Source organism: Drosophila willistoni (assembly GCF_018902025.1).
Source record: "Drosophila willistoni isolate 14030-0811.24 chromosome 2R unlocalized genomic scaffold, UCI_dwil_1.1 Seg200, whole genome shotgun sequence".
Lineage (NCBI taxonomy): Eukaryota > Metazoa > Arthropoda > Insecta > Diptera > Drosophilidae > Drosophila > Drosophila willistoni.
This window is the reverse complement of record NW_025814051.1, coordinates 343,561-483,615: the sequence shown is the minus strand read 5'-3', so window position 1 is coordinate 483,615 and position 140,055 is coordinate 343,561. Positions and strand designations below refer to the sequence as shown.

General features: G+C 32.2%; 10 protein-coding genes and 1 long non-coding RNA gene across 15 annotated transcripts; 7 read left to right on the top strand and 4 right to left on the bottom strand.

Annotated features, from left to right (window-relative positions):
• Nucleotides 1–19,031: 19,031 nt before the first annotated feature.
• Nucleotides 19,032–44,387, bottom strand: LOC6643482 (dual oxidase maturation factor 1). The gene is made up of 8 exons (XM_002066445.4): nt 44,211–44,387; nt 37,348–37,562; nt 34,754–34,958; nt 32,908–32,965; nt 32,586–32,720; nt 21,132–21,563; nt 20,481–21,072; nt 19,032–19,721 (listed from the first exon to the last, which is right to left on the bottom strand). Exons 3-8 carry the CDS (start codon nt 34,916–34,918, stop codon nt 19,679–19,681), a joined length of 1,425 nt encoding a protein of 474 aa, XP_002066481.1. The 5' UTR covers nt 34,919–34,958; nt 37,348–37,562; nt 44,211–44,387; the 3' UTR covers nt 19,032–19,678.
• LOC124460369 lies at nt 19,830–21,416 on the top strand. The gene is made up of 2 exons (XR_006954289.1): nt 19,830–20,256; nt 20,332–21,416. It is a non-coding gene; the product is annotated as an uncharacterized LOC124460369 (long non-coding RNA).
• Nucleotides 44,388–63,320: 18,933 nt separating the features above from the next.
• Nucleotides 63,321–64,318, top strand: LOC6643483 (dynactin subunit 5). The gene is made up of 3 exons (XM_023176405.2): nt 63,321–63,463; nt 63,564–63,863; nt 63,922–64,318. Exons 1-3 carry the CDS (start codon nt 63,416–63,418, stop codon nt 64,141–64,143), a joined length of 570 nt encoding a protein of 189 aa, XP_023032173.1. The 5' UTR covers nt 63,321–63,415; the 3' UTR covers nt 64,144–64,318.
• On the bottom strand, nt 64,294–65,292 carry LOC6643484 (ankyrin repeat domain-containing protein 49). 2 transcript variants are annotated; one of them, XM_047010951.1, is made up of 3 exons: nt 65,248–65,292; nt 64,926–65,133; nt 64,294–64,864 (listed from the first exon to the last, which is right to left on the bottom strand). In XM_047010951.1, exons 2-3 carry the CDS (start codon nt 65,059–65,061, stop codon nt 64,353–64,355), a joined length of 648 nt encoding a protein of 215 aa, XP_046866907.1. In that variant the 5' UTR covers nt 65,062–65,133; nt 65,248–65,292; the 3' UTR covers nt 64,294–64,352. The 2 variants fall into 2 exon arrangements, with proteins under 2 accessions (XP_046866907.1, XP_002066483.1); XM_002066447.4 differs by having other exon boundaries at nt 64,926–65,285.
• A 168-nt stretch (nt 65,293–65,460) lies between these two features.
• Nucleotides 65,461–66,675, top strand: LOC6643485 (probable tRNA(His) guanylyltransferase). The gene is made up of 2 exons (XM_002066448.3): nt 65,461–65,772; nt 65,834–66,675. The coding sequence occupies exons 1-2, from the start codon at nt 65,547–65,549 to the stop codon at nt 66,532–66,534; spliced, it is 927 nt and encodes a 308-aa protein (XP_002066484.2). The 5' UTR covers nt 65,461–65,546; the 3' UTR covers nt 66,535–66,675.
• LOC6643486 (protein Dr1) lies at nt 66,674–67,374 on the bottom strand. Its single transcript, XM_002066449.4, has one exon. It carries the CDS (start codon nt 67,237–67,239, stop codon nt 66,700–66,702), a length of 540 nt encoding a protein of 179 aa, XP_002066485.1. The 5' UTR covers nt 67,240–67,374; the 3' UTR covers nt 66,674–66,699.
• Nucleotides 67,375–67,763: 389 nt separating this feature from the next.
• On the top strand, nt 67,764–69,211 carry LOC6643487 (mRNA cap guanine-N7 methyltransferase). The gene is made up of 2 exons (XM_002066450.4): nt 67,764–69,012; nt 69,071–69,211. Exons 1-2 carry the CDS (start codon nt 67,839–67,841, stop codon nt 69,151–69,153), a joined length of 1,257 nt encoding a protein of 418 aa, XP_002066486.1. The 5' UTR covers nt 67,764–67,838; the 3' UTR covers nt 69,154–69,211.
• Nucleotides 69,212–82,134: 12,923 nt separating this feature from the next.
• Nucleotides 82,135–104,774, top strand: LOC6643488 (gamma-aminobutyric acid type B receptor subunit 1). 3 transcript variants are annotated; one of them, XM_023176422.2, is made up of 16 exons: nt 82,135–82,446; nt 86,787–87,041; nt 95,080–95,214; nt 95,301–95,471; nt 95,552–95,768; nt 97,050–97,215; nt 97,274–97,517; nt 97,592–97,741; nt 100,109–100,251; nt 100,319–100,442; nt 100,503–100,619; nt 100,744–100,951; nt 101,501–101,757; nt 101,814–101,951; nt 102,021–102,213; nt 104,685–104,774. In XM_023176422.2, the coding sequence occupies exons 2-16, from the start codon at nt 86,790–86,792 to the stop codon at nt 104,705–104,707; spliced, it is 2,538 nt and encodes an 845-aa protein (XP_023032190.1). In that variant the 5' UTR covers nt 82,135–82,446; nt 86,787–86,789; the 3' UTR covers nt 104,708–104,774. The 3 variants fall into 3 exon arrangements, with proteins under 3 accessions (XP_023032190.1, XP_046866961.1, XP_046866962.1); XM_047011005.1 differs by having other exon boundaries at nt 100,503–100,622; XM_047011006.1 differs by lacking the exons at nt 82,135–82,446; nt 86,787–87,041; nt 95,080–95,214; ... (10 more) ...; nt 102,021–102,213; nt 104,685–104,774 and adding an exon at nt 97,818–100,058 and having other exon boundaries at nt 97,643–97,741.
• A 6,255-nt stretch (nt 104,775–111,029) lies between these two features.
• On the top strand, nt 111,030–114,467 carry LOC6643512 (protein yellow). Its single transcript, XM_002066452.3, has 3 exons — nt 111,030–111,306; nt 113,176–113,581; nt 113,651–114,467. Exons 1-3 carry the CDS (start codon nt 111,080–111,082, stop codon nt 114,326–114,328), a joined length of 1,311 nt encoding a protein of 436 aa, XP_002066488.1. The 5' UTR covers nt 111,030–111,079; the 3' UTR covers nt 114,329–114,467.
• On the bottom strand, nt 114,324–116,641 carry LOC6643513 (anamorsin homolog). The gene is made up of 3 exons (XM_002066453.4): nt 116,407–116,641; nt 115,776–116,287; nt 114,324–114,664 (listed from the first exon to the last, which is right to left on the bottom strand). Exons 1-3 carry the CDS (start codon nt 116,540–116,542, stop codon nt 114,551–114,553), a joined length of 762 nt encoding a protein of 253 aa, XP_002066489.1. The 5' UTR covers nt 116,543–116,641; the 3' UTR covers nt 114,324–114,550.
• Nucleotides 116,642–118,072: 1,431 nt separating this feature from the next.
• Nucleotides 118,073–124,261, top strand: LOC6643514 (suppressor of hairless protein). 2 transcript variants are annotated; one of them, XM_023176414.2, is made up of 5 exons: nt 118,073–118,359; nt 118,525–118,830; nt 121,157–122,037; nt 123,474–123,681; nt 123,753–124,261. In XM_023176414.2, exons 1-5 carry the CDS (start codon nt 118,279–118,281, stop codon nt 124,077–124,079), a joined length of 1,803 nt encoding a protein of 600 aa, XP_023032182.1. In that variant the 5' UTR covers nt 118,073–118,278; the 3' UTR covers nt 124,080–124,261. The 2 variants fall into 2 exon arrangements, with proteins under 2 accessions (XP_023032182.1, XP_002066490.3); XM_002066454.4 differs by lacking the exon at nt 118,073–118,359 and having other exon boundaries at nt 118,406–118,830.
• Nucleotides 124,262–140,055: the final 15,794 nt, after the last annotated feature.

Below are 140,055 nucleotides of genomic sequence, written 5' to 3'. Positions count from 1 at the left end.
TGCCAAAGAAGTTGATTATAAATTGAACTCGACTTCGGCTCATAAGTAAGTAACTTCAACTGCAAGTAAGAAAGAGAACACGGCAATTATATACCTACACATCGATTACAAGAGCATTATGGATTTCTAATAAACTCTCGGCAATGAGTCTTTCAACTTTTACTGCAAGGTCACAGATTTCTATCCTCACTAAGTGCTGGGGTGTTGCCATGAAAGTACATCAAACTAATTAAAATTATTCTGAGGCGGCAAGAGTTTAGTACGTAAAAGTTGAGATATTTTTGTAACACTGAATACATAAACCTTGACGGAGGCATAGAAATAAATGAACTCTAAAAGGATGGGAATCAACTTATGCTATATGGAGCTTAGGGCTTGGAAAAGTAAGGTTTATGCACTTTGAGCTCAACCCAAGGAGTGTTAACACAAACAACCAAAACTATAAATTAGAAGTGTTCTGTCTTAAGTAGATTCTAAATTATTAAAGAATAAGCTAACTTTTAGAATAAAAAGTTTAGTGAATTTTAATGAAAAATCGATCCTGCCTACAGCTTCAGAAACAATCAAAGTACAAAACAAGGATCACAAAGTGACGGTGGTGTCTGACAATCGAAGACTATTTCGTGTAAATATCTAAACCTTCAGATAAAGTAAAGTATCTTTAATACATATTAAATTAATCTTAGACAAATAACTAGTATTAATAATCTTTTGTATAGTATAACTCAAAATATTATTGAACTGATATTTCTCATCATCAAAATGCATTGAAATAGCTTCAATTTCAATTCCTGTTTCAATTCACTCGGTTTTTTTTGTGCTTCCTTCTCCTGTAGTTGTATTCAAGTCGTCTTTTGATAAAGCAACAAACAAAAAAATTTACAATTTCCTTTCCGTTGGCATCAACCCGACCTGTATATACCTTTTTACCCCGTTTTCTTTTTAGACACCCTTCCACCTGCTGGCAGATTGGCAAGAACCGATAAAATTTGCCGTGAGCAATATTCAACCCAAAGGATGAGCAAAAAAAAATGAAACAAAATGAAGGTAGCCATATTTGACACACAAGAAAAAAAGAAGCGCACAAATAGATCTGGGATCGACTGGGAGATACTTAGTATTTAGTTTTTATCTTACCAAAGTAGTTTTTCTACTACGTTAATGCTCTGACGCGGTCCTTAAGTAACTTTGAGATAAAGAAGGCGATTTGGTAACGCTTGTTATTTAAAAATATTGAAAAAGGCTTTGTACAAAAAAACTTAATATTGGAATTATGTTGTATTTAGGTCATATATGTAACTTGTTTTTGCTTGGTGGAGAACAGTCGATGAGGTCTAGACTCTTGGGATACAACATTTTGATTGAATATAGCTTATATACCTCTCTTTCGCTATTATTTTAGGGTATGAAAAAAAAAGGCAGCCATATATCTTGTTCGTTCTATAAAAGAAAATTCTCAGACGCAAATAATAATGATTTGCAAATACAAAACGAAGATGACAACAAATTTAAAAGAACCAAAGAAGGTTGGAGCAAGCAGATTGGAGTCGAGCGGCAAAGATGGTTCAGGATAAAAAAAAAAAAAAAAAAAAGAGAGAGAGGGCAAAAGGAAAACGAAATGCTGACAAAGGAAAAGGTAGCGCTAATAAATAGATACAAAAGGTTGGTTGCCAGAGAGATATGGCGAGAAGGCCATGGAAATCAATAGGAAAACGCAACTTGGGCACATTTTAAGTTTTGTGTTTGGCCTTTTTTTCTTTTTTTGGTCTTCTATTTTTGTTGTGTTTTTTTTTTTTGTTTTGGGTTTTCCTCTTTCATTGTCATTTTGTCAACGTGTCCGCCGAGTGTCGTCATCTGGAATGGTTACGGGCGTGTAGGCGGGGGAGTTGCTTAATAATGATAAGAATGTAAGACATAGCAATAAGCAAACCTAAAAAAAAAAAAAGGGAGAAATAAAAACATGACCATAGAGATAAGCAAAAAGAGAGCACAAAAGAGAGGTGCAAATGTGAGAGCAATAATAACAATGACGATGACGATGATGATGATGATAAAACTAATGGTCCATGGGGCAATTATGAAAAATTTGTTTGAGGTTTTTGCTCATTTTTTTTTTATTTCTTTGGTCTGAATATATAGCATATATACTATATTGTATAGCTATATAAACTGTATATGGGCATGAGGAGCAACTTGAACTACACTTGAGCAATTTGCGCACAGTCGAGTGCGCACATTAGCCCACACTCGGACACTAGCAAAACACACACACACTCGGACACACCAATATGCATACACACAAATACACACAGAAGAGGCAAACAAAACAGAAGCAACAAGAATAGCAAGGCAAAATCAACATGGCGTACAGTGAGCGGAAACGGAAACGTCCAGCCGACCAAACAGCCAACAGACCACCAAGCCAAGACAAACATATACAAAGATATGAAAGCAAAACAAGGGTATGAGGTAAATAAAATACAAAAAACATCAGAATTTTTCTACACTCTGAAATGAATTATTGTAGTAAGGTTTCTTAATGGATGTTTGTTGTACTTTGCATAAAACATTCTAATGCAATAACTCAAAGTTTATAAATAAAACATAATCAGAAATAGGATATACGAAAGTCAGATGTGTACATTCTATGGACAAAAATACTTTTATAAGACGATGTGCCATTTGTTTTATCATTGATCACAGTAAAAAAAATATAAACTAATTAGAAATGAAATACTTGATAATAGCAAAAAAACAGATATAATTTTAAAAATTTCCAGAAAATTTTTATTTGTAAACAAATAATTAATGCAATTCCCAACATTTGTATAAAAAATTGCTTAATTGATGTCTTTGATTTGACATTTCAATTACGTTTACAATAAACCCTTCTAATGTAATTTATTTTTGACATCCCACATCTAATACAGAGGTCTTCTGCACTTCTTTGGGGTATTAGCTATATCATTTAAAATCTCTTCAACTAAGTTTAGGCGTTAACTAAAGTAATAGACATAGCTTGGTTTATATTTGAGCTTTCTTTAAAATTTAAATAAATGAATTTTTTAAAGCAATTAAATGTATTAAATAAATAATGTATGCACATAAAAATTTTGGAATCTTCAGTTGCAAGCTTTGGCGTTCTTTTTTCGCTTTAGTTTGAATTCCCAACTTTTAGCGTTGAAGACATGGTATTACCTCTGTGGATTCTTGAGCGAAGTCTGCTGATGATAGAACCTGGTGGTTCTTGAAATAGATATACAGACAACCTGCTCACCTTTTGTGTTGCCTATGATTTTAAATCTTATCAATTAGTAAGATTTATTGATCTCAAGCCGGCTAAAACCCAGTTTTGATTAAATAAATAAATAAATATATAAGAAAAACTTCCAAAATATTATCATCAAGAAATTAAATAAAAGTAAATACAGAAAAAACGTAGGCATACAAAAATATATATATTTTTCATTCAAACAAAATATATTTAGACAGATAAAAATATATATTAATTTCTTCTTAACTATTTACATTAACCATACTAAATATTACATTATCTTTGAATTTAATAGCAATTGAATTTTGCAAATTTGTCAAACAACGAAATTATGTTAAACTTTTATAAAAACACAAACCAATTTCATAATATTTTTTACAACTAACCTTTAAAAAATGATTTTATTTTCACACTTTAAAAAAGATGATAAGAAACTGTTTACTATAAATCAAACTATGGATGCATAAATCTATCTACTTATCTTTTCAACTAAATAAACAAATATTTATTTATTCACCTACTTATCAAATAATGTTAACTTTGCCAAATAAATAAATTTAATTTTTTCTTCCACAAGTTGAATTCGGTAGATGGAAACAAATTTCATGCTTGCATTTTTTTATTCCCCAATCTATTTTGAAAAATAATTTGATTTTGTGAAAAAGAGAGAAAAAACAGCATTGGAATTTATTTAAAGCTATCAGCAAATTTGGGGTCTATTAGATTTGCGTCACTCTAAACAAAGTTGTCATTGAAAATTCCAAATTTAACATATTTTGCAATTTAATTTCAATTATTTCAATTTCAAAACGATGAATTTGAATGATTTTGATTGACATTCTGCCGTTTTCTTTGAAAGTGGTTTAAATTTTGTTTGCCCACTGTGAAATACTCTTTTGGCTTATGGTTTTTTCTTTCACAATGCCATTTTACTTAAACAAAGTGTACAGAAATAAATAACTAAGAGGGAATAGAAGAAGAAATAGGCAAACATTTTGATAGACACATTTTATTGCATGCAGTCGTCAGCGGCTGTCACTGTGTAACTGACGGACAAAACTGCCTGTGGCAAGGATCTTTACGGGCCAGGACCAGGCCAAGTCATGCCAAGCTTTGCTATGCATTGTATCTCTATATGTATGTATGTACATATATGAAGCACTCTAGACAATGGACTTTGGCTCTGCCGTCAATAGCTGCCTAGCGTTTCCTGTACTGCCTCCCCCCCTGCCAGCCCTCACTTAGCAGTTTATTATTCCCGCTTGTCTCATTCTTTTCTATTTGGTCTAAATAAATTTTTATCATGTGCAAAAAAAATATAAAAAAAAGGAAAGTGGCCGTGGCCAGCAGCATCACATTTGCCCTTCTTCTCTGTGCCATCCTCTCCTCGCCATCATCCTAGTCCGTCTATTTTTCTGTCTTTTAGTTAGTTCGTCATTCATTCACTTTGCTCCTTTGGTCCTTCTGTGTCTTATGGTTTTTGTGGTTATTGAAGCGATCATTTGGAACATGCACAGCATTTTCATGTTTTGTTGTTAGTTTTTCTTTCTCCCCCACTTTATTTCGATTTTTCTCTCTTTCTCTCTCACTCGCTCTCTCTCTCTCTCTCTCTGTGTTTCTGCTTTTATTCTTCTTCTTCATTATTAATGGTCGAATCGTTTAATATGCGAATTTAAGGAAAATTACTTTCATAACATGACATTAATGGTGACGCGAATATATATACTATAAATGGTAGAATTTCCTTCTCGCCGTCTCGATTGCTGCATATCTGATTTTTAGTGTCGATGAGATTTATGCCTTTTTGCTTAAGCCGCTGGCTTTATGAGGCAGCTGCTGCTACGAAAATTTATGTCCTCACACATATACGATATAAACTGAGAGCGAGAGCGAGAGAGAGAGAGATAGATATAATAATATGACCAACATAATAGCTCTTATATGTATATATATATATATTTATTGTTTATATGTACTTGCGGTCAGGCAAATGAAATGAAATCGTTTTTAATATGAATTGAACTGCTGCTGATTGCTATGAGAATTTTGCTCAACTTTATGATTAAGTTATGGCCAGTTATTTGGTCAAGAGAGAATGCCCTAAAGTAAATATTTTTGCCAGGCACACACACACGCAAAACATTATTACGTATTCATTTCTGCCTTGACCCAAATTATTGTCCAATGACACATAACTGAGTTTATATTCTTCACCAAAGGCAGCAGAAAAAAAAAACAAATACAAAGAAAATAAAATTCCATTTTCTTATTTATACAAAATTTAATTCTATTAAATTTATCTAGCTTGAATATATTTTTCGGTTTTTATATCAAAAAAGTATGCTTAATGCGGTTACCAAATCAAGGTTACAATTGAAGGAGAAACCTTTCAATATCAAATACTACAAATCACACAAATGCCAGACAAAAGGGAAGCAGATAGAGAGAGAGAGAGAGAGAGAGAGAGTAGGAGAGACGCCAATGGCGTATTTTAGTCAAATTTAGCTTTTCCTTGGCTTTCTTTCAATAAACTTATGCAAATATTCAATTTGGGGAAATCATTTTACTTCTTTCCTCACACTTTCTCTCTCTCTCCCTCTCTTTACGCTCGCTTTTTCTCTGACAAATGATAAAACCAAACAAAAGACAAAACCAAAAGGAAGCAAACAAACTTTTGGCACTTTCTTTTTCCGTAAAGAAAAAAAAAAGAAGTGATGCTATAGGTGGAAATTTTAACGATTGAGTTAACGTTTCTATACCCTAATATTGATTGATCTTTTAATATATTCAAAAAAATTTTCAAGAATATTTTGTGAGAGGTATTTTGTACTAGCTACTAACAATAGCTGTTAGCTTAACTAAAAATCTAGTTAAGTACAAAATCACGAATCGCTCAAAAACCGTTGGTTATTCCCTATCTGTAAAACAACTACAAAATTGTTTCAATACATGTAACTTGCCAAGTATTTAATATACCTGTTTTCAGGTCATACTCTTTCCAAATATGAAATTATGAAAGTGGGAAAACAGGATATACGGCATTTTTTATCAAAATTAAAATGAAACAGCATACATGCGGATATGTTAAGGCTCGACAAGAAAAAAGTTTTCATCAGGTTTAAACATATTTTCTTATCTGTTTCTTGCCTTCTTCGTGTTTTTTTTTTTTTTCTATCTTTCTTTCTCTGTAAACTTCAATTTAACCTTCATTGAGGAAAAACTCATTTATATTTATAAATTCGCCGACAATGTTGGGGAAAAAAAGGAAGACAAACCAAAAACAAGGAAAAAAGTCGTCTTAAGAAAAAAAGAAAAGAAAAATACAATAAATAAAATGCGTGTGTCTGGTGGCATAATAAAAATGCAACACAAACAGGAAACAAATACACAACAACAACATACTGATACTAACATCATGAGAGTAAGAAAGAGCTAGTAGATCCGTAATAAAAGTAAGACCAAGTAGGACCAAGAAAGAAAAGGAAACAAAAAAAAAACTTAAATGATAGAATGGGCGCCAAAAAGGGATAAAAATCCATCAAACTTGCAGATAAGCCAAAAAAGACGAAGAGATGAGTTCTGTTTTTCTTTTCCTTTTGGTTTTCGGTACTTTTCTTGTGTTTTTCGCCTGGTCAAAAGAATAAGATGAGGTAGACGAGAGATGAAATTGTAGGCAAAGGATACCGCAGGCAGTCCTTCAGGACAACATCGACGACGAAGACGACGACGATGTCTACAACGCATCGTAAAAGGCAAAAATATTGCGCAAAATAATGTTTCATTTCGGTAAAATAACATACTCATCATTGAATATACAATATAAATGCAAAAGGGACCGACAGGCGAATCGGACGGGGTGAAATCCAAAAGGAAAAAGGACTCCGACTGCTGTCCTCCCCTTACCATCTTTCCCCCCATTCGCCGTCGTTCTTCTGTGGAGTAGTTCGGTAAATGTAACAGTTACAATAACGGTAACTGTAAGTAGGTAGGAACCCAAGCCATTTAATGGCAGACACGAGTCCTGCCTGAATGGAAAGAATAACAAGCGTTGGTTCCTCTTTCGTCTTTACTTTCCCAAGGATATATACATGCATATATGTATTTACTTTTTTAACCCTACACAAATATTTGTTAAATTTAAGCTGGTTATTGCCAAGGTGTCCGTTATGGCGGTGGTGAACTTTAAATATTGTTGATATCTCAAAAGGTAAAATGCTTTGTATAAATAAATGCATTAGCAAATGAATTTATAAAAGTGAAGAATGTTTCATCGGCGAAGAACATATGTGATGACTATGTATATATAGAATATCAAGCTCTAAGTTTTAATTGGATGATATAAGGTACAATATAAACAGCTCTTATTAAACCTCTTATCACAAGGGTAATGCATTTTATAAAACGTAAACTTCTTTTTAGAAATAAATTTGCTATTTTTTTAAATTTTTTCTTAAATTTTGTTAAAAATAAAGATCTGATTATTTCAAACCTTTGATCAGTTGGTCCATAAAGTTTATTGTTTAATATTTTATATGTTTTTATTTGTCGCTGATAGTTTGATGTTTTATGAAAGTTTCTAAAACACTTTAGAAAATAAGGTATTTCATTTCAATTTTGCACTCTTATTTTTACCACTTTAGAACTTATTTAATAAAGTAAGTTACTTTAATCTAATTACTATTATTTTATTTTATTATTTCTATATCTTATTCCGCTTTGTTGATGTAAATAGACGAAGTTTTTAGACTTTATAACACTCATTTACTTGATGATCTGATAATGAGTATCGTCTCAAGCTTTGAAGACAACAGCTCTATTTAAATTAATCAACTATGAAATACTTATTAAGCAAATCACACATATTACCACTTTTGGCTGTATGTTTAGTCTTAGGAATAATCTTTTCCTTGTGTCTTTATTAGTTTTAGGCTATACCTATTTCCATCATTTCTTTAGGAGAAAATAAAACAAAAAAAGAACTTGCTAAAAAGGAAGAGAAGCTTTTTAAATTGTGAAATGCTTTCATGGATACGAACTGACAATTTCGAGAGTTAGAAAATTACTAAAATTACCCACGAAATAAACCTTTCTAGCACTTTGCTTATTAAATGTTAAAGAACAAACATATCAATCACTAGAAAATTTTCCACGGAACTGTAAATGACCTTTTTTCATCTATTTTTTTCCAAGAATTACTTGCCATGAGCACACCTTATCATAAAGTGAAAATGATTTGAAATCATGAAAATTGAAAATAAATATAAACTGAAGAAGGAAACCAACAACAATTGCCACTGTTTTGCTACTTGCTTTCTTTATTGCTTTCTTGTTGCTGTTTCTCTTGTTTCTTGTTGTTGCTTTGCTGCAGAATTTCCTTTCTCTTTTATGCCGTTTCATTCGTTTATTGTTCAGATCGATTACCATTACAAGTGCCAGATACTTGAGCGTAAAAATATAGCAAAACGCACGTGTCTCGATATTGTGGTCTGTCTGTCAGTTTGTATGTTTGTCGGGGCTATGTCTGCCTGGTTTTTGCCTGGCTTTCTTGTTTATTTCTTTGTTTGTTTGTGTGTTTGTCTGTCATTAGGAAGATTGATTTCAAAAGCGTGGAAAATTTTTTACGCCATTGTTGTGTGAACAGCACGCAATATACTCGCACCCCTTGGTTTCCCTTGTGTTTGTATTTGTTTGTGTTTTCCATTTTGATGATAATTTTCATGCGGGTGTTTTGCCTCGTGTTTTCCCTTTGTGTGTTTGTGATGTTTTTTGTTGTTGTCAGTTAAATACTGCAAATTTAATGTTGGATTAAAGTATATACATTCAGCACACTTTAACACAAGTTACTATTGTGTAGCATACTTTTTAGCTTATAAATATTGAAACTCAGTGACTTTTCTTTTGGGCTAATATCATTTAAATTCTTAATTTTCCGTAAAAACAAAAAAGTACATTTAAATTTCAAATTCTGAGTGACAATTTCTTTTATTCTGGCTGCTATGAAAACTAATTTTTAATTGGTGTTGGAAGAACTTAACAAGTGTAATCACTTTGAAAATGAATTATAAATCGATTAAGCTATAACAAGTGTACTAAATTGTTAACTCAGAATTTGTAGTGCGTTGAAAGATTATAATTTTGTTTATACCACTAAGTTACAAACTATAAAACTATTATACCTCAAGCTTGCATTGGTTGTAGAAAAATTATTGTTGAATTTTTCAAATTTTTTTTAAACCGATTTGTCTGGCTAATTGTAAGTCCTAACTAATCATACGAAATGTATCAGCTCATAGATATGTAATGGATATTTGAAATTTATTGCTATAGTACTAAAATCACTATTCATTGTGTGATGTATTCATTTTCTAATGAAATACTTGTCAAACATTTTCTAACGATTGTCATTGTCCAATATCTCACTTAATTTTTTTTTTGAGTGTTACTAATATATTTACAAGATATCACTTCTACACAAATTCGTGGTAATTGAATTTAAATATTGTAGAGTGATAATAAAACGTTTCTTTGTAGTTCGAATGCTTAAGACAGCTAACAGAGCATTACTAGAGGGCCTATTCTAATGAGTTAGTCCCACAGAGCAAAAAGACTATAGAATATATACTATGAAGTATTTGAAAATTCATTTTGAAGTATGCTATTTTAAACTGGTGAACTTATCAGTTGAAAAAAGAAGTTACACCGAACAAAAATAAAATTTTACAACTTAAAACCTTGCAAGTCTTGACATTGTTGCTAGAACGCAAGAAGTATGAATGGTTAATTAATAACTAATTTCCAGTACATTAGAAATTAGAATAGAATAGAATAGAATTTTGCAGCTTAATGTTGTAAACTTTTAAATTAACTAAACATAAAACTTTTTCTGTTTTTTAATGTCGCGTTCTGATTCTAGCTTTACAACATCTTGAAAAATTGTTAATCGAAAATGTACAGTTCTCCCTTAATAGCTAAAATTAAATTCAAAAACGCATTTCCAGTGAAGCTACCAGCCAGAGATTTAAAAGTTGAAAGTAAGTATATAGTTTCTGCAGTTAGATATGGCAACAAGGATTCATGACAAACTATTATAGAAGGAAAAAGAATAAATAATTTAAAAAAAGGAGTTAAGAATGCTATAGCACTCAGAAACAGATGAACTAGTTTTTTCCTTTAAAATATTTAAATCTCTCGTAATTAAAATTAAATTGAATCGCCCTTGCTCATTTCATTATTATTATTCACATGCCCTAATTCGCATGAAAAACTTCATTTTCACTTAAAAACTAGTCTGTCTAAAAAGAAAAAAAAAACTATTTTTCATAATCGCTCAACTCAGCTATTGTATTGTAAATAAAGTTTCTATGCGAAAACATTATTGCTGAATACTAATTTCTGTTGCATTAAAAGTTTTTTGTACCTTTTGTTAATTTAAAAATATGAGTATATAAATAAACCAACAACTTGCTGATGATAATCAATTTGCATATGAAAATAAAAGACAGCAAAAAGTTTTGTAGAATTTCTTTTAATGCACATTAAAAATAGAGGAGAAAAAAAGAAACGAAAAATGCATAAAACTTTATCTCAACCAATACACATTTCACATTCCGTCAAAACCATGTACAAACGTATCTCGTCCTTTACACCCCGCCGTCTCTTCACTCTTTGTGTGTGTTTTTTACTCTTTTTTTTTTGGTTGGTGGGGAGGTAAAAAGTACATTAAAATCACATTAACCCGTCAACGGTTAACGCTGCGTATGCGTAACTTTTGTTTATGCGTTCTGACTTAATGCCTTTTTGAAGTACCTACCTACACACACACAAACACATTCGCCCATACATGCTCAACCACTTTTACACACACACACATACTAGTAAACCCCAAAAATTGGTTTTGATAAGCCTTATTATATATGTATGTCAATCCTTTGGGGGGAAATTTAAAACCATCAAATATTCCCTTTTCCTCTTTTGGCCAAACCCTTCGTTGCCCTCAATTCGTAATTGACTTTTCGCAGTAAATTTCCACAATTGTTAGACCAGCAACGATTTTCCATCACTCTGTCTCTGACTCCAATTTTAACCACCCTTTCGCTCTCCTTCTCCCCCTCCCTTTGGTTTAGTTGGACGAAAAATTGTCAAAATTTTGTGTGAAAGCAGCTTATCAAAAATTTCAGTCTACAAAATTTTGTGTTTGTATAGTTATCTCTGTATTTTCTATTCTACACTCCCTTTCTCGCTGTCTCTCTATCTCCTAGTCCTTATTCTATCTGTGTCTCATAATTTCTGGTTTAGTCGTGCGTGTTGTTTGGTTGGTCATTTGTAAGGGGACTGTGACGGGTTTTTGTTTTCTCATTTAAGCGGGGGTTGGCAAAACCTTAATTTGCATATTTTAATTGTCAGAAAAATGAGGCAAAGTTGTTCCTAAAGTGTAACAATTTCCATGAAATTTTATATACAAAATTCTACTTACTCGTAGGTACACAAAATTTAAAGTAGATGTTATTTATTTAACTAATTTATTTACTCATCATGGATAAACTTTGTCAAAAACAGTTGCTGAAGAAGCAAAACAGATTTGAAATGTCCATAAACAAGACTGCTAAAAATTCGGTCATTTAACACTCACAAAAAGTTAGTAAACTTTGACATTAAACTAACAATTTCACCCGCATAAGTTGGAAATTATAATATAAATAAGGTTAATTTTGTTGCAACTTTGGTCGATGAATTAATGGTTAGTTTTATAAATTGAATAAACATAGAGACATTCTGTTTAAGTTGATTCAAATTTGTTGTTATTATATTCATGATCTTGAAGCTTTGCTTAAGTATATATTTTTAATGCTCTATTTGAATACCTTTGATTTAGGATTCGATTAAAAACGCTCACCATAAAGGCGAAGGTAAAACTTTTGGAATGCGTTAACCTGTACAGTTAATCAGTCAAAAAGCAAGTTCTAAATATGTTACAACAATTTTTCTTGGACCAATTGTTTAGTTTGAAACTTGAAGTAGATCCAACTCAGCATATTACTTAAAACAAAACTTTTGATTCAATAATATATAAGAAATATGTTTTAGATTTTATTATAACCAATTGTAGACATAATTTCCATAGACATATTTCGGAATAGAAACTTGTTGCAGCTTTTTGTAGATTAAAAATTATTAAATATTACATATTTATTTTATCATAAATTAGAGAAAGGTATTAATTAGACTATATTCTTTAAGCAGAAACAAAGAAAAGACGAAAGTTTTTAGGCATTCGTATGTTTTGTCAATTTTTTTTTTTCAAATAAATATTTTAACCCAATTATTCGAATTGTTTTGGATATAAACATATCTATCTAATGCCAATGATCTAATAATGTATTTTAACTTGAGATGTTTAAATATGCATAACAAAAAAACAAAAACCTATATAACAACTATGATAAAAACCGACTATCAACAAATACTGATTACTTATTTTTTAGTTTTAATTTCCAATTGATTAGATATGATGTATATTCCCCACATATGTATGTATGTAGTTCTTGGAAAGACTGTCGAAAATTCTTATAGTTCCTATAAAATACCTACATTTTGCAACATCTCAAGTCTAAAAATTTCAAAAACTTTATATGTAGGCCCTCGTTAGAGCATTTACAATTCACGTCTAGTAAAACATAACGGAAGTTTCTTACTTCAGCCCCCCAAATAGACAATTGCAAAATGAGCAATAACGTTAAAACGTCAGAACCAAAAAAATAAAAAAAAAAAAACGAAAAAAAGAAGAAACAAGTAAATAAACTTTGCGCAAAAGTTTTTCGGTAACTTTTTTTTTTTGTTTTTGTTTTGTTCCTGTGTCGGTAGTCGGTAGTCGGCAGTTGGCGCATTTTAAGTTACGCCAATCGAAGTGACGCTAGGGAAAAATGGCGAAGGAGTCAGCTTCTAGGATAATGCAAAAAGTGCGAAAGTGAAAAACTGACACATCATGCAAAACGATGAAGTTTCCATCGCTCATTTCGCGGCAGGTGGCAAATGATAGAAATGCTCAACTTTAAGCAAATATGTGAGAAACTTACCTAAAGAATTTCACTCTTAATCCTTTAGTTGGTTTGTAGTAGTAACAATATTAGCATTAGCATTAGTATTAGTAGTTGGTGTTGTTGCTGTTGATGTTGTTGTCACTATGTCACGCACAACATGACCAAGTTGTGGCCACGTGACCATCAAAACACACGCACATATACACACACTCACACACATACAAACTGGACACACACAGAAAGAGAAAGAACTTTTGTGGTCTTTAATATATGCCAAAATCGAGGTAAGCAATTAAAATGAGGAAAGTTGTCGCATGGTTTTTTACTTTGCTTCTTTAACTTTAATAGATTTTTCTCCCCTTTACTTTGTGTTGGTTTTTCTTTTTGCTTCAGAACTCCTCTCAATACTTTGCTTGAGGACAATTTGCACTTTCTTCACTAGCTGCCAGCAAGTAGCCGCCAAAGAAACACGCAATTAACATTTTGACTAGGTTTTGTTTTTAGCACGAAAGTTTGGATTGTTCTATTTCTTGATTTCGTTAGTTAATTAGTCGATTTCTCAAACTTTTTGAATTGTAGGTTAATCTTTGTTGTCTTTTTGTTGAATAATTTTGTAGGGACGAAACACGAAACACGATGCTGCTCGACGCGAATGCTGACTGACTGACTGACTGACCTAGGGCATAGTGTGTTAGCGAGATCTACGCTTTCGAGAGTTTGCCGTACGAAATCAGCGTCAACATTTTTGCATACGTTCAAAACACTCCGACGGTTGAGCTTCAACTGAATGTACCGAACGATTCGCGACCCACAGGCCTTACGACCAACGCATTCGATTCGGGTTTTTTCATACGACTTGAACGAATACAAAACGCAACGAAGGAAACTCCTTTCGAAACAGAAGGAAACACGAAGGCTCTCGTAATCAAAGAAAGCCGAAGCACATTTTTGCTTTTGCTGAATATGTGAAGGTTCACAGAGAGAGAATGAGAGAGAGATACTATCTAAAAAGCTGGGCCGTATAAGAGTTTGAAATTGGCATAAAAAGCTCCAATATTCAAGTTTCAAACCATATTTGAGAGACTTTGTCACTCAGACAACTCATCTACCATTTGAGAGATATTTTTTAGATTTTACGGTCTTACAACATTATGAATTAAATTATTTTGAAACATATTTAAAGTGACATTAGAAACTCGGGGATATCCAAAGAATTTAAAAGATATATATTTTTCAAGTCCACATACTGTATTGTATTGTTTCATCTATTTGACTTAATTTTATGCTTCTCATTTTTAAAGGAGGCAATTCCAGGGTACGATATAGAATAGTGTTGAATTGATGAAGCTAATATTCAATTAAAGTTTTCTATTGTTTAAGTTTAATTTTATATGTTGATTATTTATTTATTCTTTGCTTATTTTCTGACTGCAACACTGGGACCACATGCACACAGTTCAAGTTTTCACAACAAAAGAGGAAGTTAAAAAAGCAAGTGTGACCAGTCATTGAAAAGATGACAGTATTGAGTAATGATTGATAGTATTACGTAATGACTGATAGTACTGCGTAATGTTGTTATTTGATAACAGAATAGGGGTATTCCAACAAATAGTATAAATTAATTGAATTTCATATTCCTAATTAATGATCAAATTTATATTTAAAAAAAAAATTCACATCTGTGTTTTTAAAATTATTCAATTTAATGAAGATTTTATAATTGCCTTCTAATAAGTTTTTTTTATTAGAAGTCGATAATAAAACCCTTTACTTAGAAATACTTCAAAAATTCAAATTTTTATTCAACTGTAATAAAAAATTGTCTTGATGATTTCTAGCGACTGTAAAAATATTTTAAAATTACTAAATATATGGCTAAGATAATTCCAACGAAAAGTTGAGAGACCTTCATGGGGTTAAAATAATGTGATATCCTAAAATGTAAAGAAATAATCTATGATTGCACAAACATAATTAATTCAAAATCACAAACCAAGAGGATGGATCCACTGTTTACTTTGCATTACATAAGTAGATAAAGTACTACCAACTTGTAAAGGGATCTTACTCTGTGTATAAGGTCGAAATTTTTTCAGTGAGTAGCTAATGATTGATAGTTTAATTTCAATTAAATTTAATTATTTTACATATGTCTAAATTTACTTATTGGATTTCTATGACATTTGCGTTTGCCACATTCTTAAACCTATCAATTGCGTCGCCAATCACTCAAAGTGAAAATTGTCATCAACCTTCCTCACAGACCGAAGACACTAAAAAATGAAGAAAAACACAACAAACTTAAAACAAAAAGCAGAAACAAAAAAAAGGAGAAAACAAACACAGTGAAGCAAAACCCGAAAACGAATTGCAACAAAATGCTCAAACACACTCAACGAAATTGACTTAAATAAATAAATGGCATAAAAACAAAAGATAAACACACACACACACACACACATACAGTGGATGTTGAACTATAGTGTGTGTGTGTGTGTGTTTGTTGGAGGGCAAAGGGCAAACTAGAATTGAATGACATAGAAACAAAGTGCATAGCCAAAGAAAAATTGTCAACTTGAGTGGGATGTAGGGTCATATCAATAGTAGAAAAGATCTAGAATCGTGGCGAGAGGGGAGAAGCGGTTGTGAAAGCGTGTTTTGTTGTTGTTAGCCATGTTGCAACATTTTCATTTCATTTTATACAGTCAACGCAACATCGAATGCAACTGCAACGACAACATTTAGTAGCTCATCCATTTTCATTTGTATTAAGCAAAAAGAAACGGCTGCAGTCCAAGATGCCGAATGAAAATTCACTTTTATATATACAGGTTCTTTTATACACATATATCTATCTATAAGATAAAATCGTTTGGCATTACTCAGCAAATACTTCATGCTTCGTCCCCTGAATATATATCTCTACAACTTTTCATCTACCGCTCTCCATCATGCAGCTCGGTAGCCCAGCTGCCGAGAGAATTTATCTTATTTTTCAGTCAACTCGTTTTATACCCTCTAATCCTTAGGTTAAGTGGGTAGATTTATGCCACCAGCATCAATAAGCAACTCATTGTGACTGCTATCAATAGGTAAATCGATTAATAAGCTTAATATTAACTTTAATAGCTTGATCTTGGAAACTCTTGTTAACAGAAGTTAGTGCATCAATATATAAAATTTACAGGACTTTAAACAATATTTATTAATTTTTTTTAGTCAACTGATATGTTATCTTTTATATAAGTACATTATTATTACTATTTATATTTCATACTGAAAAAAACACAGAGAGATCCATCCCAATTTAATAAGAACAAGTCACGTAAAGAATATCTTATCGTCGATGCTTGCATTTGCTTAAAGGATTCTTTTTTGTTGAATGCGTTTTTTTTTTGCTATTTATTTATTTATTCTCTTATAGTTCTGCTTTGGCGTATTTTGGACATATTGTTAGCCAATGTGATCGATGCAAATTGATGCGTATTGTTAATGGAATTTAAAACATCGAAAAAAGAGAATTGAATAAAAGCTATAGAATAATCAGCAAAGGACTTTGTCGCTGACATCAAAACAAATTGATATTGAAATTGCCAGGAAAAATCAACAACACTTAATATTATTTGGAATTGTATAAATTCGACTTAGAAAAAGACTTTCCATCTTATAGAAGGATGGAGCAAATCTGATTAATTTAAGAGAGAAATTAGTAGGATGTTTAGTTCATTAGGCTAAAGACCAGATTCCCATATATTACAAGTAATGATATATACCGATTTTAAATAAATAAGCCACAAATAATACTCATCAAATTTTTCTGATTAAAATGAAAAGTATGCTGATCCTTTAACCGATTTCCTACAAGATATCAAACCAAAGACTTGTCTACTAAATAGACAAACTTGCCGAACGATGAGAGAATCGCATAAGTATTTTTGAAGTCGAAGCTAATTGAAATCCCTACTCAGTTATGGCTAATTAGCTGTGAGAGTGTATATTAACTATTTTAAACCTATTCAAGTGGTCTCAATGCACTTCTGTGTATATTATGTAGCATACTTCTCAGAGCATACCACATAATAGTCATACGATGCACTTGAAATCGTAAACAGTTTTAAGTTACCCTCAAGCGATTCATTCATTGTTCATACCATTTACATGGGCCAAGTTAAAATTGTGCTTAAGATGAAGCCTTTTGCACATAAATCAATTATCACTCCTTCTCAAGAGGCAGCAAAAGGCTGCTGTAACGAGTGCAAATAAATAAAAACAAATAAAATGTACTTCATATGCAGGCAGAGTACAAATAGACAGTTATATTGCAAGGCACATACACACACACAGAGAGACACTCTACACAGAATGGTTGAAGCAGAAAGAAAGAAACACCCGAGAGAGTGAGAGAAAGAGAGGGAAGCGTTGGGTAGAGTAGGAGAGAAAGACGTGTCGCTATCGCACGCTTTTGGTTTAGAGTCCAAGAAATCAAGATTTATGACATTTTTATTGCAAAAACGAGCGCAGTTAGTTGTGGGTGAACTGACTGACCCCCCTTCTCTTTGCCATCTCGGCTTTTCCGTCTCATGCGTCTCTCCCCCGTTGTTCTCGTGTTGCCTGCTGACTTCAAAAATATGCAGCCAGGCGCGTTATGCCATTATTTGGACTTGGGCCTTGGCTTCGGGAATGCCGCCACATGCAACGGAAGGCGCATAATTCACAAAACAGCAGGCTATGCGAGACTGCAATTCAAAGGGTCGGTGGGCGAGAGGAGGGGAGGGTCAGAGACGAGGAAGCTATGTATTGTTGTTATTGCTGCTGGCAGCAGCATTGCAATGGAAATCTGTATGTGTGTGTGTGTGTGTACACACAGGATCCCTCGACCTTAGGACGACTTTTTGACTCTCCATTTTAATATAAACAAATTGCAGCGTTCTTATTTATGACATTTTTCCTTATGGGCTTGATTTTTCCCTTGCCATTTCCCTTTTTTTTTCTTAAATTTTTTTTCGTTTTTCTTATTTTATTTTATTCCTTTTGGTTTTGTTATTTTGCTTGCTCCAATAAATCTGAGAGAAATCTAAAAGAAAACAAATTTTCTATGTACCTTACCTTAACCTGAAAATGTTCATCAACTTAAAAAGTGCTCAACAAAGGAATGTATGTAGTAATTTTTACCCCATATTTTATACATTTAAATATATAGCAAAAAATTGGATCAATCTCACACTCACTACTGGCTTACATAGTATATGCTGACCCAAAACCTATCCAAACAATAAAAAAATTCCTATTCTTATTTCCTTACTCCCTTGTAAAATTCAGATTCCAACCAAGTCTTAGTCTGACTTAAAACAATAGCATAAATTTACATTGCTTGTACTAAAACGAACAAAAATATAAGGCACACCAATCAATCAGTAGTAGGTGAACTATTGTATAGTAAAGGTCTCTTACTCCAAATAAATTTCTCGCTTAATGATTTGTATATAATTAAATCGAAGATTTATAAAAATTCCCCCTAAAGTCATTCGTTTCTGGTGCTTCATTGGGTGATTTTTAAAAATATTAACATAGATAATTAAAAGCGATCACAATATTTGTTTTCGAAAACTTTACTTTATTTTTTGTTTAAAAGCTTTCTTAAGGAAATTTTACTCCTTATATTTTACAGGACTTTTATTGATTTCCCAATTTAACTCCAAAATAAGAACTTGACCAACTTTATATGAAACAACTTTAATTTCAAGTCGTCATTGTATAATGATAATTTAAGCATTGTCAGAACTTATTAAACTAATTGATCTTACATTAAGTTTTACATTTTTTTTCAGGATTTACTTAAATAAAATTACATAAATTGGCATTGAATTCGTTTTTGTTTAAACACACATAAAATACATAAATTACATCATAATGGTAAGAGAAACTCAATAATAGTCTAATGATAATAGTTTTTGTTTGTTTTTTTGTTTCATAACTCGTTGCAATTGTTTCGCTAATAATTTTAATCATTTAAACTAAAGATAACGCTTCTGTGTCTAACTTATCACAAGTGAACATCACTAAGAACGTATTTTTTGTATTTTTGTTTTACATCAATTTTGGGGTTAACTTAAATCTAAGAAATAATTTAATTAAAGTTAGCTGATTTTATTTAATTTTATAAGTACGTCAGGTAAAATTAGTCGATTTTTGTCAATTGTAGAATTTGTTTACCATTTTTGTTTGTTTTTTTTTTTTAGGAAATTATCACAAATTGTTTTTTGTAGCGTTTTGTAGTTAAGTTTTTTGTTTTGTTTCTATGTTAATGTTATTGTCAAGTTGTAGTTGAAGTTATTAAGTATTCTTATGGGTTATCTAAATGGCATTACCAGTGATCCATGTCACGAATTCGCTCTACGGGTGGATTACTGAAAGGGAAAAGAAGAATTTGAAATGAATTATTAATTAATTAATATTAAACATAAATAAACTGAAATATGGGGCACAAAATAAACGAAAGAAGCATTTCAAAAAATTATTTTAAAGTTAATAATAATTAAAGAATTTGGAGTAGGATATGGAGATGAAAAGCCAGAGGTAGAGGTTTAAATAAAACTTCAAGGAAGCCTTGGAAACTATGTCTTGAAAATATGACAATTATAGATGGAGATAATTTTAAAGTTTTTTTAAAATTGAAAGTAGGATACAATGTTTTATTTACATGAGGTGAAAAGGGACAAAAACTTCAATTAAGAAGAATAATAAAGTAAAACGTAAAGAGGTGAGAAGTAGAAACTAATAAGAAATCAAAAGCGAAAAAAAATTTCAGCGAAGAAAAACAAGCAAATAAGAATAATGTTTTATGTTATCATAAGACAGAAGTATTTGAGTAAAGAGTAAAAGAGAAGAGATTAGCAAGAAGTACAAACAAGTAGACAAAAAACTATAAGGAAACATTTACTGGTATATAAATGAAGAAAGTGATCCAAAAAAAAAATCTACCCAAAGAAATTATATTGTATTTTTGTAACGATATAGATCATGGTCGGATTTGGTAGACGACAAGCGGTGCCCCTGGGGCCTCAACAACAGAGGCGAAAATGACTTGACTGTAACTTTTATTCCTAAACTTATCTTCTATACTAATTGAATCTAAGTGATCTGCATTTCTGCATTTACAAACTTACGGCAACATTCTGGCCAGAGCGTGTTTATGTAGCGGTGAAATTTGCACAGCAGCCGAAGCAATGCTGGAACCAGAATCCTGTGACATTGTGCGCTGCATATGATGCATAGGATGCTGAATCACAGGACCGCCAACAAATTGCAATTGCTGCTGATGATGATGTGGTTGCTGCTGCAGCGGATGTTGCTGATACTGTGACTGAGTCAGTTGCTGCTGCTGCTGTGAACGCCTGAAAGGATAACGCCAAGGACTCTTGGGGACATCACCTTGGAAGGCTTTATTCTCCACCCCACTGCTCGAGACACCAGCTGGACTGCCACGTCTGGGCACTGATGCAGCTGCTCCTGTTGCTGGCTGCATGTCACGAGCGACCTTAGAACTCAAGCGGCGCAAAATGCGAGAGCCCAGACCAGGTGGTTCTTCCAAGTTACGTGTATTGCGAGGCTTACGATAGCGCACATCGCTGGATTCCTCTAAAATGACATGACGATCATACGGTGTGCCATAGTAGACCTCCAGGACTGTGGAGAATGTATGCGGCCAGACCAGATCAATGATGGAGATGAGTACACCAACAATGAAGCAAAGAATGCCTAAAAAGGGAAAAAGTTATAAGAAAATGACTTCCTTGTTAAAAACTGCAACAACTTACCCGCCACTAGAACCAGCCAGTAGCACCAACCGAAATGAAATTCCAGCTTGCCGCCCTCCAAGTAAATGCATAGCGGTCGCTTTGGCAACAAACAGTGATAACCCACTGTGGTGCAGACAAGCAAAGCTCCAGTCAATGCCTTCATATAGGCACCATAACGTGGCACAGCAATAAGCAGAAGATTCATTAACAACCAGGAGGCCAGCGAAGCCCAAAGCATAATGCTGGCAAAATAACCAGCTGCTCGATACTGGCCACCCCAGGAGAATCCCTCGCGGCCCAAACTGAAATACTCGGCCACTGTGAGGATAGGAAACGGGAGACCTCGTTGCAGAGCATGACGATAATTGGCGCTCATATCGTTTGCTCCCTCCCAGGTGAAACGTTCATTGTAGTCAATGTCAGGTGGAGTCCAATTACCAATCGGTATGGCTAGAAAATAAAGAAAACCGAAAGCTTTTAATAAATTTATAAAATTATAAACAAGCCAACTAATGATTAAATGTAAATCCCCCAGTATATAAGAACCTTTAAGTCATTCCATGGCAACAGCCTTGCACAACGATAAAAAAACAGTTAAACAGCACTCCACACCCCGAGTGAGAGGCTTGACAAGCCCTCGACCAGGCAGCCAACAAACTAACCACTCGAAAAATCCAGCTGCACCACATACTAAGTATAGCGAGAACCTTTGCAATCAACTGACAACACCTTCAAATGGCACTTGAAAATTGCAAATGTAATAACCTTCATTGCAATTACAACAAAAAATGAAAATTTAGATACAGAAAATCATTTCCTGTCAAACAGCCGGAAATGTTGCTGCAACTCGGGCCAAGTGGCGTATGCGTAATGTTGCACACACACACACACACATTATAGACATTCCCTTCCCACATAAGCGAGGTAAATTCATTGTCAATGGCTTCGACGACGCCTAGCCTAACCTTACATAACGCAGCGGCAAATCAAGTGAGCGGCAGCTAAACAGAAATAAAAAAAAAAAAAACATACAACAAATTGTGTTTATAAAACGACTTTCTGATACCCTGTGCCATGCAGTCATATAACCAGATTATAATAATCTCCTTCGGGTCAGATAAATATAAGTTAAACTCAAAAGAATTTTATACTTAAACTTATCAAAAATGTGACTTTCATTCTTTTAATCCACCAAATCGAGGCAGCTCTAGAAAAGATTTTCTGAGCATAAGGATAGATAAGCATATATGTAGAAGGGAACCAAGTTCAGTAAAAAGATAGATGACAAATAGAAAGAGAAATGGATGGATAGATAGATGAATACATGGATGGGATTTATATATTAATAGATAAATAGATAGATGCATAGATAGTTATATTCAAATAAATAGATGAATGAATCTAACCATATAGATGGATAGTTAAAAGGTTATATAAATAAATAAAATGGTTATATAGATAGATAGAAGGAGAGATAGAGTCGAAGATAGATTGATAAGTAGATACCACCTTATAACTAAATATATGGATGATAAACAGAAAGATGACTGGAAAGATTTTCAAACGAATAGAATGAATGGTATGAAGGGCTATAACATGGAAGAGAGATACGCAGATCAGAGTTTTATATAGACAGATTTGCAGCTCTAAGATTAAAATTCAAGTTATGATTGCAAACATTTCTTCGACTGCATATTGAAAATTTGATATATAGAATTTTATCTGATAATTGCGAGGTATCAACATAAAAGTGCAACAACAACAACAAATATCGTTTAATCAATGTGCAATGTGTGTATGATTTTTATTTTGCTGTTGTTGTTGTTGTTGGGCTGTTTGCATATTTTGTTAACATTCGTCAACATTTTCCGGTTTACAGCGCACGCGCTTTTGGCCCGTTTAAGCTCGTTTTTTTATAATTTTTTCTATTTTATTTTTTCAGCAAGTTTTAGTATGAAAATAAAAACAAAAACGAAGAAATATTTGCATAATTTATAGACAACTTTGCTCTTGCCTCTCAAGCGGCCCAAACAACTTGAAATAAAATTAAACGAAAATAAAAAAACAAATATTCAACAATTCCGCATTTGGTTGCTTGGCAAAACCTAAAATTGCATATGTTAATCACAAAATTTTAGTGAGTCATTCCGGGATCTGATTGAGTGAATGGAGAGAAACCTAATCAAGTCTTTGATTCCTTTCCTTTTTTTTTTTCTTTTTGAACATTTCGGCCCACTCTTTATATAAAGATTATTTGCTTTTAATTCTAAAAGCATTTTTATTTATGCAAATCATTAATCTTCTTTGTGTATGTTTTTTTTTTTTTGTTTGTGCGATTTTAAACAGTTGAAAGGGGTATTCAGCATCATCGTCATCATTATCATCATCATCATTATCATCGCCTTCATCCCCATGATATATGATTGGGCTAGTATGCGGAGGCTGCCGTTCATGTTGCTCACGTTGCCACAGTGTCTGGCACCGAGTGACAAAATATGCAAACAAACAACAAAAAACAATCTGAGGGCTTTGCCAAGCTCGACTTTGTCGCAGTTTCTATACTCTTGTTGGTGATAGTTTTGACCAGGTTTAAGTATTTCTTCTTGAACACAAGGTGACATAATTAGATTCAAATGAGAAGCATAAGGAATAGCATCAAAATTCACCAACAAAAAATTAAAGATTTGATAACTAACATTTCCATATTGTCTCATCTTATGTTCTATTAAGTGTTTCTCTTAAAAGTAGACCAGAAATAGAAATAAAATCAATAAACCGTTTTGACCAAGAATTTGTAATCCACTAATCACCCTCTCCAAATTAAAAATATCTAAAGATCTCAATTACACTTCAATTTTATTTGTAACAAGCACGTGACTAAAGTGAATATACCCTTTTTTCATAAACAGTATTTAGCAGTTCGATAGGAAACACACTAAACACAAAACAAAAAAAAAAATTAAGAGGCAGCTAACTGACGGATGAATTCTTAATTAAAAGGCAAAGAATTTAATTTTCGAAAGTTTATAAAAAAAAATTGACAATAAATAATAACCACATTGGATTTAGTTAGACCTTATGTGGGATATATAATTAAAAATTTATAAAGCGTTGGAAATTTATCAATTTAACTATGTGTCAATGAATAGAAGACAAACAAATAAATCACAAAATACAGTAAAATATAGTAAATAAGTTTCGATTTCAATAAGAAAAAAAGTCGTTATTTCTCAATATATTATGGAAAGTTTCAAATCTAGATTCAAAAAACCTTAACAATTTCAGTTTCCTTGCTCTTGCTTAACTCTAATCCAGCCCAATCTTTGTTGATTGTTAGGTAAAACTCTTTCACCAACTACTAAACTATTTTTTACGATATGCGCACTTTTACTTCCCCATTTAAGCCAAATGAGAGATGCATATCCAATTGGTCCGTTCCCCACAACCACCAAGACCGAGCAATTAACATTTCAAATTCAAGCCAAATTCAATAAAATGAACCGGTTTTCATTACCAAACTGGAAAAATCATATCGATTGTGTCAGTTTAATGACTTTTTTCGATCTTACAATCTCAACAGTGCATTGCGTAGACTGTGCGTAGACAACTTGCATGATTTAAGTTTTTTTTTTGCCATTTTTGGTGCATTTTTCGTTTTTGATCGATACAAACAGAGGCCAGGGCTAAACCTTGTTCGGTGTGGAAGGTCAAGCTCATATTTTACTTTAGATATGACAGTTTTTTGTAACAATTTATGTAACTCTTACAATACATATATATACAATATAGATATATATAGATAGTTGGTATATATTTTCTGCTGTCGATTTTGTAATTTGTAGGCATTAATTTAAGCCGCTTTGTGGTCTTACCTACTGTTTGTTAAGTCAATGAGTCACTATAAAATACAGTAACCGTGGGAATTTCTCAATAAGTCATTCAAAAGGTGATTCAAGAAGATGAATATTGATTTCAAACATCATTTACACAAATTACTTATGAATCTTTGACACTAGAGATCGATTACATCTTTGTAATTCATAGCTGATTACAAATCTTATATAAAATATAATGATAGAAGAAATCCCATCCTTAGATATTCTCAATAAGGTCATTGAAATTAAACTATTCAATAAATTAAAAAAATTTATTCTATGCTTTAGCTGCCAAAAAACGAAAATAACAAAGTCTTTATCATTAACAGTATTTATAGCTGATATATCTTAGAAATATTAATTTTTTATGACAGAACTATATTTTTTTTCTAAAGCTAACCGATCCATTTACAAAAATCATCCTCCATATATCCTGTAAACAATTTAGCACATTGCTACAACAGAAACGATTTGTTCAGTACTTAATAAAACTGTTTTAAACAATTGAGTCAATAGGCACATATATTACTTGGTACACCAAATAAGTCAACAATTTTTCCTAAAATAAAGTGTATAAGAAAAGTTTCATCTGTTATTCCCATAGGACCTAAGGGAAAAAATACAAATGGAAGTTTTTGTTATATAAAAGATATTACACGAAATTGGCTCAAGAATTCATTATTTATATGAATTAAAGAATAAATATCTCGATACTCAAACCTTGCATTAAAGCCTACTCCATGTGAATCTTGCAGCAAAAAAAGTTTTAAAAATTTGTTAGCTTTAAAAACACTTACAAAATAATAAAACTTATACGATCGTAGTAGATTGTCAGCCAAATAATTTGGTAATTGAAACAATTGTGCATACTAGCTAATATCTAATTTTTATACCCGTGCAGAGGGTATTATAGAATTGGTCAGATATTTGTAACGCACAAATGAAAATGATATATGGAAGGTTTTGTCTGTGCATTGAAGAATTCAGTTAAGGAAGAAGAGTAAGAATATTATGATCAAGGACTGCAAGGGTATATAAACTTCGGCACAGCCAAAGCCAGCTTCTTTGATATATAAATTTTAAGAACAGAAGCTATTTTCAACTAAAAAGCCATGATATAAAGAAAGTCTATTATGTTAACAGACAATTATTGACTTTAGACTCCAATTTGCTATTTGCTGGCCTAAGATCACGGCTAATCAAGATTCAGGAAACAAATTAATCAAAGCTATTTTAATGAACATCAAAAGACACTTTTCTTACAACCAAATGTTCTTTAGAGATCACATCGTCAATTTCAGTCATTGCAACATTTTTGTCAATTCACTAATTTGTATTTGTTATGGAAAACTTTGAAATCCCAAAAGTATATATATAACTTTATTCCATCTCCTATGAGCTACTGCCTCTTGGCATATTAGATATTTTTGCCTTCGCGTTCTCATTAGCTATTTTTATGTAGAAATTCCTCCTACTCATTAGTTATTTATACAAAAACAACAAATTTGTTTAGTTTTTTATTCGCCATATATTATTTTTAACTTTTAATTGACTGCTGGAGATGAACTGGACATGAGCCACTTGAGCTCTGTTCAAACTTATGACAGAAGCGGAACATTTATTTTTATTTTATACAAAATGTCGAGGGGTTGTTTTTTGCTTTGTGGAGTATCCATTGTCTTTCTATGTCGTGTGCCTTTGTGTCCATTGTAAAATGATTATTAATTTATTTATTTTTTTGATTTTTTTGTTTTATTCCCGTCAACCTGCTCGACTCCTCACTCTTTATATCTGCTGGTTTTTTTAGCCGTCAGCAAAGTAAACACGAAAATCAGCATAATCATCACTTAAAATTATGAAAAGGCATAAAAATGTTATTTATTTAACTTTTTGTTGCCCCCTTTGCCCCACCGCGCCCCCTTCTGTTCACTTAATACTTAAGCGCGAGCTCCCAACGTCGTTATCCGGCTTCAAGTATCAAGTAGGAAAACATCAATTTTATGGCTAGATATGGTAATTTTTCTACCCTATACCCATGAAACCGCATCGGATGGATCTCAACTGTTTGACCATTTGACTATAGAGGATTGACTGTCGAAGCACTCGAGTCATTGCTTTGACCATTTGAACTCCATCTAATTCGATAAACACTAAAAGACATCTAAATTTTTAATTTTTATTCTCTAATTCAAATGTTTTTCCAAGGAAACTTTTAATTTTCAGTGTTTGGGCTTAAAGCTGTCAGCTAACCATCTTCCCTTTTCCTTTTTAATTTGAAATTTAAGGGTATTTTCAAGTCGACACTTAACCTACCAAAGCGATCTTTATATTGTTGTAGTTCTTGCCTTTATATCAAGCAAAATTTTCAGTGCGAAGTTAAAGAAGTTTGCGGAAGTTCATTTGCGTGTCTTGTAAGTTATTAATGAGCCAAGTGGATGAATGATTCTCAGATTTCTGTTAAAAAAAAAAAGTTTGTGTTTCTTTTTTTCTTCTTTTTTTTAATGGTTAATAGTTTCAGAGGCTCAACAAAAGTTTTTGAGGTGTTAATTGAATCCGCCATAATCGAATATAATCAATTTAAAGTCGTTAACAGAGCTTTAATAAAACGCATTAGTTTTACATATACACTGAAAGATATATACCTTAGTCTAACTAAAATAACGCGTGTTAAGTTAAAGTTTAAATTTTAATTTTCAAAAAATTAGACTTCGATCAATGATTATATGTGTTCTGGCTTTTGTGACACAAAGTAACTTTTTTGTGTGTTGTAGTAACTTTAGTTTTAAAATTTAAAAAGAATCAATTGAATTTACAATATTGTATCCTGATTATCTTTCATTATTTTCGAAATTTTGTTTACCAAAGGGTTTCTGAAGGAGTTAAAATAGCTTCTTAGCTAGCTATAGTTAAAATAGTTCTCCTAGTGGAGAAGATCTTAAAGTCGTAAGAAACTTTGCCAAGGTGCGAAAAATGCATTAAAATCAGAGAGAGTAGTTTTTATATTTTGCAAAACCTCGCCGAAGTGAGAATTGATTTATCTTTGAAAACGTCTCTTAAGTAAGAATTGATAATAAATTTTAAATCAAAGAAAAGAATTTTTCAACTTACAACTTATTTGTTAGCCGACCTCAAAATCGATAATTGCATTCTTTGTAATGTGTCGAATGTTGAGTATGGAAAAAAAACCGATTATACTTGGGTCAAAAGTTCAATCAATTTCATTTAATTTTATATGCATTCTCATAACCCACTCAAATGTTAAACAAAATAGTGTCTACATTCAATTTGAAAACCAGAAATTACCAGCAACACCTGGGTGTTGACTGCCAAACGCCAGCAACAGACAACTGCAACTCAATTCCCGCTTTATCCCGCACCTCCCCCATTGCAGCATGAACAACAACATTTCGAAAACAATTCGACTACAATGTTTATCGTGTAATAAAGTCTGTTAAATGCCGCCACAGTTAATCGAGCATAGAGCACACCCACAAGTCAGTCCGTCATTCGTCGCCGATAAATGCCAACCACAAAAATTACATGCAACTACAAAAATGAAAGAAGGCAGAACAAAAGTCATAATCGTATATCATTAGGTGCAAATCCAAAAGCAAAGTACCGAAAAAAAAATATACAGCGGACCTGTAAATTAGCTTAAGAAATCAGAGAGTCTTTACACATAAAGAGCTCTCTAATCATCATTATAAAATGATCATCATTATTGTCATTATCATTATTGTAGTTGCTGCCTAAACACCTCAAAAAACAAAAAAAACTAAATCTTTTGACATTTGTCAGACTTTGATTTGGCAATGGAAAATGCTTCAGTTTCAATCCATAATGAGTGCAACAATTATATTGTCAACCCATCCAATTTTTGCCATTTTTTTGATTGACATGAGCAATTATCATATTCAAAAGCTATAGGTATAACTACCATACACTATATATGTGTGTATGTGTGTGTGTGTGTGTGTGTGTATGCAGTCAGCTGCCACTTTTTTGCCACTCAACTTTTGAGGCACCATTTGCCCTTTTACCAACAAAAACGCCCACCAAACCAAGAAAGAAAAAACTGAATGAAACGCCCCCAAAGTATAAGTAACAATAATAAAGCAGCTAGCAACACGTGCAACACTTTTGGCAATGTCTGTTGAAAATGCTACCAAAGAAAATTATGAGAGAGGGGAAATAGGTACTTCACTTTAGTTACACGATAGCTGTATTTGAAACCATCATGATAATGGCCAGATGAAAAGATACCCGGGTCACAGGTAAATATTATATCATTTAGTTATTCAAGATGTAACAAAAATCATTTTACATATATCTAGATTATTTCTTAATAGATACAATTTCGTGATTTAATGTTACTTTTGTTTCAATCTTTTATTTACAGAAAATATCTATCCGAGTCCTCTGGTGTGCTGTTTCAATTTTTTGTTTCATTTTATGAATTTACCAAACGAACTTCGGAGATGCTACTCATCGGTTTTAATGGATTTGTCTTGTTTTAGTTTCCGACTGTGAATAAAATTGTTATTTTGTTTCCGTTTTTAATATCGAATAACTTGTTTGGAATCGCAATTAATGTCTGCTCTCTTAACCGTTTCCAAATAAAGGTGTCCACTTGATTTACTATCAAGTCCTTTTTTCGAATATTTTTATTTTACTTTTCGATTCCAAAACGTTTTTGAAATTCAAAAGATTTACTTTTTGAAAAGGTTTAAAAACAGAACGACAATTGTTTTTTTGGAATGTTCAAAATTAAAGCCGTATTTTATGCAAAATTTTTAAGAAACTAAATGTTCGAAATCAATATTTTTTTTTAAATAAAGCCCATAAATGCTAAAGGCCATATTTATGGCTATTAGAATTCACAAATTTTGAAACCAATGTTTGGAAAAACTAAAGTTTTAACTATACCACTTTTTAGTCAAAATAGATTCAGTGGTTATGGTTCAACTTTTTTTCAATGTTCGTTTTTACTAAATTTTAGTCTTCTTTTTTAAGAATATTTATCGGTTTCTTTGGATTAACTTAGACCAAAATTCTTTTAGAATCTTATACAACAAATTCAAAGTTATTTTTTTAAATAAAATGTTTGTTCCAAATATTTAAAATTTATCAGGATTTATCAGTTTTTCAACACTTTTGCATGTATTTTTTTACATTTTTAATGGTGGTAACAAATTTGTTCATTTCCAGATTACCATTCTAAGCTTCTAATAAGACTATTAAGTAAATAATAGAACTTTGTTCCCTTCTAATTCTGAAATGATTAACATTTTTTATTTCTCTTGACACAAACTGCGACTGTTTTATTATTCAAACAAAAATAATCATAGTTTCGATATGTGACAACATTTATCTACGCATTTTCATTTAATTTATTTAAGAACTCAACAATCGGCATGTATATTTTAAATTGTTTAATTGTAAGATTAGAATAGAATATTAGAATATTCTCTAAATGAAATAGAGTATACTTTACTCGGTTTTTGATCTTCCGAAATTGATATGTATATAAAAACTTATTTCTATTGTTGGCCTCTCATATTTGGCCAGAAACGATTATAACAAAAGTGACTGACTTATTCGGTTGGCATTTCATTTGGAAACAGCTGAGCCACTCGAAAAGGTAGCCCAAAAATACCACAACAATTTCACTTTTATAGCTTGGTGGGCATGAATGAACGGCGATGACGACGAAACCGACGACGACAACGACAACGACGCTAAGTGAATAGGTGAGTGAGGGAGTGAGTGAAACGTGCTGGCCAACTAGGCAAACAAACTTCCAAGCAAACAAACAAACAAATGTATAGCAAAATAAGTTAAATAAGAGCCTCATCGTGAATATTTCCGCAGGTGTCGAGCGCGAGGCGCGCTAGTCGAGTGGCATTTCAATTTGTTGTTGCTGCTGTTGTTGTTATTGTTGCCTGTTGCCCGTTGCCTTTGCCAAGAATCGTGACATGCAACTCGACTTGACTGGCACTTGGCGGTAGCCAGCAACCGCAACAGCTGACGTCACCGCCCACCCAATTGCAATTAGCCGGCCGCCATTCAGTCGATTCCTAAAGCTCTACTGCAAAAACGTTTGTTACCAAAATTTATTTTGATATTTCTAAGATTTTCTTTGAACGGAAAATTGCTCAATTGTTAAAATTTATCAAACATTTGCGATCATCATTGCTGGTTGGCGGATTTATTTTTTTGGTTAATGAATTAAAAACAAAATCAAAAATTTCGATTATATATATTTAAGCCACGACTCAAAAGCCATTCAATCAGCAGGAGAAGCTTTAAGGAGACGGCGAGGGGAGTTGCCGGAGGGGCAGTTTTCATAAAAGTCACAAACTGGCGGCAGTCAATCAACTACGATAACAAAACTTCGACGACAGTTTGAAAAAGAAACCAGAGGGCTGGGTTGGGTTTGAATTTTAGCAATGATGGAATTTCTATACCCTCCTAAATGTTTCAATAATTTTAATCAATCATCTCTTTTCCATTTTATGTTCTTCTTAAAATTCTATTGTAAAATTTTCCTACTTTTAACTGGAAGTACTGAGTACTTCAATCAACCAATTTGAATTTATTTCAGAAAAATATTTGTAATAGATTTCACCTAGTTGATCAACCAACTCATGACTGTGTCACAAACTTGGTGTAAAAAGTAATGTACCCCATTTTAAAATGTTACTTACAAAAGTTGTTTGGTTAAGATGAATGATATAATCAGAAAAGTGATTAATTAATTAATATTCATTTAAGACAACTTTAAGCTTGTCTTATATAAAATAAAAAGTGAAGTCTAAATCCAAAAGAGACCTCCAAAGTTTTATTTCAGTTTGACAAGAGCTTAAGTTTAACCATTGACTGACTAGTTTGATATCATACTTAAATTTGGTTTTAAGTTTTGATGGAAATTTAACATATGTAGTTCGAAACTATTTCGAGGTTTCATGGAGGTTCAAACAAGAACCAACTATTAAATGTCTTTTAATATAAATTTCCGACTGTTTTTGACCCTAAAGAGATGAGCATGATCAGTTTATAAGAATTATAAAGTAAAAGGATAAAGCGGCAGAAAATGTCGTCCTGAACGAACTGAAGCTACTCCCTGACTCCAAGATGTGAAATCGAAAAGAGTTTAAGTCGGCTTAGACCTAGCAATTTTTTTTTTAGTTTAACGGTAGTAAGAAAGTAAGTCATTGATTAACTAATAAAATATATATTCTCACTTGTTTCTATAAAAAATAATATTGTTTTGTAAAATAGTCTAAACAAACTCCACTCTTAAGCATAGAGCAATCATTCGATTGTAGAAGCCTTGTGTATAAAACCTCTTCTCGCTTCACTAACAACTCAAAAGATCTTAACACTCAGTGGCCCCACTCAAATGGTCCAACACCCGCATCCGCACCCGCAACGCCATCATCCGCATTGGCAAATAATTACATCTTAGAAACCCATTCACCCATTGAAAAGTACACACACTCGATGTAGGTAAGTATTGTGAGTCTATATACAGCCACATCACCAATAAGTGTGTGTGTGTGTGTGTATTTATATATATATATATTGGCAAACTTACCCGTCAGCGTCACATTGACATGCATGAGGCCAATGTGGGTGCCAATCCGAGCCGGCAGCTTCTCGCGTGAGAAGGCTTTATACGGTGCAATGATTGTTGCATGTGCCACATGCCAAGCAGAGCCCAAACGGGTGACTGTAGCAAATATACACAAAGAGTCAGAGAATCAGAGAGTGGCAGAGTGAGGGAAGACCATATTGTGTTGTGGTTGATATGCAAATTGAAAATAAATATAATTGAAGGTCATCATCATCATCATCATCATCATTATTATTATCATTACCATATTGCATTTATTATGGTAGTATCATTTGGTACTCACTTAGAATGACTAGACCCACGAAAAGGCTCAGGGTGACTGTCGAAAATGTTGTGAACTTCTGTAAAAAATAAAAACAAAACAAACAAACAATTGCAAAATAGCATTACTTAATGAATTAACGAAAAACAAAAACAGAAAACCAAACCAAAAAAAGGGCGCGCCTCCTATCTAAAGCAAAGAAAAGTTTACTCTTAATTTGGTTTTATCTCACATCTGGCTGAAACGTGCCAACGATTACGATGATTATTGCGCCTCCAACAGTTGGCCCAATTCAATTAGTTAGACTAGCCGGCGTGAGAAAAATAACTCAGCCATGATGAGGATTGCTGCCAGACAGCCAATTAAAATATGATATGGTAATGCATATATGCCAACAATAATTTATATTGTTATCTTACCAGTATGGGTATATAGGTAAGTTACAAGCCAGTTTCTTGACTTTTATGGGCACCGCGAACTAAGTCAAAGGCAGGCAAACTGGTTCAAGGAACTTGCTTGCGCATACATTAAGATCGCAAAGCTAAACCGGCAATAGAATAAATTGTCATCTTGACTATAGTTGCATTTTTATTGTCCCTATATTTTATGTAAGTATTGAGTAACTAACTTTAGTTGCCGACCGTTTTCTTCGATGACGAATCTATCGAGAATAATGACAAGTAAGTGAATTTCATAGAAACTGCTGCATAATTTAATAATGCTAATACGTATGTTAAACGAAGCACCGATTTTTTTTTGCTTATATCTCCCCTACTTATCTCTTCTAGTTATCACGTTTTCTTAATGCAGAATTTATTGGCCTATAAAAAGTCACTGCTCTTTGGTAAGACAAACTTTTTTGGAACCCAAATGTAGTGTTATTTTATTGATTTAGGATCTATTCTTTAGGTTCGATAAGGTATTCCTACGAGGACGAAAGAATAGCTTAGTTTTTGTAAATAAAGTTGAACTTTAAAAACAATGAATGAAATATTGAATTAGTTCTAAAAAATGTAAAACAATTTCTTGCTTTTCGATACATTTGACTGTAAATGGCAACTAGTTTTAGCATTGCGTGTTATGCTATTCTGCTGATAATAGAAGTTGATGGTTCTTGAAATATGTACAATTAATAACCTGTTTTCGATGATGATCTTCTTTATAAGTGGGCCTCTATCCCAAGGTTTAACCATAATTTCAAAAGAATTTCTTTTACTAAATAAATCGCACCTATAGTCAATGATTATCTATTAACAGTTTTATATGTCATTGGTAAATTCATTTAAATTTTTCCAAAAATATACTTTGACAGTAATTAAGTCAACCCAAGTATAAGTAGTTCAGTTTATATGAGGTAATTAGTTTTTGAAATTGATTATTTCTGCTCCATAACAATAACAATTTACTAAACATATTTCTTAATGTAAGATTTGCTTAAGTAAACTCGTTGAAAACCATAAAATAAACTTTAAAAAATATATTTTTGATTTATTTCTCCTAAATTAAGCTACTTAATTAAGGTCCTTTGGTATCTACTAGTTCTAGTTCATTATAGTAGAAGCGCTTTAAAACAAAACGGAACAAATAAGCCAGGTTAAACAGAAAAATCTACAAAATCTTTAAAACAGTAGGCAACCAGCTAGTTAGTCACGATTGGAATATTTCAGTTTTAATATTTTCTTTAATTAAGCACATGATTTATTTTTTGTACTTTAATTAAGTCATAGAACTTTGAACTCAATAAAAGTAACAACACGATAGTATAAAAGGAATTATATTTCTTTTGCCTTTTAAAAGGCACCTTTACTCTTTGAATACTCTTTGAGTATTCAATAAATATTTCATTTTAATTGAACTATTTGCTTACCTGTTTTCTTACACCCGGAAATATGACCAAAAATGCCACATAGAATGTGGCAAATAGTACAGATACAGCCACAATGGATACATCTCCAGTCACGGGTGTACGATTCGAGAATGAATAAAGCGTAGGTCCGCCATCATCTCGAAATGCATCGAACCATCCCTTCATATTGGACAATAATTTTTATGATGATGATGATGTGCGGGATCTAAAAAGCAAAAGAAAAAAAAAACAATAATGATAGAGAAAAGGCTTCAACTTAATTAAGCTACAGCACTTTGAGGCTGCAATTTTTGCAACTTGAAAACGTGACTAAGCATTTAGGTAGCAGATACACTTCATTGACTTCAAGTGACAGCAACTCAATGCAATAATACAAAATATGAAGAAAAAACTGATGTGCTTAAGTTTAAGAAGTGTGGAGTTGTCTCTCCCCTAAATCTCATACCCGGAAATGTAAAAAAAAGGTAAAATATTAAATTAATAACCCCAACCGAAAAGCCAAACAAAAAAATTAAAACTTAGACAAAAGAATTTAATTTCAACGCTCTACAAATTTTGTGTTTGAAGCAGAAAAAAAAACCAGAAATGAGACCTAGAACCGGATTTAACAACAACGACAAACAAATTAACAATAAAACATGACTACAACTAATAGGAAAAAAAAAACAAGAAAATCTCAAGTGGTAGCAATGCGGGGGGTAAAAACTGAAGAACAACAAAATATCAGCTGCTTGTGGCTTCTGAGTGAGAATGACGTAGGCAAAAGTTTATAATTAAGTGTCGATGAAATTGAAAAAACAAAAGCAACAAAACTAAAAATAAAGCAAAACAAAAGCGAAAATTATAATAAGTTGGCGTGACGAATATTTAAATACCCTGGCTATCTGGCTATAATATGATATGATATACCAATGTCAAATAAAAAGTATTCACTACAGAAGAGAACTGATTAAAAGTTGACTGAACCGCAAAGTTCCTTGCAGACAATTTTTAAATTTATGTAAAAAATGTTTACTAAAACTACAAAAAAAAAGTTGATAGAAATATGCATAGAGTATAACTGTTTCCGCCCGATAAATTTCAGCTGGTTAGATCGAATAATTAAATAGTTACTTTTACAGGTCTCGAAAGGTTGACGTACAACGCGGTGAATAACCGACCCTATGACATAGCCAACTCAATTACCCAACTATGAGACAATCAACGTAGCTATATAACTAACAACAAGTCCTAAAAATCTAAATAATTATCAATAAAATTAAACTCTTTAAACTATACGATTGCTGTAATTAAGAAACAATAATATAACATAATTGTATATAATTATATTTACGACAAAGGTGATGATTAAAGTTCAATATTTTTTTATAGTTCACAAAATTTGCTCCACAAATTAACAAAGACTCATAATTAGTTTTAATTTTCCAGTTTAATTTTCAGGAATAATATAAAGTATCTTCTTATCTAAAGTCATCTTCTTTTTAGACCTATATACACAAAAAAATTAATGAAATTGCCTTTAATTTCACCACATTAAATTAAATGGATTTTCATTGTTTATTTTACATATATTAGGAAAAAAGATGTTTCGAAAATATTAAAAATTTGAACAATTTTATGAAATTTAAAACCAAGTCAAGATTTGTGCCACAAAACAATTTAAGTAAATGTCGAATAATCCTCGCCAATATTATCAACAAACTCATTATATTTACAATTAATATATTATTGGAAAAGTTTTGAAAATCAGTGATTTTTGCAATCCAATTTAGTCGATTAACCTATCTAATGGAAATTCTCTTAATATAAAGAAAATCAACAAATAGTTTCAAGGAGTTTTTTTCTAGATCCTTTTGCTCTAAATCTCATTGCCAATACAATTTTTAAATTAAAAACTCATCAAAAGAAATAATTGCAGATTTAATTTAAATAATTCAAGCCACAGATCTCATCTATATTTTTCAAATCAAATAGAAAAAGTCATCTATTTAATCATCGATCTACCCAGTTTAAGCTAAAAGATTCTTCTATACATACTCGTCCCCTTTCATCATTAAAACCATTTGCAAATAAAGATACACGGATGTTAGTCTTTGGGGATTTTCCCTCATTTGAAAGAGATTTGAGCGCACGAGTTGTAGCATGTGAAAGTCAAGAGCCCTCGAGAAGAATTCTTAAGTACGAGAGCAGCAAAAAGGCTGAAATGCTAAGGGGGAGATCGATCAAATTAATGATCTAAATGCCTTAGGGGAGCACAGTTTCAGTAGTTCCGTAATGAAATGTTATCTTTAGAAATCGACATTATTTTTATACTGTTGCAAAAAACAAATAATATAACGTATTTACTTTCTATATAAACTAAAATTTCGAGAATGAGCAAATTGAGTTTATTGATTCACTTAAATTAGATTATGCTTTGAAATATTAGTCGTATTTATAAGTTTCCTCTACCCGAAAAACATGGGATAATGATAAAAATTAAATAAAAAAAACAAAGCTAGAGTTTTTGTATCTCCGTAAAGACCAAACTTTCTAAAATTATTCAAATTCCAACATATCAAACAGTTTTTTAAAGATTTTTAAAGTTCACTTACCAAACTTGTCAAGAGAAAACCGGCATCAATATATACATATATATATGTTCTCAATTGTATGTATGTATTTATATATATATATCTTATTGTTTAATTCCAAATAATTTTTGAATGTTGATCTGCGTTTGTATTTGTTTTTGTCTCTTTTTTCCAGTTCACAATTAAATCCAATTTGGTTGGCCAATTAAAAATGTCTTATGCACTTTAAGCTGTAGCTAACGATGAAGATCGAATTAAAATTTGCATTTTGTGATTAATTAATTAAAATTTTATTAACACGAATTGACAAGCAAAGGAAAACATGTATGCCAAATTGTTTTTTTGTTTTGCATATAAATTATTAATAATATTATATAAAAATATATTTTAGCACATCTTTCATTGTTGATTTCACAGTTTTTATACAATTAATTTATGTTTATTTTTAAATTGATTTTGATTAATAGTGATATTTGTTTAGAATTTTAAATTGTTTAGTCATTATGTTAAGTGTATTTTACATTTCGTTTTATTTGTGCTCAAATATTTTGTTAAAATATATTAATACCTATTAAAAAATTTGATCTAGAAGAGGTTGAGAAGATTTCTAGTAATCAATGTAACGAGGTTCGCAACTAAAAAAAAATGTTGATCAATAAATATAATCGAAGTCAAACCTGTCATATTTTAGAACAAAAGACGGGACTAAGGATACACAATATCGGAGTATTATTGGAAAACATATTTAAATACTTTAACTAAATTCTGCTTAGATACGTTTTTTAACAGGACAACATTTAACAATGGTCAAATAAACTTTCAATGAATATTTCTTCTAATTAATCACATTGATTAATTTAACTTGTTTAGCTACATAGACTTCATAGAATTTATTAAACTATTTTTTATCCAATTATTTTCGCACAAAATATTTAACATTTTGAAATTTATTAAATAAAACTCTTTTTTTTCTTTATTTTTTAAAAAAATCCCGCAATATGTTAAAAGTTAGTAAAGGAAATATTGAATAGAGTCGTTTTAATTGGGTAGAATATTTTATTTTGCTAATATTTTTTGAGATCAAGGGTATTTAAGTATATAAACTATATATGTAGCTTATCATATCAGCCGAATGTTTCCTACTTTATGTGAGTGATTCATACATTAAAAATTTCAGCTATTCACACAAAGTTGAAAAAATACTTTGAAATAGTTTTCTTTTTGTATAAAACTTAACAAAACAAAGAACCAAATTAAAAAACAATATGTATTTATTGAGCAGATTATCACATTTTAAAAATTTTATGTTTTATCGCATGGACATCAAACTTTAGTTTTTTTATTTTTTTTATTTTTTTGGCATCCCCATATAAAGTTTAATATTTGCCATTAACCGGTTTAACTAGTCAAATACTAACATTTTGTAGTTGTTAAATTTTCCGACAAGTTGCATTTTATTTGAAAAAATAAGAAACCCGGTAATAAATTCTTTAGTTTATAATTAGAATTTCCAGTCAACTGGCAGCGTAGACAACAATAAAACAAAATGGAATAACGAGGCGGAGAGTAACAAAGAGAGAGAGAGAGAGAGAGGGAGAGAGATAGAGTGGGGGAGTTACACAAACAATAAATTATAAAAAAAAAATAAAACATAAACGAAAATGAAAATGGGAGAGAAAAAAAAAACTTTTCGTGACCTTCGCATATTTTAAGCAGGAGCTGTTCAACCGGCGCCCCGCATTTTGACTCGATTACCCAACTTACAACAACGGCTAAAACTGTAGCTACTGTCGACGTTGACGTTGACGTCGGCGTAGACGTCGACGCTGACGCTGGACTTGGCACCAAAAACGTAAAGCAGAAAACGCATTCGCATATTGCAATGTGGAAATCTCTTTTCAAGCACATTACGTTATTACGTTACAATGCTAAAACAAAAGCCAAGAGAGCACACACACTCCACACACACCCATGAAGGGGGAACCGCAAAATAAAAGCAACAGCTATATAGCAAACAGACATTACAGTTACAAAATGAAAATGAAACTATAAAGCACAGTGGGCAAATATTTAGAGAAATTTTTTAAAATAAAAACAATTGAATAGAAAATCGGTTTGAGGGGGACGACCTGGATTTTGCAGTTTCACCTGTATAATGTATAGTTTGCCAAAAAAAATTAGTAAAAATGATTTTAAATCTTAAAATGTTGGTACAATTGATAAGATGTAAATGGAATAACAAATACAATGTGAAATATTTTTTAATGGTTATCGAGTTTTAATGAGAAAACATTGCAGATGCAAAAATCAACAGTTTTTTCGGTACTTGTAAGTAATTCATAAGGCATATTATGTGGGATTTGTGCCCACAAGAATTAGAATAGTTGTTATATTAAGTACATTATTAATTATATTAGGTAATTATTAACGGAACAATGGGTTTTGACAAAATTATGTATTAATTCATTTACACACATGTCGTTCGTCGTTTTCTCTAGACTCCTCGTTTTTAACTCTGCCTTGTCACCTCGTCTTCTCTTCCATTGCCACCTCATCGATCAGCTGCTTCGGGAGTAGGTCTGGCCTTACAGCGTTACCATACCATCCCCACTTATTATTTGATCCAAAATTCAAAATATTTTCTTATTTACAACAGGGATGGAAAATTAATTTCCTTTAAAAAAATAACAATAAATTTGAAGTGTTTTTAAGAACTTGCGACCGTGTGTTAAGGTTAGGCTGGGAAAAGGATAGGCAACCCATTTTTACTCCCCTCAACCAAGAGTCAACTATAAAAAAGTACACCAGGTCAAAAAAGGGGTTTGTGAAAAGTTTACAATCAATGAAAATGGGAAAATATATATACAATTTAAAGCAAAGATACGATTTAAATTATATTGATGGAGAGGACTTCCCCGACTTCGATTCCCCTTGTTTTGTTTGATCAGAATTCAGTTTTGAATTCTCATGTTAATAAAAAAATGATTATTTTCATAATTTAAAATGTAATTCATTTATTTCACCCTTTAACCCAAAACGCAAACCAAATTGGACCGAACTTGATTGGTTTCTTTTTTAGAATATTTGTTTTATCTTTTATCTTAAACTGAGAGGATTGGCTATTATGTGATAGTTATGGGATTATTCAAAGAGCTTTTGACCACTGTGCTTTGGCAGCAACGCCCCGACACAAAGCAAGTGACGCCAGCATCCAACATGCAGCCCACATTCAGCTCTCACTCTCACTTGATCTCTCTACTCTTTCTCTCTTCTTCTCTGTCTATTCATTTTCAGCATCGGTGACGGACTGCAACTAGTTTTGTTGTTGTTTTTTTTTCTTCTTCTTCTTCTCTTTTCTTTTTTCAAGTCCAACGAAAGTGAAATTGCTGCCGCTCCCCTTTTCAATGCCCCCCTTAAGATGGTAGATATATGTATGAGTGTGTGTCTCTGTGTGTATTGAGGAAATGAAGCAAACATGAAATTGACATAATCAACACGCTGCGGCTATGGGCCCCCTCCCCCTCTTTCTGCAAAATGTAAGAAAAAGGAAAAGAGAAAAAAATAACAGCACTGTTGACGGCGCTGCCTGCGTTACAGGTTTTTGTGTCGCATTGTTGTTGCTTTTGTTTTGTTTTGGGTATATATGTATGTGTGTGTGTGCTTGTGTGTTCAATGAGCGCTGGTGCGTGTAAATATGTAAGAGAGTTTGCCTTCAACCGGCTTTTTTCGCTTTTTAATACCCTTACAATTAGGGGATTTATCATTAGTCAAGAAACTAATAAATCCATTTAAAATTATTCAAGAACAATTTTAAGATCTTGGCCAAGTTTTTATGGTGTTTTGTTTGTATTGTTGAGACAACGTTACGTATGAGTGACGTCGTTTGAAGTGTTCTTAGCATATTTTTTAATTAGTATAGGAAATTTTTGAAACATAAACAAATTTTTAAAAAACCATTTAAAGCCAAGCCAGGCCTAAGGTCTGTTCTCATTTCCGTATCGATTTCAAACTTAAGTCAATATAGTATAATGTATGTATTAACCAAACTGTCTTTAAATTGAAAACAACAATTGCAATATTTGTTGGATGATAGATTAAATTCAATTCCGACATCATTAATTCGGAATAGAGAACTAGAACAAGCCTTAGTGCACCATTTCTTTACTAAGTTAATAAAAATTGTAATAAACTCACAAAATATTCACATATTTTGATCAGCCTTCAAGATTGTTTTCCATATTTTAAATCAAAACTTGATGATTCATTTATCAGATGTCCAAGAGAAAATACTTAATACATGACTCATCAACTCAAAACAACAATCACCTTTTTAAAAAAAAACTTTACTCTGCGGAGAAGCTTCACTTGATTTGAATATCTCAAGCTATGAATATCAGATAATATTTGTCCCTACAACCAATTAACTATTCAAACTATTCAACTATTCAAAAACCAAAAATTATGCCTCTGGTAAATTTTAAAAGGGTATAGAAACATCAACGAGTCTTTAGTACCAGTTTACTTACTTCGGCTCTCTGAGTTTTTACTTGTTTTTTCTTTCTTTTGCGCTGGTCAGTTTACATACATACATTACTTATATGTATGTTACCATATACACATAGGAAATGAAACTTTAGCAGATGAAGTAATCATTTGTTTTTTGGTTTGAATCTTTCTTTTGCCATGGAAATTACACATTCAAAACGCATCAACTGAACCCAACATGCTGCACATGGCACAAAGACACACGCGTGCAACAAAATGATAAAAACACGACGCCAAAAAAATATTTAAACTGAAAAGAAGGGAAAAACGAAAAAGAAAAGAAAAAAGAAACACAAACAACATGGACAAAGTAATAGATAAAAGAAAAACTACATACACAAAACATGTGTTTCATTTGGGGTCACAAGCTGAATTTTTGGGTGGAGAAGATTCTTTAATTTCGTTCATATCTTTATTTACAATTTCATGTTATACCCTATAGATAGAAAAAATGGGAATGTACGATCCGTCAAGTGCCATAAAAGACATTTAAGATTCCATTGAAAAGAATGATCAAAAAGTTAAAATGAATCCAAAACAAATATCAAAGAAGAATTACTCTAAGGAATAGAATCGAATTGAAAAACTAGTAAAAATGGTTTATACCTAGCAAAAATTGCTTAACTTGATGCACTTCTCTGTTCATTACAGAATAGAACCTACATGATACAGGGTAACTCACAGTCAAGTTTTATTTTGACTTTCCATCATTTTATGCAACATTTTGATGAGTTTCTGACATTTGCTTTTGTTGCTTTATTGTAATAAATATGTATATAAATATATTTATTTTTTGTTTGGTCATGATGGTTGGGGATATTTCCGAAATGACTTTTAAGAATCTTCGTGGCGAAATAATTTTATTAATATTATTCATGGGTTTTTACACAATCTTATAATCAAAATGTCATTTAAAAATATGCCTATTAAGGTTATTCCTAATTTCATAACTATGTAACTCATTGAATTTTATACATAATTCTAACTTTAGTTAAAATTTGTACTATTGATCGATAAAGATTTTTTTAAATAGTTTTGTCAGTACGAAATTATAGCATATCATATTTTTTTAATTGTATTTTTAATATTTGTACGCTGATATCCATTTTATTTTTGTGTTTTGCACTTTGTTTTCATTATTTTTCAATTTTTGCAATATAAATTGTTTGAGCAAATCTTTTGAAGTTTATATTTTTAAGTTTTATATATAACTAAAACCTAAAATCTGCGTTTTATTATCCACTATTAAATTATTATTATTATTTTGTTAACCACTTTTTTCTATGTTTATTAATATATTAATATAATAAAATCCATTCTTCACTTTTTTGTTTAAACGTTTGTGCCTTGAGATACTTAAAATTTATTTAACTTTTCCCACAATTTTAGTTATAATATAATTCACTACTCAATAATTATTTATTCTTTACTATTTTGTTCAAATTTATAAAATTTGTTTTTATAATTTGTTATTTTCAATGTTAAAATATTATTTATTAAATTGTTTAATTTTAATTTTTTTTTTTTAAATAAGATCTTTGATTTATAAAATTTTTAAATTTTTATATAATTTTTTTAACTTTGTTCAAATTTTAGCAATAAAATTTTGATTGAAAGTCTACATTTAAATTATGTTTTTTTTTAATAATTTTTCATCACCTGTTTTTTATATTATATCAATTTTGTTGTAAATGTATATTTGATTTTATCAGTTTATTATTATTGTATTTAGTAAGTTTAATAAATTATTTACTTCTATTTCATTTTTTTTTTTTTTATTTATTTGTTGTACATACTAAATTAGGTATTTTCCCCCTTTCGATTTTATTAGTTTACTTTGATAATATTTATTTAATTAATTGTAATTTTTGTCTGAATTTTCGCATTAGTTGGCTTAAGTTAAAGTCATTTGACTCTGCCATATTTTTCATTATATATATTTGTGTGTTTTCTCACTTTTTTTAATATAAACAATTTGGCAACATTTTTTTTAAGTCTCCAAGGCTCGCTCCATTGCATTGCACATTAGCTAACAAGAAGTAACAACAATAAAAATGAGCAACAAAAATTTGCTCAATACTTTATTTAGTTTTTTTTTTTTTTTTTGGTAACTCTTTTGTGAACTCTTTTTTTATTTGCTTTAATTATAATATAATTTTTTATTATAAAGACCGCAAATTACTTTTGCAAATTTCGTTAGCCCAATTTTTGTTGGTTTTCATTATTTCTTTTTTAACTTTTGTTGCTTCTCTATATTAACCACACACACACATACACTCGCACTCACATACATCTAGGTAAATTATCAATACGAATAACTAGATGAGCATAAATATTACCGTTATATTAGCGTTTTGTTGCCTTTTTTCCGCAAATTATAACGCGCGCTCTTTTGCTTGATTTGCGGTTTTATTAATTTTTGATTTGGTTTTGCTTTTTTTTTGTTTTCTTTTAAACTTTTAAACATAAGCAAACAAATGAAAGAAAACAAAAAAAACAACGCACACAAATACAAATACAAAGACACAAACACAAACACACGGAAAATATATTGTGTTATTGCGCCTGCGCAACGTTCGCGTCAAGTTTTGTTTGCGTTTATCGCAGCGTCCGCTCGTTTCGGCTGTCGATCTCAAACTGAGTAAAATTTTTAACTTTATACAACTTTTTTTGTTGTTTAAAAAACGGAGAGAAACAAATTGAAATTTCAGGAGAATTGAGAAACACAGAGAGAGAGAGGGAGAGACAGGTAAAGGCACAGCGAGAGAGCGACAAAAAGCTCTTATTACGGAAAGCTTTCCTGTTGCTAATTGCAAGCTAAGTGAGTGTGAATTTATAAGGTAGTCACTACAAAGTAATTAACTAGCGACTAACCAAGACTTGGTAACACAACACAATGAATACTTGAATACCCTATAAGAACATAAACATAATGCTTAGGGATATATACGTACATATGTACATCAAAAATACACTTTACTAAATCAAAATTACCTATCTAAACATTTTGTTTACAGGGAGATTTATTCGTCAAAACTATTTAGCTTCGATGTACTGTAAAAAAAACAGTTTTAAACTATCATTTTTAAACTGTGGAAAATGTCCACTGTGGACTCAATCAATCTTCTAAATAATCTTTAATTTAGGACAGTAAGTGAATAAATATTTATCTATGTCCCCCAAACTATGGCAAGGTTTGACCAACAAAGACTTGAATTAAAACTGTTTAAGACATTCTCAGATAAAGCTATCTTCAATACGCTAAAGTATATTATATTTTACTTAGACTCATTTTACTTAAAAGAAAATCTAACAATTAATAAAATTACTTAAGAAACACACACTTCCAATGAAAATCGTGTTGGTACGAGTATATTTATCATTGCTCACTGATGCAAAATTTGTTCATAAGAATATGAGTACCTATTGAAAAAAAAACTTCTTGAACATCTTAATCTTGTTTTACAAATCTAAAAAAAAAATAAACAAAACAAAAGGTCCAGCGTATTACACTTTTTTCTTATAATATAGTGAAATAAAGGTCGAAATCTACAAATGCAAGCTTTGCCATTCTTTTTGGAATTCCCAACTACTTTTAGCGTTCAAGATAAGGTTTGGGCACTACAACTCTAGATTCTTTAGCAAAATCTGCAGATTATTAAAATAGCTTATTTTTTGAAATAGCTATAGAAGATAACCTTCTCGTCTTTTCAAACCAAATACGTTAAGCACATGTTGACGATTTTGGGTTGTTCGTTTTTTATTAAGTATACCACACAGCAATGAAGTATTTTGTTTTAAGGCCTTTAAGTTCAAGAGGTGAAGCTCTGTTTAGACTTTATCTTTAGCATGGTTTTCTAGCTCTATCGTACTGTGGCAAAACAATTAATTTTTTTTTTCCTGATGGTGACCGTTTTTCCTAAAGATAAAAAATGTGAACGAAAATTCGATAAAGGCAAAGGAAACCTTTTCATATCTTAAGACAATCTTAACGCCTCTGATTTAGTATCGGTGATTACACACAGCTATTATATTAAAAAGTTTTAGAATAACCCAGAAATGTAAACCAAAATTGGTATAGTTTAAATAAGAAAAATGAGAAAATGTTTTTCACTGAAACAACATTATGACTCATCAAAACTGATTCTCGAACCAATCAACTCTCTACGCTAGAGAGTAATACAAAAACTTGGCAAAAAACTGGACGAGGGATAATTCCTGATCGAAACCTTGTCCATTACTTTCAAAAAAAAAAAAAACTTGCTCACTTTGAAGATGACCTCATACAATTGGAACAAAATAGTAGCTACATACAAATGTATATGAGATACTTGTATTATCATAAGCAGCTGTCGCCAAGAAAAACTAGAAATTTAATTAAATTTATAATCTTAATATACAACTGTTAATTGAATTAGCAACAGACAGCACAAAATCTGCAGGTGGCTAAGTAATTAACATTTCCTTGGCTACCGAACCACGCATCAGCAACAAATCACAGTAACTGTTTGATCTCGAATATCTTTATCAGCATATGTATATATCTTGATCTTGGCAGTTGCAAATTTGGTTGGTAAACCAAGAACAGCTTATCGATTGCCTCACTCAACCAAACATCAGTTTATGATGTACCAAATTAGCCATAAAACTAGTAGTAAACAACATAGAATATAGTCATCACACGAGAGATAGCCACTTATTAAGTGTTGTATAAGATAAGCATATTTGCTAATGCGTTGAACTTTGAACTTATGTTAAATAAGAGTAAATACAAATAAGAATTTAATACCTTAACTAATTATACATTTATGCAAATATTTCATTCATTTGATGGTTAATCAACTTGGTATCTTACTTGAAGTGAGAAACACTTCTAAGTTCTCTTAAAAAGAACATCTTCTTTGATTTTATAATAGGCTTAAAAATATATGATATAGATGGTGCAATACATTATTGAACTACACTTAAATTTGTATTAAAATTTAAATGTAAATTTTTATGGTAGCCGAATCTCTAACATTTTAAACAAATTTTAAATATTTATCTTTAGTAATAGTTATTTTACTGTGGATGCAATTAAAGTAAGTTTTAAAATCATTAAGATTCAAAAACAACAGTTTAAGTCAGCCAAGGCGGATTTCTTAGGCTCTCTTGGCAACCCTCAAAAAAGCTAATATCTAGACTTGAAAACCCATCTTATTACCAATTTGTCTTGCTCTATTATCTTATCCAAAAATCCCTACGAAAGACTCTGATCGAATTATTTTAAATAATCTCATAAAATTGAATAATATTTTTATTAGTTTATTTAGTTTACTAGCACAAATTCCAATAAATAAAAAGTCGTTTTTGGTTTTGAATATATCTAGGTGCTTCTAAACAATCTTCGATTTTTCTTGATATATATTAATCGTATGCCTTTCGTGTTTTTAAAATTCAATTTGCATTATTTGTTTCATCACAATAACGTCAAAAAATAAGGTTTCCTGTTTCCGTTGACAAACTTGATAGCCAATGCATTTTAATGTAAATCTCCCTATACCAAATCTTTTAATATTTAACATCTCGATCTACATAAACTTAAAATACGTGACACAACCTATTTAAAAAAAACTTCTCATAAACTTTATTTTAATAAAACATTTTAATATCCTTTCCTAAACCTATCTAAATTTCTCTTTTGAGCTATTATTATAATTTCTAAATATACATAGAAGGTTGGTATTTATTGACGTTTTGACTTTGAATTTTTAACTTAAAATAACTTTAGTTTTTAATCTTGTTTAAACACTAAAATTCATCGAAATTTGCAGCCCATAAAGTTTCTGGCACATAACAAAAAATCCTTATATATAAGAATATAAGTCAGCAATGTGACATCCATCGATATTAGAGATCCTATGCTTTTTCTTTTATAACTTTACAATCCTCCAAAATAAATTTCTGTTCAAAACTTTCCTTTTGTTCTTGTTGACCATATTTCACTTTGGTCTATTTCTCTAAGGCAATCAATCTTTTCATTTCTATAACTTCTAAAAGCTTTGGCTAACAAATTTCCCACCTGCGTCATTTTGTGTACGGCTTGGCTTAATTTCAGCAAGTTTGTCGCTTAAGTCTTTTGTTCTAGCGCCATTGATATGCTAAATTTATCACCTTGAATGGCGATAAAACTTATTGAACCTCCATTGGTATACCAATATATTGGCCAGGCAAAATAAAAGCGACCGACGAAACAGCATCCCGGAGATAATTTAACCAAAAAAATTGCCATGCAAGGTCAAATCAAGTCAGTGACTGGCGGCAGTTGGCGGGATTGTCTGTAGACTTACTTTACCACCAAAAACAGAAATGCCCTTTTCAAAAACCAAAAATAAAAAAAATCTGAATTTTGGCGTTGATTTGTTTATTGCAGTGCGCAAAATAAAATTAATCATTCAGCGGCAACCCAGACAACAACAAAAAAAACATTAAAAACTTCTGAGCTACGCAACTTTGCAGCTACTGTTTAACAATTTGTTGTTGTTGCTTGCGTTGTTGTTGGTCGTTTTTTCTTTTTCTTGAATCACAAATCACCAGCAAAAGTATAAAAATGCCATACGGATGTGTCGCCTCGCTGTGCGCTGATGGAATGTGCCTAAAGCTCAGCCGAGGACGGTCGTTGGTCCGTTGGCCAGAAATAATATATATATATAGGTTTAACTATTACCATTGATTTCTGTTTAGTATGTACATTTTGTGGTATGCATAACACGCGCTCTACATACATTCAACTGACTCACATTCAGTTTTTGGTATTCGTATTCGTAGTTTCCCGCTAAAAGCATTCATAATTTACTTGCTGTCAGAGAGCGAGCGGAAAATAAAAAATAAAAAAAAAAAGGGAAAGGGTCTTCATGTAAAGTGAATATAAAATATATATATAGAGACGTACATGCGAGGGCCAGTTCATAGGTTTATATTGACATTTAGAAAAATATTTGCATCAAACTTGCCCGACATGTCAGACTTATATATTTAGTTTTATATTTGGCGAAAAATTTTGTTTGAATTTAAGAAATTATAAGAATTGAGCCCAAGATATACACATCTTATATAACTATAACTATATAACTATAACTTTTCTATTCTATGCCAATCTTTTTTTAAAGTATTGAGTTCGAGAAGAAATAATTGTATTTCCCTAACTAAAATATATTTTAAATCTAGTCACCAATACAATTTATTGTTGTAAAATGGCATCAAAAGCAAGAAAAAAACCTTGTTGAATAGGATGATATTTTTTTCTATCTAAACCAAAAATATGGCAAAAGATGGAACAAATTTTTAAGATCAAAATCAATTTTTGCCTCTACAATAATATTCATTAGATTTGAATTTTTGTCACATTGTGTAATCATTATTTCTTTAATTCTTAAATGTGCAGCAAAAGATAATTTTAGTAATTATTTTTTTTTTGATTATTTTTCAAGAAAAAGTGTGGATAATAAATATTGAAAAAAAAAAACATCAGTCACTTCTTCATTCAAAATACATGTACTTTTCAATAAGCCCTCGTTTTGTATCTGTTATGGTTTGTAATTGAAGCCACTCACAACAATCTTGCACTCTGGCCAAGTTCAAGGTGAACACCAAACATGGACACTTGGCCCGTCACTGGGCCAGCAATGAGAGTGCATTAAATGAGACGAGATGAGTTTATAATGGATTATCGTAAAAAGTTGTCGACTAAGTGAAACGTAATTATGAGTTGGTTTTAACGATTAGGTTGTTCAAGAAGATACAAAATAGACAGTGGAAAAAAAGAGATCTGAAATCTTGATGCTTAAATTAGATAGTTATAGTGAGATATGACTGTGAAATTGAAGGTTGTGAATTTATGGATCTATTAAATTTTACTATCAGTAATTAGTATTTAGTTTTATTTATTTAATTTAACTTGAATTGAAATTGGATAATTTTGACATCAAATAAATTAAATTACAATTATGATCTGATGCGGCAAAGTAGCCAATAAGATTAAAGAAAAATGAACAGAATAGAATAGAAGAATATAATGGGACTGAATTAAACTAAAAAAGAACTAAATAGTACTAAATTAAATTAGATGGTACTGGAAAATATTATGAAAAGTTCTATTAATTCTAACAAATTAGCCATAGAAACTGCTTACAATGTATTCTCAGAAAGGCATCTTTTGATATACTCATTAAAGACTACTTTTCATCGAATGGAATTCCAGCATGTCTTTATTATAGAATTTATAGATCTTCTAAAATCCAAACTGGGTATTAGCTGGGCTTCAGGTCAATAAATCTTAATAATTTATAAGATTTAAAATCATAGGCAGCACAAAAGGTGAGGTTGAGGGAGGTTGTCTGTATAGCTATTTCAAGAACCACCAAGTTGGGAATTCAAACTACGTGAAGCGAGAAAGGAACGGCAAAGCTTGCAACTGCAGACTCCACCTTCTTTATGTGTATACCCTTCTAAAATGATATTATTAATGTTGCTAGCCTTAATAATTAACAAAAATTATTTGTGTAGATTTCGACCTTATTGAAGTTAATCAAAAAATTTGTTTGAGCGGGGCTTCAGGTCAATCTTACTGATTTATTTGTAAGATTTTAAATCATAGGCAGCACAAAAGGTGAGCAGGTTGTCTGTATAGCTATTTCAATTGGGTATTGGGTATGCACACAAAACAAGGTGGAATCTGCAGTTGCAAGCTTTGCCGTTCTTTTTTCGCTTCATTTAGTTGGCAATGTAATTCCCAACTAGTTTTAGCGTTGAAGATATGGTATGGCCATTACAATTGTGGATTCTTTAGCGAAGTCTGCTGAGGATAGAACTTGGTGGTTCTTGAAATAGCTATACAGACAACCTGCTCACCTTTTGTGCTGCCTATGATTTAAAATCTTACAAATAAATCAGTAAGATTGACCTGAAGCCCCGCTCAAACAAATTTTTTGATTAACAAAAATTAATATCGGTTTTTAGTAGTTAAGTTTTAAATTAAGTACTCCATAATATTCGATTCATTGAACAACAAAAAACCTTATGTTTTTATTAACAAAACATTTTTGAATTTAAAAGAGAAACTCATGTGTTTCCTGTAGGCCAAGTTTATTTAGATAGCCCAATGTGCTTAACTATTACAATTTAGTTGAATACACAACGGAAACATAAACTCAATTTTTAATTGAAATAAGCTATAAATACTAAATTTAAAAAATCTGTTTTACCTTTTACTGATTTCTCAAAATTCAAACAGAAAGTTTCTCAAAAGACTTAATAATGTTTTAAAACACTAAAGAACACATTTGACTCATAGCAAATTAATCAAATTACAGATTAATTATACGAAACTAATTTGATGAGCTGTTTTAACTTGCAAAAAATCAACAGACAATTTGTGAGTTTTTTCTATTTATAATACCCAAAACTTTAAGGCCTTAAAACAACAAACAGACTTCTTCATACTTCGCTGAGTCTTTTCTTTTTGTGCTTATAAATTTGAAATTAGCTTTCAGAACCATAATTATCATTTGGTCGATGTGAGTTAACTATGTATATTGCCATCTCTTTTCATTGAAACATTAATGCCTCTTGGCGGTTTGCGATACTAATTACTATCATTTACACATAAATATGGTGACCAAATGGTTTCCTTATGTCTCTTAAAGAGAATTCTACAATAAGCTATAGCTATATAGTATACGAGGTATGAGGTGAATAAATATGTACACGCAAATAATGCAACAATCACGAATCGAGTAAGCCCGAGTTTAGTTATGGAGTTCAAACTCCGAGTTCAAGAACTAACTGACAATACAAAACAATGTCAGGTAGCCATGTGGTGGTGGTGTTAAAGGGAAGGGAAAAAGGGAATGCAAAACTTAAGGCTGCTCAGTGAGGCGTTTATTAGATTTGTATACCCTGCACTTTTTGGTTTATGTGAATTTGCATAGAACTAAAGCCATCAGATCAACGAGATTGATTTGGTTGGTTCATTTGAAAGACGATTCTACTAGTTTATCAGTGGCAGATCCCCGGAATGGAGGAAAAGCTGAGATTTTACATTTAAAACTAATCCAAATTTTTTATCCAAGAAAGATTTTTCCTCCATGTGTCCCAGCAATCTTTAGCAACATTGTTGCATACCAGCTTGACAACATTTTTTCCACGAACAAATTATAATAGAAACTTTAACTTAAAGGGTAGCTTTAAGTCGACATTACACTTGTAAAAACAATCTACAAATTATAGCAATAATAGTGCATCAAAAGAACACAATGTGAAACCTGCAAATGCATATGCTTCAAAACAAATTATATTTCTCTGCTTGGATGGGCGTGACAGACCTTATCGACCTCATCGACTTGGACATATACATAAGTCGGTATGAAACATTTGTGCTAATTAAAACATTATTTGCCAGCCAACTTTGGCCCCGAGGCATAAAATTTGCTGAAGAGAGAAACATCAAAATCGATCAAAATCACAAATCAAGTGGGCCCCCAAAACAAAAATTTAAATAATATATTTTTGCAGCAATTCACACACAAAAAAAAACAGAAACAAAAACAGTAGATAGTTAGCTGTCAAAAAAAAAAACAATGCAAACACACACACACACACACGGCAACAACAAAAAAGCAACAACTAAAACAAATGTTTATTATTTGCTTTACGTATTGTTCCAATTTTGATTGTTTTATAGCTTACTGGATTTTCTTACCCTGTAACTAGTAAGGGTTTAAGGTATATTGAAATATCACAAAAGAATGTTAAGGTTTGATTTTTATAACTGTTAAAGTAAAAAAAAAATTTGGTATTTTACCTTAACCCTATTGACATTTATTTTTTAGAGAAAGTTAGTCCCATTTCTCAATAGTTTTTAATACCTTTCCATTGATTTGATAAATGTTCGCATTCGAGTTACAGCAAAAAATACCGATATATCAAATCGAGCCGATTATTTAACAATAAATGATTTCAAAATAGATGGATTTTTTCATGATTTTTTAGATCCTCAATTGCGACGCAAACTTTACATAAAAATTTTGTTTTTTTTTTAATATTCAAAAACTAAAAAAAAGGTCTTTTAACTACAACTAACCACTACCTAATTGAATATTTTAGTTGTCTATATCGAAAATATGCGATAAATCGATATATCGAGATACATATGTATATACATATAAAGATTTAGTTCCTAATATTCCATTTGGAATTATATGTCAGCAAAATTTTTCCTTTTTAAAGATTCAAAAAGTAAACAAAAAAGTATTTTAACTATAACTAACCAATACTTAAGAGAATACTTCAGTTTTCGATCGAAAATAAGCGGTAAACATAAATCGATATATGGAAATACTTATATGTATACATATGTATATACATAGTTTGAGTTCCTAATTTTCCATGTGGAACTAAAGTTCTGAATAACCTATAAAAAGACTCAAAGTTTGCCGTGAGTATTTACTAAAACTTGATCATCTACACAGGGTATGCTAAAGTCGATGCCCAAATTTAATTTAGATTCGTTACTTTTTTGCATGCGGGCCGTTAATAGTTTTGAACTCCATGAATATCGATTTATGCCAGGGGCAAGGCTATTCTATTTAGTTGCCTGGGTTGGGTCTTGTGAAATTGATTAGATACTTTTTTGTGTGAACTGCTCCGTTTGCGACTTCCACTTCCCTTTTCATCAACTTTGATCAGCTAGCACGATAAACCTCTCATATATATATATATATGTATGTATATATCTGGGCCACGCGTGCCTCATGACCTGTTTATTACCATAAATCTCTCACAAGTCTTGTGCCAGTTGATTGAACTGGACAAAGGTTTTGGCTTATTGGGTGGCCGTCGCCCCTCTCATTCCTCCTACTACTTCTGTTTTGCCTGATTGACAATGATTGACAATTAAGATTCAAATTGTGTCAAAATAGTAGCAACAAAATAAAAATGAAATCAAATAAGACATTGGCCCAGCTTATTATGGTAGCGAAAATATTGAAGGTCAGGTGGTCAGTTGATTAGTTGGTGGGTGCGAAATACAAAGTCACTAAGTAGTCACAGAATAAGCAGTAATACAAGTCTACAAAAGACAATCATATCCAGACACATTCAATTTGCACCGAATTCTGACCCTGGAATAATTTATATTTCATTATCAGCAAACTTCTGTGCTATGCCATCGGTGGTTTTCTTAGGGAAGGCTTTAAATTTTTGGAGTAATTAAGAGGATCAACGCCAAACCAATCAACCACCAAAACACTTTAATTAGCATAGAAATTTGATTTATTTTACTAATCGATTTAAGTGTCTTTGAAGTTTGTTAAATATTCAAGATAAAATCAAAAAGAATCAAAGGCCAAAAAAACAAAAAAAAAATATACGGTTAAATCAAAAAATTTATCTAGGTATTCTATAATATAACAAATTTTTGTCTCAACAGTTTTCTATTAACCTTCAAATTCTTATAATTGTCTCAAAGCAATTATCCATATTTTAAAAAATCTTTAATAGTGACCATTTTTAAATCATTTAGGAAACTAATTTAGGAAAAAAAAGTTTTATTTGTTTATTCTTATATTAAATACCTTTTCAAAAAACAATTAACTTTTCTTTTTTTGTTAAATTAACATTTTTTAACATTAAAGAATATATGTTTGCCTTAGTTAAAATCCATTAAGTACATGTACATACCATTAATTATTTGATTAATATTTATCCTATCTTATTGAAATTTGGAGATATTATAAGGTAAATAACTCTCTCAAATCAAAAGACAACAAATTTATCAAAAAGCAAAAGAATTTTTACTTATAACAATAAATTTTATATTTCTACCAAATTAACAATAATCTAATAAATCAAAATATAATCCCATAATATAGTAGTAAAATAGTATTCCGATACGATTAGATATAAAGAATTTTAGACTTGAAAAAACTTCGATTAGCCAAATAGAAACCAGAGACCTAATACAGATAGATATTTAGTTTTTTTTCGATCAGTTAAACAGAAACAAGAGACTTAAAACAGATAGATATAAAGACATATGATTTTATTTTTAGTACAAGAATAAAAAAAATGTCATTTATGATATTTTAAACACTATTATTCCTCAATGAATTCAGATAAACTATTGGAAATTTGTTGTAGCAGTCGAATTTATATCTTTAAGAGTTACTGGTGGAAAATTTCATGACGGTAGTTGGCTTTTTATAAAACTTATATTAGGATTCCTTTACAGACTTTTCTGTGGAACAAACATTTATTATTTTATTTTTAATATCAATGCACTAATTCTTAATTCTAAATGAAGTTTTCTAATTTAATTTTTCATACTTGTGAACCGTAAACCCTTAAATGTAGCAGTATTGTAACAAATCATTTAACTTGGTTATCATGGTCAATGCCAAAAATTTTCAGTTGTTGGGTGACCCTTCCATTGAACTCGTTGGCAGCAAAATTAGCCTCCGAACCACCCAAGTTGTCTGTGCCGCCTGTCACATCGGCATCCACATTAAAAACAACAATAACAACAAGAGTGTTAACCACAAAAAAAAAACTGAAAAAAAAACAAATTGTATATTAAAAATTAATTAAACAAAAAGTCAACACTAATGTAAGAAAACAATATAAAACACATTTAGCTTGCACTTGACCTTCTCTAACCATTGCTCACTGGCTCACTCGGTTGCTCGGCTCAACAACAATTTTTAGTTAAAGTTGTTGCCAAGTGTAGTGGAGAGGTGTAACGGGAGGAGGGGGGAACTGATTGCTATATGTGAATGCATGACGCGTAATTCGTTAGCTACAGTTTTGATTTTATTTGATTTCAACTTGTCTTTCCGAACTTCATGAAACGAATTTTATGCGTAGTCTCTTTGACCAAGGCAAAACCTGGCCCGGCTTACATGGCGTATGAGCAATTTGTATTATTTATGACGCGATGTTTGTTCGGCTTTCATGTGTAATTGACAAACGAGTTGATTACTTCCTTATTTGGTTTTAGCCTGGTCAATTTTCTCATATTGAAAACAAAAAAACACACAATTGAGATCCAGAAAATTCATATAGGTCAAACAGTTTGTTTGACCTTCCTTCTTGGTTTATCTCTTCGATTCTTGTAGCAATTATTATGGAACAATTGCTAAAATATAATTTGTTTAGCAACCTTCAATTTGTAGAGAAAATCGCATAAATCTCTAATCTGTTTGATCTTTTAACCTAAGGTTAATAAACTTGAACTTGAATTGTTTTGGGAAATTAATTGAAATCGCAATATTTGCACAAATCAAATGCAAATTGAACAAACAAACAAATCGAATTAAAATCAAGTTTGTAAACATTTTGGTGTTCTATTCAAACTGTTTGCTCATTGTCTGGGTGGTAAGTCTATGAAATAATCATTAAGTTTTTGGCCAAGGCGGTAAAGTGACAAGCCTCAAAACAAATAACTAAATTAATGAGTTTTAAGCAACTTTAAACACTAACTAACTTTAAACAAGAATCAAGTCTGTAAACTATTGAAGAGCTCATTTAAGCAGTTTGGAAAATCAACATTTATTGCACATGTGAAAATGGTACAAAATTCAGAATTTAAATTGACATTTTTCTTTTTTTGCCCAACATAACTATCTTTTGCCTTTCCATGATCTGAATGTAAGCGAAGATTGTTTAAAGCCACTCGTGGGCGATGGTTTTCTTAAGTTCGGACATTGCTGTCAAAAAGGCCCAGAGAGAATTTATTTTGGGTTTTCAATCTGTGTGATTCAAAAGCGACTGTGTGGGCGTTTTTAGCCATCTTTAGTTTGTTCGGTGTTGTGTCCTGTTGAAATGTCCATCACCTGCCACCAAAATGTTTGTCTGCCCATGGCTTCAAAGCAATATACGGAATACTTTTCTGATTATATTGCTACAGCCTCGATGAAACTATTGGACAACGGTGGTTTCATGCGGTCCTTGAGCCTTGAACTCCTGGAGCCTTACATGATGACTCAAATTCTCGTATAAACTATCACTACAACTCGTTCCAACGGTTTTGAGAGTTTATGAATTGCTCGTTGGAAACGTTTTGTCGTAAGAAAACACAAAATTTGGAAATTTCCTAATTAGCTTTCCCAAGTCTAACTTCTTGCTGCTTCGTGTGCCTATTGGATGTTGTATGGCATGATCTTGAAATCGAAAACTGTTTAAATTTAATTGAATCTTCTCAATAATTCCATAAGAACAAAAATTACTTATAACATAAATGTCCAAAGTGGCTATACATAAACCAATTAGCTAAACAAGTAACGCTATAGGTCACAAATACTTAAACTTTAATTTGCCATAAATCATTTTCATAGTTTTTAGGTGAGTTGAGGACTATTTTCATTCCCATTTTCTTTGTTTTCTCTGAAACAAATAAAGTTTCGATTTTTAAGAACAATTTCTCAACCATAATAAAGTTTAATGAAAAATCCTTATTAAACTACACCTTTAAATTTTTATACTTTAAAATAGTTCTTGAAATAGTTTTTCCTTCTAATAAAATTTTTTTTAACTCTATTTAAAGTCCTTTTCGAGAAATATAGTTAAATTTACATAGTTAAAGAACTATTTTTTCTTCATAAAATGTTTTCTAAACTCTACTAAAATCCTTTTCGAATGACATCATTCTGCCAACATTCCAACTTAATAATAGATTTCTGAAAACTATTTCAATTTAACCTTTATGAATTTCCAAATGTGCATTATGACTACTTGAAAAGGTCAAATCGTTGAATAAAATCGCCCAGACATTAATGCATATATTAACGATGTATGCTATATATTTATATATATACATATATCTCTGTCTATAACTATCTATCAATTGTCAATTACAGCATCGATTTATTGATTAAAACAAAAGACTTGACTAAAAAACTTGTTTCACATTGGTGATTTTTTGTTTGTTGTTGTTGCTGGTCAACTTGTTGTAAGTTGCATGCAAAAAAAGTGAAAATATTATGCAACCGCATTGCATCTACCACATGCTTGCCATCTCTGTTGCACTCACCTTGTAATAATTTTCACAATTTTTTTTTTTCTTGTTGTTTTTTTTATATTAAATTGCAATTAATTTCATTTGTCGTTTCTCCTTCATCCAATGCGATTAAAATCGATACGATTTGGTTCGGCATCATTCGGATATATGTATAGTACGTATGACTATATAGCATATAGTAATTATTCAATTAGATCGGACTGGAACCTGCTAACACTGGCATTGTTTTCATTTATTTATTAATTATGTTTTCGTTGCTGCTGTTGTTGTTGCTCTTGTAGCTGCTTGGTTGTAATTCTCTCTCTTATTGTTTATGCACTTGACTAGATTTTGATACACTTGCCAACAAGAAGGGTTCCATTCACTTTGTGGTTAAATTTAAAGGATTAAAATATATATCTGATGAACAGGGAAATCGCAAGCGAAATTCTTTTATTAAGGTTCTTACGAATTCAAACAAAGTCTTCCTAAAGAATTTTTCTACAATTTTTTGAATCATATTCATATCATCATCATATAACGAGGCTCTATTTTTCGATTCTTAAAGTTTCTATGTAGGTATATTTTGAAATTTTTGCCCTTGATTGACATTTCTGGAGATTTGCCCATATCCCTATATATAAATCAAGGATTTTTTTGCACTTTTAATCACAGAGCCAAGTAAATAAACTCAGTCAAGATTAAAAAAAACTTCAAAAATGTTAAAAAAGAAAAATATCATTTAAATTTATAGATGGAAACATAATTTTACCAAAAACTTAAAGTCAATATCAGAAATATTTTACTGAATTTTTAGCAATCCTTATTCTTATAAGTATATATTATGTATGTATGTTTATTTAAATCAAAAGTACGTTTATTTGTGAGGGGTGAACTCTTGAAAAATCATAAGAGACCGGCGCTAGGTGGCGCTGGTGTCGATGTACAGCATTTTGTGTTATTAAGCGCTATATTCTATGTATATTTTCAGTACAAAGGCATATATCAGTAGATTAAGTGGCGCAAAAATACTTCTTACGTCTCCTTCTGTGTATAAAAATTATTCCTAAATTTTATTTATGTGTGGGTAGGGGTTTATTATATGAAAACTACTATGGAACAAGTAGCTAGTCTATAGATGGCCTTATAGATAAAGTCAATATGTGGTGGACACATGGTGTAACTTTCATACAGAGATCCACATGGCACTCGGAGTCCCCTGACTCAATGGGCAGATCTCTCGACTAACTGAAGCGCAGAATCTCTTTGCTATAAACCTCTTCGACATGGCAATATATTTTACCGCCTGAGAGGATATCAAACCATGGAGCTTTTAGAGAAAACGGATTAATTCATGATCCCTGCACAATCCACTCCCCTTTCCTTTCCTCCACACTTTTTCCACCATTTCTGTAATCAATATGTGTATCTCCTTTCATTTGTCATTTGTGAGATACTTTACGGGTAGGGACAGATTAAGACAAAAGGAAACGCCCCAGAGAAAAAAAAATAACTACGATAAAAAATTTTGGGATTTGCCCCAAAGTAAGTTACCGATTGGTGCTTAAGTTTGTATCTATATTATTCCATAATTTGATTTTCATCAATCCTGGATTGGTGTCCTAGTTTCTTCTCTAAATTAAAGGCACAATGCATGTTTTAAGTCCTTAAATTTGAATTTCAAGTTTGTTAATGATTCAAAATAGAAATCTTGATAGATTTGTTAAAAAAAAACATTTCAAAATATTCGAATATTAATTTATAATGCTTATTTTTATTTTAAAAACCAAATATACCTTTAACAGAATTCATTACCTTAGGAAAAAGAAGTATTAATTAAAGTATTAAGTAAATTTTATACAAAAATGTATATAAAATAAAATGTTGTTTCGAAATATTTTATATTATAATTTTAAATGTATCGTATATATGAACCTTTTCTTTAGCATTTTTAGAAATCAGAAAAGTTTTCAATATCACAAGAGTATCGAAACTTCATCATAAATATTGATATTGAATAGTTTGGTTTTTTTTTATTGTTTTTTTGCGCCTGGAGCAAAATTAAAAAAACAACTTGTTGAAAACGATTAAATTTTAATGGCAAATAGATCGTGAGATTCGACAGGCGGATGTATGTACATACAGAGTGCGTGTGTCTTGATCTTGATTAGCTTTAGCTTTGGCTCTTCGATGTGTGGCCCACAACAATAACCAATTATGAAGGTCATGGTTGAGGTGGTTTATTTTGTAAAATATTTACATAGATGCCCACAAGATAGACACACACACATACACACATACATATATAGAGACAATTGAAAAAGAGGTCCAAACGAAGGTCAAATTGCTTAAAGAAGTTTTTTTTATTGCTTTGTGTTTGGTGTATTGTAAAACCATTGGATTAAGCGATTTATGGGCTATAAATTGCTTACGACTTCTTTGTTGATTATGTGGAACTTAAGTTTTTAATAGACTTACAGAATCTAAACATCGTAACATTTCAAATTTATTACTGGTATTTATATATTTATTGGAACGTTTTTCTATGCGTATTTGATTCTGGTGGAATCCGTGGAAAAGTCCGGCCAGGTGTACTTCCAACTGAAGAGTTGATCAACAAACTAATTAAAACTTAATATTTTTTAATTAAAGAACCTCAACTCATTTGTCCTTAGACAGGTAGTTATCAGATAGGTGGGGGGTACTTAGTAAAATTGAAACTAAATTTTTAATAACTTCAAAAGAACGAATTTGAATCAATGAATGATCGTATCAATCGAAAATCTAGAGTATTCATAATTTTTGACTTCTCATCCATCACCGTATGAATAATGGACTCATTTATTTTAAAACACAGTGTACTTAGAATACTGACATTATTTTAAAGTACTCTAAAATTTCAAGTTGTTTTAGTGTTTAACAAGTACGGAAAAAATTAAAGCAACCAAATATTTTTTAAAAACTTGCAAAAAAAAAACTTGCGAAAGTACAAAGTATAAAATCAAAACAAAAATTGAATAGTTTTAAAGATTATAATGAGTTTTTTTTAGTCGTAATAGATATTTTTGACTAAAATTTAGTCAATCATAGAGTCAAGTCGTATTTCTGTTAACTATTTAAATGTAAATAATTAACATAAAGACTGACATGAGTTAATTATTCATTTGGGATTAATAAAATTGATTGTGCTATGTCCTTCTAACTACATCAAATCTGGTAATTGTCTGTGATATTTGACTATAGATTATCAAAGTTATATTTCAGGCAGGAGAAGTGGAATCTGTATGGAATTGGAATAAATGGATTGCATGATAAAATCTAATTTTTTGTGTAATCTTTTACTAATAATTTACTTTAGAAATTTTTTCCTATCGTCTCACGTACTATAAGAGATTGTTGGTCTTCTTTTGTCAGAAGAAGGATTGGTAAATATCTGAGTCCTCTCTCTATTAAAGATATAAATTTCTGGTTGTTGTCTTAATAAAGACCAGGTAAGTATTATCAGTTGATAATTATAATTAATTGATTAAGTAGAATGCATAAAAACTTAAAATTTGCGATCATTTAACGTCAAAACTCGGCGATTCAACTACAAGAAAAATAATTCAGGGCTTGGAAAAATTGTTTGTTCGATTTCAAACCTGGTGACGTTTTCTGAACTAGTGAAAAGGAAAAAACGTTTAGTGTGTAGCTTCATTTAGTCAAATATAACGTATACGCACTGTGTGACAGCTTAAATAAAAATATTCACAATAAAATTCAGATAATTATTTCAATGATGAAATGAAATTTTTTGTGTAATCCATGATAAAGCTACTAAAATTGGTTACAAATAAGCTAAGATGGTACAAAGAACAAACAAACTACTAAAATTATATAATCTACATTCAAGAACATTTTATTCAACTACTAAAGTAATCGAAGAAATATATCCAAAAGTCTCTGCAAATGAAATTAACTCATTCGCCAAATAGCAAACAATTCAATTCAATTGCTAACAATAATTATTAGCATTGTTGAATATTCCTCCAAGTGGTTAACAACAATATCTACGTATATATATATATATATACAGATAGTAGTAATTCTACAAGTATCTTATGCTTAAACAGAGAATACAAATTATATATATGTATATACCAATGCTTTGCCGGCACCTCGTGAGGGCACTCGAGCGTGCATTTTTAAGGTCAATGGTGGATAGTTAGATCTGTCGGAGGCGGAGGTGGAGGCGGGATGGCATGGGTTTAGGGTGTGCTGGCCATTTAAGTTGCGATTATTAACGAGCATTAATTGGAACATCATTGGACTGTTGGCCCATTGGCTGGTTGCTCCTTAAGGTCACTGTCAGCTGTGGGCAATTATTAGCATTCTTTTCCTTCTAATTTTTTTTGTTGTTTTTAAGAGAAGATTTAAATTTGCTTACAGGCGGCAATCTTTTTATGTGGTTTTGTGACTGTTGTTGTTGTTGTTGTTGGTATTATAGTGCTTGTTGTTGTTGTTGTTGCTGTGAAATCACCTGCAGCTTAAGTCCAGGGTCAACTTGGTGCGGGGGGTTAAAGTTAAACACCTGCAATTGGTTTTTTTTTTTGGTTAGTTTCAATTTGTTGCACATCGCGTGCCTCAAAGTAATTGCAATCTTTGGTAATTATAATTTTAATTGAGGATTCAAACATAATTTTCAATAAAAAATAAACAATTAGGCAAGTGAAAACTTCTGCCACCTAAGAACAAATTATTATAGAGACTTTTTTAATTTGCACTAAAACAAAAAATGATTATGCAAACTTTTAGTGCAAGTAAAAAACATTTCAGCCACAAAAAAATATATTATTTTAAATAAATTTTTACCTTCCTTTATTTACTTTTTATTATTCTTTTTTTAAATGCATTTTTTATTTATTTTTTAAATTTTTTAAATTTTATTTTTATTACGATTAAGATAAAATAAAAAACATTTTTCGAAAGTATTCATATAATTATTGTTGTTGTTTTTTTAAACAAAATTAAATAAATGTTGATACTAAATATTAAATTATTTAATTTATCTATTCTTAAATATACATATTTGTGTCTTTATGTACTCCAAATGATGCTACAATAAACTAACAGGTCAAATTTTAATCACAAATTTATGTACAAAATACAATTCAATACATAAAATTAAAGAAAAATTATTACATAATTTCTCGCATTTTGGTTTCACATGTCGCTTTAGAGGATTTAGTACCCAGAGTGAGACTCGTATGAAACATATAATTTTTTGCTTCTTTATTTTATTTCATGTCTTAATTAAAAACCAAAAAAAATCATTTAAAAAAGAAATCAAAAATGATTAACAGTGAGTTAACAGCGACCATTGCATTTTGATTTTAACAGTCGCCGTTAATGCTTCATCGTTCTATCGATACTTTCGATAGTTTTTTGAACAAATTATTCAACACTATCCAAAAATAAATCAGCAAATTGTTAAACTATTTTGTTTATTATTTTAGTATAAACCATTAAGGAATCATGGAAATAGCAGACACATACTACAGTAAGGATGAATACGTGGAGACGGCAAGTATTAACCAGACTCAGAAATAGACCAACTTACCAAATGGTTGCACATTTGCCCAGATGACCTCATCCCAATCCATTTTGTTTATTTTCTCCACAGGCCTCTGGCAACAAGGTGAGCCGCCACACAGTGCTTTGTGGTTCCCAGAACATAGTACTCAATGGAAAGGTTATTGTCCAGAGCGGTGCCATTATACGAGGTGATTTGGCCAATGTACGAACTGGAAGATATTGTGTGATTAGTAAAAATTCCGTCATCCGTCCACCTTATAAACAATTCAGCAAAGGCATCGCCTTCTTTCCCATGCACATTGGAGATCATGTGTTTATTGGCGAAGGAGCTGTTGTATCAGCAGCCACAATTGGCTCATATGTCTATATAGGAAAGAATGCGATTATTGTAAGTTGGCAGTGACAGACTTTTTTAGATTTTTGCCATATTAAAGTTTTATTCTTAGGGACGTCGCTGCACTTTGAAAGATTGCTGTGTTATTGAGGATGGAGCTGTGCTACCACCAGAGACAACAGTCTCTAGCTATATGCGATACACGGCCAAGGGAACCATCGAAGGTGGTCAGGGAAATCCGTATTTTGTGCCCGCTGCCATGCAAGATGAAATGGTTGGCTATACAAAATCCTTTTATGAACATTTCGTAAGAACTCCAGCGCCAGCCAGTTGAACTAGGCTTACAAGAATCTAAAGAGTATCATAAATTATTTCCAAGTATAAGTATTTAACTATGGGTTTGCTAAAAAAACAATTATCAATGTGACTGATCCTGAAATATAATTTTCAAAGATTTTCATATGCCTAAATCAAAGTCCACTCATACAGTAAACAATTTTAATAGACTATTTTTTAACATTAATTAATAATACCATGGTTTAGTTAATCTATCAGTCCCGTCTCACAATCATAGGCTTCATGGGAGATCTCGAAGATGGGATAACTCATGCCCGTACGACGAGCAATTACAGCAGCTGTGTCCTCGGAAACATTCTCCTTTCTACCCTTTATATAGCGATCCAATAGTAAAACAGTTGCCGTATTCCGGCAATTTGAAACCGTGGCCGTAATGTGTAGAGGAGTTTGTTTGCCATCAGAATCGGCATTGACATCGGCCCCGAATTGTAGCAAAAGTTGTGCACAATCGGCGTTGTTCCACTTGCAAGCCGAATGTAAGGGTGTCCAACCCATTTCAGTGCGGGCATTTGGATTGGCCTGATACTGGAGCAGTAGCTTGGCAATGTCGATGAAGTTGTTATAGCAGGCTCGATGCAGAGGCGTATATCCATCGTTATCCCGTGCATTAGCAGTTTCAGCATCCAATTTGAGTATCTCGCGAACTTCACTCAGACGATTCTCGTTAACAGCCCACAGAATCATGCGCTCAATGCTGGCTAAGAGCAAGACAATCTTTTGGTTAAGGTAAAACTTTAAGTATTATATTTTATTCCATACCTTGAGGATTTTTATCCTCTTCGATTAGTTCATCGGCATCATCGTCCCAGCCGCTGACAAACATCCCGCGTGGTACTTTAGCATGACGGAGTTTCTCCACCTGCGAAGTCTCTTCATCCGAATCGTAGTCGCCCATTGCTCCAAATGACTTGCAGGGATTAATAGAATAATTACTTTGTCCTGACCAGTTAAATGATGTTCCAATACACTATGTGGAATATTTGTCTATTGTATTTTCAATGGGCTTTACTTTTGTCGCTTCAATTTATGTGTTGTGTGAATTTTAAAGCTTTATTTTCTCAAATTTGCAAATTCTTAATACCTGAATTTCATTCCGACAGAGTTGACATTTTCCCAGTTGTGAAGATTAATCGATTGTGGTGATTAGTCGATTAATAATTATCGGTATTTGAAAACATAGAAATTAGTTTCTAGTTAGGACTAATTTATCAATTATGTATGTTTCAATACCCTATTATATATAATGTTTTTGTGAATTTGGCGCTCACCATTTGAGACTTTTCATTTATCGATATTCCAATTAACAATCAGCTGTTCCTTCCATGTGGCAGCTGGAGTAATAACAACAACAACAAAAACAACATTAAAAAATAATTATAAATGCGTTATCTTGCTTTTTGCCGAAAATTCAACAATTTATTAAATAAACCCATTGCCAGTGTCCTGGCCAAACGCAACATGGCCTGCAGCAGATACGAATACGTTAAATCCTATGAACAGGACGACAGCATATTGCCCAATGTATGGATTGTAATACGAATTGATGGCAAGAAATTTCACAAATTTTCCAAGATTCATGATTTTGAGAAACCAAACGATGAGAACGGTAAGTAGAATAATTAACAAGTGTATGGTGAATAATTAAAATCAAATGTTTTTTTCATCAGCTCTAAATTTAATGAATGCTGCAGCTATTGCAGTGATGGAAGAATTTCGTGATATTGTCCTGGCCTATGGCCAGAGTGACGAATACTCATTTGTGTTTCGCAAGGAGACGCAGGCATTTAAACGTCGATCGGCCAAACTTTTAACCTATGTCACCAGCTTATTCTCCACCAACTATGTGATGCAATGGCCCCAGTGGATGAAGGATAGAAAACTAAATTATGCTCCATGTTTTGATGGTCGTGTCGTCTTATATCCTTCCGATGAGAATCTAAGGGACTATCTTAGCTGGCGGCAGGCCGATGTACATGTAAATAATCTATATAATACAGCATTTTGGAAATTAGTATTGGATAAAGGGTTAAGCAATCAACAGGCTGAGGAGCGTCTAAGAGGCACTTTTTCGGCAGATAAAAATGAATTATTATTCCAAGAGTTTGGCATAAACTATAACAATATGCCAGCCATGTACCGAAAGGGCACAATACTGATGAGAAAACGCCTGGAACTGCAACCAGGTGATAAGACCAGGCAGGTCATAGTGCCACTCCACGATGATTTGATATCATCGAAATTTTGGAAAACTCACACTGAATTGCTTGGCAAATATACACCTGGATCATATAAGACAACTGCCGAACTTCCGAGACTTTTGACCAATCAATTGGAGCAACAGTTTGAAAATCAGGCTATAATAAGCTAATCTAAGAATATTTTATTAAAAAAAAAAAATCAAAAAACTTGAAGCTATACGTGTTGATTCCCTATTCCATTGAGTGATTCGGACAAAAAGTTGCGAAACTTAATGGAATTGAGAGCAACACCATTGCACACACTTTCTATACATGTGAATTCTATTTATTAAATATTAATAATCATCATCATCCTCGTCGTCATCTTCACTACGCTTACTACTGGCCACTGGTTGTCTCTGATTGATCATCGCCGCCGCCTGCATGCTCATCCATTGCTGTTGCTCTTCCCTGGCCTGTTCTTCACGCGCCTTTGCAAACAGTTCTTGTTGCTGCCTCAGGAGTTCCTCTTCGGGTATTCCCAGATTTTCCAATCTTGTGCTTTGACGTCTTCGCTTGGCGGCCACCTCTTTGCAATCGTGTAGCACAGCTTCCGCTTCCTGTTTATAATCATGGAAACCCAAACGTTCGAGGGCTTCTAGCACATGCTCGGCATTGATGGTCTTTTTGTTTCTTTGATTACACACGTCGTTGGCTTCCGAGCTAATTAGATGTATAAATTCCGAACAGCAATTGAGTATTAATTCTCGCGATTCATTTGCCACTCGCACTGTGGGTACAAGTTCTTTAATGATTTTATTAATGCTCGCACGTGGCAGAGTCAGTTCATCGTCTTCCGCGTTGGGTGGCAGTAGATCCTCCTGGGGATTGGACATGGCCAAGCGATTCGCAAACGTAAACAAAACAAAATAAATTAATGATTGGAAAAGAAGAGAATGAGAGCACGAAAATGCTTCTATTTAGGGTAGTCGCTCTGGATCTATCGATAACTCGTTTGCTGCTAGTGGTGGGTGTTATGCTTCGTGACTGTGTAGACTTTTCAAAAACAAAGTATATTTAACAGAATTAAATTAAATATATTTAATTTACGATTTCTTACATTCTTATTCCAAATTAAAAATTATTCCAGATTGAAAATTATCTGTAACAAATGCATACAAGAAATTAATTATTATCAACATATATGGACCAACTTGTTATTTATATTCATAATTTTTATCTGTCTTAAAAATGTAATTGAAGAGTGAAACTGCGTTCATAGACTTCTATATAAAATGTAGTTTTCTTTTTAAATTTAAAAAAAAATATTTTTTAAGACGATTTCAAAATGGCGCCACTGGGATCCGATAGTTTTGCTTGCTCGATGTTTTTTTTTTGTCGACACTGAGCAATTTCTATTGTTGAATATTCATCAGCCCTGGCTGCGCCCTCAATTCAGATTTATTAACCGGACCTAGAATTTTAAGCAAACAGAATGAGCGTAAATTATGAACAAAATGCCATGGGAGTCAACCTTTCAGATGACGACGAAAGTGAATCTACTGGCCAAGAAGACTATGGCATTCCTCCGCCAAAAATTCGAAAATTAGAAGAAAACCAACAACAAACACACGCTGGTAACATAGAAAGCGTGGGTCATGGTGGCGACGAGGAGCAACCACAGCCGGAACCGGAGACTGGAGCCGCCAATACATTTGTGGTTGCCCATCATTATAATGAACTTAAGGAGGCCGGACGTAAGGATCGTCTGAAATCGAAAATTTTCTTTATGCGAAATTTCAACAATTGGATTAAAAGCCAACTTATTAACGAGTACATGGGCAAAATAAAGGAACAGAAACGTGTGGGCGATGCCATACGTGTCCTGGACATGTGTTGCGGCAAAGGCGGTGATCTACTCAAATGGGATAAGGCGTCCATAGCTCACTTGATCTGTACCGACATTGCCGAAGTGTCGGTGGAACAATGCCAGCGACGTTATCAGGACATATTGAAACGTGCAGAGAACTCCAAATATGCCCATAAATTCACAGCTGAATTCTTTGCCTGCGATTCGACATTGGTGCGTCTGCGGGAACGCTATAAAGATGCCTCCCTTCAACTGAATCTCGTGTCGTGCCAGTTTGCTTTTCACTATTGTTTCGAATCCTTGGCCCAGGCCGATTGCATGGTACGTAATGCTGCCGAATGTCTACAGCCAGGTGGATATTTTATAGCCACCATACCAGATGCATATGAAATAATGCGTAGACTAAAAGCAGCTGGTCCTGGACAACGTAAATTTGGCAACGATGTGTATTCCATTGAATTCGAAAATGATGCCGATGAATTGCCTATATTTGGCGCTAAATATCAATTTCATTTAGAGGGCGTTGTGGATTGCCCTGAATTTCTGGTACACTTTCCAACTCTAGTCAAATTGGCACGCAAATATGGTTTGCAAGTGCTAAGACGTTCCACGTTTGCTGAATACTATAAGGAGACACTGCCCCATGGCAGACATTTGCTTCAGCGTATGTCCGGCTTGGAAACTGTCCAGGTAAATCGTGTGGCCAATGATCCAGAATATGCCCATTTGAAGCATTTGGCGGGCACTAATCGTGGCAAACCAGTGGGCACTCTATCCAAATCGGAATGGGAAGCAACAAGTAAATGTGTTTCATATGAAATCAATTCTCCATCTAATTTAATCATCTTTTCTTTCAGCTCTTTATTTGGTCTGCGCTTTTAAAAAGTGTAAAAATACTTGGGATGCCAATGGAAAGCCTTTGTTCGAATTTGAAGACTGAAGACCATAGAATAACCAATAACCAATCATTATAAAAAAAAAAATAGTTTCTTATTAAATTTGTATTTTTTTTTTTTTTTTGTAATGCATGTTTAGAAAATATGTATATAATATACATACATATTTCTTAGTTTAAAAATGCATGGTAACTGGCTAACAATACTTTTTATGTATATATTTAGAAAACAAATTCATTGATCAAAGCTTATAGACTCCAACAAAATGAAAAAATTGTTTAAAAAAAGAAAAAAAGACATTTCTGTGGTAAACCTTTTTTTTAGTAAAGCCAGATTTGTTAAACAAATATTACAATAATAATTAAAAAATCCAATGAAATTTAACGATTGTAGTTTAACTTCAAAGGGAAACTTCTGAGTATTTGCGTATTTGGATATGTTATAAATGATCTATAAATTTGAATCTTTTGACCTTTATAAGCAAAAAAGCGTTGGGAATTCGAGCTGTGCGGCGGCTAAAGCATTAGAGGATCTACCCGGAATGGTGTTAATCATTAGAATGACAATCAAATGTCATATAAAATGTGCTGCTCGAATAGTTTATCAGCAATTTTGTTACAAAGTGCCAACATATTAATGATTTATATCCTTTAAATAAGATGACTAAAAAAAGGTGTTGTAATTGTTTAGTATTCTATGATTTTGTATTATAATTTCTTTCAATATTTACTTTTAGCAATTACATTACCTACAAATTTATTTATAGAAGCGAAACAATTTAAAGGAATGAATTAGAATACAGGTTTAAGCCGGGCTCACTAATTATTGTGTCGGCTAAAAAATTAAGTTTACAGAAAACAACTTTATCCATTTTCTGGTGCTCGAACAGAATTTGAAGATAATAAATTCAGCGAAACGTTAGTTTCACAAAGTAATTCGGACTAAAGCTTAAAAAACTAACTTGTTATAAGTTCCCAAAACTAATTGAATATTTTTAGTACTGTGAAAAAGCCGAAAATATTCTAATACGTTTAGTACAATGGCCGAAAATAGTTTTAATACTACTAACTATATTATTAGTTGATAATTTTATAATTATGCGAAGAAATTTAAAAATAAAACTTTGCCTAACCTTAACCAAAAATAAAATTTACAAGTAAAGTATTGGATTATATTCAGACAAATCATAAACCGCTTAAGCATTCATTTTTTATTATTAACGTCTTTTTAAAAAGTTTAACCACTTTTGACTGAGTTTTATTAACAAAGATTTCATTACCTTCTTGGTTCGACGACATTTTTTCAATTTTTTGAATTTTAATTAAAGCTAGCTTCAGGAGTTTTTAAGTACTTACCAAATTATTTTCTTAGTTTTGAAATGCCATAAATAAATTGAAATACTTTGATTATGAATAAACCAATAGAACTTTTTAACCCAAATTAATTTTCCAGATGATAAAAAATGATAGGTATTGAGACATTCTTCAGAGATATTTAATTATTTTATTTAGGAGCTTTCGTAATGAGATCCAAAATAAATAAGGGTTTTCACGAAACTTTACCGAGTAAAACTTTAAAATTTATTTTTTCAAATGTACATTTGTACATTTTTGTGTAACATTAAAGAGTTTTTATTTAATTTAATTTCATTTTTGTGTCTAACAACAAACCGTTTTTTGTGAAAGTAATGAACAATAAAAATAAGTTTTTAACAATTTTCTTCGCCCTAAGTTTAGGCCTTTAAAGTGTTGAAAGTTGAATTTTTGAAAATTCTAACTTCTCATTGTAAAAATTATAACGAAATTCATTAAATTCACTTCAAATTTAAAGTTTAAATCTAAACAAGGTCTTATAAACATCCATATATTTTACATCAATTTAGGAGATTGTTGTCTAAAATAAAATATAAATATAAAAAACTGCAAAAAAATTGAAAATTTATAATCATTTAACAATAAGTATAATGATTGTTTTAGGTTCAATTTTCTAACAATTTTAAAATGAAAATATAAGTTATCAAACTCTCAATGTTTCAAAAGAGTCCTTAAACTATAAGATCTACCCACGCATTACTTGTAAATCCCTTTAGTAACCTGTCCAATTCTATTTTAATTTTTGTCATTTCGAAAAAGCTTGTGATAAGGCAAGGCAGGACTACATATAGTAGGATATAAAACCGTTACCGAAAACTGGAAGTGGATCGAAAAGCTCCGTTATGTCCACACATACACAGTCTCTCACTCTCTCTCTCTCTCTCTCAGCCTCTCTCTCTCTCAGGCACACACACAAAAGGACACAAGAGAGACTACGAGAGAGCGTACGAGAGATTTTGGAGCCAGGAGCCAGAGCGCACAGCTGTTGCTTTCACAGAAACTGTCGCCTTTGAAGGACATCGGGCAAAGGTTAGTCTTGACGTTCACGTTGCCGGGTCGGGGTGCTTACCAAGACCAGACCAGGCGAGACCAGAAAAAAACAAAAAGCAAAAAACAAGAAAAAAACTAAAAAGGACCTCAATTTGAACCATAACCATGCGTGCCGTACCATGCTATGCCATGCCATGCCATGGCCTGTGTAGAGGCCTTCTAAATGCATCAATGAATTATTATAGCTCAAGTGTAAATAAATATTTGATAACAAAATGTTAGATTATTTTCCGGGGTCGTGAGGCGAAGGGGCGTGGTGGAACACTGGGAGGGCTCGAGCGTGCGACAAAATGGGTGGGCATAAATTACACCATGGATTGGGACGACGAGGTAAACTGCAGACGTTTATTGGGTAATCAGTTGCCTTGTTTCTCCATCTTCTCTCTGTCTCCCACTCTCTCTCTCTCTCTCTCTCTCGCTCTTTGTCTGTCTGTCTATTCCCCAATGTGCTTCTCTTTCTTTTTGATTTTCTTTTTATACGGTTTGTAAGCCCATCTCCAAGTTCTTGTCAGATAATTTCATTATTTAAAGTTTTGCTCATAAAAATAAACTTTGGGTGTAAAGTTTAAATTTGTTTTACACACACACACACACACACACACACACGTACACGTACAAGTTGTTTACAACACTGTGTACGTGAGTATATGTATGTATTTGTCTGTGTGTGTGTGTGTGTGTGGGTTGGTAGGTTAGTGGGTAGAATGATTCAGTTGATGGCTTGCTGGTTGTACGCCTATATGTATGCTACGCTTTGTTTAAAGTAGAGCGTGCGTATTTATAAGGCAAACAACAGAGAGCACAACCAAAGGCAGCCAAAGCCTTAGTCAGCTCCTGTTTACGTTACTCACATACACACACACACACACACACATCACATAACATTCGCCTTTTACCTCCTTCATTCGCATCCTTCATCCTCTTGTCCTTCTTCTCGACTCGCTTTGCACTGATTGGCCCTAATGAATCTTTTTGTTACCTCATCCTCCTTCTCCTCCTCCTTTTTCCACCTTCATGCGGCCTGCCTGCGCATTGTACCATGCGGTCTATGTAAATTAGTTCACTTTTAACCTCCACATAGGCCCATCAGCCATCATCACAATCTCTTTTCCCTGTTAAGCTTCAATGACATTTTAATCGTTTTCAAATGAATACTGAAACACCAAAAAAACACCAGAAAAATATTTAAAATAAAAGTGTTTGTTTAGCAAGAAATAATTCTATAAGAACGTACCTTGTCTGACTGAAGCTCTTTAAGTTACTTTTCTATCTGAATTTCCCAATATTTGTGTATTCAAAAATAAATCGAAAAGTATTTTCCAACTGTTTTACAATACCAAAAAGTTTAAAAATCTTATATATTTATCTAGGAATAGGTCTTTCTATTGCTTTTATTTTCAGTTTGTAATCTGTGTATTTAAAATTTATTTATAGTATTTCCAATTGTTCTACAAATTCAAAAAGTTTATAAGTTGTTTGTAAATGATTAAATTTTGATATTTTATTTTAGAGTAAAATTTTAAGTTTGAAGTGAATGTCTTGTGAATGAATTCTTTTATCTTTTGTCATAAATTCTGAAACTCTTACATACATTTTGTACTTATAAATCTAATTGATTATTAATAAATAAGCAGTCCTCGGTAGATGAGTTCTCTAAGTGGCCCAGTCATTTAGTCAACTGAACAACGAGGATCAGGGTTCGAATCCCAGGCTAGTGTATGGGCCTTAGTTTACCAGTGCTTGTAAAATATAGTTAGGTTGATAGTTTATAACTATATCCTATACTTTAATAATAATGAATTATAATAATAAATAATAATAAAATTAATAAATAAACGAACTAAATTATGTATTAAATTATTACTGACTAATTGAACCCAATATTATAAAATATTAATACCTTTTAATTGTGCATAACAGATACATATCTTATTAAAATGGCGAATACTCTAATCGCTTTTAACTTTTCAATGCTAAAAAATTGAAATTTCGTAGGCACAATAATAAAACTTAAAACTTAACATTTGTTTGCTAATTGTTTGAACAAACTTATACAAAATAAATTATTGTCATCATGCAAAAAATAGATAAAAGATGATTTAAAATTTGACTGCATTAAATTTTAGCTTACTGACTATCTTTGCTGTGATCCACAAGTCATTTTATGGCATTAATTCGTAAAATTGAGTTTCAAAAATAAATGAAATCACTGCAAAAAGGATCTTGCCTCGTCTCGAACTTGCCCAAATATTATCAAATCAATGGCAAAGGGGGATCGAAACTGGAAATACAGTTAATAGAGCACACATACAGGTACAAACTAATGCAATTACTTCTTGTCAGCAAGTGTCTGTTCGATGGTTCTATTACATGATAGATAGAGAATGTAATTTAATTTTCTAACTAAATACATATTATTAAACATTACATAATGCGTAAATGCGTAATTCTTAAAACTACATTGCTTGATCTTAAGTTTTCCAATTTTGTATATTTTTATATTCAACCATCTTTAAACTATGTCACTATGAACTTCCCTTTTTCGCGTTGTACAAACAAAAAAATGGTTGACACCTTTTCGACTTTGAGGCCTTATTAGAGAGCTTCAATTTAAATATTAATTTAGTTGCATCTATATATTTTAATATTAATTATGAACGATATTACTCTATGTCTCAGAAATTGAATTGTATGACCGTAGCGACTTTTAAAACACCTTTTGCCCTGCCTTTGCCTTAGGGGACATCATTTAATATTTGCACAATTTCTTTTTTCGACTTGGTTGAAAAAAAAAAAACAATAATACCCCAGATATCTTATTTTTAAACTCCATTATATGAATTACTATTTAATTCCTTCACTCTTAATCAAGAAATATGTCTATGATCCCAGCTAAGGGTTAAATTATTTTACACAATGGCTATCCTGGCTGTTGAGTTATGTGCATACGTGACGCTCAACGGACTGCAATGTGTCCATGGGTATCTGTTTTCCTCTTTCTCTCTTTCTGCCTCTGTCTGTCTCTTTTTTTGATGTCGTGGTGTGTTGTGGTGGCCACTGACGACCACCAGGTGGATAGGCAGGATAGGAAAGGATAGGTGGATGCTTGGGTGGATGTTGGTTGGTAAGGTAATGAGTGGCCTTACATTACGTATACGCAGTGTGTACAAACAAAATACATGCCGCAATGTTTATTTTGTAAGTCTGTCGAGGCAAGCGAGCGTATAAGTGTCTCTGTATATGTGTGAGTGTGTGTGTGTGTGTGTGTGTGTGTGTATGGGTGCGTGTATAAGTATGAGTAAGTGTGTGAGTGGAACGGCTTGTGTTTATTCAACCGCATGGAACAATGTGGAGAAAACGCATACCAGGCTAGGCGAGGAGCACACGGCGTTTTTGCGTTGCCTTTGTAATGTTGTTTTTTTTCTTTTTTTTAAGCGAGCAAAGCGCGCGTTGTGCTAAACTTTTTTCTTTTTTTTCCTTTCTACAAGGATTGCCCCAGGAGAAGAGAATTGCTCGGAAGATGATGGCTGAAAAGAGGCGGTAACGGCGGAGGTAACGGGGAAGTAACGCAACAATTTAAACAGTATACACATTGTGCATACGCCCAAGGACTAACTAGAAGCATAAACGAGATGCCATTGCGAGAGCAGTGAGAATTTTCATCTTCTTTTTTTGAAGAGGTTGAGAGCAAGTAGTTAGTGGGATTCAGGATGAGCTGCAGCTCAGCTCATGTTAATCTTTTGTGGCTGTTCTTCTTGGCCAAAAGAAATTTGAACTTTGTGCATCAATGCATGAATGATTCACCAGCTCAACCCCAACCAGCCAACCAGCCAACCATCATCACCATCAATGGTTGTCGGTGGCAAACCATGAATACTCAAAGAGATAATATGCTCAGGTAAAGCATGAGGTCATGGTTAGAAAATTAAGTTTTTCAGTTTGTTTAGAGTATCGTAGAGTAGATGCCGTCCCGTGCTCGTTGCACTGGAAGGGAACAAGAAAAAGTTTATTTAAGAAAGTTTTAAAAGTTTACTGATTGTTGGACATCTAGTTAATTTACGGAAGCTATCGTAACTTGCTACGTTTTCTTTCAATTTTTTCAATCAGCAACTTTTCTACCGCAGAGTGAGCAATTTTTGAGATAGCATTTAAATTGAATAGTACGGTAACTATGGTTACGCCTTTAACAATTTTGTTAGATAAGTGACATCAACTACTATATGGGGGGAGTGTATTCCTGACCTTGAGAAGTAAGTAATTCCATGAAAGTATATTTAATTACCCTTAAGCTTTCATTTTGCTAATAAGTTAGTCATCAAAGCATATCTTTTTGGTGGGAACGTGGGTAGTCAGTGGAGTTTGGTATTAGTTATTAATACTTACTGTGCTAAACACCAAAATGGGGTCTGAACTGCAAAATTTATTTTAAATTTAATTTGAAATTTTATAGTAAAATGAGCAATAACTATCGGTGATTCAGTAATTGTCAGTAAATCAGTAATAAAGAGAGTATAAAATCTTTGGAAACGCATAAAATTAAGGTTTTGTGTCAAGGCTTATTATAAATAGGCTTGATCAGCCTGAAGAAACGAATTTATATAGCCATACTTCATACTTTATCTGGCATCTGGTCTATCTAGATCAATTGCCTTTTAGAGTTTAATGAAGTTGTATCTTTTTAGGATATTGTGTACAGAATGAAGGGGTTAGGGTTCTAAAATGGGAGACTCCAATGCTGTCTTAGGAACGGCAGGAGTCAAGGATGTGTTCTGTGATTAAAAATTATTAAATTGACAACTCTTTGTCTTTCTTTTTTTTACAGATTCCTGCTGAGAACCAGACATTTGGAAGGACTTTTTAAATTAAGTACTCATCGCTATTGCCTTGTTTTTGTAATCTAAAGAGATCAAATGACTGTACAGAGTTTTCATAGGAACCATCGATAGAGAATAGAGTTTTAGATTAATAACTCTATAATTTTTTGCAGGATTATCTTTAAACTTTACAAATTCGGTTATATAATTGATATTTTTTGCATATTTATTTTATGGACATCAGACTCCTTTATCATACAGCTCACCTAAGAACAATGGACCAAAAATGGAATTTTGTATTAATAACTTCAATATTTATCTAGAGATTATAAAATATTCAACCTTTTATGTGCCTCTTGATGTCGTTAATAAGAAGTCTTGTAGTCCTATTCATTGCCTTCAAGTTGGCAATCAAAAGTTTTCTATACATCGACCTCGGCAAACAAATCAATTTGCATTCAGTGTCGGAATAAACAAATTGGGATTCCCAAATTGAGAGACTTTTGAAACGACTTTAGCTTTAATGATCCCTTTTTTTTGCTCTTGGTGTTGAAACTTTTTTACAGTGGCGGATTTAGAGGAGGCCAAGAGAGTAATATGAAAAGGGCGAAAAGTGGTGCATTAATTCGACGTTATTAATGGTAAATCTGAGTCCTAGTCTTCGTCCACCTTCGCAATTTGATTGGCGAACTTGAAAACTCGGAACTTGGGAATAAGAATTTAATAATGGCTTAATAATGGGTTTAGTCCTATGGTATCAACATATCTTTAAATGAATCCTTCCCTGATGTCCTGGCAACAAATAGTAAGTTGTTAAGACATGAATTCTTTAACCTTGTAATAATATAGTTTTCACTAATTGAAAATATTCGCGCTTTGGTCGATGACATTGACAAAGTTTGTTAGTTTTCTTTCCCTTTTTCTTTATCTATTTGAACAATTTACAATGCATTTCTGATTCTTTTGTTGAAATTATTTTCAGTATATAATTACATTTTCATATTCATCAAATTTGTTAGATGTATTTATCTAGCCAAAAATGTTTGAATAACAATATTTTTTGGCTTCAATTGATTTCCCTTGATGACGTTGATGAAACTGCTGCCCCAACTGCTTCTCTCTCCGTCTCCCCCTGCCGATGGTCCTTTCTGGTGATGTTGCTGCTGAGTAAGTTTCTGTGTATGCTTCAATTATTCAGGGACTTTATGTCTATAAATATGCATACGTTGGTATACATATACATACATACATATATATGTATTTAGATATAAATTCTATGAATATCTACTGTATATACATCTATACTTTTATACGTAGCTATGTAGGTGAGTAGTTAGGTTGCATCCTTCAACTTGCATAGTTTGGCACAATGATTTATTCATTTGCAATTAAGTACGAAGAGACTAATTGGCAACGCCGGAAATGTATTGATTTAAAAATTCAATAATCTGGAAGCCTTGATAAGCTCATCAAACATGCAACATGGTAAGTTGCTATGTAGCTCAAGCTCAAGGCGTGGCATTTGGGTATTAAGTTTGTTGTTCCTTCTTCTATTACTGTTGTTGTTGGTTTTTAGTAGCACACGACACAACAAAAGGTCAACACAGCGAAGTGAGTTAAATGACAAGGACCTTACCTTGCGAGGGTCGGAATATTGTTGTGCCCTGTGCGTGTTTGCATGTTTGACTGTATTACGACCCCAAATAAACGCAAAAGCAGTTGATGGGGAGGGGAAGGGGAACTGAAAAAAGGAAAACAACACAAACAACGGAAACACAACAACTGAAAACTAAACCAGAGGGTCAAATCCTAGCCTTGAGACAGGTTCGAACTACTTATACTCTAGTTGACAGGGTAAATATACAAACGGAACTCAGAACTAGGCCTATTAAAAAATTATATTATAGCATCCGGCAAAATTGACTACCAATGACATTGAATGGAAGGACTCTTTGATGTAATATGACCATGTCCTTTGTAAGCATTTCAAATTAGTAATTGACAATGACTATCTACCTACATATTCCATCGATTTGATCTATTTGTGGCAAGGGTATTCAAATAGATAGCTAAATCATAGCTGACCCAATTTAAAATTTGAAACACGAACATTTTACATTATACGCTTGTTATTTTTATGGTTCAGTTAATCTCAGATTACAATTAAATTCAGATTGTCTGGGATCCCAACAGTTGACCTCTAAATGTCAAATTTCATCACAAATGACATTCAAATTATAGATACATTCAAATGCAACGGGTGGACAAAGGGTCTTGTGGGTTTGGGGCAGCAATTTTTGAAATCATATTCCATTCATTAAGAAAATTCTATCACATAATTTGCATTTAATTTTTGTTTAAATAGTTTGATATTTTTAACATTTTCAATTAAATATTTTACTTTATGTCAAATATGGATTATGGGATAACATAATTAATTAACTGAAGCATAAAACTGAAAATTATTGAACCAATTTATAATTAAAAGTTTATAATTCTATAAATTCTTCTATAAATTTAATAATATTAGGTTATTGTTGATTAACTTTAATAAAAATTTGATTTTTATTGTTTGAATTTATGCAAATATTTATCATAAACGTCATAATTTTTAATTCAATAAAAATCAATATATGTAAGTTTTTGCATGAACCGCACAAAAAATATTAAGGATATTTCGGAATGTCTTTGAAATTACGAGTATAGAGCAGTTCTTCGTTTTGGTATATGTTCTAAATGCATTTTTATATCTCATTTTAAATGCATTTGTTAAATCTTCTTTTAATTTAGAACCTTACAACTAATTTAAGATATTTTTTCTTAGTCTAGTACTAAATTCTAGGGATGTGATTTTTTAAATGACTAAAATCATCTATTATTGGGTTGATCTGTTATATACATTAAGACAAGTTCGATTTTAAATTCGCAGAATAAAATAGTTGAGTGTGAGTGTGAGCTCGTTAAGGCCTTTAGCATATCCACATAGATCGGTTAAGTGTTTAAAAAAAAAAGTAAGGTCCAAAAAATAGTATTGTATAGTATAATAAGTATAATATTGAAACTATCGATTTAAAAAGGTTTAATTTTTATTTAGTCCAGTTAGTTCTTTGCAGAAAAAAAGTATATTAAAATAGAAAGTCACAAAATTTTTTTCTTGGAGTAATAGAAACCCAATGTTTTATTAATTTATTACTAATATAAGTTACAACAAAGAAATTTTCAATTTTTTAAAACAACTTTGAAAATAAAATTTAAATATTTCTTAATATGTTGTTCGACAAGCCTATCAATGACTGAACATAAGTTAAATAATTAAAAAGTTTAAACATAAATAATCATATAAATTATAATTTACCTTAATCTCTATAATCTCTATAAATTTGATATATGATGGTTTTTATGAAATAATCTTAATTACAGTAGAATCCGCTTATAACGACGCTCAAGGAACCAACGATTTTTGTCGTTATATCAGGAAGACGTTTTAATATAAGTTTGTATTAGGACGAATTATTCACTTGTCGTTATAACCGGATTCTACCGTATTATACTTCCATTTTTCTTGTAAACTAAGCCAGGATTATACAATATTCATTATAATTGTAATTACATATTTTTAACGAAATAATTAAATATACGTATGTATAATTAAATACTTTGAAAACAAAACACAAACCCATAAACTTAATAAATATATATTAAGCAGCTCTCTTTGGAAAGTTGGTAACTTTTATTTTGGGCTTTCAAAGATTTGTATTCCCTAAATATTGAAAAATATTTGTTTTACATTTTTTCAGAGAAAAATAGATCTCCAATATATCTTTGGAAATCATAATTTCAATGGGTATAGTAGAATTTTTCATCATAGATATTTAAATTTTTAAGTGCGCGCTTCTAATACCTAATTTCTTACTCTGGAAAATTGGATGACATTTTTCACAATGCCTTAGACGACATTTTTAGCTCAGTTGAAGCCGTTAATCTTAATTCATGTTATGATATTAGGCTAAAAAATTTTGATACTCAACATATTAATACAATTTTTAACAAACGGCAAGAAAACGCATGAATATCCCCAGTTTCTCTTTTACTAAAATTAAGAATATTTAACAAATGGAAGATTAGCAAGTTTATTTTAAGACTTAGAGAATCTTAATTCGACAAAAACAAACCGTAAGTTTACTACTTGAAATGATTTTGGTTTGTGTAAACTACATAAACTAATAAAAGTTCTTAAACTTGTTTAATATGATTTAGTTTGGTAATATAATAAGTTTTGATTTAAGACTTGAGGACCAAATTGAGATAAATATTATATGAAGACGTTGTAAAATGTATATACCCACGTCCTTTGTGGGTGAGGTGGTGTAAGAAAACTTAACTTTGGCTTTGACTCTGTGTTGTGTCATGCAATGCCGCCGCCAGGCCAATAATAATGGCTTTCGCTTTCAAAACACACGAAAACCAGGGGAGCCGCGACTCTACACTTGTATGTAGCAGTGAGTGAACACCAAGGAACCTGAACCAAAAAACCCTCTGTACACACACACACACACACATAGCCTGCTCATATACATATAACTGGCCAACAAATGTTGCCCTTGGCCAATTGCGGAATGAATTTTGATGTTTTGACTGGCCATTCCTAAGGCCATTTGACAACTCTATAAAGCCGGTCACAAAATACAAAAAAAAAAAATTGTTGGCCAGAGGTAAAGATGTGGTTGCGGTCCAAGAGCAAGAGGATAGCTTCATAATTACAGCTAGAGTTTAGTATTTGGCGAATGAAGTATAACTTAACAATCGACAACTACAACGACAACGACATAAACGACAGGACGACGACGACGATGACGATGATGATGATGAGGACGAAGAGGACGACTTGGCAACTGGAAAGCGGAAGCAAAAAGGGAAAAGCTTACGTGAAAGCTTTACTCAATTCAAAAAGTGCGAAGCTTTCGCGTGGCCAAAGCCAAATGAAAAAAGAAAGGAAAATGTAAATGTCAGTCATGGAGTTCCAGTCGTCGGATACATGTGGAACACAACGAACACAAAATTGCGCGCCTCGCCCATAAAATACAATGCGAAAAAGCAAGAAAAAAATTTTACCTAAAACCAAGGATTTAAGTGTGTATAAAAAATAAACCAAAAATAAAAATTAATAAAGCAAAAAAAAAAAATAGTAATAAAATACAAATCGAAATCGAATTGATAAGCATATAAAAATTAAAGAAGCTTAAAAATTCCAAAAGTTTTAATACAACTTGAAACGTGTTTCAACTCAAAAAAAAAAAGAAGAAATCTCACCCAAAAGAAAATTATCAAAGAGCAAGAGAGAGAGAAAGAGAGCAAGCGAGAAAGAGAATTGAAATTCCTTTAAAAAATTTAATCAAATAAGAAAGGAAAAGCTCACGCCCCTTTCAGTGACTCGTGTTTTATTTCAGTTGATATTTTGTGTTGTTGTTTTTTCTTGATTTTACCATTTATCTCTTTTCATTTCATTTCATTCATTTTTTTCTTACGTTTCGGTGTATTTGTGTTTTTTTTTACTGTGAAAGTGCAACAACCAGATAAATGGTTGAGATGGGGATTACAAAAGGCATTGGCAAATGATTTAGATTTTCATTAAAATGGATTTAAGCCAATGTCGATTCAATGCTAAGCTGCATTTGTGCATGGGATTATCGATTGTAATGCGCAGTCATCAAATAATACGCCGACACAATAGCAGCAGCAACATTATTAGCAACATCAGCAGCATCAACAGCAGTAGCAGCAACAGCAACATCAACAGCACCAGCAGCAACAATAAACATTAAATTGGCCATACTTTTTGTTACTTGTTTTGGTTTGCCATTTAACCGAGAGCATACAGAGTGGAAATACTGAGAAAGAGAAAGAACGAGAGAGTAAGAGAGAGAGAAAGGTGCAAAAAAACGGATATTGGCTAGAAGCATCTTATGAAACAATTGAAGCAACGTGCTTCTGAGCAGGCAAAGGAGCAACATCCGAAGCATTATAAAAATCAACCACCATCAACAACAACAACAACAACAACAGCAACATACCAATACATTTTTCTACGGCAATACGCAAAGTAAGTAAAAGGTAAAACGCATATATCCTTAATGACGATGCCGATGATGGAGTGCAGTACACACACACGTGTGTCTGTGAGTGTGTAGAAGCCTAACCTCATTATCAAATCTCTGGCGTAATTATTGAATGTGTGTGAAGGAGGAGAAGAAGAAAAAAAAAACTAGGTCACTAGGAAGTATGCCTCTCAAAAGGTGTCAACTCCCACTCACATCTTTAGTCTAAAAAAACTCTCACACTCCATCATTGATTAGCGCAAAGTTTCAAGTGTTTGAGTGTGTGCGGAAAAAATTATGTTGCCTACATTTGAGGGCATTGTCATTCAATAACCGCAATGAGCATGTTAGCTGTGTGTTTGAGTGTGTGCGTAACTGAGTGCCTGTCTGTATGCATGTATGTGTGTGTGTGTATCTACCTCGCATACGCACGTACCACACGTAGCCGCCCCCAGACCTCACTCCCTTATAATATACTTTTTTTTACGCCATTTTTTTGTTTGAATTTTTACGTTCTTATTTTTTTTCCCACTTTTTTTCGAATTGGGGGCCAGGCGCCGTAACGACAAACGCCCTTGCCCAACTGTTTATTTATTTATCTGTTTCAACTCAATCTCCAATTGAAACAAAAAGCTTAAAAGCTTTGAAATCAAAACTTAAACAGAAAACCAAACGACACAAAAACGACAAACAGAGCAAGAAAGACAGACAAAGACCATCAAATAACTATTAAATCCAAGTTCAATTTCGAAACAAAGAATAAAAGTAGATATATACATATATAAAAATGAATTCAAGTAATTTGATTTCAAACAATGTCCTTGCATCTATCTATCATTCGCTTGTCTGTGTGTCTGTGTAATAAAAGCAAAAGAAAAAAAGAGTTGGAAATCAATTTGCAACAAATAAATCCATTTGAATATCTTGATAGCTAGTCTAGTATCGATGACTATTAAATTGTTTTAGATTGACATCAAGTTGATGGTTGATGATGTCCAATGAGTTGACAGGCTTAAGTGGTCAATGTGTCAAGAGAACTAAACACAAAGAAAAAAAATGCACAAATATTATAAGAAATTTAAATTTTATTTACATTAAAATACCAACTAACAATTGCTTTAAACCATTATTCCATTGATTTATGATTAGTAGACATTTAATCTCTCTGAAGATTTATTTTAATGTGTACTTTGCACTTCAGTTGGTTTAACTAAATGAAAAATGGTTGTGCTTTAAATTAGTTTTGCTACAAAAGTCGCAAGAAAATCGAAGATGCAAATAAAAATTTATGGCCAAATGTTGCAAATGCAAAAATTTATAGACAAATTCAGTAAGTCGACAAAGAGACTATAATAATCTAAGACAAGATAAATTGTGGCTAGCTTATAGACAGACTAACAAAACATTGTTTTCTACATAAGTTATGGCTTCAAGCGGAAAAGGCTATGTAATGTGGGAACTTTGCCCCTTAAAGTATGCAATAAGCAGTAAAAGTATTCGCTTTTTGAAACATGTGAAGAAATTTTGCTTCAGAAATAACCCTCGAAGCTAACATTGTTTATAGACAAATGTTTAAGGTTACAAGGCATTTAAAAAGTTATAAATATTTTGCAAATAATAAATACTTTTGCAACATTTTGCTAACCTTAAGGGGCCAACTTGCACCATTTTACAAGCTTCAAGGGTTTAATGTAGTTGAATTACTGCTAGAAAAAAGAGTAAGACTTAAATGGTGACTCAGAATAACAAAACTGGTGAAAAGTTTTATACTATCCACAAGCAATTTTCTTTTACCAATTTAAAAGTTATTTAAAAGCTATTTAAAGTTTTAAAATGTTTAGAAATTTAAAATTGAGAAAAGTTTGGTCTTATAAAACCATTTATACAATCAATAAAAAACTGATCATTTTACAGGGCTGGATTATGGCTTCCATTAAAACCAAAGAAAGAAAATAGACAAAAAGAAATTGAAATAGACTTACATATTGTCTAAAAATAATTTTAAATTATATTTATTCATACCCCAATCTGGGGCAGCGAAATTAAGAAACTTTGCTCTTATAGTATGCAAAAGGGTCAAAAGTATTCATTGTTTGCAACAAATTTTTTACTTTTCTTATGCCTATAAGTAATGTATGCTTCGAAGAAAGTATCAAAATTGCGTTATGAGTTTTAAAAGGGAGAGTTTTGGACTTGCTTACTGCATAAATTAGAGTGCGAAGTTCCTCCATATCTGCATAACAATATAATAATAAGAAAAAATAGCAGTGGACCTATTTATTAAATGTTCCAAAAAAATATCTAAATATCTCTAGTGTTCAAGCTGAACAATTCCTCTAACATTAGACTTATTAATGAAGGGTCAAGTTCCCCATAGTCCAAGAGACAAGTAAGGAACAAAACAATTACATTTTAGATCACATTTCATTTCCATTTTACAAGATTTTCCTTAGAGAGGCATGGATTTTTTGGTGTATGAATTGTTTTACTTCTTCTAACTCCTAACTTTTAATATATAATTCTATATCTTAGTCCTATTTATCCCTCTCTTTAGAGCAATGTGATTTTAAAGTCATAATCTTGCTAAAACTGTTTAATGTTTTTTTCTAATTTAGTTACAGTTAATGTAAAAATAGTTTTAGTCACTTCACTTAAACGTTCTCTGGTCCATTAACTTTAATAAAAGTCCCTCAACAAGGTCATAAATTAATGTTGACTTTGCAAAATATTTATGGTTATGGAGTAAACGAAGCAAAAAATCCTTTTTAGCTACCTGGTGAATTGTTGAAAGAAAATTTATTAGTAGGTACTCTTCAAAAACATTTGCTTGGAAAAAGCCATTACGTATGTTTTATATGGGTTTTGTGTAGGTAAATAATTTAAATACCATACAAAGGAGTGATTTGAATGTTGATAGGAATAAGAAATAGGTTAAATTGAATACATTATTGAGCTTGTCGTTTTTCTCAGAATCTATTAGAGTTTGACATGTTTCGATTTAGGAGACTATTTTCTCGTTATCTCTTTATCTTGTTGGGCTTGACTGAGCTTGAGCTTGTTTCACCATTCATTAGTTATTCTAGTCTAACTGTTTAGTTATTTTAGTCTTTCATTTTATTGCATTCCATTTGAGAAATCTTTTACTTACCTTATGAATTTATAATATTCGTTTTATTTTATAAACGTTTGCATTTTGTCACTTTTCACATCATCAAATATTTATGGGGTCATGATCCTAAGATTAGGCCAAACCAAATTAAAGCAGTCAATGAAAATAATTTGCTTTCTATCTTGCTTATTTTATATTTTGCTCATCATTTTAAAAGCCACTGTCCATGGTCTTATCTATTATTATCTACAGGCTTAAACAGTCTATATAAAATTTATGAATTATTACTCTCTATCTAGTGAAAAGCCCTTGAGACATCATTCAACGCAAGTTATATAAGTGCAAAACCAAATTTATAAGCAAAAAAAAAAAGAAAAAAATAAATAAATAAAAAGAGAAAAGGCAAAAAAAAAAAAATATGGCACTTACCAAATGAAAGTCATACAAAGTTTGTCACAATGACCGGAAATTTGCCTTCAACCATACTAAAGATTATATTTATTATACAGCAACGTAAAAGAATAGAATATAAAATATATAAGTATATATATATATATACATATATTTTATGAAATTTAAAAAGTTTCCATAAATTGAAAAGCGAAATTCTTTCTTGGCATAACTTTGGAGAGAAGACCTTACCCAACCCAGTTTTTTTCTCTCTCAACTTCAACTCGTGTATATCTCGTATGTCTGTATGTATTGTAGTATTTTTCCCTTTCCACACACACACACACACACACACTGTGTTACCCAAAATTCTAACAACAACAATAACAAGAGAGAAAAAAAAAGTGTATAAAATGCTTACGTAGCCGTAAGCAAAAATTTCCCCACCCTACCTTGTCACACCGCCAACTTTCCTTCCGATCCTTTCGACCATCTAGTCGTAAAAATTGCTTTGGCACATAAAACGACGCTTGACGCTCGCTTTGCTTTTCCTTTTTGGATTGGTTTGCTTTGCTTTGGTCTTTTCTGTTTTCTCATATTTTTTTTTGTCGCTTTTGGGCTCGTCTTTTTGTGTATATGTAGGTACACATATATATATAAAGATATGTCTATTTTGCTATTTGTATTCCGATTTGTATTTCTGTGTACGCTCTGTGTACGGCATTCGGCGGTAATCACATTTCAACGTTTCATCGTCGTTTTATTTTTTATACCCTCCTTTCAGCTTCAAACATTCGCTCACACACATCGATTGCTTATATTTTTCTTTTTTTTTTGTATTTTCAGGATATGACAAGTGATGGTGCTGTTACGTTTTGGATATTTTTACTTTGTTTGATCGTCTCGCAGCACCTGAAGGGTTGCGAGGCGGGCAGGCCGGATGAGTTGCACATAGGCGGCATCTTTCCCATTGCCGGCAAAGGAGGATGGCAGGGTGGGCAGGCCTGCATGCCGGCCGCAAGGCTGGCATTGGATGATGTCAACAAGAGGCCAAATTTGCTGCCAGGCTTCAAGCTCATACTGCATAGCAATGACAGCGAGGTAAGTAGCGAAAAGATAATCCCTAATGTATGTTAAATATGTATCTACATAACTGAGAGGGGTGCTCGAAATGTTTTCAAATAAGTAAGCTCACTTTTTATTAGGGGAATTTGTTTCCTTCTAATTGTCTATCAAAAAAATGAATATTGTTTTGAGTATTAAGAATCAATAACATATAGTTGAGTAATCCTTTTAATGATGAGGTTACCACGTTGGCGGATCTACAAATGAGAACTCAGCAAAATCACCCCTTTATTTATGCAATAGTAAACTTCTTGTACATTGAAATGTCTTCCATGAAACCTCAAACCTATACAGATACTTTTTACAACTAGGATAATCTTTTAGGTAAAAGACAAAGCAAAAGATCTTAATAAAATAATTAAACTATTCGCCTAGTTACTACATACATTAGGGCAAATATCTTCAATCTAACATCAATAGATCCGTTTTTGCTTTAAACTTAAAAATATCATGTCTAGAATTAATTATTTCATTTATGTAGAGTTTTTTCTATTACCCACTTTTCTATTTTATATCCTTTTTGATTTGTACAAATGTAATTAAAGAGAGAAAAGAAAATATAAATATTTAATTTGTAATTACAGAGTTAGAGTTAGTTATAGAGTTGGCTAAATCCAGTGGCAGATCTTGATGTAGATTTTGATTTTACATCCATTCAAGTTATGGGGAAAATTGATCTTGGATATTTTAAGGGGAAATCTAGCTAAAGTTCTTAAAAAATTAGTTATTAGTACTAAGTAATTTGGTTTCGCAAAATTTGTCCCATTTTCCATTAATTTTGGTGACCTTTTATTGGGCTCCAGATCAAAAAATTTAACGACCTAATCAGATGAGATGAGACCACCCTTTTTTGGGTACAATAATCTACTGAGATCTTTTGAAGCAGATGCGCAGAATCTACAAATTGTTACAGTTAAACTCAATGTTATAGGATTAAATTGTTATGAGCTAAGTGCCGCGTGACGGTTTGTTTTAAACCTTCTTCCTCTTGAGACCTTTTTGTAGCAACGAGTCACGTAGTTTATAGAATGTCCCTTTCAAATGTAATTTCCTAAATTTAGCTGGAAAATGAAATAATAATAAGCATATGAGTCAGACAGTATTTTCTCTTCATTTGAATTTAAATTTTCGTTGAAATTTACAGCATTTTCTTGAGTAGAAACCAAAATAGACATAATGTAGACAAAATTAAGTTATATTTCTTTAAACTGGGAATCCCCTTACTCCTTGGTCTATAGATGTAAAATCATGAACTTGAATGTCATTAATTTTATGAACTGTCATTTGAAATCGTATCCAATATATGTAAAATGCGATATGCAAACTTACCTTTCTTCGATTCGGATTAAAAGGCAATAAGTTCTAGTAAAAGTTTTCCTTATTCAACACAAGAATCAACTAACTAATGAAATAAAGTTCTTTTCATATTTTTAATAAGCGATGTTCTTTTGCAGCATTCCAACACTGAAATCGCAATGGTTTCCCTTTTAGCTAGTTTGTGTACAACTTGGCAACTAATTTAAAGAAAAAAAAAAAAATAAAAACTTCAAGCTTGAAAGAATCTTTTCGTAAATTAACTATTTCTATTATGTTTCATTTCGCTAAACTTTCAAGGTAGCACCCAGATACACAATGGTCTATATGTATGTGTGTATGTATGTATGTATGTAGTTGTGTGTTGTACTAACGCTAGTTAAAGGACCTCCCTACTGTCACCATGCCCCTTTTCCTCAGGGGGAGCTACTTATTTTTGTTTCGTTTTGTTTCTAGTGAATGGTTTCAGTTTTCGTTTGTTTTTCGAGACAAAGTCACTGAATGACTGACTGACTGGCTGACTGAATGACGAACTGAGAGGTGGGGCCTCAATGGTCCTGGGACTGCCATTCATTAGCATATTTCTCTGGGGATAGGGAGAGTGAGAGAGAGAGGGAGAAGCAATAGTAGCCAAGAGTACACAATGTTATTATGATTTGTTTTTATTTTTTTTGTTTGTTCACTCACTTACTCACACATACATTGTAAATGAAAAGGGTATTTGTATGCTTGTGTGTTCCCTAAATCAATTTCTATTTCAATTCTCTTTGTTTCTTTCGTATATACTTATGTGTATGTATGTATATGTAATCTAATTAGCTGAGATTAGCCAATGTATATAAATTGGAATTAATTTGTTGCCGCATAAATCCTCATTTAAACATTAACATTTCAAGCTTAATTCATGTGTCATAGAAATAAATGAGAATATCCATTAAGCTGTGCGTGAAACCGCAGGACGTGCCTCAAAATTCACAAATACATACATACATACATACATACATGCACATGAAGCTAAATTTCGCTAAATATATAAATATATATACATTTTTTTAAAAACCATTAAATAGAAACTTTCAACAACTAAATTTAGTTTCTCTTGTAGTCTAAAACTATAAATTTTCTTAATGGAGCTAAAGCAAAAAAAAAATGTTTTTATTTTGGAGAATTTTTTGATTTATTATGTTTTCTACGAAATAAATGGCCTGCAGTTTGATTCTTTGTTTTGAATTTTTAGCACTAAAAATTGCAAAAAAATTCGTGTAACAAATCCCACATGGGTCTCAATCTAAATTCAAGCCAAATGGTATTCTCAATTTGAAACACAAGGACTTCTTTACCTATCAATTAGAACGAAATTTTTTTGATCTCTTATATTTTTCGATAAAAAACATTTTTTTGTTGCCATTTTCAAAACAAATGAATAAGTTTTCCAAAGATCTTTGTGTCCTTTTTTTATAACAGCTCTTTTAAGGATATTTGGAAAAATTAAACAATTTATGGACTTAAAGAAATGTATGGATTTTAATATTTCCAAATACCCTTAAATTTTTAATCAATAAGCTTTTTAAACCAACTGAACCAACTATTGTCATTTTTGTTTAAAAGTCATGTATTTCTTATATTGACTATATTCAATATATTTAGATACAAATAAAAATATTAAATTTTTGTGCACTATATCCACTATATTTGTCTATGCCAGGGATTTGTAAACTGCGTCTCGTCTGCCACATGCGGCTCTTTGGTTCCGATTTGGATGAAAAAATCATAAAAATTGGCTTGAAATATATAAAATCATTGCAAAGCCAACGCATTTATTCAATTTGATTGCTAGAAAGTATTTATTGGTTTGTTAACTTAGGAAAGTATATTTATTTATATTAAATAAATAACTAAAAATGTCAAATTATTAGATTACAAGGAAATATTTAGTTTTCTGAAAAACTTTATACAAGTAAAGTTCTTAAAAAACAAAAATAATTTTAAAAATTTTCAAAAAAAAAGAACCTGAAAACTTAAGAAAATCAAAAATAATGATGGGAATAGAACTGCGATTACTGCCAGAGTATTATTTTTAAATAATTTGTTTGCTGCTGTCCCAGAGCAACAGGTTTTATTATTAAAATAAGGAAATAACTTTTACCTATGTAAGAGTTTATGTGATACATTTTTAAAGGATTTTCTTTTTGACTTCTTTTATTCTTGGTATTGAAATTTAAGCTACTGAAGGTTTTGAGTTCCTTCCGAACGCAATCAACTCACAAGACATAATAAACATTAGATTCAATTTTAATTAATTTTTAGATATTTTTGAAAGTTTTGGGTAAAAAAAAACGTAAAATGTACAATATATTTTTATTCCTTCATGTGCATTTAGGGACTCAATCTGCCTATATATACATATATAAGTATTGAGATCAACTTATATTTGCTATTTTATTAACTTTGATAAGGTTATGGTAACTAATATCAATAGATTCTGGAAAGTCCTTGGGAAAACTGAGCTAGAATTAAAACCTAAGGTTTATTTATGTATTTCAATAATATAAAATCATAAATATTTACCAAATTCTTAATTCCACAATTGACATTTGTTTAATGATAAGTTTAATAAGGTCAAATTGAAAGCTCTCTAGAAACCTTAAGACGAAACCAATCATTCTTTAGTAAGACAACACCAGTAATAAAGAACAATCAAATGTATAAATGACATTTAAATAGTCCTCCAAAATTCAAAAAAAAAAAAGTACAAATATGTTAGAATAAAATATTCTTATATTGTTTAGCTAGAATATTTTTAAGTACACCACCCTAAAACAGATTTTCCTTTTGGTCGAACCCCGATTCATTTTGTCTCATAGCAGACGATAAGAAACAAAAGAACCAGTTGTTAGGGATTAAGAGACAGAACTCTTTTGGGGGAGAAATAGTTTTCCAAAACTACCTCCTACCCACTCCAAATAACGCCTACTTCACTATAAATGGAAACACTCCACATAAATGTCATATGTCATAATTAATGGCCAGTCCATAGACCATTGAGTGTGTGTATTTTGGTCCCTGGTTCCCGGAGGCAGCATAAAAAATTGCTATCAATGTTGCCAACTTTACCATTTAACCAGTTGTATATAGAAATGTTTGTATATGTCGTATCCTTATTATTTTTTTGTCTTTTTATTTTGTTTTTAATTTTTTTTTTTTCTGTATATTTTTAAGAGCCTGTGGTACAGTTGCGGTTTGGTTGGTTTGCCTGGTGCCTATTTATACGCGGACCTCATTAGTTTTAAGTGAGCGAAAAGCTTAACTACTTGTTTTTGAGTTTTGAATGAGGTCACTTCGCCGCGCTCAGCTCATCATTTGAGTTATTTTTATTCAAGGCTGTCACACACACACACACACACACACTCACACACACCAGGAGACAGAGAAAGACATATACACATACGAAACTACCGGAGTGACTGGAGAGTGAGATAGACAGATAGATAGCTAGATAGATGGATGGATGAATGAATAAATGGTTAGGATAGCATAGGTAGAGGGGAGAATTCGTAACGTTAAAATCACATAGCTTTATGGGAGGTATCTCGTTTCGGTTGGCTGGACTTTGAGCACAGATAGCACAGTGCTTTACCCTGCTGTGCTTGGTGTATTTCTGTGTTTTTTTTTTTTTTTTTTTGTGGCTTAGGCAAACAGCTTCCGTTAAATGCTGCATAATTAGTTCCCATACCACCACAGTGAACCATCTCCAACCATCTCTCATTCGTCGACTCTCCGCATCACTTGGCCCAGGCGACAAGCGGCAAAGGTCGCACGCAATGTTTGCCTTTGCCTTTCGCCTTTTGCTTGACCTACTTTGATGTGTGAAATGTCCCAAGAAGCGTGCACAAAACGAAACAAACTATTAAACAAGAGCGCGCCTCATAATGTGGCATGCCTCGGAGCTCCCTTTTTTTATGTTTCTTCTCCCACTCGCTCTGTGTGTGTGTGTGTGTGTGTTTGTGTTTGGCAGGATAATATGGTAAAGTGTGGGGGAAAACAACTGGACACGAAACCAGTAAAACAAGTAGAAGACTACAGCAATGAACAATTAAAAATGTTGTTTACACGCAAACCAAACCAGGCAAACCAACCGAGAATACAACAAGAATACAGTAAACGAAACCAACAAACACACAAAAAAAAAAAAATAAACAGCAAAGAAAACTCTGGCAATAACTGGGAAATATGAAAACGAGTTTGCCATGTAAATGCCCATGAATATGAATCATTCATACATACATGAATGTATCTCATTTGAATCAGCTTTTTGCTCAACACTCACAATACATTTGAGTTAAGTTACGGCAACCTCATATCACACCGCCAAAACGAATGAAACGATTTTCATGAATTATTCATTGAATTAATTGAAATAAAGTTTCCCTCTTTCATTAAACATATGTTAGCTAATTGATATTATGTGATAGATCAGCAAAAGTTATAATTCAATTCAAATCTAGGCAATCTCATATGGGCATATAAATCAATAAGCAAAATGACACAAAACTAATCTCGCGCATTGAAAGTATTCAAGAACATTTGAATGACATTTGAAAAAGATGCTGAAAGCTGAAAGTTGGAGCTAGTTTTCAATGTTTTATTAGAAAATATAATACAATACGAGAAGAAAATGCTGGTATGCCCTTGTAGGTAACGTCATTTCCTTTCAAAAATGTCCTATACTAAGTTTTGTTTCCTTAATATAATTTTGTGCTTCATAAGACTTTTTTATATTATGAGAGCTTTAATTGCATCTAGTTTTCTCAAGAAAGTTAATTAACTTGACATATGTATATACAGATTACGTACATATACTGGGCAAGCCCTTTCGATAACTAATCAAATGTGGCATGCCTCGGAGCTACCTTTCGCATATATAGATCGGCGATTATTACCTTAAGTATGTACTTTCCTTGTAAGAAAACCATAATAAGATTTTCATATATTGCTACTGAGATAGATATACCTTAATGGTATGCTTTATGACCGATGATTTGTCCTACGAATTGTGAAACTCGATCAATAGAGAGATTAATTTCTTATCTTTCTAATTGAATGTGAAAGTGAAGTTTAATATGATATGGTTATATCGATTCGGCTTCTTACGCTGATCAGGAATCTATACATAGTTTATGGGATTGAAAACGTCCCCATCTCTGTATTAGTCCATCTCTGACTAACATTATAAGACCCTCTACAAGGATATACAAAGATTTACAATTATTGGCCAAATATTAAATTTTAGAATACCAAAGTTATAAACAACTTTGAAATACTTGTAAACTTCAACAACAATTGATTGAATTTAATTTTTAATTCTTTAAATTATTTCAAAACATATTAAATTGACAATTGATGACAAATTTTGATATATTTTGCCTAACTGTACCTATTTAGGAAACTTATTTAACTAATATAAGAAACTTATTTTTGTCACTAAAAACATTAAAGAGGGTAAATAAAATACATTATTAGTCTTATGAAATTTTAAGAATTTCTTAATTAATCTTATCATAACGTTATAAAAAGGGTTTGTTTCGGATATCTAGTGGAAATATGACTCTAACAACTAATGTATTAATTTTTTCTCGAACCAAAAACTAGCGAATTTTAACTTCGCCAAAAAAAACTGAAATTTCAGAATTTTTGTTCAATTTATTTTGCTCTTGATGTAAAATCGCATCAATGCTTTATCCTACTGACAACCTTTTTCAAATGTGTCAAAAACTAAACTTAAATTTTTTATACATTTTAAAATAAAATTTCTGAAAATATAAGTACGTGGACTTTTATATTTAATCCTAAACTTTCGTTTACAAAAAAATAAATAAAATTTCACTTAACTACTGAATGAAATTTTAGTCCTTGCAAAAAAGAATAAGTAAAATTTAAAGTAGTAAAGAGCAAATGGCATTTATAGCAATTTAAATTTAAATACCTTAAATAATTATTCGTCATATATCTCATTATCTTCTCCATTCTTATTTGTAATCTTTACGTCCCTTGACTGGGCCTAATACAAATCAAAAAGTCTAAACATTCGTTTATACTGCAAAATATTTATCTTTCATCCAAAAAATAATCTTATAATATCTACGATATGACAAAAGAAAATACCAAAGTACTTTGGTATAATTAAATCAGAAATCAAAACACAATGACCCAGAATGAGGATAAAAAAAAATGAATTCCTAAAAAAAGCATTAACAGAAAATTGTATAAATCCAGTAGATTTAACACTAAGCACCGCAAAGAGCAAAAACCTAAAACAAATTGGACTCTTGTGGACAAAAATCAATATCGGATTTAATTAAAGAACAATGTAAAATCCATTACAAAAAATAAAAGCTCTGCTCTGCCCAAATTACCACAATTGTTACATTAAATTAATTAATGTTGATAAACAAGAAAAATCAAATCATTTATCATTATTATTTATACAAAAAAAGACAAGAAATCATTTCATAAATACTGAAATTACACAAATTATACAGAAATTCCTTGAAGCACAAAAATATTTTGATTGGGTTCTTCTTACCATACAAATAATAAATTATGAGACTTTTGGTTTTGGCAACAAATATAAATTAGGCCAAGTACTTACCAAGTTATCAAGTAATTCACTTTTATTTTGTTTTTTTTTTTGCTATTACAGTGCGAGCCCGGTTTGGGGGCCAGTGTGATGTACAATCTGCTCTATAATAAGCCACAAAAGCTCATGTTACTGGCAGGATGCAGCACAGTTTGTACAACTGTGGCCGAGGCTGCCAAAATGTGGAATCTAATTGTGGTAAGTACACACAGACATACATATATGAATGTAGCCAAAGCCAAAAGAAACATTTCAATGACACAGAAAAGTAAACTTCGTTTTAGCTATGCTATGGTGCCTCTAGTCCGGCCCTATCGGATCGTAAGCGTTTTCCAACGCTTTTCCGTACACATCCCTCGGCCACGGTGCATAATCCAACACGTATCAAACTAATGAAAAAGTTTGGTTGGTCTCGCGTGGCCATCTTACAACAGGCCGAAGAAGTATTTATATCGGTGAGTAGTAACTCTCAACCCAAGTCATGTACAAACTTTACCAATTTTACAAAATTTGTTGTTTTTTTTCCCCCCCGCAGACTGTAGAAGATTTGGAAAATCGATGCATGGAAGCTGGCGTCGAAATCGTAACTAGACAATCATTTCTATCCGATCCAACAGACGCCGTACGAAATTTACGACGCCAGGATGCACGCATCATAGTGGGCCTATTCTATGTGGTGGCGGCAAGACGCGTTTTATGCGAGATGTATAAACAACAGCTATACGGAAGGGCACATGTGTGGTTCTTTATAGGTAAGGCGATGCATATCTATTTAATTAGGCTAAGGCACGTTTAGGCCACATAAACAAATTCGTTGAGATTGAAATTGTCAAAATCTTTCTTCGTGAGGAGCTTAAAAAAGAACTAAAAGATCTATTTTTTTTGGGTATCAACCTTTGCGGTTGATAGGTTGACCATTAAGTCAACCTATCTTACAGAGTCGTAGTAGGATATAGTCATAGAAATAAATTTACTTTCTAAATATTATTCAAAGCTCTTAATTTGTGTTCTTTAACATTATTTGAACTTCAAAAAAAGATTTTTGTATTATTTTTATCTCTAGATTGCGTACTGTAATGATAAAAATAAAAGTCGTTAAGGTCTTATTAATCTATAGACGATTTTAATTTTATGTTATAAGTCATTGTCAGATTACCTCGAAAATGTTCTATTTTTCAAACAATTTAATTTTGGATACCCCTTTACCGGACTTAATTTCTATTAGAAGTCCTAATATTATTGTTGAAGTGTGATAAGTATTAACTTATTAAACTTTTATTTTAACTTTTAGAAAATAGTATTTATGTATTAACCTTTAACCATGGTCATGATTATAAAAAAAATTAAAAAACTTAACTAAACTTGCACTAATTCAGTGCAACTCTAATTCAGGGAATATTATAAAAAAAAAAACCAAAAAAGATCTACAAGTTCTTCAAATTTCTACATATTGAAGGATTATTGTATTCAGAAAAGTCATACCTCATCTTTTCATCTAGAGATGGGTGCTGAAAAATTTTAAGTAAACTTAGGATATTACTGTTATCCATTGACTCCTGTACGTCCATACGTCAATTTCACCCAACTTCAGATTCATATTGACACACACCAAGAAAACAAACAAAACAAATTTCATCAGAATCCAATCAAGTTAAGATATAAAGCGTTATTTTGTATACGCCACGGTAAAGTCACTCAGGGTAGACCACATTTTCAATTGCTTTTATGGGCAGACCCCTTATGGATATATCTAAATCTGAACACATGAAATATGTTTGACTTTGATATATCTCGCTGTACTTCACTTATTTTAATATTTTACCAAATTCTGCAAACGTCGAAGTAAAAGCAATCGAGTTATACATAAAAATATTTTATACTAGGAGCTCTTTAAATTAAACTTTCAGAGCCCTTTTCTTTATTCATCTTCGTTATGATTTAGCTAACGTTTCCAGCGACTTTTACAAGTATTTCTCTGAATTAGTATGAACTAATCCAATTCATAATTTATTGCTTTATTTTTCCTACATTAGGATGGTACGAGGATAATTGGTATGAAGTAAATCTTGAAGCTGAAGGCATAACCTGCACCAAAGAGCAAATGAGAATAGCTGCCGAAGGTCATCTAACAACAGAGGCACTTATGTGGAATCAGAACAATCAAACAACTATATCCGGCATGACGGCTGATCAATTTCGGTAAGCTCAACCTGAGACCATTCGCTCTTTAAATTTTCTAACTTTCTTTTGTGTTCAGGCATCGACTGAATAAAGCCCTTACCGATGAGGGTTACGATATCACTCATGATCGCTATCCAGAAGGCTATCAGGAGGCACCATTGGCCTATGATGCTGTCTGGAGTGTGGCATTGGCATTTAATAAGACAATGGAACGTCTAACAACACGTAAGAAATCGCTTCGTGATTTTACCTATACGGATAAGGAGATCGCCGATGATATCTATGCGGCCATGAATTCAACACAATTTCTTGGAGTATCGGTAAATTTCATGACTAAATTTTTCTTATGGAGAATATTTTTTTTTAATAAATATTTCCATTCTTTGCCATATAGGGAGTGGTGGCCTTCAGTTCACAGGGTGACCGTATAGCCTTAACTCAAATCGAGCAAATGGTGGACGGCAAATATGAGAAATTGGGCTATTATGACACGCAACTTGACAATCTCACATGGCTAAATGCCGAACGTTGGGCAGGGGGCAAGGTAAGCTATGTTTTATAAATCATTTAAGATAGAATAAATAGTAGAAAAACGAAATCATTCAATATGTCCGATAAAGAGAAAATGGATAGAAATGTAAATGCCTCGAAAGAAGAAAACAATGATGCAGAGAAAAGGGAAGAATCAGTTTATAATGAAGATACAATTGATACCCACAAAGAAAGTAAAGAATGTGACCAATCTGATGTGAACCTAAAGGAGGAAGCAAGTCAGGATAAATCTAAAGATGCACAAGAGACAAGTGTTGCTATAAATCAAGATATAAAAGAAAGTGACAAACCAGGAACTTCCAACCAAGGATCCACTCAAGGTACGCTCAATGTAGGCCCAGAGCACAAGCCAAACGAAAAGATTCAAACCTTAGATAAAACTCCGAATCATTCAGAATCGGAAAGTACAAAACAATCATCAACAGAGAGTGATGGATATACTATAGACAAAACTGAAAAAAAAGATGTTCGTGATAGTGATGAGGATACTATGGTAGACATGAATGAAACTCAAAAGGAATCACTAATCCAAATGCCCAGATTCGAGCGTGAAAAACCATTTAATGTAAGATTTTCCGATGCAACAAAGGATAGAGAAACCCTTCGTCGACGGGCCACAGAAAATCTTCAAAATTCACCATCTATGACTTTTTCAATCAATCGAAATCGCAGAGAAAGTTTAGACATGGATGATAGTGATCCAAATAGTAATCCACAGAGTCGTAGACGCAGAAGAAGTTCACAAGAAGATAGTGATACCGATTATGTAATAAATATTCAAGAATCTCATATGAAAAATATGGATACCTTAGCTCAGGAGTATATGGAACATTTTTATCCGCCACGTCCTTTGAGCGATGTAAGTGGAGCCCAGACAACAGGCCAAAGAAAACAAGAGGTTCGTACATTTCTATTAAGAAATCCAAATACACCAGTCAATGAAATTGGTGTAAATACAAAAATTTCCACTGTACCATTACATGTGGATCAAGGGAAAATATATTTTGATTATGAAACTGAAACAGATGAGGATGAATCGGATACAGATGAAGATGCCACCGATGCTAAATATAAAACGGCAAAGTTGCGTGAACAAGAGGAAGGGAAAATAATATCGAATAGGGAATCGATTGCCGAAACTCTGGAAGCGGATCCATTAGAAGTTGGAAAACGAATATCAAAAAGATTTTATCATCAGGATGGTAAACATAGAAACATTGGTACACATACAATTAAACCATCGCATGAACGCGAGGATGATGGACAATCAATGGGCTATGAAAACCCCCTTATCGATGATAATGATTATCATCGCAAATCCAGTGTTGAATTCGAATATGAACTTACGGGTGGTGAACGAAATTATTACGAGGGTTGTGAATATCATTTTCCTGTGAGAAAAAGTTGGCGTCATATGTTCTATTATGGCAAAAATAACAAATATTTCTCACGATATCCCATACATTGGGTTTATACCTTTATCTATTGTGTATGTCATATATTATTTGTGATTTTGCTAGGTCTAATAATATTCGATCATTTCTCTGGTGGCATAAACATGAAACGTCCATACACGAAAATTCCCCAACCCTTTTTAAGTTTCGCTCCTGTAGGATCTCAAGGAATCAATTATAAGCATATTGAATTTGATCCACGAAATAAGTCTGAAGTTCGAGATATGTATATGAAATCTTTGAATTTCCTAAGAAAATACGGTTCAGAGAGATTTCAACGTTTCGGTCTATGTAATGAAACGGATGATTTTGGCTATTCAACCAAAGAGCCGTGTATATTTTTAAAAATCAATCGTCTAATTGGTTTCAAAACCAAAACCTATAATCATTCCGATCAAGTGACAAGATCTACATTCAATGAATATGATCACAAGGCATTAAAAGGACTTTTAAGTAGTATTGAAAAACCTGAAGATCGTCAGAATCGCATTTGGATAACATGTGAAACGAAACAAAATGATCATATTAATATTGAATATTTTCCAGAACCGGCTGTGCACACAAAATATACAGATATCAGAAAGAGAATTGTTTATCATATTAAAGATAAAAAGTCTTTCTTCAGTCCCGAAGATCTCAATCGTATTGTGGCAATTAAAATTTATAATTTAACAACAAATGAACAGATTCATATTAATTGTAAACTTTGGGCCCGTAATATTCATCATACACGTGAGGATTATGGACAAGTTTCGTTTTATATTTTGTTAGCCAATCGCAAGAATCGTGAACGTGCTCTTCAAGCATCTAAATATCATGATGCATTGTGAAATAAATTTAATAAAATTTAATAAATTCGCAAAATAAAACTAAAATTTGTCTCATTTATTTTGTCATTTTTGTAGGTTCCTCAAGATCGAACAATAGTAACACATGTGCTACGCACCGTATCCTTGCCCCTATTTGTCTGTATGTGCACTATATCAAGTTGTGGCATTTTTGTGGCATTAGCTTTGATCATTTTCAATATATGGAATAAGCATAGAAGGTCAGTATTATATACAATTTATTCGAATTTATTAACAAGTCAAGTGAAATCATCATTTTATTTTCAGAGTCATACAATCCTCTCATCCTGTTTGCAATACAATTATGCTATTTGGTGTCATCATTTGTCTGATATCTGTCATTTTACTTGGCATCGATGGTCGCTTTGTCAGTCCACATGAATATCCAAAGGTAAATAATCACCAATATAGTATTATTCAAGTTATTTGTAAGGAGTTTTTTTAATTCTAGATTTGTCAAGCTCGAGCTTGGTTATTATCCACCGGTTTTACATTAGCATACGGTGCTATGTTCAGCAAAGTCTGGCGTGTGCATCGATTTACAACAAAAGCGAAAACAGACCCGAAGGTAGTGGTACATATATATACATATTGCACCGATGTTAGCACCAATTCACATTCAATTTCAATTTTTTTCTTTTGTATTCTAAACATTTTGTTATTTATCCATTTTATTATGGTCTCTGGTATAGAAAAAAGTGGAACCTTGGAAGCTATACACCATGGTTTCGGGCCTCTTATCAATAGATTTAGTGATATTACTCTCATGGCAGATCTTTGATCCGCTGCAGCGTATACTCGAAACATTCCCACTCGAAGATCCAGTATCTACAACTGATGATATTAAAATACGTCCAGAGCTTGAGCATTGTGAAAGTGAGAGGAATTCCATGTGGTTAGGTGAGTATATTTAAAGTTGTTTTATTTAAACTTTAAGTTTGAATATTTACCACTAAACTTATCAATCGTAAGAGTTGTTTTCATGGATTTTAATCGTGTACTTATACTTTATTTAAAATTTGAGCTGAAAAAGCATAAAAAATAATCAAAAAATATTAAAAATTTATAAGTTATAGAAGTAAGGATTTGTAATTGATGTTTCGGATCCAGTAATTGATTTTTTCGGCTTTGTCTAGACCCAACTAAAAGGTCTTTTTAAAATTATAGAAACTTAAAATATTTTAAAAATTTGCTTTATGAAAAGTTTTTTGAATGCTTAAGCGATCTTTGTAAAGTTTATTTTGCAATTTTGTGAATTGGAACCAGCTAAAACCAAATATTTATTTTCCCTTTCTCGAAATTTATAATTTACTATTGCCGAGAAACATCAAAAAAGATAACTAAACCAAATTTTTAGTCCTCTTTATAGCCTTAAAAACACACTTATAATTGATGATGTTAAAATAAATAGGATATAACAATTAACTCTTTTTTAAATTTCTTTTGTAGGTCTTGTCTATGGCTTTAAGGGCCTCATACTGGTATTCGGTCTGTTTTTGGCCTATGAGACACGTTCGATTAAGGTGAAACAGATTAACGATTCACGTTATGTGGGCATGAGCATCTATAATGTGGTCGTCCTATGCCTGATAACAGCTCCAGTGGGCATGGTTATTGCATCACAACAGGATGCATCATTCGCCTTTGTGGCTCTAGCTGTGATATTCTGTTGTTTCCTAAGCATGCTGCTGATATTTGTGCCAAAGGTAGTCTCAATTAACCAAATTAGACAAATTGAATCAATAAAAACTATTTTTTTAAGGTCATTGAGGTCATAAGACATCCTAAAGATAAAGCTGAATCGAAATATAATCCCGATTCGGCTATATCGAAAGAGGATGAAGAACGTTATCAGAAATTGGTTACCGAGAATGAGGAACTACAACGATTAATAACACAGGTGACAACTAATTATTTACTTTTACTTAAATAATTACTTATTTATTTTTGCAATAAAAATACTTTACAGAAAGAGGAAAAAATTCGAGTTCTACGACAACGTCTGGTGGAACGAGGCGATAGCAAAGGCACAGAACTGAATGGAGCCTCAGGCAATGCCACCACCTCGCTTGCAATCCAGCCACAGCCTGCTTCTATCATCAATACATCCGCATCCGCATTAGCACATCCCACACCCGCTGCCACACTCGCAATCACACAAGGTGAGTCTATCCTGATCCTGATCCAATCAAGTGGATGGGGTTTTTGGGGGACCATAATCATTATTAACTTTTCCTTTGTAGAGATCATGTTTTGCATGTACGAGTACAAATTTATTTTGTTTTTTGTGTACCCATTTAGAAATTTTAGCAATTTTCGTGGGCATTGACAAAATTGATTGAATACAAATATGGATAAATTTAAAATGGAATTTTTAAAGGTTATGCCCTTTTAATGTTACTTAACTACACTTGCCACATCTACAAAAGACACAATGTACTATATCCACAAAGCACATCAGGCACATTTTCAAATCACAAAACACTTGTTTGTTGTTTCACTGCAAGCAAAAATATTTTAGCAAATATCAAGGAATGAAACCTCTAGACAATCTGGAACGCATCTTCAAGTTTTCGTCAATGTAGTCATAGACTAAAAGAAAAAAATTTTTGGATAAACTAACTAACGGGGCTAACTTCGACCGCGTCAAAGTTTGTATACCCTTGCAACTTTTTTGGTAACTCTTTCCTTACCTATAGCCGTCAAAGTGGGAAAACGTTTTAGCTAAAAAGGCTAAAAATCTTAGCATAGGAAAAAACTAAGATATTGATCAAAGTCACTGTTTTCCACCGATCGTTCCTATGGGAGCTATATGATTTAGTTACCCGATCTTTATCAAATTTGGCACAGTCGTTTATAGGCGTAATAAATTCTCTAATATTAAATTTCACGACAATAGAAAATAACGAAGCTATTGAGAAAAGTCACACTTTTGACCAAAATTAACATAATCTTTTTGCAGGGATATAAAAATATTTCTAAGGTTATAAATCTTTTTAAACCTCAGAAATTGTTAGTAAAAGTTATTAAAAACAATCGAGTACCGCCGAAAATAAACAACAACATTGAAGTATTCGATTTTTGAAAGTATTTTTTATTGATTAAAAGCAAGAAAATATTTGATATCGTGCATGTAAGGGTTACAAATAAAATATATATGAAAGATATGACTTCAATTTCAAAAAGGTCGTAATCTAACCAGATAAAATATATAACTTAAAAAAAGACTTGGAAACTAAACAGATTTTTTACTCTACTCCCAAAATTTTATTATTTAGACAGTCTATCTCTACAAATATGTACCTATATGAATCACTTGGAAACTCAATCGATTAAATTTTAAAACCATTCGAAAACGAGAACAGTGAATGTTATGTATTTTTTATATGCAAATGTTGACCTTGCAAAGGGTTGTAATCAAATTATTCAGTACTCGTCTGTTAATCTGTCTGAGCTGTTCAAACTAGTTATTAAGCTTGGCCCTTTGGGCCTAATAAGTAGTCTAGTCTCTCAACTTTTCAGCTATTGATAAGGGAATTTTGAACTCGGGTTTCCTCATATGTTTTTTTCAGCAGCTTAAACTTAATTTTATTTTTTATTGACTTATAATTTTTTTTTTTTATTTGACTTATAAAAACTTTTAAAAGAAAAAATCGGGGTAACAGCTAACGATTCGCTAGATTTTTGAAACCCTATTTCTTAGCATAGAGAAAGCTTTATAGCCATGCAGGTAACATAAAAAAAGGCTTCTTTGCCAATTGGATTGCTAAATTATGGTTTTTGAGGTGTAATACAATATTAATATTATTTCATCTTCAAAGAAGGCAATGGTGGATACACTTTCCAGGGACAAAATCCTGAGTTTTTTAAACCCAACCGTATGATTGACAAATTTTTACAGCTTTTTTTATGGATCATAAATCGATATTATATGACCATTATTATACTATAAACAATCTATTCTAACTTTTTATTCGCGCATTTTTCAATGAGACCCGGACCAAAATTTTTTCTGCATCCGTCCTTGAAACTTTGCCATAGCTATATATTGTATAGTATATGTTCTTTGATATTTTTCTATTCAAATTAAAGAAAGGTGAATTTGCTCACCAGACCTTTAGGGTAAACCGTGTTCAAGGGGATTTACCTTTAGTTAATGTTAACTATTTAATACTATTCTTAATGTAACACACATTTGTGAGGAAAAGAGCAACCTACTTCATAATGCTCGAAACACCCTGAACTTGATACTGTAAACGATTTAGAATCTAATCGAGTTAAAGTTTCACATATGTTCATATATTTTTTATTGCAAAAAACGAGTGAAATTTGCATAAAGACAAAGCCTATAACTTGTTTTGAGATTGATCGCTTAAATTATTCATATCAAGTATCTATAAATGTCAATTGCAATGGGTCATTTAATCTATTCAAAGCAACTTAGAACTATAAATTATCTAATAAGAGGTAGGTACTTGTTGTTTCCAACTAAAAACTAAATCAAAATGCATTTATTATAAGAAAAAAAATTTATTTGAAATTCTTAATAAACTCTATGTATGCAATTAATATGTATAATAATTAAACTTTTAATTTGAATTGAACTAACATTAATTATATTTTCCATTTTCAGATACTCATGAGCACCGTACATGAAAAAACTTGTCAATTTCCTTTGCGTGATAGGTGAATTATACAAAAAACCAAAACAAAACAAAATAAAAAAAAAAGAAAATCTTAAAACAAAAAAAAAATACTAACTGAAGCGTAAAAAAAAACAAAAAATTAATATAAAATATGTACTTATTAAAAAAAAAAATAAAAAAGAAAACAAAAAACTTTGTATCAACTTTAAGCTGAGCTAAATAATTAAGAGAATCTAGAGCGTATGATGGGATAGCAGCAATTTTTGTAGATTAACTAAAAATACATGTATTGTACCTTAAACGTGTTTAGAATTAAATTTAAACGAAATACTTTTAAAATTAACGACATTTAGCATGTGAACTAAGCAAATTGTTAGGCTTTAAAGTTGAACAAAATATATATACACATAAATTTAAAGAAAAAAAAAACCTAATGCAAAAGACAAAAAGAAATCATCATGTTAAAGTTAGTCATTTTTAAAAAAAAAGAGAACAAATTGTTGTGTTCTTTTAGGAAATTTTTGTTTTTTAAGCAATCTCTCTTTGCTCATCTCTCTGTCTCTTAGAGCTAAACACTAAACTAACAGTTAATAAATACAAATGTCGATGGTTTCAAAAATGATTCGTAATGCAAATCGCCTGAATTCATTTTTTGAAACCATTCTCATTCTCCTAGAGCTTTACTTAAACCCTAACTTTGTGTGGGGTATCCGTATAAAGATTTTTAATATCATAATACTTGTTTGAAAAGTAAAATAATGGTTCAGAAAATATAAAATTGTTTCAAACATCAAAGTAAATTGAAAATCGTGTTGTGTTTATATAAGAAATAGACTTTTAATCAAGTTTAATTGCTTTGTAAGAATTTTAAAATGTTTATATTCTGTTGAATTTTCTCATTGTTTATTAATTTTTGAAACATATCTACAATATTAATTTTTCTGAGTGTCTTCAAAGTTAAATCGATTTATTTTATTTATTATCGTTAATGTTAAAAAATTTTAGGGATTTCTTCAAATTGATAAAGATCAAGTGTAAGCCAAAAAACATATATATTTCTGCCGACTTAAGTCGAATTATTCTTCACATTTTATTTTTTGAGGAAAATTAAAAATTCAAATTTTTGAAATTCGTTTTATTTTTGACTCATGCATTGCAGTGAACTTAAATTTGTAAGTTTTTAACTGTTTCCCCTGTCACAATATTAATTATACGAATATTTTATTGGTTTAGTTGGTATACACTGCGTATGCGTAACTTTTGTTTGACAGGTTTTTAAAAATGTTTTGCGAAAAAATGCTCAAAAGGCTGCTTTTGTTTGTCTATCAAAATATTGAAATATTTCAAAAAATTCAATTATTAAATATTTCTGTCTAAAATTTGCATAGTTTGACTACTGATTCTGAAACACTTTTTACATTCTTTTCTAATACTTTCACAAAATCATCATCGCGATTTGTTTGAGTTGCTTTTTTAAGCCTTTGACGATGATTTTGAACCAAAAATCTCAGTTGTACCTAGTAAAAACATCCTTTATCCAAGAGAAGGGTTTTTAAAATTTGATTTTAAAATTCTTTTCTGACTAAATTTCGCCAACTAAGAATAACGTATACGCAGTCAGAGCCAAATAGACTACAATTCTTGAGGATAAGAAGAGGAATTAACATCATAACAAGAAATGGAAATTGAATACTCATACACAAATATATATGAAATTTTATTGGGATACCAATTTAAGGAAAAATACTTCTAAAAAGAAAAGACGAACACATGTTGTTAAATGTTGTAAAATGTTGATAATTATACACAAGAGTCACTACTTCAACCAAATTCCAAATAAAATTTCATTTTTTTATTGGAAATTTATAGTTTTTTGGTGTTTTCTATCTAAAATGACGTAGATGTTACTAAATTCTGAACAAACGTCTTAAACCGTCAATGCAATTTGATGAGTCAAATTTTCAATTTCATCTTCAATATTTTAAATTTTCATATCTCACTAATACTCGAACTTAGTGATAAAATATGAATTTCATTGAGTACCTGTATATCAAACCGTTTTGTTTTTATGTTTGAAAAAAGCTTTAATGCATTAGAAATATAAAACTACAAAAATTGACCTCCAACCATTGTTAAATTTATCTTATAAAACTAATTCAAAAATTTGTTTAAAATTTCATTATTTTCTGAACCAACACAAAGTCTGCCTTTACCATTTTCATGCAATACTAACAAACAAATATTCATATATAGATGACTATATACATTCCATACCTGGTCCCCGTATGACCATGGCAATACTCGTCAAACTCCTTGACTCCAAGATTCCTTTAGACCTAAGTTCAAATGTATGTAGTTTTATAGGGATGTTCTTTTTTTCTTTAGTTTTTTTGTAATGTATAGATTGTGTATGTGTATAAAATAAAAAACATTATGAAATTGTCGTCTAATGTGCACTCGATACAAATTTTAATAGTTTAAATATATATTCAGCGAATTGTAAGCAGCACAAAACGAAAAAGTTTAGCAAATGAATGAGGATCTACAATACGAGTATATATACATATATACATATACATATATGTAGGGGCATATAGTCTAGTGTGTAGTAGTATCGGAAAGTTAATAGCTGTTAAAAAAAAAAAAATGAAGGGATAACGAGCTCAAGCAAATGTTTTAATTTTTATGTGCTGTTATATATATAAATAGAAAGTGTGTAAAACGTGAATTGAAAACGAGTAAAAAACAAAAAACCAAAATTTTTAGGAATAAATAAAATAAAACCGAAAATTTTTGAACAAACTGTACGTTCTAAAATTGCATTTATAAATTATATATACACTAAAAAACAAATTTAAAAAAAAGAACATAAATAAAATAAATGAATATGAAAATTGAAAGCGTCATTATATAAAATAGGAATTGACTTAAACAAAATATGAAAAAATAAAAGTAAAGCAAATGAAATGAATTGAAATCTACTACTAAAGAAAAAGAAAATTCTCAGAACGAATTGGAAATGATCACTGGAAAAACATATGCCATCACGAAAAGTGCTATTCAAAAAACCAAAATACAAAAAGATATATAGAATCATACATACATACATACATACATAGACAACATCAAATTCCTACGAAATGAAAGACTTTAAAATCTAAGACGTTAAAAAAATGACAACAAAACAAAAACAATTGAAATGAAAACTTTACACACACACATACACACACACCCACAAAAGACAAGCTGACAAGAATCGATGACAAAAACAAAATATATATATAATACTTTACATATATATATGTATATATATAGTAAATTAAAAACACACATCTCTAGTACTACATTCGATATTGTTAAGGATCGTTGGAATTTGTAGTTTAATTGGATTGTAATTTCATATATACTTAAGTATATACTAAAATATATAGTATATATATCTAGGGAAATGCTGTTAGGGTAGTCATTGTATATTGTATATAGAGCATTCAAGCTTGCTCCATAACAAATTGCAACTTTTACTCAAAATAAAAACAAACAACAAAAGAGAAAAAATAGAAAATTAACTTTGCAATTTTTCTTTTAGTTGTCTTTATTTTCCCTCCAAAAAAAAAAAAAACTCACTCTCACATTTCACATCTGCAGAAAAGTAAAAGAAAGTAATTTTTGTAAATTTAAGACACATTTTAGCAAAGCTAATTGTTGTATAAAAAAATTACAATTACAAAAAACATAAATTCAGATTTAACTAAAAACCAAAAAACTACTGTTAGTGACAAGAAAACACAAAAAAAAAGAAAAGGAAATGAATGAAAACCAAATTGTAGCAATATGAAACTCGGTATGTTCTTATGAAAGTAACATTAACGAATTAATTTAAAAGTTTAATAAACCGAAATATGAGAATTTTACTGAATAAAAATAAAAGCAAAAAAAAAAACACAAAAAGACAAAAAAGAGAAACAATAATTTCGGCAAGCATAAGTATTTCTGGTTTGAATTTTAAACCAAAATCCGTAATATGTAATTGGAAACCATAACGAAGTTTTTATGCCCTTGCAATATGAAATGGATAAATTTTGGATTAAAAAAAGTTTTTATAATTTGAGTAAGTACTCTGGGAACTTGAAGAACCATTGACAATTAAACTTAGCTCTTTGGTTCCAATGAGCGATACAGCTCTGTTCAGTCGAATAGGTTTGAGAAAATGACTTGTCTTTCTCTCGTCATTTTAAAAAATTTGCTCTAACTAATTAATTTACTTATAATTGCCATTAAATTTTTTATTTGATCTTTTATTTATGTGTTTAGTGGTAGTTTAGTCTGAACTTGTTATTTACCTTTTTCAACTTAACATTATAATAGACGAACCTATTCAATTGACTAGAAGTGTCATATTATATGGTATGGTCATCTTATTTGGATATGTGTATAGGAATCGTCAATGAATTCAAAAGGGACTTGTACAAATTAAGGAGAAAAAATTAAAAAAAAAATTTTTTTAAATATCTTTTTTAAACCAAATATAAAGAAGAATTGATTAAGTACAAATAAGTGTAATGAAAAATTTGTCTAGATTTCGACCTTTTTGAAGTTAATCAAAGCTGGGTTTAAGCCGGCTTAAAATTCATAATTCTTATTAATTTATGAGATTTTTAATGATATGCAGCACGAATGGTGAGCAGGTTGTATAGCTATTTCAAGGACCACCAAGTTCTATCTATGAAGAATCCAGAGTTGTAATGGCCGTACCATATCTTTGTTTCTTTTAAAAATCTTAAAAATTTGTAAAGAAAAAGAAAAATAAAGTAAGAATTATTGACCTCAACCCGGTTAAAACCCTGTAATGAAAAATGTTTAGAAAATATTTTAGAAAGCTTTAATCCTAAAGAAAACCAAAACCAAAGTTGAAAACAGGTAAAAACAAATTTACATTGCTTATTTTTTTAGTTTTTTCAATGTTAAGAAAATGTGAGGACATCAGGATTTGTTTTTTTAAGGAATTGAGTTTACAAGGCGGCGATAAAAAAAGGTTTGATAAATATTTTCAAAACTAAAAATCTAGCTCAATATTAGTTCTAGATCTTTGTATGTATGTATCTATTATCGCATTATATAGTTGTAGGAATTCACGAAGACAAAATTCATCTATCCATATACGTTAATCCAGAACGTTAAATTGATCAGGAACTGAAATTCAAGAAAAAATATTCCTTATTCCTTTTTCAAAAAAAAAAAACAACGCCATTGCCTTTTTTGAATATATCAAACCATTTATTAAAGTTTATTGTCTAAAGATTTAAATGCAATAAGCATTACATTCCTCACAACGAAGTACAATACCTTGAAAGTGCAGGAACTTATTATATCAAGTATATTAACCAAGTCATGTTGATCAAGATTTCTATATATACACATATGCAAACATTATTTCTCTGCTGTTATCAAAGCCCAAACAGCCTTTTGCTTTTTAAACTGGGAATTTGCATAAGAGAAGTGAATTTCATTTCATTTAATGGATTTAACAACCTCAAAAAGGGAGTCTGGTATTTTGAGTGGGTGTCCAATATAAAAAAAAATACGCATTGCAATGTGATAATTATGCGCCTCAAACAAAAAAACGTGCCTCACACATTTGCATAATGAATTGACAGATCACACATATTAAAAATTACTTTAAAAATATGTATTTTAAATGAAATTTTATATATATGAGTTCATTTGAACTCATTCACAATGGGTGTTCTGTGGGGGGATGTGTAAATATTTTTGAATGTTATGTATCGATAATTGATTTTTGTTTAATTAAAATGGATTTTTTTAGTAAGTCTAAAACAAAATATGTTATTATTTGGCAGTTAAGAACAATTTAAAGATATTTTTAACTAAAGGTCTTCTATAATCTAGATTGCAAATTTAGTTATAAAAGTTTTGGTAACTAAAATATTGACTTAATCCAAACTGACGACTCAAATGTGGGGTACTTCATATCACTTTCTCAAATTTATCCATTAAATATGATATTGAAGGAGAGTTCACTGCACATTTGATGCAATGACGACCAAGTTGTCCAGCTGTCCATATTGATACTCATTTGATATTTATAAACTTATCTTTTCCTTCCGCCAATGGAAATGCTGCTAATTTTATCAGTCATCACAGCCCACACACTACCAACCCCGATCTTTGGTATATAACACTCTCTTTGGGTGTGTATAACAGTTTTGGATAAGCAAAGCTTTTGTTTTTAATAAAAAGCTTCTCTGAAAAACATATTAAGCTCGACATCTGCATCAAGATCGGTCAGTTAACGCGCTTGGCTCAAAGTAAACAGTCGACAAAACAAAAAAAAAAAAATTTCTAGTGCTAAAGAAGAAACGCAATGTATTGGTTGAAATTCACAAGTTTAGGGCTTCTATGCCTTCTTATCAGCTGCTGGAGTGCATTGGCCAAATTGGAGGAGAGATTCTCTTGGAAGCAATTAACCTTCGATTGGCCCAGCCCACAGGCCGAGGCGGAGGCCAAAGCATCTGGCCATTACATTGAGGAGAATAACCTGCCATTAGGCTTGGAGCGTTGGCAAAATAAAATTTTTGTCACTGTGCCAAGGTAAATACAACAAGATCTTTTTAACAAAAACCACAACAGTAGTTGATTTTGAATTTTTAAGTAGACATATTTATAATTATTTGTAATTGGATGTCAAACTGCTGAGAGTTGGCTTGCAAAATACAAGCCAACTTGGAAAAAAACCGGTTCCTTTTGATGGCTAGTTAAATTGGTACTTGTATTGTGTCTATCTATCTATTTTTTTTTTCTTCCATTTTTCTTATTATTTTTGATTTGTTTCTTTCGAAAAAAAAACTATTTGCATTTCAAATTAAAAGTTTCTATATGCAAATGATATAGAGAATATTTATTAAATTATTACATGAGGTGAAAATAATTATATACCTATAATCATTATTTATAGAGGAAAATTTTTGTGAACTATCCAAATTAAAATTGTAAACAGGTCAACAGAAGAAAAAACAAACCACAAAAGCGTGACGTCAACTTAATCAGGGACTTACCCCTGCGTTATGGTTGATAGGAAAAGACCCACAAACACAATTTAATTAAAGATTTTTTTGTTTTGGGATGATTCTTTTGTGAGTAATCAAAAAACATTCAAACCTGAATCATAGCTTTAGCAAGTTAATTGTTATTTACGTACATATTAAATTATAATTTTAATGCAGCAAACCAGAAGGAAGAATATAAACAAGGAAGTAAGAAATACTTGAAAGAGGATTAAAATATATTTATAATTTTTAAATGCTTTCTTTATGCTGTTAAAATTGAGTCAGCCAACTTAGAAACGCTCTTAAATAGTTTTTTCTTTTGGTTGCGTTTTAGATGAATTTTAAGGCTTTTATTTTTATATAGTTAAATGATTCGATTAAGTTATCGTTAGGTGATGAGAATAAAGATTTTTATATGTTTTATTATTAGTATTATCACCAGATTCTTAACCAAAAGAAATGCACCAAAAGTAAAACTTCATAGTTATTATCTACACCTTCCTTTTTTGGTTTTTCTGGCTATGATTCTCAAGTAGTTTTAGTCCAGTGCCATTGTATTTAGAAAGACTTTAGGTCATAAGAACACATTTTGTTTTTATTTTTTGATGAATTTCGTATGACAAATATCGAAAAGATGCTCATAGATTTCAATTTTGGGGTTTTAATCTTTGATTAACCTTTTCTGTTTTTTTTCATTGTAATTCTCAACTAGATTAAGCGCATGACCATTTTGATTCTGATGTCTTTAGCAAAGTCTCTTGATAATAGAATTTTGTGCTTCTAGAAATAGCTGCAGAGATAACCTATTCACCATTTTTGTTCTACCTATGATTTTTAATAATCTGTTTTAATTAGAATGACTTGAGCCAGCTAATACTTTCAGCCTTTTTAAATTTGAATTTTGTGATTAATGTATATGAATCAGGGTAAAATCAATGATTATATGGTTCTATAATGTTAAAGATGATAATGGAAAAATATATTAGATAGGTAATTGTTCTAACTCCTATCAGGGGCGGTAGGAAATGAGAAACATTTTCTCCTCTAAGAATGATATTTAACTTCTTAAATTAATAAAATATTCAAATCTTAACCTTTAAAATTATGTAACTTTTTGAATATCCCGCAATAAATTTATTAAATTATAATAAATCATACTGAAACTTCAAAGAATTTATCAAACTAACTTAATTTGAAGTCTAAACCTTACTTGCTTGACGCTTTTCAAGACAAAGTTAGAATAGGAATATAACAAATTTTCAACCCTGTAAAAAACATACAATAAATTTGAACACCTATGACAATATTTAGATTAAATTTAAGACCACTTTTAATTAAAACAATTACAATTGTTGTTGTGTTGCGACCTTGAAAGGGTTTAATTAAAACAATTACATTTTCTTTGCTCTTTTAGATGGAAGGCTGGTGTGGCGGCTACTCTTAATTATATTGATCTCTCGTCGACTGAGAAATCACCAAGACTGCGTCCCTATCCCAGTTGGGAGGATAACAAGCTACCGATTGAAGTGCAACCTCAAGAGCAGAAGACACCATCCGGTGGTCGTTTAGATGCCGAAAAGGCATCCGATGCTAGCGTTGAGCTACAAAATAATTCCACAATCATTTCAACTTTCCGCATTCAAGTGGATGTCTGCGATCGCTTGTGGGTCTTGGATACGGGTTTGGCTGATATTTTGGGTAATCCCAAACAGATTACACCAAATTCGATACTAGTTTTTGATCTTAAGACGGATAAATTGTTGCGTCGTTTTACCATACCAGCCGATCAGACCAAAGCGGACACCTTCTTTGCCAATATTGTGAGTTTTAACAGGGCATAGAAACTTTTATGATAGATTTTAATATGTTTAAATTAAAATTTCTTCTAGGTGGTTGATTCAGATCGATCGGAATGCGATAATGCCTATGCCTATGTTCCGGATTTGGGAGCCTATGGAGTGATTGTCTATTCCCTGCGCAATGACAAATCGTATCGGGTGAAGCATAATTTCTTCCACTTTGATCCCCTGCAGGGTGATTTCAATGTTGGTGGCGTTAATTTCCAATGGACCGATGGTGTCTTTGGCCTTGCCGTTGGTCCCATGAATCCTGATCACTCGAAGGACATCTATTTCCATGCTTTGGCCAGTACCAAAGAGTTTAAGGTCTCTAATCGTGTGCTGCAAAATGAATCTCATGTCACAACGGGTGATTCGTATTATGATTTCAAATATGTTGGAGATCGTGGCATGAATGGTCAGTCGACGGCAGAAGTTTATGACCCAGAAACTGGTGTTATATTCTATACACAAGTCAACAAGGATGCCATTGCCTGTTGGAATATCAAACGTCCTTATACTCCCGATAATCAGGGTCTAATCGATTCCGATTCACATACTTTGGTCTTCCCCAATGACATGAAGATTGATAATGAGGGCACCATTTGGGTACTATCCGACAAGATGCCAACATATTTGTACAAGGAATTAGATCCTGCAGCTGTCAATTATCGCATATTGATGGGCAAAAATCGTGATCTTATTAAGGGTACTCCATGCGAAATGTGAGAGCAAGATGCTTTAATGCTTTTAATTTTTGTGAGCGTTCTCTATATATATATAATATATTTACATATGACATTATTTTTGTGCGTTTTGTGTTAGTAAGCCAATGTAATAAAATATATATATCTCTTTTAGAAATGTATATAGATGTGTGTGTTATATGCATGTGTGTAAGTCTTTAAGTAACGCGTGGAACAGTTTGCTTTTTCATTTCAATGATTTTACTTAAATATCAGATTTCAGCAAATTATCCACCAATTGCACCTTCTCGCCAGGCTTAAAGGCTGGCATACCCAAATAGGGACAACTGGAGCAGCGGAATGCATCACCCAAATAACACTAAAAAAAAAAGAAAGTGGGAAAATCAAACATTAGTTAATGAAATAATAGAATTTCTCAACTTGGGAACGTAGTTCAGCTTTTAGGTGAGCTAATAAGAAATTGTTTATACTCTCTATGGGGTCTCAGATGCCTAATAATTCAAACTACTTATTAGGTTACAAAATGCAATTAGCCGATTTGAAAGAAGCCAAAAACAACCTCTAAAATGCAACCTTGCAAAAGATTTCGAACGATTTTTGTGATATTTTTCAATCAATGATCAAACTGTCTTTGGAACATGACCTGCAGAAGCTGTCTGTCCTGGGAAAAAGCTAACAGTACATTTTTTTAAGGCAGAAATCGGTTGCTGAGAGCATAATAAATGCCTTTGATGAAGAAAATTAGCTACATAAATGTTAGTCAAGGCTGCTTAATGTATACATTATGATTTTTCCGAAATTGCCTACAAATTTAATTCTTGAGATTTTAATGCAGATTGAAAGACATTACTCTAACCTTAAGAAAAAATAGGCAAGTTTTTGAAATACTCAAAAACTTGACTAAGTTGAAGCTTTAGAGTTTTTTGGAATAATTTGTTGTCATTTAATAATTTAAAAAGGGACACTTAATACTTGTGTCCTTTGATGATTTATATTCCCATTCAATATTGAATTTAGAAGCATTAAATTGAGATTTATTTTTTGAAAATTTGTTATAATTTAGTAAAGTTAAAGATTCGTGAGAGTTTTTATGAATTTTTCAAATTAAATTTGTGTTAATTTACCTATTTTCGAAGTCTGTATCTTTCTAGCTCTGAAATAGCTACTACAATAATGGCTTAATAGCATTTATAATATTTCTAAACCCTTTAAACTGAGAATAACCTTTCGATTTGAAAATTAAAGTACTACTTTAGCATAACCGATATATATATTAGTATTAGCAAAACTCTATCTATATCAAATCTCTATCTTTATATTGTATTTGTAACAACATGAAATTTCCCAGCCTTGGTCTAACAATCTTGTAAAGATTGCTAAAATAGTTAGATTAACAATTTTTGAACTACTCTACAGGTTTTTGTAGGAAAAGGTTGTGATCGGATAGAATTAGTTTTGGGATTTCTTACATTTCCACAACTCGACTTGGCATTCTCGGTGGAGGCCTGTTTAGCGGCATTCTCCTGTTTCTTTTCGTTTTCCAGCTCATCGGCTAGGCCGCAGGAGCAATTTTTGCATGCCTTACGCTTTCCTGTGGTACTGCACACTTTAAGGGAAGCCGGATCTGGTTTCTGTTTATCGACTTCATCTAGCAAATCCTCCTCATCGATGAGTTCATCATCATCGCCGCTTATTTTCCATACATTCAATGTACTGGAGTTCTTCTTGGCAAACGACAAACGAGCCGAAGAGCCTGTCTCGTAGCCAGGTTTCTCGGCGGTTAGAGTGTTGTCCGAATCTTCGCTACAATTTATGAAACCGGAAAGTTTAATCTCTTGCAGCAAACTGCCAGCTGCCCCAATGAACGAGATCAAATGGAGTTTTCCACTTGGTTTCAGCATGTGCAAAAGTTTCACATAATTGTCTGTCAATTGAGCGCATTCTATCACAATTAAATCGAAACTGGACGAGGCGTAGGAGGCTGAAATAACACGCAATGTATACATATACATGTGAAAAGTGCTGACTCATGGAAAATTGTATTAAGTTGCAAAGAAAACAAAAAAGGCCACAACAAAAAACCAAAAACAACAATCTTACCAAATGAAAGGCGATGAACGTTTTCCAGAGCCACCTCACCGCCGGTTGCTGTCTTTAGCTGTTCCACACGTTTGTCCAGTTCCGCATTATCAGTCCAAATGTACAAAGATTTTTGAAGACCCTTAAATTGTTCCATTGTGTAATTTTGTTATTTCCTTGTTTAAAATGTTTCTAGAAAAAATTCAAGCACCGCCGGATTTCACAAGCAGTAAGATAATTGGCGTTGCCAGACACACAAATGTTGTCAATAGTGCTAACATTGGTTGCCAGAAAATCAAATTTGGCCAAATATAATAATATTAAATAATGGCCAGAATAAAAAAATAATATATGTAAATATCAAAACAGATATTTAATAAGCTTTAGGCCTTAGTTGCTAGTTACGCGAAATTTATAATTTTGCGTTAAATATTTTATATTAATAATAAACTAATGAAGAATACGTTTCGGAAATGTTTTTCTGAATTTCTCAGCAAAGCAGTAAAAAAAGTCATTTTATTAAAATATATTGAGTAAACTAAAAAAACTATTTCTACCTAAAACTTAACTTCTAACTTCGTTTACATTTTTATTCCGTACTCCAACTAAATCTCCGATTTTAATGTCACTAATAATTTAATAGTATTAATAAAAACTTGCTTGAATATTAAACAAAATTCATTCGCGTAAATGTAATTCCTTGTTAAGTGAACTAAACATATGTATGTATGTTAAATATTATTTAAAATAGAATATATAGATAATATAGGTAAATTGCCATCCAAACATTATATATGCTAATATATTTATAATAGTAGGCCTTGTAAGACGAAAGTCTAAGTAGTTACATACGTATCGAGATACACATTTTTATATACAATTGACGGTACTGACAATTTGCCAAGTTCTTGAATTATTTATTAATACCTTTTGCCTTCTGTTTTTAATGACTGGGTCAAACATATTGGTCGTTCCCACGCTCTTAAATTATTTAACGGCTACAAAATGGCTAACTAGCCAGCACAACTGTCATTTAGTGTTGGTAAACAGTAAAATTATAGCCGGTAGCGATGCGTTGCCTAGTGATGGGCCATACCGATATCTGTGAGTGCTACCAAATTAATTGTAAATAATACTTTTACATATATAACTTAAGTTGTTTTAGAAATATAATTATTCTTATAAATATTATTAGCGGTATATCAGCAATTACTATTGTTTTAACTAACCGGTTGGTCATTTTATTGTCACGACTGAAACCAGTGATTTCAAAATAACTGTTACAAATCACAGTTTGATAATTATCTCTCATCTCTAATATCCCACTCAGCTCGTTTTTTTTATTATAAATATAACTACAAGTGCTAGTTGTAACTTTAAACAGAAGCCAGCCGCTTTAAACGTCGGTTAGACGCAGAGTTTTAGTTTCGTGTTAATAAATATGTAATTTGCGGCGTCCTTTCATACGCACATATACAAGACGAAGAAGAATTCCACAAAACCAAAAAACAAAAAAAAACAACAACATAAAAACGAATAATAATAAAAAAAAAACAAGCATTGTGGAAGAGAAACAGAAATAACAGAAGCAAAGAGAGTGAGCGTGAGAGAAACGACAGCTGCTGTCCGTCCGTGTGTATATGTGCGTGTGTGTGTAAATGTGTACGATTGTGCGTGTTTGCCTGTGTGTGTGTGTGTGCGTTGCTTGCAGGATAACAAAAATTACAACAACAAATAGTACATAAGAAGTGCCAAAGTGTAAACATAATAAAACAAAATACATATATATGTATATATATTATTGCCAAAAAAACATAAACATATTGTTAAAATTGTGATTGAATTCCAAATTCATCGCATTCAAAAACGCAAAAGACATGTGCATTAATTTAAATGAAGAGCTACAACCAATTTAATTTAAACGCCGCTGCCCCGCCCGCCATTGCCTACGAGAACGCAGCCGCAGCAGCAGCCGTAGCAGCAGCAGCATCCACCGCCAACAGTAATACATCTTCATCATCAACATCATCTGCATCCCTCGAGCAGCAGCAGCAGCAGCAGCAGCATCATCATAGTCATCAAATTCATCCTCACACCCATCCTCATCATCCACAACAACAACAACATCATCATCTTCAGCACGAGCAGCAGCAACAACAACATCATCATCAGGATATGCCGCACTTTGGACTGGGCAGTGCGCCGCCGCCGCCTCCTACAACGCAGCAGCAGCAACAACAACAACAACAACAGCAGCAGCAGCTACAAGTGCATCATCAGCAGCAGCAGCAGCAGCAGCAACAACAACAACAAATGCAAATGTCCTTAATGCCGGGTCCTGGACCATATCGGCCACATATTGAGGAAAAGAAATTAACCCGCGATGCCATGGAAAAATATATGAGAGAACGCAATGACATGGTCATTGTTATCCTTCATGCCAAGGTGCGAAAGAAAAATTCTCAAAAAAAAACTTACTTAAATATTAAATTTCAAAGTTTTTTAAAATTTTTAAACTATTTTAATTTAAAATTTTTGAAAATTATTAAATTCAAATTTTAGAATCGAAAATCTAGTCAAATATTTTGGTTTCTATATTTTTAAGAGTTAAATTACTAGATAAATCATTCAATAGGACAATTTTAATAAATAGAAATATTTTATTTGGGGAAAATATAACTTTTCAATAATAGGCGGCACTTTATTTAATTTTTTAATTAATTGACTTATTGTTTCTATGAAATATTTTAATTTTGGAAATTATAATTTTTAAATAATGGTCGTCACTTTATTAGAATCCTTAATAACTAATTTTTCGGTTCAGTAAATTGACTGTCTAAAATATGTCAAAACACTTTTAAAAATATGATTTCCTTTTAAGAATTTTTTAAAAAAGGTATTGATGAAAATTAATTCCTTCAAATAATATCTATAAACTGTTTCGAACTGCTGTCTGTTCTAGAAATGATTTTTATAAATTTTCTTAGGTGTTTTTAATATAAAAATCATTATATTTGAATAATAATATTTTTGAAAGAATATTTTTTAAATTAAATACCTTCTATAGAAAGAGTATTAAGGCCATGGTCCAGGAAAGGAGTACCATATAGTTTACACCCTTGAAGAGGCTATTGTTTAATAATGAAATATTTTTTTGGTATTTCATACCTTAAATTAAAATTAAGAGTTTTAGCAATCTAGAAGTTTTATTTATTCCGTAGAACATGTACAAAATTTGTTCTTTTTAGAGTCTTTATAGCTTTTAAATAAAGTTTCATATTGAAAAAAAGTAATGCAAATTTGTCGTTTCAAGTATTATTTTTAAAATTCTACATATTTTTGAATCATCAAGAAGAAGTACGATTTTCTATTCAAATTTCTGTCTACAAAGAAGAAGAAACTAGTCGAAATCGTTCATATATTTAGAGTATTTGATTCCTTATTTCTTTTTTAAATTATAATTTAGTAGAAACTAAAACGTCTTATCCATCAATATTTCTTAAAAATATATGAAATATAAAAAAGTATTTTGATTTGACAACTAGTAGAACTTTTAAAAAGTAAATGGTACTTCTTTTAGATGATATCAAAAATATATAGAATTTTTAAAATAATACTTTTCGATATATATTTTTTTTAATGTTAAACTTTGTTAATAAACTAATATATAAACAATATAATAATTGAAAATTATTAAAAGTTAATGTTAAATCGGAAACGTTTAAGTTTTATTTAATGAAGAAGTTCCTTTTTTTAAAATTTTTTTTTGTCTATGCGTTGACTCAGCTTTAGGCAGTTTTTTTTTAACGAAATTACATTTTTATTTAAAAAGTTTCAATAACCTAAATCGAAAGAACTTGTTTTAAAAATTAGCAAAATATTGTAATTATAGTGAAATTATAAAAAACATTTTGTAGAACATTTTTCCCCTCAATGTTTTAGACTTCAATAAGTTTTTATCCTTCTGAAGTTAAAGCTCCTTTTGTTTTAGAAATTTTATAGCCGTAGATTCTCTTTTTCTAAACAAACTTTAAATCATCTTTTATTCAATTAAAAAAGAAAAAAAAACACAATTATATTAAGTTTAATTGATGTTAATAATATAATTATTCAAGCTTGTTTCAATTAAAGTGGAAAAATAACACATTTTCAAATCTAAATCTTCAAAACTTATAATATTAGTAGTAGTATTTACTTTTTTAAAACTTTTTAAGAACTAAAACATATTTCATTAGGGGGGTTCCATCCTCTTGGAAAGATAAATGCAAATTTTAAAAGTCATAGAGTATTTGGCTTAATCAAAACCCATTTTAAATTTATAAACAAGCTCTTTATTATGTACTAAATTAATTAGTAACTTGAGATAACCAAAATTTAGAATGTAACACGATTTTAAATGTATATATATTAGATATATACAATTGTATCCCCCCCTCAATGCATTGGGCTATTTTAAGTGTTACATTTTTGCGGTTTGCAAAAAAAAAAAAAAAAATAGTTGGATTAAAAAAATGTCGCGGCCGCTTGGCCATTTGGTCGGTGGGTCGGTTTGGACGGATTGTTGTGGCGATCTTCAAGCGTCGCCGGCAAATGGGAATCCTTCACAGTCGACTGCACACTCAAATTGAAAATAATTGAAATTAATTACTGCACACATTGCTTTATGCGGTTATTTTTTATATTCTGATTTAGTCGCGATCAAAATATAATCTGTTTTTAGCAATTTTGGTTACTAATTGAAAATTATGATTATTTTTCTATTCTCCATTAGGTGGCTCAAAAGTCCTATGGCAATGAGAAACGTTTCTTTTGCCCGCCACCGTGTATCTATCTGTTTGGCAGCGGTTGGAGGCGACGCTACGAGGAGATGCTGCAACATGGCGACACCGAGCAGGGAGCCCAATTGTGTGCATTCATTGGAATTGGTAGCAGTGATCAGGATATGCAACAATTGGATCTCAATGGCAAGCAATATTGTGCCGCAAAGACTTTGTTCATTTCCGATTCGGATAAGCGTAAACATTTTATGCTATCGGTGAAAATGTTTTATGGCAATGGCCATGACATCGGGGTATTCAATTCGAAACGCATTAAAGTCATCTCGAAACCGTCCAAAAAGAAGCAATCCCTCAAGAATGCCGATCTATGCATAGCAAGCGGCACAAATGTCGCCCTCTTCAATCGCCTGCGCTCACAGACTGTCTCCACGCGGTATTTGCATGTGGAGAATGGACATTTCCATGCCTCATCCACCCAATGGGGTGCCTTTACGATACATCTTCTGGATGACAATGAATCCGAATCGGAGGAATTTCAAGTACGTGACGGCTACATACACTATGGGGCAACAGTGAAGCTTGTCTGCTCCGTAACGGGCATGGCTCTGCCACGTCTCATTATACGTAAAGTGGACAAACAAATGGCATTGCTTGAGGCCGATGATCCCGTTTCGCAGCTGCATAAATGTGCCTTCTACATGAAGGATACGGATCGCATGTATTTGTGCCTATCGCAGGAGAAAATCATACAATTTCAGGCCACCCCCTGCCCCAAGGAACCCAACAAAGAGATGATCAATGATGGCGCCTGCTGGACAATCATATCAACCGATAAAGCTGAATATCAATTCTATGAGGGCATGGGTCCAGTGACGTAAGTTTCAAAAACAACTGCAAAAAGTAACATGAAATTATTTTGAGAATGCAACTCTAACTTTTTGTATAAACTAGACCGAATCTAAATGGGCAAAGTCAATAGTAGTTTGTGTTTGTATCGAATGCTTCGAGCTTTTTTTGTTAGAATATTTAGCAAATCATAATCCAGTTGAATATTTGGACTGATGCAACAGTAATTATAAAGTTAAGTGGTCCTTAATCCTTGCCTGATAGATAGTTATTTATCAAGATAATCAAGTTGAATATTTGGACTGATACAATAGTAATTATAAAGTTAAGTGGTCCTTAATCCTTGCCTGATAGATAGTTATTTATATCTTTTTTAGTTTAACTGCTCATTGACCATCAGAAATTTGGAATAAGCAACAATCACTTCTTAAAATTTGTACTTAACGGCCGAAGAGACTTAACAAATGTGGGACCTTGGGTACTGATTGATGAATGAACACAATCCCAGTTATAGTTTAGATTATATGGATTAATTATTATATAAAAGTAGATTTAAATGAAATTGTTTAATATGGTGTTTCGTCGTTTTGATAATTCTTTTTGTCAACTTAGATTCGTCTTTTACGTCTTACTCTTACAGCTTCTCTACGGCAACTTTTCGTCTTCTTATTTCTTGTGTGTCGTCTGGCCGGCTTGACTCAGTTGACTTAACTAGGGTTGGCTAAATAGGATTGACAGACCATTCCCACACAAATTAGAATTTAAATTCATGAAGTTCCCTTAGTCCTCTTATTTAAATACATTGGTTATACATTGAGGAAAAGGATACTGTTAACAAACTTATAGCTAAATTTCTCAACATTTCTTTATCACATAATTGTTTACGTTAAATATTAAAAAAAAAAAAAAGTATATGTATCTAGATTAGTATTTGGGAATCTTAGGAAAAACTAAGAAAACTAACTCTATAGATGCATTATATGCAACGCAACGCAACCGAATGCATTTCTGGCCACTGCACTGCAAAGTTAATTAAACAATTCACAAACAATAACGCTAAAAATTGAAAATAATAAAATATATATATACACCGTTTTTTTGTGTGGTGTGTGACCCTGAGGTTTTCGAATTTGTCAGCATAGATCTGGGAAAATATAGAGAAAACAAAGAAAATTAACTCTATAGATGCATTGTATGCAATTTAATTCTGACTACGTAGACATCAAGTAGAACAACTGCAGAGTATATTTATTTTCGTAGGCAATATCTCGATATTCTTTAAATTCTTTGCAATTCTCAAAAAAAAATAAAGGAGACTATTACTAGGTCCTTTCCACAAATGACTACTCGTTGCCAATGTACAGACAATTTGTTATTTTTTGAAATATTTAAAGATAAATTATACTTCTTTCCTGTTTGACTTAGAAATTCATTTATCATAACCTTTTTGTCCTTCGTTTTTAGGACTCCCGTTACACCTGTGCCAATTGTCAATTCCCTGAATCTCAATGGTGGCGGCGATGTGGCCATGTTGGAGTTGAGTGGTGACAATTTCACACCACATTTACAAGTCTGGTTTGGTGATGTCGAAGCGGAGACAATGTATCGCTGCACAGAGACCTTATTGTGTGTGGTGCCAGAGATATCACAGTTTCGAGGCGAATGGCTTTGGGTGAGTTTCAAAGAAACAATTCGGTCGATATAATTTTAATATTAAAACCTTTTGGTTTCCATTCTTTAAAGGTACGTCAGCCGACACAAGTTCCCATTTCATTGGTGCGCAATGATGGAATAATTTATGCAACTGGTTTAACCTTTACCTATACACCAGAGCCGAGACCGCGACAACATTGTAATCCTCAAGCCGAAGATGTGATGCGAACACGTCATAATAATAATAATAACAATAATAATAATAATAATAACATCACAAGCATTAGTAACAATAATAACAATGCTGGTTCACCGGTCGGTAGTGGCAGTATGCAACAACAACAACAACAACAGCAGCAGCAACAACAACAACAACAACTGCCACCGCTTGCCGATTGGAGTAGCGGCTTATCTTGAGTAAAGGATTATTGCTTTATTTTGCAATTTGATAAATTACATTTATTTATGCTAAGTTATTTATAGTCTTTAAACATTTTAGTTAAAAAAAAGAGAAAAACCTTAAATTCCGAACAAAAAATGTAAACCCCCAAAAAAAAACCAACTTGATTAAACGAACCCACATCCTATATAATTAAAAAGCTAGTTGGAACCAATAGATATAAAGAAAAAAAATCAAATGAAAAACAAGAAAACAAAAATTGTACATAACTCGAAAGAGCAAGCTCATTGACATGTCGTACTTTATCTATATATATATATATATATAGGTATATATATTTATTGTGCGCGTAAAGTCTAGTAAAATATACAGTTTATCTATATATAGACAGAGAGAGATAGAGAGAGAGAGATAGAAAGATAGATGAGATGATTTTTTTTTAATCTAGGCTTCGGCAGGGATTCAAAATTTGTTTTATTTTTTTTCTTTTTGTGAATTTTTCAAGCAAGTTGATGCAATATTTTTAACATTCCAAAACAAAATTGTAATAAATTGTCTAAACTTTTAGCTTTAGTCATAGAAACTATGCTGCAGGATCAATTGTAAATTTTTTAACTAGTTTATATAGTCAAATAACTCAACAATCAACAACAAAAAAACAAGGAGATTTCAACTTGCTGGCAAAAATTCACTTGAGAAAAATTTCTGTCTGAACCGCAATTTTTAAAATATATATATATAAAGACCATATAACAAAAAAAAGGCATATAATTTTTGTAATATATATTGCAAAAGGAGAACAACAAATTTTACTAAATCTAAGAAACAAGAAAAAAAGAAAACAGAATCCCCTCCCAAAAAACGACAAACTAAAATAAAGAAGAAAAACTGAAAAAATTATTATAAAACTAAAAAAAAAAGAACTGTGTCACTTAATTATTGTACTTATATTTGATTTAGCATGATTTAACAATATTTTTTAGTTCTGAGAGGGGTAATGAGGAGCAGCGGGGGAGGAGGCGGATTGGTCGATCTAAATCGCCATGGGAAAAACTTTCAAGTCGTGTGAACTTTTTCCGACCAAGTGCAACTCTTCCCACGATTCGATGAATAAGTCTAAACCAAGCCAAAAGCCAACTTTAATTACAGTTTTAGACTGGGCCCTGGGTCCCCGGGTCGATTTGAATTACGAAAAACGCAAAGTCAAGAAATATATAAGTGTATATGCTTTACTTATATACAGAGAGGGAGATAGAGGGAGAGATATATGTATAACGTTCCATTGTTTCCGTTTGGCATTTCCTAAGCCTAAGGAGCAACACTTTTTTTTCTCACAGCCCCAAAAAGCGGCGACACAAAAAGTTTACTCTGTGTGAATATTTCTACTTCGTTTCGTTTTTTGTTTTTTTAGTGTCTTTGTTTTAATAAATATTTATGTCGTTGTTGTCATCATCATTGTTGTTGTTGTTGCTATACTTTTTACAGATTTACAAATTAACATTCGCAATCATTTTGACGAATTAATTATCATCGCTTACTTCCGTTCCGAACAAATCATTAAAAAAGTTAAATTCAACTCACTCAATGGGAATATTTACTTACCTACATATATGCAAGTTGAAATCATTCTTATCAGAGTTTAGCCAAGTAACTAAACACCCCAAAAACTGAAGACTATTTTGGACTCATTAAGCCAACATTTTTATACACTTTCCTTTGCATAATGTACTCTAAATATATCTAAATAATGAGCATAAGGCATTTCCTGATTTCCTATCCTTCAAATCATGCTCACAGATTATAATAATTATTAGTTACTCCTCAATGGCTTCAGGACTTGAAGAATGCTTCAGTTGACAGGATTTATATCCTTTTTATTTTGACACCAAGTAATTTCTAGATACCACGAACGATTTTATTGGTTTCAAATTCACTTTAAGATATAATGATTTTTGAATCATGAATCTATAATGTATTTTTAGCCTTATATTTTAGTCGTTTGTTGGAAACGTAAGTTTTTAGTTATGAAAAATAGATCTTAACGAAGCTGAGATCATTTATTATGAATTAAAAAAACTTCTATTTAAAAAAATTTTATGATTCGATAAAATTGTCTGATCTATTACCTTAAATTGAAAATAGTTTAAGCCTTTTGAAGATGGTTTTCATTTCATATTCCACAAAAATTGTCTATTCTAAACACAAGAAGTTGGCTACATACATACATTTATACAGATATTCAATATATTGATTCTCTAGTATATCAATAGACAAATCATGCCTTAAAGGACATGCAAATCTCGATCTAAATATCAAGAATTGTTTCATGAACTGCCCATAATATAAATAATTTAAAGTTATTAGTTGTAAATTTGTTTGTTTTTTTTAAGAACGTATTACGAGACAATCATCTTCAAGAGTCGATTATATGCACTCAAGTTCATTATTGTCATAATTGCTTAATAGAAGTCTCCAAATGACTCTTTTATAGGCTCAAAATATGATTTACAAAAACTAAAATAATAAACTTTTACCACGTATATGATTATAAATATGACTCTAAAAGGAATCGATTTAAAAAAAAAGTTATATAGACATAATAATATCATCAAAAGTCGCCTATTCTTTTGCTTTTGTCAAATCATCTCTACAAAAATAAAACACCCTCTCGTAGGGTATACTTAAAAAAAAAAGGTACTTGAGAGATAGAAAGGCATTTGTTGTTGTCACCAATCATATTTTTTCCCCTCCCCTCTTTGCTACCATGAGAACAAAAGACTGAAACAAGAAACTTCGTTGCGTGTCACGGTAAAAAAAAAAGAAAAAGGGAAAAACAACCACCAAAAGCATATTTTAGTTTTTTTGTAATTGGAACTTGCAACTTCTTAAGGTCATTTCCCAACATCTTATAAGACTATCTGAATATGAAATTAGTTGGCATTTTTAATGAGCATTCCCAACTTCCCCATATAGCCGGTGCATCGGTCTAGTTGGACAGTCCATCGTCCAGGTTTTCAGGTGAGTGTGATGATTGTGGTTGGCGGTGGTGGTGGTTGGTCGCTCATTTATCTTTTAAGAAAAGTTACCTGCAACGCAAGTTCTCCAAAAAGTTCTCAGGACTGAGACTAAGACTTCTGCACTAATAAAAAGTTAATTATCTTGAATAAAAATCTAAGTTGGTCTCTCTCTCTCTCTGTCTCTGTCTATTCCTCCCCTTTCTATAAAGTGTTGAGGTTTTTCACACGCTGCTGCTGCTGCTGGAAATGGAAATTCTCGCAAAATTACAATGCCTGGGAAATTTGTGGCGTGGGAGCCTCTAAAAGAAAAGGGACTGAATGCAACTTGATGTATGTAGTTTGTATACTTGATTTTAGTATAGCTTTAATTATACTCTAATGCAATTCATAGGTCAAGATTTTTATTGATTTCAATGGGTGGAGAGGGGAAACGGAAGAACCTTGTCTGATTATTATTATGATAGAAAATAAATACTTAACTTAATTGATAATTACTAATTAGTAGTAAATTATTCTAGATTTTGATTGCTCTTTGTTTTTCTTGCCCAATTAACATAGAGATTATCCTTCTCCGCTGTAAGTTTTTTATATATTACATATATAGGAAGCGATAAATTTCATTAGGGCATTTATTTCTAGGGGAGCTTGAAGATAATCTATTTTTTTTTATTTTTTAATTATATCATGCACAGTTATAATAAAGTGAAGTGAAATGGTATATTTAAGTCGCGAAATGTATGTAACAGGCTGAAGGATGCTTTTCCAACGGAAGTATATACAGTGGCGGAAGAAAATTTGAGACATAAATTTGTTGACCCTGGATTCTGATTTCATGCGATTTTTATATAATGTTTGTAAAAAGTTTTGATGTCTTAATTTATATTGTTGAATTGTAAATTCTATTGAGATGATGTACAGTAAATTTGTGGCCGTATCTCTAATGGTTTTCTTCTTAAATGAATTTTTTATGAAAAGACCCAAAATTTTTAAAATTGACCGTACAATCTTAAATCTATTTTCCACTTGGCCCCGATTCGGAGCCAATTGAAAAACTGAATTTTGTATGTATTTCTATGGTCTCCCTGCTTGGCGCCATTTTACGCCACTAATTTATTCTGAAGTGTAACTAAACTTGAACAACGAAAGATACTGAATTAAATTTTCTTTCGAATAAGATATTGTTGATCAAAATCGGATCGGATGTAAATTCTTGATCAGTATCAACATCCAAGTCGATCTAGTCTTGTCCTCCATCCATTTGTTTATTTATTAATTAATAGTAACGACAAATAATGTAAGCCTCTGTTTCTAATGTCCAAAAGTCTTAGATTAAGATTATCCGAAAATTTGTAGAACTCTTTAAAAAATATATTAAAGACATTAAATTGAAATAATGATTACAGTAAAAATAAAAATATTGAATTTAGACAAAATTACATCTTACAGAATTATTATTCTGTTATTTTCAGAGAAAATGTTGCTTTTGATTTTTAATAGGTTTTTATCAGAAACAAATAATGTTAAAAAATTAAATTTTTTCTGTTATCTTTTATTTTCAAGAGAAAACCATTCTTTTTATCTGAAGTGCGTTTTAAAATGCAAATTTATTGATAGATTGAATTACTGATAAAAGTATTTTTCCAGAAATTAGAATAATAATAAGTTTGAAAATACAATTTTGAATCGAGTTCTTAAAGCATTAAATTTGTAAATTTTTTTTTTAAATTCATTCAATTTAAGATGAACTTTGCTTAAATTATTTTGAATATTTCATTTAAAGATTACCTTTTTACTTTATGTTTAAGAATCCATTATATTGTTTTAAAACTTAATATTTATTTAAAAATGGCTGCTCTCCTTATTTAAATCTATTTAAATTTATATTTATGTGGACGTCAATAAGTTCAGAACCTTCACAAAATATTTCAGAGCCCTAGGGGAGAAGTCAAATCGGGACTTCTTGTATGTTAATATTGTAAGATATATATTATTTTAAAATAATGTTCTTGTTTTGCTTGAAAGTTGATTTTTGCAGCACTTTATGTTCAAACGACTAAAGCAACCACCTTAATCACCTTAACCCAATGACGGTGTTGCTTAAGGGACAGGAATATATTTCAATAGAAATTATATCTTCATTTTAAAAGTAAGCCAGATGATTTACTTGTAAAACTGTTGTATGCAACAAGGCACAAATTATTTGTTACTAGTTTTACTTAATTAGCTCGGTATTCCAATTTCAAAAAGAGAATATTTTATCTTTACAAGTGAATAAAACAACTTTATAATGAGGTCAAAAAGTACATTCAAATTATGGGTCAGACCTAAAATATTTGTTAATGAAATATTCTAAAAATTTGTTATGAAAATGAGAATTGTTGTAACATATAACCTGCTACAAGTTTACTGCGAGCTGTTGGAAACTGGTAGTACCTATCAAGTGTACGCGCTGGTTTCGGCTCAAATTAGTCGGTGAGAAATGGGGGATGGGGGAATGGATAGACTACCCGCTCTGCTAGTAGAAAATTTTATTAATAAATTCGCGTACTAAGACTACTTATACTCGGTTTAACGTTTCGTACAAAAAAAGAAAAGAACAGAGAAAAGGATGAGAAGAGAACAGAAAGACCGTCGTTTTTAGCGCAGCTGCTGAAAAAGAAAGGGGTCAGATGTCAGTGACGCCCAAAAGAAAAATTCGCCCACCCTACCATGATCGCTGTACTAAAGCCAAAATATAAAATTACACAGCGATCCCTATGCCAAACCAATTTTTCAACCTAACTTACTTCGCATGATTCCCCCCCTCACGAACGTCTCAGACCAAATTCATTTCAAAAACTTATATTTAATAACAATAAGCAATATAATAAGGCATTTCAAAGATCAAAAATATAGATAATGATATAAAGGTGATATGATAATATATATATAGGTATGACAATGTTTATATAGAAAGCATTTTGAAATTCAAGGAAAGAAAAATTATTTTTTTTTTTGAGCATAAGTTAAACTTCTGATGACTTTACCAAAATTTAATTTTTTTTATGTTATTTAAACGAGAGCAACAAAAACTGCTTTAACTCTCTCTTTACTTTACCATCATATACCACCAGCAAAAAAAATGATATTAAAACAAAAGAGTACTCACTTAAGCATCCCACGGAGAAAGATCTTTCTGGTGACAGCTGTAAGCAATTGCATTAAATATAGGGAGAGTTGTTGTTGTTGGCTTGAGAGAGAATTAAACCACATGATAAGCTTTTGCCAGAGGCGTGCCGAAAAAGGGGTTAAATAAAAATTTTCATCGAAGTTCAATCATGACCAAAAAAAATTACATAAAAAAAATTACAAAAGCAAAATGAAATAAAAGAAAAAAAAATAAAATTGGCTTTGGAGAACGCCAATGCATCAGAATTTTACGATTTAAAAAGATTAACTTTAAGATAACATTATATATAAAAAAAAATAAAAAAAAATCAAGGGCATAAATTATTTGTGCCCAAAATTAAAGAGTTACATTCATCATTAGGGCCTGGCGAAGATATTTAATTTTTCTTTTTTTTTTTGTGGTTGGAGGCTATGCGGCAATCACCAGTAACCAAAAAAAACAAAACAAAACGCAAGCCAAGCGGCTACACATGAAAGCTTCGCTGGCTGATAATCATCTAAAGAAAGCTTTTGCTTATCACGCAAAGCAAGGGTAGTGGGGGGGGCCTAGAGAATCATATACTCTTTATATTTTTTTTCTCTTTTTACGCCTGTCGCATCAGATCTCTTCTGGCCAAATGTCTGCGCCAAAATACTCCTTCTCGAGAGTCTGCTGCTCCCGTGGGCTTCAGTCCGTTTCGACGGGCGTGCCTCTCCTGCGCCTCTCTTAAGTTCGCTGTTAGACTTATACCATTATATCTAGTCTGTGGACTAGGTTTGAACCAGGACTAGGTTTAGACCAAAACTAGGTTTAGACCAAAACTAGGTTTAGACCAAAACTAGGTTTAGACCAAAACTAGGTGCCAATTCTATAAAAAAAACACTCTTAGTACACACGCACTCAAAAGGCGCTTTTTGCTAATAGTTACCAGTTGATTTGGCACCGGATTAAAAATATGTATATATGCCTTTCTCTTAGCAATCTAATTCAGGCTGACATGTGCCTAAAAGATGAAAATTTATATTTTCCTAAATAAAATTTTTCCATAACTAATTTACGCGTTTGTATAACGCCGTACTTACATTCACTTTCTTAAGACACATACTATACTCCTTAGCAGAAAACTGCTTCGAATTCACAATTTATGCCGACTTTTTCACAGTCAGACTTTTTTTTTCCAATAAAATTCGTTTTCACTATCACTTTAATTTTTTTTTCTTTTTTGTGACCGCACCACTTGAAGATAACTTGAAAAAGAAAAGTCATTCCCATGGGGGCCGACATACTTGGTTAACTCTCTATCCATTAGTCCTCTTTGGACCCCTCTCTTCACCTCGATTACCCCTAAACTTCCCTGATCCCAACTTTAGAGGAGCCTAGGGGGCGCCACAAAAACGCAAGAGAAAGTAATCGGATTGAAAAATTCGAAGAAAATTTTCTGAACACAACCAAAAAAAACGAATCTCGAAAACGCAGCTCCTACCTTTCCCAAATTTTACCTAGTAGACTAACATTCTGTTAGTTAGTATAACGCTAACTAACAATACAAGCAGCGCAAGCAGTGTAAGCAGTGAAAGCAGTGAACACGGTTACTATATGAAACTTATATTGCTCGCTTTTAGGGATAAAACGTTTATATGTCGTTTTAGTTATAGACAAAAAAAATCATTCTTTCTCATTTTTTTTTATTTTCTTCCTAAATACAAACGGTTACAAGCGCTACTACAAAACCCCCCCACTAAAATCACACTTACCTAATGGAAAGGGTGATACTCGCTTGAAACCGGGCAAAAAAAATTATTGCTTAATATCTTTCGCATGGAATTTGCCTACCACATGACCTTGTAGATTCTCTAACTCATAATACGCGTTGCCGAGCTTCCGTCTCACTCTCGCCTTCACGAACGGTGGCGCTAACTTGGAATTGAATCCTTTTGAGAAATTACTTTGCTGGAAGTTCCTACGAAATACCTCTTGTCCAACTGAAAAAGACACCTCGCGACTACGTAAATTATACAGCTTCTCATTCCGATCATGCTGTTTTCGTGACTCCTCTTTAGCTTTAGTTCCCATTATTTCGAAAGAGTCGTCCCTACTAAACCTCACAGCTCGATCCTCTAACAATTCTAAGTTCCGTAGCACTTGGTAAACGGACCCGTCGGTTACCATATGCTGACCAAATGCCATCCTATAGGGTGTTGTGTTTATCGCCGAATGAATAGTAGACCTCAAGGCACAAGCGATACTACTTAGCTTTTCGTCCCAATCAGACTGGCTTGGACTTACGTAAGCCTTTACTGCTGCCAATACCGACCGGTTTACTCTCTCTGACACGTTAGCCTGCGGAGCATACGCAGCCGTATATGTGTGACGCACTTTATACCTTTGCAATAGCTCATTAAAATGGTGTGCTCTAAATTGGGGCCCATTATCGGAAACTATAAACTCAGGTACCCCAAAACAATGAAAAAGATCCTCTTCTAGAAACTGTGTGACCACTTCTGCAGTAAACTTTTTTACCTTCTTTAGAAACGGAAATTTTGAGAAGTGGTCCACTACAATAAATATTCCAATATTGCCAGACTTGCTTCGCGGGTAAGGACCCAAGAAATCCACATACAGTTTCTCGAAGAACCTTGACGTTTCACCCGACTTGCCTAATGGTGGCCTTAACGTATGATTCGGGTGTTTGGTGGCTTTACAAACTTCACATCTGTTTATAAACTCTTTAACTTCTGACACTAGATTTGGCCAGTAATAGTAGCGCCTAAGTTTTTCCAATGTCTTATTAATACCGCTGTGGGCCGCTAGTGGGCTTTCGTGAGCCGATTTCAACAACTGCTCTACTAATCCCTTGGGAATCCATAGTTTCCAGCAATGATCATCTGCTAACTTCTCCCCAGGAAAATGCTCACTACGCCGGTAAACTAAATTGCCCATTACTTTCACGTCTGGTACTGACTGGGGGTTTTTTTCGACCTTCGTCTTTAGCTCCACATATTCGGGACTTAGAAAATGCACCGAATTGAGATCGATTCCTAAATCACTATCTAATACCGCTAAATCAGGGGTAAAAACTCTGGACAAAGCGTCTGGCACCACGTTTTTACTACCTTTTCGATGTGAAATGGTAAAATTAAATCCCTGAAGTTTCAAAGACCATCTGGCCAACCTAGAACTCAAGTCTGATTGACTCATTAACCACTTTAACGAAGCATGGTCGGTTATGATAGAAAATTCTTGACCCTCCACGTAGGCCCTATATTTCTTAACTGCTAACACGGCTGCCAAACACTCTTTCTCTGTAACTGAGTAATTTCTTTGTGCCTGGTTCAGTTTTTTTGACATAAACGCAATGGGTACTTCGTCCTTATCCTCTGTTAACTGGGTTAGCACCGCGCCAACTCCCGTATGACTGGCGTCACAGTTTATGGAGAAAGGTTTTCTAAAATCGGGACTATGTAAAACTGGTGCCTGGCTTAAACGTGTTTTCAAGTCCTCAAATGCTGACTGAGCCTCTGACGTCCATATGAATTTACGCTTATGCTTTAAAGTATCTGTAATTGGAGACGCAATAGCAGCATAATTTTGAATGAATTTGTGATACCAACCCGCCATTCCTAAAAAGCGCCGAACTTGTTTAACCGATTTTGGGGTGGGGAAATCGACTATGGCGGATATTTTATCTGGGTCTGTCTTAATAGTTCCCTCACCTACAATATGTCCTAGATACTTGACATTCTTTCTACAAAAATGGCTTTTCTCGACGTTTATAGTTAACCCTGCATCGGATATACATTTGGATAGCTCTGTAAGTAGAGTTATATGCTCGTCAAACGAATCTGAGACGATCAACAGATCATCTAAGTAGATAAATATCTGATGGCGCCGATGCGGTGGCACTATTTTATCCATGAGTTTGGACATGGTTTGTGCCGCGTTACATAATCCAAAAGGCATTACTTTGAAATGGTACAGGGGTCTACCTGCTACTGAAAAGGCTGTCTTATCCCGTGACTCGGGCTGTAAAGGAATTTGCCAATACGCGTCCTTCAAGTCGAGACTTGTGATATACTCGGCCTTAGGTAATCTGCTAAGGATGCCGTCTATGATTGGCATTGGGTAAGCATCCTTAACTGTAACGGCATTCAGCCGTCTACTATCTATGCATAACCTATGTTTTCCTGGCTTACTCACCAACACAACAGGCGAAGACCAAGCACTTTGAGATTCCTCAATAACTCCTAATTTTAACATACGATCTAACTCTTCATATATCAACTGTTCTTTTGCCGGTGACATAGGATAGTGTCGCTGCTTAATTGGTGCTGCACCAGCAACATCTATTAAATGTGACAGCAGCTGCGTTTTCCCCAGTCCCAACTTAGCGAATGATGGAAACAAACCCATACATTCAGACAAACGTTGCTTCTGATTACTGTCTAGCATTCGTTGCGCCGTATCCTCAACGCTTAAACTGGCTATCTGTATCGGTCCTACTGACAGTCCAGATGGTAATAAATCGAAAGCGAGCCAAAAATCTATGCCTAAGTAAAGATCCTGGGTTAGCCCAGGGACTATATAAAATTTTAATATCTTACTATTTCCTCTAAAATTAACTTCAGTACTTATCTTTCCTACTATCTGCTGGGGTGTTCCATCTGCAGTATTTACTTTATTTGACATTGGCCTAATATTCTGTTTTACAGCCAATAATTCTTCGGCAAAACTGCCACCAACGCAACTTATGCTAGCCCCAGTATCCATGAGGCCACTTACTAATCTATTGAATAACTTTACCTCTGCATAAGGACGGATATCAAAAACATTGCCGACTACCGCCGAGGCTATTAGCTTTCGCTCTTTCTTAACACCTTTATTAAAAACCTTCCTTCGCTCTCTTGAACGAGTCTTTGACCAATAGATTCCTAATCTAGGTGACTCTACTGGTTCCGTTTCTGAATATTTAGATATTTCTTGTGATTTCTCATCGGGGATATGCGTAAATTCGGGCAAATATTCTTCTAACCCTTGTGTTTCCTCTAATCTGTATTGCTGGCCCTCGAGATCATCTGTTTGCGTGCACTTCTCCGAAGTGCACGACCTGCCGTGTTTTTTGAATGGTCATTACAATGGGTACAAGATGGCTTATACGTATTTGGCTTCCCACAGCCATAGCAAAACACTCGCCGTTCTGCTACACACTCTTGATAGGGATGTCCCGCCGTATCACAGTTCCAACAAACCAAATTAACTGCTTCCACCACTGGCACGTCATCTTCTGCCTCAGACTCTTCTTCTGTTTGAATGCTCACTGCATTTACCATTCTCCTAGGCATTGGTCTTGGTGGTACACCCAATGGTTTCCGTACTGTCTGCATAAAGGTTTCTCTAGTACGCACTAACTGCCTTAACTTAGAGACCGAAGCTATGGACTCATACAATAACTCATGCTGAATATCGGGCAAGAGATTAGCCCGAAGATGCTCTAGTAACTCAATCTCTGGTAACGGAGTAGACAGTTTGTCAGCTAGCGCCACTATCGCCTCGTAGAATTCGTCGAACGATTCTTTATCTCCCTGTCTGCGTTTGCTGATAGCAGCTTTAATATGCTGATCGGTACGCTCGTCTTTGAATTGTTCCCTCAAGGCTCTACATAAGTCTAGCCACTTGATGTGTGATACCTTCTTGTGGTATCTCCAAAACCACTCACTAGCATTCCCTTCGAACAAATTGCTAACATACCGCGACAGAACTACGAAATTACCTTCTAAAGCCTGATGGGTCATTGCTTCCGCTCTATAAATGAACTCGTCCACTGATATACCGGACTTGCCATTAAACCTTAACTTCCAGCTACTTATAACCTGACTTATTCTGTCTGGTCTAAGCTCCAAAATGCTATTACCGTTGCTTGCCTGCTCACTAGCTGCTGTTGCTGATACTTGGCTACGTAAATTCGCTGCCTGTTGTGTACTTTCCTCAGCGTTCGCCTGGTGTGTCGCTACTACTGAGTACAACCTCTGGAACCCATTTTCAAGCGCTTGTGTCAACAATTCCGTTTGTCTGACTGCTTGAATTTCCAGTCGCTCATTTTGCCGAGATGCAGCCGTCGCCATGGCATTCGCTATTAACCTTGCTAAATTCACGTCGCTATTCCTAACAGATTCGGCTGGCTCTACACTCTCATCTAACCTTCTTTCCTGGCTAACATCTCTCTGTGCCATTTCTGCCAGTAAGTTGGCCCTTTGCGCTGCTGATCTGGTTTGCACTCTTGCCTGATGGCTGGTCTGTGGTCCCCCACTAAGTGCTTCAGCTCCGTCTCCTTCCATACTCTGTAACGGCTGATCACAAGTGGGGCAAATTTCCCTACTACCGACGCGTATGTTGAAGCACGCTATGTGGAAGTGATGACCACAAGTAGTGCTCCGTAGCTGCGCCCTATACTGAATTGGTTTATCGCAGATAAGGCAAAGGGTATTGTCGTCCTGAATCGCGGCTAGATCTTCGCTGCTGTGCCTTACCGACATTTCTCAGAACAAAACTTGTACCTATTTGTTAACTAACTATGCTGAGGACTTCGCTCTTAAGATTTTAATCCCAGATCTGTTTAATTCCTGATGAAACTGTTTCCACTAAATTGTTTGATTAATAAAGTTATACTTATTATAATAATATCGCAAAGAAATAAAGAAAATATAAAAAAAATTGAATAACTTTCATAAAAGTAATGAGGGGAATCATGCCATGTGTTAAAAAAAAATGGTTTGAGCAGCTGCTAAAATAACGATAAAAGAGGGCTTTAAGTATAATTGAAATTGCAGGTATGCCCTAGCTTATTGCCAAGTATCACATAACTCCTTACAATTTACCTAACTGCTTAAAGCAATAAACATTTTGTACCTAACTTGTAGGCAAATAAAAAACCAATAGTTCTAAGAATTATTAACCGCTTGGAGGCTATAGTCTTTGACCATTGTTAAACCTGATCCAAAACGAAAAAAAAATACTCTTTCTGACTATCGAAAATTACCTGTGGCTACACCGACAATCCTAAGCGCGGAGCCGAAAATATTTTAGAATTTAAGGCTGATCCAGCTGACCAATTGATTGTGCGTTGCCCTAATGTTTTTTTTTGTTGGTGGTGTGGACATAGAGTTATGTCGAAACTTTTATGTACTCCGACTGACCACCCAATACAGTAAAGAATACTAGCGTTCGAAAACCGAGATATAAATACCCATAAGAAAAGCTGTTGTTGACTAAAATGTTGTCGTCGGGGCTCCCGAAACCGATTTGGCCCCACGTTTGGGCGCCAATTAATAAAATTATGAATACTTAACTAACTGTAACATATAACCTGCTACAAGTTTACTGCGAGCTGTTGGAAACTGGTAGTACCTATCAAGTGTACGCGCTGGTTTCGGCTCAAATTAGTCGGTGAGAAATGGGGGATGGGGGAATGGATAGACTACCCGCTCTGCTAGTAGAAAATTTTATTAATAAATTCGCGTACTAAGACTACTTATACTCGGTTTAACGTTTCGTACAAAAAAAGAAAAGAACAGAGAAAAGGATGAGAAGAGAACAGAAAGACCGTCGTTTTTAGCGCAGCTGCTGAAAAAGAAAGGGGTCAGATGTCAGTGACGCCCAAAAGAAAAATTCGCCCACCCTACCATGATCGCTGTACTAAAGCCAAAATATAAAATTACACAGCGATCCCTATGCCAAACCAATTTTTCAACCTAACTTACTTCGCATGATTCCCCCCCTCACGAACGTCTCAGACCAAATTCATTTCAAAAACTTATATTTAATAACAATAAGCAATATAATAAGGCATTTCAAAGATCAAAAATATAGATAATGATATAAAGGTGATATGATAATATATATATAGGTATGACAATGTTTATATAGAAAGCATTTTGAAATTCAAGGAAAGAAAAATTATTTTTTTTTTTGAGCATAAGTTAAACTTCTGATGACTTTACCAAAATTTAATTTTTTTTATGTTATTTAAACGAGAGCAACAAAAACTGCTTTAACTCTCTCTTTACTTTACCATCATATACCACCAGCAAAAAAAATGATATTAAAACAAAAGAGTACTCACTTAAGCATCCCACGGAGAAAGATCTTTCTGGTGACAGCTGTAAGCAATTGCATTAAATATAGGGAGAGTTGTTGTTGTTGGCTTGAGAGAGAATTAAACCACATGATAAGCTTTTGCCAGAGGCGTGCCGAAAAAGGGGTTAAATAAAAATTTTCATCGAAGTTCAATCATGACCAAAAAAAATTACATAAAAAAAATTACAAAAGCAAAATGAAATAAAAGAAAAAAAAATAAAATTGGCTTTGGAGAACGCCAATGCATCAGAATTTTACGATTTAAAAAGATTAACTTTAAGATAACATTATATATAAAAAAAAATAAAAAAAAATCAAGGGCATAAATTATTTGTGCCCAAAATTAAAGAGTTACATTCATCATTAGGGCCTGGCGAAGATATTTAATTTTTCTTTTTTTTTTTTGTGGTTGGAGGCTATGCGGCAATCACCAGTAACCAAAAAAAACAAAACAAAACGCAAGCCAAGCGGCTACACATGAAAGCTTCGCTGGCTGATAATCATCTAAAGAAAGCTTTTGCTTATCACGCAAAGCAAGGGTAGTGGGGGGGGGCCTAGAGAATCATATACTCTTTATATTTTTTTTCTCTTTTTACGCCTGTCGCATCAGATCTCTTCTGGCCAAATGTCTGCGCCAAAATACTCCTTCTCGAGAGTCTGCTGCTCCCGTGGGCTTCAGTCCGTTTCGACGGGCGTGCCTCTCCTGCGCCTCTCTTAAGTTCGCTGTTAGACTTATACCATTATATCTAGTCTGTGGACTAGGTTTGAACCAGGACTAGGTTTAGACCAAAACTAGGTTTAGACCAAAACTAGGTTTAGACCAAAACTAGGTTTAGACCAAAACTAGGTGCCAATTCTATAAAAAAAACACTCTTAGTACACACGCACTCAAAAGGCGCTTTTTGCTAATAGTTACCAGTTGATTTGGCACCGGATTAAAAATATGTATATATGCCTTTCTCTTAGCAATCTAATTCAGGCTGACATGTGCCTAAAAGATGAAAATTTATATTTTCCTAAATAAAATTTTTCCATAACTAATTTACGCGTTTGTATAACGCCGTACTTACATTCACTTTCTTAAGACACATACTATACTCCTTAGCAGAAAACTGCTTCGAATTCACAATTTATGCCGACTTTTTCACAGTCAGACTTTTTTTTTTCCAATAAAATTCGTTTTCACTATCACTTTAATTTTTTTTTCTTTTTTGTGACCGCACTACTTGAAGATAACTTGAAAAAGAAAAGTCATTCCCATGGGGGCCGACATACTTGGTTAACTCTCTATCCATTAGTCCTCTTTGGACCCCTCTCTTCACCTCGATTACCCCTAAACTTCCCTGATCCCAACTTTAGAGGAGCCTAGGGGGCGCCACAAAAACGCAAGAGAAAGTAATCGGATTGAAAAATTCGAAGAAAATTTTCTGAACACAACCAAAAAAAACGAATCTCGAAAACGCAGCTCCTACCTTTCCCAAATTTTACCTAGTAGACTAACATTCTGTTAGTTAGTATAACGCTAACTAACAATACAAGCAGCGCAAGCAGTGTAAGCAGTGAAAGCAGTGAACACGGTTACTATATGAAACTTATATTGCTCGCTTTTAGGGATAAAACGTTTATATGTCGTTTTAGTTATAGACAAAAAAAATCATTCTTTCTCATTTTTTTTTATTTTCTTCCTAAATACAAACG

Excerpts from the sequence above, each read along its gene's own strand:
- LOC6643512 (XM_002066452.3), top strand. The coding sequence starts at position 111,080 with ATGTATTGGTTGAAATTCACAAGTTTAGGGCTTCTATGCCTTCTTATC. Across the intron at positions 111,307-113,175 it reads ATTTTTGTCACTGTGCCAAG|ATGGAAGGCTGGTGTGGCGG; the intron begins GTAAATACAACA and ends TTGCTCTTTTAG. Across the intron at positions 113,582-113,650 it reads ACACCTTCTTTGCCAATATT|GTGGTTGATTCAGATCGATC; the intron begins GTGAGTTTTAAC and ends AATTTCTTCTAG.
- LOC6643482 (XM_002066445.4), bottom strand. The coding sequence starts at position 34,918 with ATGAAGGGATGGTTCGATGCATTTCGAGATGATGGCGGACCTACGCTT. Across the intron at positions 21,073-21,131 it reads CTGGCTGGTTCTAGTGGCGG|GCATTCTTTGCTTCATTGTT; the intron begins GTAAGTTGTTGC and ends TTCCCTTTTTAG. Across the intron at positions 19,722-20,480 it reads GCTCTGGCCAGAATGTTGCC|TAATCCACCCGTAGAGCGAA; the intron begins GTAAGTTTGTAA and ends TTTCCCTTTCAG.
- LOC6643488 (XM_047011005.1), top strand. The coding sequence starts at position 86,790 with ATGACAAGTGATGGTGCTGTTACGTTTTGGATATTTTTACTTTGTTTG. Across the intron at positions 95,215-95,300 it reads AAATGTGGAATCTAATTGTG|CTATGCTATGGTGCCTCTAG; the intron begins GTAAGTACACAC and ends ACTTCGTTTTAG. Across the intron at positions 97,742-100,108 it reads AACGTTGGGCAGGGGGCAAG|GTTCCTCAAGATCGAACAAT; the intron begins GTAAGCTATGTT and ends TCATTTTTGTAG.
- LOC6643487 (XM_002066450.4), top strand. The coding sequence starts at position 67,839 with ATGAGCGTAAATTATGAACAAAATGCCATGGGAGTCAACCTTTCAGAT. Across the intron at positions 69,013-69,070 it reads ATCGGAATGGGAAGCAACAA|CTCTTTATTTGGTCTGCGCT; the intron begins GTAAATGTGTTT and ends CTTTTCTTTCAG.
- LOC6643484 (XM_047010951.1), bottom strand. The coding sequence starts at position 65,061 with ATGGGCGACTACGATTCGGATGAAGAGACTTCGCAGGTGGAGAAACTC. Across the intron at positions 64,865-64,925 it reads AGAGGATAAAAATCCTCAAG|CCAGCATTGAGCGCATGATT; the intron begins GTATGGAATAAA and ends TCTTGCTCTTAG.
- LOC6643483 (XM_023176405.2), top strand. The coding sequence starts at position 63,416 with ATGGAAATAGCAGACACATACTACAGTAAGGATGAATACGTGGAGACG. Across the intron at positions 63,464-63,563 it reads AGGATGAATACGTGGAGACG|GCCTCTGGCAACAAGGTGAG; the intron begins GCAAGTATTAAC and ends TTTTCTCCACAG. Across the intron at positions 63,864-63,921 it reads TAGGAAAGAATGCGATTATT|GGACGTCGCTGCACTTTGAA; the intron begins GTAAGTTGGCAG and ends TTTTATTCTTAG.
- LOC6643486 (XM_002066449.4), bottom strand. The coding sequence starts at position 67,239 with ATGTCCAATCCCCAGGAGGATCTACTGCCACCCAACGCGGAAGACGAT.
- LOC6643513 (XM_002066453.4), bottom strand. The coding sequence starts at position 116,542 with ATGGAACAATTTAAGGGTCTTCAAAAATCTTTGTACATTTGGACTGAT. Across the intron at positions 116,288-116,406 it reads CGTTCATCGCCTTTCATTTG|CCTCCTACGCCTCGTCCAGT; the intron begins GTAAGATTGTTG and ends GTGTTATTTCAG. Across the intron at positions 114,665-115,775 it reads CCAAGTCGAGTTGTGGAAAT|TGTTATTTGGGTGATGCATT; the intron begins GTAAGAAATCCC and ends TTTTTTTTTTAG.
- LOC6643485 (XM_002066448.3), top strand. The coding sequence starts at position 65,547 with ATGCGTTATCTTGCTTTTTGCCGAAAATTCAACAATTTATTAAATAAA. Across the intron at positions 65,773-65,833 it reads GAAACCAAACGATGAGAACG|CTCTAAATTTAATGAATGCT; the intron begins GTAAGTAGAATA and ends TTTTTTCATCAG.
- LOC6643514 (XM_023176414.2), top strand. The coding sequence starts at position 118,279 with ATGAAGAGCTACAACCAATTTAATTTAAACGCCGCTGCCCCGCCCGCC. Across the intron at positions 118,831-121,156 it reads TTGTTATCCTTCATGCCAAG|GTGGCTCAAAAGTCCTATGG; the intron begins GTGCGAAAGAAA and ends ATTCTCCATTAG. Across the intron at positions 122,038-123,473 it reads GAGGGCATGGGTCCAGTGAC|GACTCCCGTTACACCTGTGC; the intron begins GTAAGTTTCAAA and ends CTTCGTTTTTAG.